Below are 133,634 nucleotides of genomic sequence, written 5' to 3'. Positions count from 1 at the left end.
ACAACCAGGTCCTTTTTTTAAAAAAAAAAAAAAAAAAAGAGAAACATTGTTCAGTGCCAGCAAGTCCCAGAAAACTGCCTAGAGCAGGGCTACAAACCGCTTTTTACATGCACACTGTGTAGTACATATATTGATAAGTGTGATGCTTTGCTACTCATGAAAGTAGGAGTTTCCCTTAAAGATGCCTGGCAGCATCCCTCCAGTCATGAGACGCACGCACTGCGGATGCACACAATTCCTGTCCAATAAACCTCCTTGTTCTTCCAGCCCTACTCCCACAGCTCTTCCAATGCAGTTCTCAATGTCTTTTTGAGGCCCGTCAGTCCTGAACTCCTTGCTACTCCAGGGCTGGACCCCAGTCTCAGCTTTCATAAAGCACTGCAGTTTTAATCTGCAGAACCTCCTGCTATTCCAGTGATGGCTCTAGACTCTACTCTCTTGATACATCTCGTCCTGACTTGCCATACTGCCTGCTTTTCCGGGCCTGGGCTCCACACACGCATCTGCTAATGTACCTCAATCCTGACCTGCAGCAAACCTGCTGTTCTAGAGCTGGGCTGTCTTCATCTCAGCCCTGACTTGCAGTACCTCTACAAATCCCGTCCTAGGTCATACATCGCTCCCAAGTTCTGCTACGCCCCAATGTCCGTCACCAAGTACAGTAATTTTTTCAGGTGTCCGTCACGCAACATAGTGGTGCCAACCCTTGTCTTCTAGTCTCTTATGCTGTGACAGCTACAGTATTATGATGTCAACCAATGGCCATTGCAGGCAAGGACCCCCTAACCCCAGTTTATTTCACTTACAGCCTGAACCACAATTGAAATCCAGGGGTGAAATCCTGGAGTTTAACGACTGACTTCATTACAGCCAGGATATCACCCCAGATTTTTAATGATGAAAGGCTAATATATACACTTATTGTGCGTTGCCACTGAATGCAAAGAGCTTTTAAGAAGTTTTCTCTGTGGGTATCCCACTGCCGATTTAATATGACAGTAATGAACTTTTATTAATTAAAAAAACTATTTTAATGTCTCTTTTTCATAGATGCAAAAGCCAGAAGGCACCATTGTGATCATCTAATCTGACCCTCCTGTATATATCAAAGGTCGCCAATACCACCCAGCCCCCCATACTAAACCCAGTTTTTTATTATTCAGGAGGTCAGACTAGATGATCACAATGGTCCCAAATTAGGCCAAAGTATTACAATTCTCAGGAGACAAACCTATTAATAGATTCTGAGGTCAGAAGGTATCTTTGTGATCATCTAGTCTGACCTCCTGAATAATAAAAAACTTCTACAAAATAATTCCTAGAGCAGAGCTTTTAGAAAAAACATCCAGTCTTGATTAAAAAATTGTCAGTAATGGAGAATCCACCACAACCCTGGGAAAATTGTTCCAATGGTTAATTTACATTTATTGTTTAAAATGTACACTTTATTCCTAGTCTGAATTTGTCTAGCTTCAATTTAAGAACATAAAAACGGCCATACTGGGTCAGATCAAAGGTTCATCTAGCCATGTGTCCTGTCTTCTGACAGTGGCCAATGCCAGGTGCCCCCGAGGGAATGAACAGGTAATCATCAAGTGATCCATTCACTGTTGCTCATTCCCAGCTTCTGGCAAACAGAGGTTGGGGACACCATCCCTGCCCACCATGGCTAATAGCCATTGATGGACCTATCCTCCATGAATTTATTTAGTTCTTTTTTGAACTCTGTTATAGTCTTGGCCTTCACAACGTTAGTTGACAAAGAGTTCCACCGGTTGCCTGTGCACTGTGTGAAGAAATGCTTCCTTTCGTTCTTTTTAAACCTGCTGCCTATTAATTTCATTTGATGACCCCTAGTTCTTGTGTTATGAGAAGGAGTAAATAACACTTCCTTATCTACTTTCTCCATACCAGTCATGATTTTATAGGCATCAATCATATCCCCCACTTAGTCATTTTTTTCCCAAGCTGAAAAGTTCCAGTCATATTAATCTCTCCTCATATGGAAGCCATTCCATACACCTAATTATTTTTGTTGCCCAGCCATTTGATCCTGTTGTACCTTTCTCTGCTAGATTGAAGAGTCCATTATTAAATATTCATTCCCCATTCAGGTACTTATAAAAAGTGATCAAGTCACCCCTTATCCCTCTCTTTATTAAACTAAATAGATTCAGCTCCTTGAGTTGATTACTATAAGGCATGTTTCCAATCCTTTAATCATTCTCGGGGCACTTCGCTGAACCCTCTCCAATTTATTAACATCTTTGAACTGTAGACACCAGAACTGGACACAGCATTCCAGCACTGTCACACAAATGCCAAATACAGAAATAACATTTTAACCTCAACTCCAGATTCCCATTTATGCATTTCTGGATCACATTAGCTCTTTTGGACAGAGCGTCACATTGGGAGCTCATGTTCAGCTGATTATCCACCAAAATCTTTTTCAGAGTCACTGATTCCCAGGATACAGTCCCCCCATCCTGTAAGTACGGCCTACATTCTTTGTTCCTAGGTATATACATTTACATTTAGCCATATTAAAACACACATTTTTGCTTGCACCCAGTATACCAAATAATCCAAATCACTTTGTATCAATGACCTGTCCTCTTCATTATTTACCACTCCCCCAATTTTTGTGTCATCTGCAAAGATTATCCGTGTGATTTTATGTTTTTTTCCAGGTCATGGATAAAGATGTTAAATAGCACAGGACCAAGGCCTGAGCCCTTCAGGACCACACTGGAAACACACCCACTTGATGACAATTCCCTGTTTACAATTACATTTTGAGACCGATCAGTTAGCCAGCTCTCATCCATTCAATGTGTGCTTGTTGGTTTTATATCGTTCTAGTATTTTAATTAAAATGTTGTGCAGTGCAGAAGTCAAGTCTATTGCACCAACACTGTTACCGTTAGCAACCAAACTTTCAGTCTCGTCAAAAAAAGATACTGCATCAGTTTGACTGGGTCTGTTTTCCATCAATCTTTGTTAATTTGCATTAATTATATTACCCTCCTTTAATTTGTTATTAATAGAGTCCCATATCAGCTTCTCCATAATATTGCCTAGGATTGACATAAGACTGACAACTCTATATTTACCCGGTCATCCCTTTTACCCTTTTTAAAAATAGACACAACATTTGCTTTTTTCCGTTCGTCTGAAACTTCTCCAATGCTACAGGACTTACTGAAAATCAACATTCAGCCAGCTCTTTTAAAACTCTTGGAGGCCAGTTATCTGGACCTCCTGATTTAAAAATGTCTAACCTTTGTAGCTACCACTTAACATCCTCCAGAAATACCAGTGGAATGGAAAGAGTGCTATCATCTCCATGTGATTAGACTATATCCCACCCTCATCGCTCCCTTTGTGGGGGAGGGATAGCTCAGTGGTTTGAGCATTGGCCTGCTAAACCCAGGGTTGTGAGTTCAATCCTTGAGGGGGCCATTTAGGGATCTGGGGCAAAAATTGGGGATTGGTCCTGCTTTGAGTAGGGGGTTGGACTAGATGATCTCCTGAGGTCCCCTCCAACCCTGATATTCCAAGATTCTATGATATCATCTATATTTCCAAGTACAGAACAGAAATATTTATTGAGCATACCTGACTTTTCTGCATTATTATTGATAATTCTACCATTTCCATCTAATAATGGACCAGTACCACTGGCAGGATTCTTTTTGTTCCTAATATATTTTAAATATTATTTTTTATTGTCCTTAACTCTGCTGGCCATAGATTTTGCTTTCTGTTCTTTTGCTTCTCTTATCAATTTTCTACTATTCCTTACTCCTGATTTCTGTTCACTACTATCAACTTCCCCTTTCTTCCATTTGTTTTTATATATTTCCTCACATAGTCTTCCTGATCTGACTGCTGGTTTATGAAGTGATACGAAGATCTAAGCCTTAATCTAAAAACAGTGCCACATATCTGGTGACTGATACATTCTCTCTCATACTCATTCATTTTATAGCTCACATTATTACCTACTTACATTGTCAATACCCCCTAAACTGGTTTTCTACTTGTGTATATGCAAAATGTTTGATTACATATGTGGGCCCACTCTTGACAGACAAAGACACTTGTGAATATTCTGTAAATATGCAGTCACTGGGCTTGTTCTAACATCTACTAACTAGGATTATCACCTGAAAAATCCAGTTGGTGTTGAATCCATGTGTACAGTACCTAGTACAGGGGTGGGCAAACTTTTTGGCCCGAGGGCCACATCGGGGTTGCAAAATGGTATAGAGGGCTGGGTAGGGAAGGCTGTGCCTCCCCAAATAGCCTTGTCCCCGCCCCCTATCCACCTCCTGACTGCGCCCCTCAGAACCCTGACCCATCCAACCCCACCCCTGCTCCTTGTCCTCCAACCGCCTCCTCCCAGGACTCCCCATCCCTAACTGCCCCTCCAGGACCCCACCCCCTATCCAACCCCCCCTGCTCCCTGTCCCCCCCGAACTCCGGGACCTCACCCCCTATTCAACCCCTCTGCTCACTGTCTCCTGACCGCTGCCCCCGAACCTCTGCCCCATCTAACTGCCCCCTGACTGCCCCCCAGGACCTCCTGCCCTCCCCCCATCCCCTTACCCTTGCCAGGCCACTCAGAGTAGCAGGAAAGGCTTATTTGAAAGCCTGGGAGGTGGGCGGGTGCAAACTGCACTGCCCATGTGGGGTCATGTCTGCGGGGAAGAGGGGACAGCGGGGGAGGGGCCAGGGGGCGAGACTCCCTAGCTGGGAGCTCAGGGGCCGGGCAGGACGGTCCGGCGGGCCATAGTTTGACCACCCCTGAGCTAGCATAATGGAGTCCTGGTCCAAAGGTATATTGGGGAATTGCGGCTAAAATGTGGCACTATAGGCCATGTCCTGTTCCACTGAAATCAATGGAAATTGCTTCATGAGTACAACATGGGCCAGATTCACGTCTCATTTACATCAGCTTTACCCCCATTGAGTTCAGTGACTCACACATGAGTTATTCCTGCTGTACATTGGTATGAGAGGGAAATTAAGCCCTGGAGGGAATGAGGAGAGCAATGAGGAAGGAGTATTAATGCTCGGGGGAGGTTATTACAAAGATGGATGACAAAGACAAAGAACAAATGACTTGTATGTGTCTGGTCTTCAACGACCTATTAGAAAAGCACGTGTGTCTTGGGGTTGGTGAAAGAGGCAGAAATTCGACCCAACCATTTCATTGTGGTACATTCTGTTCAACAACAAGCATACACACTCCTTGGCTGCATCTGTTCTAAGACAGCAGGCAGCCTGTGCAGATGTTTTGCCTGCATGACCCACACTTTGTTTGTGTCATCTGAGCTGTAAAGAAGGGTACTGCCTGTTGCTTGGCAGTCTGTGTTTGGGAATTTGATGGTTATTGTAATAAACTCTAAGCACTACTGCAAGCAGCATCTGCCTTACCAATTCAGTCATATTAGCTGCCCAAAACTATTTGTATCTATCTTCTACATATTGTTTAAAACACATGCAAACACTTAAAGTCAGTAGGACTTAGGCTTCTGAGGACTTAGGCATTTCTGAAAATTTACCCAATACGTTTTATTGTCGATCTTCCTTCAAATAGCTCCTAACTAGTGCTGAGTTACTGTGAATGAGATGCTACAGTCAGGCATACTGTATCAATTCGTAGATAAATAGATGACTGATTAAAAGAATGTAGCTCAGGCATCCACTGCAAAAATAGTGAAACCACATCTTATTTTAATTTGTAAGGAATGAAATGATTTGTCACATCTTGACCTGATTTATTATTGGGAAGCTGAGCCATTTATATGTATGCATGTATGTACTCTATTGGTTCCAGATCAGCTATATTATTGTGAAGTCCTAGGGGTATTGTGCATGTCTCTTGTTAGTGCAGCTACAAGGGCAAACAAATCTAATTGCAGCTCTACACTAATATTGGATTTAATAAGGCAGCTGCTGTATTGAGATTTTCTGTAGTGGAATCTCCTAAACCAGTTTTCTTCAATAACAGCAATAATACACAACAATATGCGAATCTCCTTCTACTCTTCCCAATGGGGAATGGTGCTGAGTTAGTTGTCCATGTTTGGAACATCTGGCACTAGATGTCATGCTTAAATACTGGGCCTTATGTGAGCACAAATCTTTGTAAAGTGATAGCTACTGTGGTAGACGTGAAAGCTGCTGCTTTAAAATAATCAAGAATGCTCCTTGAAAGAAATTGAGCACTTAACAATATTTTGAATGTTTCAAGAAGCTTGCAGTGTAATTTTTTTTTTCAGACAACTGCAGGTTTTATTGAGGTTTCATAATTGTCACAAAAAATCTGAGTCAGCTTCCATGTTGAGAGTTCTTCTTGGCTTCTGTCTTAGTGAGCTGGGCAGTCTATTGTGCCACTGTTGATGGCATCCATGACATCGTGAGGATGTCTGCCATCAATATTGCAGCCAACAGACTGAACAGTTCCTAGAATCTCCTTAATATGTTGGGCAAATAAACTAGACCAGAGTACTACTGGGAAAGTTGGCAGTGGGATAGATACATTTCAGGGTGGAGCTCATGGCCTGCATTCTTCAATATGGCCTATTATCTTAGTCATTCTTAATAAGGTTTAAATGACAGGCTGCCACTCACAATATTTTTTTTGACGTGGAGAATCCTGGCCCCATTGCATGCTAGGACCTGACTCTTCCACAACGCACACCGTCATGCTAAGGATGAAGGAGTCAGCAATCTCCTCTATTTTATACAAGTTGAATGTGGTCCAGCAAAAAGCCTTGGATTAGGCAAAATGTGAATGTCCCAGTCCCTGACCTAAACAAATACAAAGCTAAGAGCTGTTAAATGCACGTCTTCATGCCCTGTTTTTCAAGGACATTCCGATTAAAGGAACTCATGAAATGAATGAGTCAGTGTGCTCTGCACATGTCTGTGTCAGTGCTGCCTGAAAGAAATCCAGAAATAAGTATGTGCAAAAGAATATAATGGCCCAGATCTTCCCATTCTAGTGTAAATCAGGAGTAGCTCCCCTGAAGCCAGTGGAGTTACAATGGGATATAATGGATGGATGTCAGTGAAAGGAATCAAGCCCAGTGGTCTTGTAGTAACACTACATCTGGACCAGGAATCCCCGCATCAAGGACTGACTGTGGTAAGGGTACTGGCTCAAATTGTTTCACTTACTCCTGAGAGAGATCACTGAAGCATAGTCACTAGACATGCATTTACAGATACAGATATGGATCAAAGTTAATTATCTGGGTTTGGAAGAGGTGGGGGGTGTCATTCAGAGGTAGTCCCAAATATACTTGAACTCCTTGTGGTGCCACTCATTTTGACCCCTTCCCATTTGCAAGTCGCAAGAACCAATGTGTCACTTGCTTTGGCAGTGGCCGCAGGGCAGATCTTAAAGGGTATGTCTACACTGCAATAAAACAGCTTCAGCTGGCCTGTGTCAGCTGACGGGCTTGCAGAGCTAGGGCTGCAGGTATAATTGCAGTGTAGATATCCTGGCTCAGAGTCCTAGAGCCTGGGCTCCAGCCCAACCCGGACATCTATACTGCAATTGTATAGCCCTGCAGCCTAAGCCCTGCAAGCCAGAGTCAGCTGACATGGGCCAAATGCAGCTGTTTTATTGCAGTATAGAAATACCCAAAGAGCGTGAGAGAGAAGGTGCACAGATCTGGCATGTGTTGGGGAACGGGATGGGGGGAGAGTTTAAGGGGATAGTGGATGGAGCTGTCCTGTTAAATAGAAGGAGCAAAGAGACCTTTGTTGCGGCCGGTCAGGATTTCATTACACAAAAGGCAGCTCTGGTTCCTACGGGGGCTAGATTATCCCCAGAGAGCTCTGAGTTAGCAAAAAGAAGCTTATGCTCCACCTTGTACTACACTGTTACAGGAACAGTAAACAACACACAGTAGTGGGGGACCACTTGTGAGTGCAGGTTTTGCAGCATTGTCTGAACTGCCTTTAGACTAGAATAGCACAGGCTGCTGTCAGTGAAGTGTGAGATGCATTAATTGAGCTGTGGGGGACTGTAGTGGAGCGGCTGCCCCACTCCAAAATAAAAGGGATTAAGAGCAGCTGAGGGAGGCTGGTGAGGTAGCTGGCCTCAAGTGTGGCTGGCTTAATCAGGCCACAGCTGGCCTGGATAAGAGGACTGTGGGGCCAGGAGACAGAGGAGTCTCACTCTCACCCTGGAGTGGGAAGGGCTAGTGGCCTAGGAGCAGGGTACCTAAAGCAGAGCAGTGTTGGGGAAAAGGGCAAGAGGAGCTCCAGCCTGGCAACTCCCCAAGCTGAGGCCTTGGTTAAGGCCTAAAGAGGTATGGGGGCTTCAGAGGGGCAGCCTGGGAATAGGCAGAGGCAGCGGGTCCAACCCCCTTGCCAAAGAAGAGTGGCCATTACAGACTGCAGTCTGCCCCAGTGAAAGGGGGCTAGATGATGACTGGCAGTAGCCACTGAGGCAGGGTGGGTTTAGAGGGTTGGGGGTTCCCCTGGGAGGGGAGACCCAGTGGGTGGGGGTACTGCTGGGGCAGAACCCTGAGGTAAGGAGCATCGCAGTCTGAGAGGGACATGGGGCCTGCGGTAGATGAGCCACGGGCTGGCAGAGGGTGCTCCAAGGCTGGAAAAGAGCTAATTCCCAGGATGACCAGCAGGAGGTGCAGTGCTGGTGAGTGCCTATCTGCTACAGGGACCTTGGCCAATTCTTACTGGAACCTGCCATAGAATTTAATAGGGATGAAACCAACAAGCAGAGGTCTCTAAATAACTATTCTAAAACCCTGTGCAATTTAATAGAGAATTATATCCCTGTTGTAGAAGTCTATAAATTGATTTAAAATGCTATAGAAAGATTATTATTCTTTATCCAGTTGTACAGGGTGATTCTATAAAGACAATGGCTGCCAAAAAGGATGGTGGGTAAGGCACTGGAGTGAGGGGCACATTTTCAAATGTGCCTAAGTGACTTAGAAGCCTAAGGCTCATTGCAAGTCAAAGGGATGTAAGCTCCTAAGTCATTTAGACACTTTAAAAAAATTGGTTCCTTGCTGTGCCATAGAGGTCCTGTGTGCCCTTGGACAAATCACTTAATCTCGGTGCTCCAGTTTCCCAGCCAGGGATAATAATCTATTTCTCTCACCCTTCTCTGTCTTGTTTAGTTAGACTGTAAACTTTTGGAGGCAGGCACTGTCTCTTACTATAGGTTATCTGAACACTGTCTACCACAGTGGGGCTGCAGTCTTGTAGGGCCCAGCAGCCCCTACCTGTAATAAAAATTAATAATAATTAAACTTATCCCAACATAGCTCAGTCAGTGTATCCCATTCTTGACTTGCAGAATCCCCCACTGTTCCAGTTTTGGAGGCTCCCCCTCCCTCTTGCTGCTCTGCCAATGCCCCTCAACCCTGACTTGCAGCGCCCCTTACTATTCTGGGGCTGGGCTCTCTTCTTTTCAGTCCTGACCTACAGTGCCCCCAAATGAAAACTGATTCTTGGCTTCTCTTGCACTAATCAATGGTGAGGAATTTTGTAATGATTTTGCCCTGTGGGCATCAAACTAATGAAAATTAGTGAGTGCCATCCTATTAATTGTAACACACTAATAAATAATCTTCAGTACTATGTAGAGGCCCCAAGAGTCACTAGTGAAGCTTACTGTCATTTCATTTTAACATCCCTGATTTTTATGCCAAGTTTACTTAGCTTTACTGGGGATGCAAATGAAACACAGTACGCTTGAGGTAAGTCAGTCCCAGATCTGCAAACCTATGAAAGGGGAAAACCTTCCAAGAGGTTCTATTTGAGACTGTATCTTAAGAATTCCCCCTCCAATCTCCCTGTCCTAACAATAGTCACTTACTTGTAAAATTCCTGTGTGCCTCGTCGCTAAAGGCTATGTCCAGGGTTCGGATCTCAGCCAGCTCCTTCTCCTCCTCCAGCAGTAAGTGGACAATTCTCTGGCCAAGAAATCCACTTGCTCCTGTCACCAGACAGCTCACCCCAGCCAAAGACATGGCACCTGATTGCTCCCTAGCTGCAAACCAGCCAACTCCAGACCCAGGAAAAGCAGCTCCTCTTCCTGACTGAGAAGAAAAAGACACAGCATCAACTTCAAGAAGCCCAGTGACAACACCAGAAAGGGATTCCAGTGGAAAAAACAACCCAGTTTCAGACACCAACCCTAACTCAACAACTTCATTAACCTGTCAATTAACTTCACTGATGCATTAATATTCAGAAGCTGCCTGCACGTTTTTTATGGCAAATCACTAAGCACTTACTAATTAGATATATATAAGATGAGGAAATTCACAAATCTGAAGAGGTTAACTGTTAAAAATGAATGTACATAATAAATAAACCTCACAGTTTTCTGTCTCTGGCCCTGCTTCTAACTTCCTAGAGTTCAGGAGGAAGGAACTAAAGAGTGGCTGGTATTTATGTACTGCACAGCTGGCACTCCCCTCCCTCCTCCTTTGCCTTGGATTAATGATGAGACAGATTTCCCCCGTTCCCACTCCTCATTGGTTTGGAGAACATCCTTGAAGTAACTGACTTCTGAATACCCATTTAAATGTAATCCTCTGTGCCTAGTCATTCTGGGACACAAATAAAATCCCCCTGTGATAATTTCTGTTGCAACCTGTGCCTGGTGCTGGAGCTCTGACCCTCTCCCACTAACTTAACCTATGGAAAGAGGGACCATGGGCCAAACTGTGAGTTTTGTTTCAGAGGTTTCTGCCTGTTGGGCTCATGCTTCTTTTGTTAGAGAGTGAGTGCTCTTGCCTCAAGGCCTGCCTTTTCTCCTAACCCAACAGCCACTGTGGCAGGAATGAATAGCCCATCTGTACACAGCTCTAGCTGATCAATGATGAGACAGGATGCATTCTCCTTGCAGGGGCAGAATCAGTGTTCCCAGTGAGCCCTGCTATTCTACCATAATAGCCTGTGTCGTTGAGGGAGGGAGAGGCAGCTTGGTGCTCCCAGAGTTGTTGGAGGTCTGGAGAGTTGGGGGCAAGGAGCAGAGGAGTTACAGCTATGGAAACCCTTAAAGATAGGGTCTATATACTTAGGCATACACGTTCTCTTTTAAGTCCTCTATAAACTCCTGTATTTCAGGCAGCCATGGACTTCCCAGCACACAGGCAGGGCCATGGCTCTCCAGCAATCCCTCTACCATGAAGATTCCATCAGAAATGTAAGGGGACTGTTGACCCCTTACTAAAATTCAGTGGGGATGTTTTGGTTGACTAGCTCCCAGTACCAAAAGAAAGGTCGATGGGAAATTAGGACCCTGTGACTGACAGTCCCCAGGGCAATGGGGAGAGGCCAATGCTCCAGGTCAGCCTGACTTACAGGGCAGACAGGCTAATGAGTGAGTCAGGAGGCCAGGGAGGTCCTGTCCTCCCAGTGAGCTGGAATTGCCTGGAACAGAGGGGGGGGGGCAGCCAAGAGAGAGCAGGAGCCTGAGCTGAGCTGGGGAGCAGGGCCACGTGGGCCAGAGAAGCAGCCCAGGGAGCAGATCTGTGCTGGGAGCAGAGCCACAGAAGCAGCTCACAGAGCAGACCTGTTCTGGGAGGAGAGCTGCAGCAACCAGCGCTAGAGGGGCCAGAGAAGCAGCCCAGGGAGATGGAGGCAGAGCAGCAGCAGTGATGAGGCTGGCCCTGGAGGCTCGGAGCAGTCCAGAGCCAGGTGCAGTGAGCAGCTAGGGAGAGCGAGGGGGAACCCTGGGCAGAGGGACCAGTGCAGGGAGATGTCCCCAGCCAAGAGGCCCTGCAGGCCAGACTTGGAGGGAGGTTGTAACCCCTCAGGGGTGGGGGCAATGCTGGGAAGAAGGGTCCTGCCACCTAGAGCCTGAGAGCAAGTGTCCGACCCACAGCATCACTGCAGCATGGTCAGGGCCTGAGAAGGCGCCTTGGATGTGTGAGGAACAGACTGTGAACTTCCCTTACGTTCCAGAGATGCTGGTTGTGACGTCCGCATGCCACAGAGCAGGGTGATGTGTTTTCCTTTAACCTTTCCCATTCTTTCTTTGTTTTTTTTTAATTGATTGCTGTTTAATAAATTTGTATTTGCTTTGAACTGTAATGATCAGTGGGGTCAGGGAAACATCCAGTGCAGAGAGAGTACCCTGGAGTGGGGACACCCTAGCCCTGCCTAAATGACCACAACAAGGTTTGGTGTTGAGCCCCCCAGGAATCCTGGGCCCAGCCTTGTTGGGGTTATGAGGACTCTGCTGCAGAGGAGAGTGGAAGTGGAGCCCTTGAGGTCAGGCAGGCATCTGGGTAAAGGGAGTGGGAGCGAGGACGTGGATCCTTTCACTAGCCCACTTCCACAGGTTAGTGTACAAGCCAGGAAAGTTCCCCACAATAGCAGGACCATTCACCCACTTACAGAAAGGTCCTAGAAGGCCTGGGGACATCACTTTACCTCTCGGCACATACGAACTGTGTGTGCTCACAACCTTAAGAGCACAACAAAATATGCGAGAGGAGTGAGACTTCAGTGTGAGTCTGGGGTGCTTTGCACCTCCTGCGTGGGCCAACAGTGGATTCTTTCAATGCCAAATATTTTTAAATAAAAACAGACTCCCCCATGGCATGGGAAGAAAAGAATCTACAGATTCAAAACTCTCCCCCTGCCAAGTCAAGCACTGCTAGCTGTGCAACAAGTGTGTGGACTTCTCCACCCAAATGGAGAAACGCTCGCTCTGACAAACCCTCTGAATTAGTTGCCTCTAAGTGTGTGCTGCCACCTGAAAAAATCTTATTGTTACAAGTAGGACTGTCACAACCGCCAGTGGGCTTGATCCACAAAGGGAACTTGGGCATTGCAATGATGAGCCTAACTCTAGGCACCCAACTACTCCGATTTAGGTGCCCAGGCTCCCTATATAATGCAGGCAGCGAGTCGGGTGCTTAAGAATGGGAGCCACAAAAGCCAGCATGTTAGGTGGGAAGCTGTCGAAGCTCGCCAATGGAAAATGCCTAAGCCCCAGCCCTCAACAGGAGTTACGCACCTAACTGTGAGCCAGTGGGAGATGCCTGTCTTCGCTTGGGAGTCATAGATGTGAACCCTCTCCTGGAGTTAAGTGCCTAACCCAGGTCATCCCTGCCTCACAAAAAACAAAGGCAGTAGTGGTGCTCCCCAAGAGCCCAGCGGTTAATGCACCCCTATAGGAAGTAGGTGACGGAGGTTCAAATGTGACTTGCATCCACATCCCACAGAGGAGTGCCCTAACCATCTGACTATAGGAGAATCTGTGACAGGTAGGGCTCTTCCAAATTCATGGTCCATTTTGGTCAATTTCTCAGTCATAGGATTTTAAAAATTGTAAATTTCATGATTTCAGCTCTTTAAACCTGAAATTTCACAGTACTGTAATTGTCGGGGTCCTGACCCAAAAAGGAAGTGTGAGGGGTCGCATGGTTATTGCAGGGGAGGTTGCAGCACTGCTACCCTTGCTGCTGCTGCTGGCAGCGCTGCCTTCAGAGCTGGGCAGCTGGAGAGCGGCAGCTGCAGCCCGGGAGCCCAGGTCCAAAGGCAGAACTGCTGCAGGCAGCAGCGCAGAAATAAGGATGGCATGGTGTGGTATTGCCAACAGCCACCGCTGTCCAGCTGCCCAGCTCTGAAGGCTGCGCGGAAGTAAGGGTGGCAATACCATGATCTTCTCCTCCCGCCCCATACCCCAAATAACCTTGTGACCCTCCTGAAAGTCCCTTTTGGGTCAGGACCCCTAATTTGAGAAACACTGGTCTCCCCCCTGAAATCTGTACAATATAGGGTAAAAGCACACCAAAGAGCAGATTTCACAGTGGGAGACCAGATTTCATGGTCCATGCCACATTTTTCATGGCCATGAATTTGGTAGGGCCCTAGTGATAGGTCTCTCTTGGTGAATCTGTTCTGCATTTATGAAAGTGGGTGCCCTAACCACGACACTACAGAGTCCGTCCGTCTGTCTCTCTCTGGCCCAAAGGGAGTTGAAGCAGGCACTTAAAAATCTCTTATTTAACCCTTAGCATAAATAATTCCTAAACGTCCTTCCTCTTTTTACACAATTTTAATGAATAGTGCTTAGTCACTAGCCAAGATTTGGTGTATAGCTCTGGAAACATCATTTCTATTTTAAACCCTCCCCACTTCCTGTATCCCTAGGCTTTCAGATATAAACAGCAAATCAAAAGTGTCATTGGGCCCAAGGAATATAGAAGATTCTCTAGGTTTCACATATGATAAGACAATTTTTGCAAGTGTTTCAAGGGCAAGTCCTTGGAAAATTCCTCCCTTTTAAAATAACACTTTTAAAGATTTGTTATCTGTGACTTTTCTGCTGAGCTGCTATAGTTCAAAACCTTGAAACCCTATATTTCCATTAGAGGCTGATGCAAAAGTTTTCTTTCTGGCTGATATGACTAGTTTATTAAGAGAAAATGGCTTAATATCCTATAGTTAATGATCAAACTCATTAGTGCTCTGTGGGCCCGCATCATAAATTCTTCCCAGGATTTCCAAAGCAAACTTTTTTTCTTGGAGAAAACTGAAAAGTTTATTTAATCAGCAAAAGAATATTAAAACTCTTTAGGATACTTGTAGCCCTATTATCCATCACACCTCAGAGACTCAGTAAGGATCACTACTTGGACATGAGACCTGCACAGAATGCTCTGGTAGCTATAGGGAAGGTGGGAGATGGGGAAGGAAAGGTTTGTGTGCCAAGACTTCCAGTTCTTCCTGTTTATTGCCCATGTTCCTTACATTAGTGTATAAACATCTAAGGTGTTTGGCAGGTTGCCCCATTATTTTCCCACTTGTTTCTCTAATGACTGGATTGCTATTTCCCATGTCCCCCCACCCCCACCTTTCAGCCCTTTGTTGAGAGCACCATTTTTATTTACCAGTGGGCTTTTGTCACTAAGATAGAGGAAAGCTACTAGGAGAATTCCTTAAGGATCAATCTTGGGATTTATCTTATTTCATGTTTTCATTAATGACCTTGGCACAAAGTAGGAGTGTGCTAATGAAATTTGCTGATGATAAAAAGTGGGGAGGCATCGCCAGTACAGGGGTAGATAGGAATCTTATACAGGAAGAACTAAATGTCCTGGAGGACTGGAGTAACAGAAATGGGATGAAATTAAACAGTACAAAGTAAAAGGGTGTGCCTGCTCCTGGAATACTGTGACCAATTCTGGTGTCTCAATTCAAGAAGGATGTTAATAAATTGGAGTGGGTTCAGTGAAGAGCCATAAGAATGACTAAAAGATTAGAAAACCTTCTTTATAGTGATAGATTCAAGGAGCTCAGTCTATGCAGCTTAACAAAGAGAAGTTGAAGAGTGACTTCATTACAGTTAAGAAGTTCCTAAATGGGGAACAAATATTTGATGATGGGCTTTTCAATCTAGCAGAGAAAGGTATAACAATCCAATGGCTGGAAGTGGAAGCTAGATAAATTCAGACTGGAAATGAGGTATACATTTTTAACAGTCAAGGTAATTAATCACTGGAACCATTTATCAAGGGTCATAGTGGATTCTCCATCACTGGCAATTTTTAAATCAAGATGGGTTGTTTTTCTAAAAGATCTACTCTGAGAGTTACTTTGGGGAAGTTCTATGGCCTGTGTGATACAGGAGGTCAGACTAGATGATCACAAAGGCCTCTTCTGACCTTAGAATCTAGGAATAGTTTAGTCTCCTGAGTAGTGTAATTGGTCTAATTCCAGTTGTTGGCTTTAGTGTGCGGAGGCTGAGTGGTGGCCTTTGATATAGAGGAGGTCAGATTAGTTGATCTGGTGGGCCCTTCTGGCCTTGAACTCTGACTCTATGACCCTTCATCATCAGATGTAGCCCATTCTGCCCAGCAATCCTCTTTCATGGAAAAGCATCCCATGGTTGAGGAAGCCATCACCCTCCTGTCGACATCAGCTGTGCACCTGCATGCAGTTTGTTACAACCCCTCATTAAGGAAATAGGGTTTACAGATAAACAAGTTATGGTAGAAAATAGCCTGACTCAATGTCACCAGTTTCTTTGTCACCAGTTTCTTTCCCTAAGGGAAACTGACCTGCAAGGTGCCCAAATTTGCTGTTCAGCAGAAGGGCAACAGTAGGAACATGTCTCTGTTACGTATTCATGTTAGGAACCATTATTTCTTTTTCATACTGCGATCCACTTCCTTATAGTAAAGAGCCTCTTGTGGACACCTCCCCTTCCAAACTCTCCTTCCCTGTCTCAGCTGTAGCCACCACCCCACAGGAGTTAATATTAGAAGGTTAAGGATGAAAAATTATGCACTGTAATGTGAAGGATACAGCTATATCTCAGCTTTTTATTTCCTCTTCCTGGGTACAGGTTTTTACATTAATTAGGCTGGATTTCCCTACAGCCTGTAGAACTGTTTGCTCTACCTTCCCCATATGCATTGCAGCTCAGTTCTGCCCTCCTGATGTGTTTACAACACCTCCAGGTTTGAGATCATCTGTAAATATGACTGCTTGAATTTACACCAAAGAAACTCCTAGCAAATAAAGACATAAAGCAGCTGTGCAGGATGCAGAAAAGGGGGCTTGGGTTTTGGGGTGCGGGCTAATCCAGTTTGTGAAAAATAGCTTCTGAAACCCTTCCAGATCTCTGGACTGAGGACATTGTGTAGCTCTCACCCCTTGTGGAATGGTGTGATAGGTTTGTTTTATAGCAAAGTCACCAATGTATATATTTTTTAAACTGTTGTTTTTATTCTCTCTCCCAGAGCCTGAACATGCTGCCACCACAGCTCCATGCCAGCCCAGAAGATGGGAGAGACAAGGGGGCCACTTCAGAGCTGTCCCCACAGGTGGCCTGGGTTATCAGTATGATGCATTGCTACTTTGTTGGGGAACATCCTTGAAATCTATCACAGTGCTTGATGTGGTGTTATTCCTGGGCTTTATCTATGTGGTTGAGTGTCTTCCAGCAAGGTTTGTTATCACTGGAGCACAGAGAAAGTCCCCCAAGTGAAGGACTCTAGAGTAGCAGTGCAGACATAGTTATCTCAGAGACAACTTCAGGCCTTAACAGGACAAGATTAGTAGATGGGTTTTCCCTTCTGGCTGTTAAACCAGTCTAAAAGCAGGATGTTACACAAGGTCACTTGTCAGTGAAATGGCTCCTCCCAACAACTACATACAACTTTGGAATATGCCAAGTGTAATTTAAAAATAAAAGAGTAATAAGTGATTTGCAATGCCAGATCAGACCCATTGTCTATGAAGTCTAGTGGCCTATGCTTGAAATCTCAAATGATCAATAAAAGTCCCCAATAATGTGCCTGGCCAGTTCTATAATGGTGCAAACTTCCTCCTGAGCAGAGCTGTGATCAGTTTGTGCTGAGGCATCAGATTAAAATTTGCTTCCTCATTTCTTAACATGCACAACTACATAAATGTCTGGTATTAAAATACTTACAGGCTTTTCAGAGGTACTAATCACTGTAGCATCTGAGCACCTCACACTTATTAATGAAATAAGCTTCCCTCCCCCCATCCTCATGCTTGAAGTAAGAAAATAATAATAATGATAATAATTAACGGTATTCCAGTAGCTCCCATAGGCCCTACTCACTGACTGGTTTCCACTGCCCTGGTACTTATATGCTAAATAGTCAAGACAGACAAACAGCTGTAGAAAGTGGCAAGTGAAATATTAAAAGGTGCAAAACTTGGTAGTTGCTAGTCTGTTTTTATATGCTATCCCATATCAAAAATCTACATGAAATAAAGTTATTTAGGTTGACAAGAAAAATACTTGAAAGTTAGGAAATGCCAGAATGAAGAATGTTTGTGCAGCCTTACTTCACTTCCTATGGGTGTAGGCATTATAATACAGTCTTTAATTACATGATCACACACTGCCTCATTCAGTGCATAGGATGAAGGGGGCTCAGAAAATGAATGAGGTAGTTTTCAATATTTCTTTTTACCCTGCCTTTATGCAATGTGTAAGGCCTTATTTACTGCACAACTTCTGAGCCCTCCACTCCATATGGAATTATTAATTGCTTCATGGGCTTGCCTGTGGCACTCATCACCAATGTATTTGAGCCTCACAAACATTAATGAAATTATCTTCACAATTTCCCTATGAGATACCAGAGTTCTATTATTCCCATTTTATAGACAGCAAACTGAGTAAGGTACAGACAAATTAATGTTAAAATTTACAAAAGGCTCCACTAACTTTTGGGCTGTTAGTGATTGCACCCCAACTTGAGGTCTTGGGTTGATTTTTTTCAAAGTATTTTGCATTTTTATAGAATTTCATATGTTTAAAACAAGGTCCAGACATTAACTACTTAATACCAGAACAGCCCTGGCCACTGGGGTGGGGAAAATATTATTAGCCACATTTTATAGATTGGGAAAGTGAGACAGAACGATGAGGTGACTTGACCAGGGCCCCAAGGTGAATCAGTGGCAGAAATGAGACCTTTCTGACTCCAAGGCCTCTGCTCATTAAGGCAGTATAATCTTTAGGAATGTCAGAATGGCTCAGGATCAACTCTGTCCATTGAATTCAGTCTCAGATGCGTGCACTCAGCTCCTCTTCAAATCTGGCCCCAGGAGCTTTACGTTCGGCATCGAGAAAATGAGGATCACAATTGAATCTAAATTAGCTCTTTTATCATACCAGGAAGAGCAGAAGGGGCAAATGGTATGTAGGACCCTTAAACAGAGCCCACCCCACCAGGTACTAGTTTGTGTCCCAACCCTAACCTCACCAGCCTTCCTCTCTGATGTTGACTTCTGGCTCTCTCTCTTCACAGTCTCTCGCACTCAGCCTCAGTGACTTCAATTTCCATCTTGATGACTGTGAGGAATAAAATTGTTCATTTAGAAACAGAACTAAGGGGGCTCTCTGATACCTTACACAATTGTCCTTTAACTTTTAAGCCTGGGTGAGGGTATTGTGATCCTCATCGCGGTTTTGAAGAAGAACCAGCGTTGTGACTTTTTTTAAGGATTTTATTATTAAATTAATAAAAACAATTACAAATCTATTAAGATTTTCCTTAAAACTAGCTATTACAAATTTTGCTAATTATCTTTGAATTAACAATCCAATTATCAAATCAGAGTTGCAACTGGTAGTGAGTTAATGAATCAACAAATTGACTATAATATGGAATGGATTCAACAATTGTCCAAAATCATTAAGTGAACACAATCAAGGTTTGAATCATGAAGTTAGCATAACACATGATCAGTTCTTATACCTAATATCCCTGGAACCTTAAAAGGGCACAATCTACTTCACAGCTCTGAGGCCCTTCAAAGCCTCCCCACTACCAGGCAACTTTCATTGTCATCTCTTCATAGAACATCAGGGTTGGAAGGGACCTCAGGAGGTCATCTAGTCCAACCCCCTGCTCAAAGCAAGACCAATCCCCAACTAAATCATCCCAGCCAGGGCTTTGTCAAGCCTGACCTTAAAAACTTCTAAGGAAGGAGATTCCACCACCTCCCTAGGTAACGCATTCCAGTGTTTCACCACCCTCCAAGTGAAAAAGTTTTTCCTAATATCCAACCTAAACCTCCCCCACTGCAACTTGAGACCATTACTCCTTGTTCTGTCATCAGCTACCACTGAGAACAGTCTAGATCCATCCTCTTTTGAACCCCCTTTCAGGTAGTTGAAAGCAGCTATCAAATCCCCCCTCATTCTTTTCTTCCGCAGACTAATTTCTTCACTGTGATGCTAGGTGACTGTTTCTAACTTTCTAAAACTTTCCCTTTTTTGGCAAAGCAGTTTCTGTAACACTCATTTATGACCCAGATTATAAAAAAATGTTTACTTAAGTCATTTTGGGTTAATCTAAATATGCACATGCTGGTTTTTTTTTTTTTTTTTTTTGACACTCAAACTCTTATTCACCCCTGAAAAGGTGTAGGAAAAAAATCAATAATATAATGGACATCTCCACCTAAAAAAAGATACAGTTAAAGAGAAATTTAGCTCTTCAGTTTGCATGCTCTTTAGCTTTAAGGCCAGGAATGCAGGTGATGTTGTTTGGTCAGTACCACATGCCAGCTGGCTTCCTTGGGCTCTTGGCAAAACAGGCTGACATGACCTGTGGATCCTTGATCTCCTCCTTCCTTCCTTCAGCCAACCTCAGGATGAGAGGGAGCAAAGTCGTCTTTTGTTATGGTGGCCCAAGGATCATAGCTTCCTCCATGTTTACCTGAGTCTTCAAGGTTATAAGTTCTGGCTTTGTCTGCCCCTTGGCACCTCTCTGGAGATTTTCCAAGCAAATCAATGGATTACAAACCTGATATTTTGAAAACGTAGTTTTCAAAAAATCAGAGTTAAGGGGTGGGCAATTTGACCATTCAATGATCTAGAAACGGTCTGGTCTCCTTACTGGCAGTCCAGTGATACTATACATCACCAAGCAGATTTGTCCTTCCATAGATATAAAAAGAAAAGGAGATGACTCCACAAATGCAGTTTTCACCCACCCAGGGTGTTAGCCCTGAGTATCAATGATCAAGTTCCTTTAGGCCCCTCCAGAGTCTGTGCATGATACGTGACTTAGTGGCTATCACTGCTATTCTTCACTCCCTTCCAGCTGCACATATTTTCACTGTCAGTGCTTTTGAAAAACATCCCAAGACTTATTGCAACATTGAAGTGTTATAATTTTAGCTGAATGAAAAGTCACTGCCTGGTAACAGAGTTGACTCGTAGCCTATTAATATACAGCTTACTCAAGCAGAAAAATTAAAAGTTTCCAAAAAAGAAGAAAATAGCAGTTACTTAAAATAAGCATTGTGGACCCCATCACACTGTGCACCACAAGGTCCATAGTGCACTTTGATCTAGTGCTCAAAGCACACTACAGAACTTTTAATGTGTTGCAGCCATGTCCACATGGCCATTTAGTGCGCAGCAGGATGGTGCACTGTAGATTCACACCCCAGCTTGCTGCACACTAAAGCCCCATAAGTCCCCAAGTGAATTCCACACCACAATCTCAGCCGACTTTTTGCCACCTTTGATTCAATCCTCCACCCTCCTCTTTTCTCTCTGCACAGGAACTTGCAGATTTCTTCCAAGAGAAGAACTGACAAAATCTTCCCATCAGTTCATCTTCCCTTCCCTCTTTCCACCTGCAATGCTCTCCTTCTTCTTTTTCCCAACACAGATGCAGAAGTTTCTTATCCACTCACCTCGTCTGACCCTTCCACTTGCTCCAGTGACCCCATCCCATCTCTGGGCATGCCCACTCTTATCCCCTCCCTTACTCTGGTTCTTATAACCTCTCACTCTCCCCTTGCTATTTTCCCTTGTACTATAAATATGCTTTAGTCTCTCCCATATTAAAAAAAAATCCATGACTTCACTTGCTTCTCTAGCTATCACCCCATCTCCCCTCTGCCCTTTCATAGAATCATAGAATCATAGAATATCAGGGTTGGAAGGGACCTCAGGAGGTCATCTAGTCCAACCCCCTGCTCAAAGCAGGACCAATCCCCAATTAAATCATCCCAGCCAGGGGGCTTTGTCAAGCCTGACCTTAAAAACTTCTAAGGACGGAGATTCTACCACCTCCCTAGGTAACGCATTCCAGTGTTTCACCACCCTCCTAGTGAAAAAGTTTTTCCTAATATCCAACCTAAACCTCCCCCACTGCAACTTGAGACCATTACTCCTTGTCCTGTCCTCTTCTACCACTGAGAATAGTCTAGAACCATCTTCTCTGGAACCACCTCTCAGGTAGTTGAAAGCAGCTATCAAATCCCCCCTCATTCTTCTTTTCCTCAGACTAAACAATCCCAGTTCCCTCAGCCTCTTCTCATAAGTCATGTGTTCCAACCCCCTAATCATTTTTGTTGCCCTTCGCTGGACTCTCTCCAATTTATCCACATCCTTCTTGTAGTGTGGGGCCCAAAACTGGACACAGTACTCCAGATGAGGCCTCACCAATGTCGAATAGAGGGGAACGATCACGTCCCTCGATCTGCTCGCTATGCCCCTACTTATACATCCCAAAATGCCATTGGCCTTCTTGGCAACAAGGGCACACTGCTGACTCATATCCAGCTTCTCGTCCACTGTCACCCCTAGGTCCTTTTCCGCAGAACTGCTGCCTAGCCATTCGGTCCCTAGTCTGTAGCTGTGCATTGGGTTCTTCCGTCCTAAGTGCAGGACCCTGCACTTATCCTTACTGAACCTCATCAGATTTCTTTTGGCCCAATCCTCCAATTTGTCTAGGTCCCTCTGTATCCTATCCCTGCCCTCCAGCGTATCTACCACTCCTCCCAGTTTAGTATCATCCGCAAATTTGCTGAGAGTGCAATCCACACCATCCTCCAGATCATTTATGAAGGTATTGAACAAAACCGGCCCCAAGACCGACCCCTGGAGCACTCCACTTGACACCGGCTGCCAACTAAACATGGAGCCATTGATCACTACCCGTTGAGCCCGACAATCTAGCCAACTTTCTACCCACCTTATAGTGCATTCATCCAGCCCATACTTCATCTGTATGTTCATTGAATGAATTGTTTACAGTTATGTCTGGTTCTCAGAAGCAGTTCTACCCTAGACCAGGGGTGGGCAAACCTTTTGGCCCGAGGGCCACATCGGGGTTGTGAAATGGTATGGAGGGCTGGGTAGGGAAGGCTGTGCCTCCCCAAATAGTCTGGCCTCTGCCCCCTATCTGCCCCCTGACTGCCCCCCTCAGTTCTCCCAACCCATCCAACCCACCCTGCTCCCTGTCCTCTGACTGCCCCGCCCCCTATCCACACCCCCGCCCCCTGACAGGCCCCCTGGGACCCCCGACCCATCCATCTCTCCCCCACTCCTTGTCCCCAGACTGCCCCTTTCCAGGACCCCTGTCCCTAACTGCCCCTCCGGGATCCTACCTCCTATCCACCCTCCGCTGCTCCCTGTCCCCCCCCAAACCTTGGGACCCCAACCCCTATCCAACCCCCCCACTCCCTGTCTCCTGACTGACCCCCCCAAACCTCCACCCCATCCAACTGCCCCCCTGTCCCCTGACTGCCGCCCAGAACCTCCTACCCTCCCCCCACCCCCTTACCCTTAACAGGCTGCTCAGAGCAGCAGGACAGGCTTATCTGAAAGCCTGGGAGGTGGGCGGGTACAAGTTGCGCTGCCCACGCGGTGGCGTAACTGCAGAGGAGAGGGAACAGCGGGGGAGGGGCCGTGGCTAGCCTCCCCGGAGGGGAGCTCAGGGGCCGGGCAGGACGGTCTGGTGGGCCATAGTTTGCCCACCCCTGACCTAGCATGTTGAGGATTCTGGACACTAATGTACCATAAATAATAATTACATGCCGAAAACCTACTTTATAAATAATATTAAGTTTGCAAAAATCAAGCACTCAAAAGTTAGGAAATGCCAGAATTAAGACTGACTGCATAATTTAAATTTGGCCCCCTTGGGCACATGCATTATGATACAGTCTTTAATTACGTGATCACATACTGTACTATTATTTCCACAGGCAAAAATGCCTCACTCAGTGCACAGGATGGATGGTGTAGAGGCAAACACATGCAGGCAAGGAAAGGATGGGCTCGTAGTTAAGACAGCTGCCCAGATATGGATTTTTATCCCTGGCCAGCTGGCAGACTTCCGCTATAATTCTGTGCAAATAGACTTAAACGAAAAGTTTTGCAGGTGGCCAATAATTGTGTCTCTCTTATTTTCTGCAAGCCTAACTTGAGATACCTGGGGCGTGATTTTCAAACTCCTGAACATTCCTGACTGTAACTGATGTTAACGAAAGTAGTGGATGCTCAATCTTTTTGGCAGTAAGGTTGTGTGCTCTGGTGGAATGATCACGGATTTCTAGGCCTTGCCAAAGTTTCAATGTGTTGTCTTAGTTTGTTTGTTTCTGTTCTCCCATGTGTAAAGTGGAAGTGATGATATTTTCTTCTCTTACAGGGAAATTAATGTTTTCAAAACATTCCAATACTACGATGGTGAGGGCCACAGAAAAGTCCATGAGGAAATAAATAATTGTGTGTCCAGTTCAGGGTTTGGACGGTGTGCAGTAAACAAGGCCTGGGGCCACACATTGACCAGAAATCACAAAAAAAGTACTGAGCAGCTGTCTCATTCCCTCAGCATCACCCATGCTGTGCACTGAATGAGACATGGATCCTGTGGAAAAAACCATACAGTCTGTGATGAGGTAGTTAAATCTATGAGAATGCATACGCACAAGGGGGTCAAATTAAGGTGGCATGGACATCCTTAATTCTGGCATTTCCTAACGTTCAAGCGCTTGACTTCGCAAACTACATAATTTACATGGCTCTGCTTCAGCTCCTACGTGCTCCAATGGGTGCTGCAGGGGCAGTGCCTGCGGATGGGGCAGCGTGCAGAACTTCCTGGCCGCACCTCCGCATAGGAGCCAGAGAAGGGACATGCCACTGCTTCCGGGAGCCACTTGAGTTAAGTGCCGCTTGGAGCCTGCACCCCCTGAGCCTCTTCTCACTCCCCAACCCCCTGCCCCAGCCCTAATCCCCCTCCTGCTCATGTACTTGGTAGTATAAATACTATGTACTTGGTAGTATATTTAGAGATGCATGTGTCTTATTAACTCTGTTTTTCCTAGAGCTCCAGGAAGAAATCCCAGCCAATGTTTCACCCTAGCTGAGATTTGGGGGGCGTGTCATAAATATAAAGGGAAGGGTAAACCCCTTTGAAATCCTTCCTGGCCAGGGGAAAGCTCCTCTCACCTGTAAAGGGTTAAGAAGCTAAAGGTAACCTCGCTGGCACCTGACCAAAATGACCAATGAGGAGACAAGATACTTTCAAAAGCTGGGAGGAGGGAGAGAAACAAAGGGTCTGTGTGTCTGTCTATATGCTGGTCTTTACCAGGGATAGACCAGGAATGGAGTCTTAGAACTTTTAGTAAGTAATCTAGCTAGGTATCTGTTAGATTATGATTTCTTTAAATGGCTGAGAAAAGAATTGTGCTGAATAGAATAACTATTTCTGTCTGTGTATCTTTTTTGTAACTTAAAGTTTTGCCTAGAGGGGTTCTCTATGTTTTTGAATCTAATTACCCTGTAAGATATCTACCATCCTCATTTTACAGGGGGGGATTTCTTCATTTCTATTTACTTCTATTTTTATTAAAAGTCTTCTTGTAAGAAAACTGAATGCTTTTTCATTGTTCTCAGATCCAAGGGTTTGGGTCGGTGGTCACCTATGCAAATTGGTGAGGCTTTTTATCCAACATTTCCCAGGAAAGGGGGGCGGGTGCAAGTGTTGGGAGGATTGTTCATTGTTCTTAAGATCCAAGGGTCTGGGTCTGTAGTCACCTAGGCAAATTGGTGAGGCTTTTTACCAAACCTTGTCCAGGAAGTGGGGTGCAAGGTTTTGGGAAGTATTTTGGGGGGAAGGATGCGTCCAAACAGCTCTTCCCCAGTAACCAGTATTAGTTTGGTGGTGGTAGCAGCCAGTCCAAGGACAACGGGTGGAATATTTTGTACCTTGGGGAAGTTTTGACCTAAGCTGGTAAAGATAAGCTTAGGAGGTTTTTCATGCAGGTCCCCACATCTGTACCCTAGAGTTCAGAGTGGGGGAGGAACCTTGACAGAAGTCAAGTCAGCAGGCTGTAAATTGGCCATGTCACAGCCTCAGTTTGACCAAGGCAGGAGAGGAGGGGGTTTTGGGTGCCACAGAAAGGGCAGCTTGACCCTGCATTCTTCCTGATAAGGATTGTGTTGAAGTTGCTGATACGTGCATTTTAGAAGGGCAGGATGTGCCCCAGGAATGTCTGTTGGGGCTTCAAGGCTGCAAACTCTGGAAAAACCCACACCTGGTTAATCAATAATCAGAAGAAAGCCTCTTGCTTGACCATTGAAACTGCTTGTTTAACAAGTTTTCTTTAAGGGACATGTCATTCTATTACTAATGTATCAATAAGGGGGGAAAGCTTGAAGTAGGGAGGACTCTTTGGGACTGGACTCTCCCTCTGGATGCATCTTGTGTTCCCCACTGGCAGATGGGCTGCTGCTGTGCCACTTGAGAGCCACACTCAGCTTCGGTAATTATCACGGGTTGGGGGTGTTTTACTAACCTGATGAGGACGTGTGTGTAAGTGCTTGAGACTAAGTAAAGTTTAGCTTTAAGTGAAAGCACTCTTGTGTTGTCCTGTCTGTGCCAGCCATCTATCGGTTGGACGGCCATGCCTCCCCTGATTTATTTCCTGACACCACCTTGCATAGAGTAAAAGTTACTGACAGCTTTGGGTTGAAAGAACCCCGGGTAACAACACCACACATAGATGTGCTGTTCAGTCGCCATACATTTGAATACTTCGGTGACAAACACACCTGGTTTCCCACCAGCAGCTTGGAATAACACCTCTCTTTGCCAGTTGGGCACCACAAGAACTGTTATGGCCTCCAGAATGTCCAAGGCCTGAAGCGATAGAAAAGGCTTATGCAGCATGGCGACCAACCTCCCCCAAAACTCCATTTTGTTGATTTTTTTATTAAAGTTGTGATTTTTAACATACCATTCTCTCAGCATCTTTAATCTGGCTGTTTCCAGTGAGCCTCTGTGGTCTAAAGCAGCCCTCTGCCAATACACTGAAGTTCAGGTTCCAAAAGTAACGTTTTCTGCCCTGGAAAGTCCAAAACAATTGTTTCTGTGCTCGTGCACTGACACATTTGAGACAGTAACCCTCAGTGTCTTCTCCTATTGAAGGCCCCTCGACCTCTACAGGCTTCAGAACCTCCACAGCTCGCCCTCACGGCAGAGGGCTCATCGTACCTTCACCGACCATTCCAAGAGGAAGGATTTCTGGGATGAACTTGTGATTGAAGTTCTGGACAGGACTCAACAACCAGGTCGAGTACCAAAGGCAAAGGGACTGGTGACAAGAGGAAAGACACGTAGGAGGCAAGTGGAAAAGACTGAGGCTAGCTTTGTGCCTTGAGGACAGGGTAGTGATGCAGGAGCAGGCCCTCACTTTACAGTTCCTTGAACAGATACAATGGTTAAGGGAGGAAGATCGAGCACAACAGAGAAAGAGCTGGCTGAGCAGTTGCTGTCTCTACTATCTGCAAGAGTCCTGGCTCCTGCTGCACCCACACCATGGCCTGTGTTCCCTCTGCAGTACCCTGGCCTGCATTCCAGGAGCAGCTTGGACAACTCTATGGTTGGGTGGGTGGCCCATGCAATCAGGCCCTATGAGTGGCAGAATAGGGCAAATGTGCCTCATGCAGTCCTCATGCTGAATCCCTCCCCTGTGGATGCCTTCATCCCCCTGCCCTGGCACCAAGTGTGTGGCAAATGTGGAAGGAAGGGAAAGGAGAAAGGCTTCTAGGGACATGTATTAGTGTGCAAACAATCAAAACCACTGGAAGGTAGAAAAGGAACATTACAACAAACAGAGGTTCACCCTGTTTATGAATAAAGACAAAAGCCTGTTTCAGTATACCAGAGGAGGGGGAAAGACCCCCTGGATCCTTTCACTGAAGAGTCATCTTGGGGAGCAGGGATGTTTTCTCACAGGTACTGATGTTCTCATGAAAAGCTGGATTCTGGTTCTCGTGAATCCAACCAGCTCCGCAACAGAATTTGTGGATTTTGGGAGGTGGGGGTGGAGGAAACCCTACTTTATTAGATAGGAGAAGTAACCATGAATAAGTATAGATCCTGGTTCACATTTTATGATTTTGTTTTATATTGTAACTATTTGTTTCCACCACTCTCTCTTGTCTCTATTCTTTCTTAAATAAACCTTCTTTTGTTTTATTTTAAGTGGTCACAAGTGCTGTGTGTTATACAGAAGTGGTGATTTAAGGTAAAATTAATAAACTGGGTTACACTGCTCTCTTGGGGGGAAAGGATCTGGGATTTCTGTGAGTAGCCAGTGTCAAGGGCTGAGTATCACAGGGGAATGATTCAAAGGGACTCAGGGACTGGGGTACACCTACAGTTAACCTGCAAGGGAAGACAGGTCTGTCATAGCCCGGAGGACAGTGCTTGAGTGACTGAAAGGCTGGTGGCATTAGGGAGCTAATACCCAGCTAGCACAGGCTAGGCTACCTCCTGCTAGAGGCAGGGGGTAATGAGGAGACACACAGTCCTGGGCACCCTGAGAACCATCAAATGAGAACCATCACAGTTAGTTAACCCAGTTCACTTAAAACCCTGTGAACATTCTTTATTTTGGTGTAGATTGTCTTATTTCAGTTTAGTTTAAACCAATTCCCAGCTGACTTAAGCTAGACCAAAGTAAGTCCCACGTACAACAAAATATGAGTGTCCACATGGGTTTTCATCACTGTAACTATATCAATATACATTATCAACTTTAGTTCAACCCATGCAACTGTGCAGGTAGCCAAGGCCTAAAAAGCAAAATGTGACAATAAGTGGGAAGAAGCATCATCCCAGTCAACAGCCTCTGGATAATTTAAAAGGATGGAATGTCTTGTTCCTGAAAGAAGGAAGAGAGAGGACATGGGGGAAGGCAAAAGGAAATAAAGAAACAACATTCTGGGCAGAGGGGAGACAGAAGACATGGAGGGAGAGAAAGGTCTGTCCATAAATTACATAACACATTTTTTGTTGATTTTTCAAGACCCACCTACCACTTGTAACACTGAAACAAACACACAAAATTAAAGACCCACCCTCCCAGCCATTAATGCATGATGTAATTTACGGACAGTCCCAAAGTGGGGTATAGAAGAAAGGAGGAAGAGGGATGATACAGGGGGAAAGTAGCAAATGGCTATACTCTGGATGAGGTGGGATGGAAGGGAAGCAGACAATTGTGGGAAGGGAGAAACGGGATAGAGGAAAAAGAACATGGGAAGAGTGGTAAAAAGATAGCTCATTATTATTAGTTATTTAATAGAGGCAGTGTGCTGGTTGGGTCTGTGTGCATGGCACAGCCACAGGCAGACCCCCAAAGGCGGTGGCTCCTCCCAGACAGGATGGAAAGACCGCGTTTCCAGAAGTAACTCTGAGAGGCAATAGAAGAGTGTATTTTCTGCTTCAGAGAGAGATGGAAACTATTTGTACCAGCAGCAGGATGTTCTGTATCCTATTCCAAAAACAAATACCTGTTGTTAAACTAAGCTTATGCCAGTATCATTATTCAGCGACCCCATATGGCTGCACTGATCCACAAATAAGGAGACCACAGGGTGACCAAACGATTATTTATACAGAGCCATAGGTATGCATGGTGCTCTATACAGAAATAAGGCCTGACCCCTGCTGTGTCCAAGCTTAGCCTTAAAGTAGAGGGGTCTGCGTAGGGTGTGTGTGGAGGGGGTGGGTTGTGATGATAAGGACATGCAGTGATGTTATGCACACATCCTGATAGTTTCACTTGTTTTTATGTGGGGGAGGACATTTCAACAGCTCAGAGGGGAACGGGGTGTGCTTGTCGGGGGACAGTGGGAGGGTTACACAGCTGGGAGTCTGTTACTGAGGACACTCAAGGCTTTGATAGTTATCAGGAGCTGCTTCCATGTGTCTTGTTGGTGGGCATTGCATGAACCATTTAAAGCTTGGAGAACTGAACCAGGTGTCGTCCGATTTCTGAGACATTTTGACAGCCTGAAATAAAATACAGGGTTAAAAATGATGATTGAGAGAAAGAATGGTCTATGATTAAGGCACTGAGCTAAGTCTTGGGAGGTCTGGCTGTGCTATAGACTTCCTGTGTGACCATGAGCAAGCCACTTACTCTGTCTCAGTTCTCCATCTATAAAATGGGGACAATAAAACTCTTGTTTTAGCTTGTAAACTCGCCAGAGTTTTCTATCTGTAGGTACAGCACCTAGCATGTTGAGGATTCTAGACACTAATGTACCATAAATAATAATTACATACCAAAAACCTACTTTATAAATAATATTAAGTTTGCAAAAATCAAGCACTCAAAAGTTAGGAAATGCCAGAATTAAGACTGACTGCATAATTTAAATTTGGCCCCCTTGGGCACATGCATTATGGTACAGTCTTTAAGTACGTGATCACATACTGTACTATTATTTCCACAGGCAAAAATGCCTCACTCAGTGCACAGGATGGATGGTGTAGAGGCAAACACATGCAGGCAAGGAAAGGATGGGCTCATAGTTAAGACAGCTGCCCAGATATGGATTTTTATCCCTGGCCAGCTGGCAGACTTCCGCTATAATGCTGTGCAAATAGACTTAAACGAAAAGTTTTGCAGGTGGCCAATAATTGTGTATCTCTTATTTTCTGTAAGCCTAACTTGAGAGACCTGGGGTGTGATTTTCAAACTCCTGAGCATTCCTGACTGTAACTGATGTTAATGAAAGTAGTGGCTGCTCAATCTTTTTGGCAGTAAGGTTATGTGCTCTGGTGGAATGATCACGGATTTCTAGGCCTTGCCAAAGTTTCAATGTGTTGTCTTAGTTTGTTTGTTTCTGTTCTCCCATGTGTAAAGTGGAAGTGATGATATTTTCTTCTCTTACAGGGAAATTAATGTTTTCAAAACATTCCAATACTACGATGGTGAGGGCCACAGAAAAGCCCATGAGGAAATAAATAATTGAGTGTCCAGTCCGGGGTTTGGACGGTGTGCAGTAAACAAGGCCTGGGGCCACACATTGACCAGAAATCACAAAAAAAAGTACTGAGCAGCTGTCTCATTCCCTCAGCATCACACATGCTGTGCACTGAATGAGACATGGATCCTGTGCAAAAACAGTACAGTCTGTGATGAGATAGTTAAATCTATCAGAATCCATACGCACAAGGGGGCCAAATTAAGGTGGCATGGACATCCTTAATTCTGGCATTTCCTAACGTTCAAGCGCTTGACTTTGCAAACTACATAATTTACTTTGAATGTAACTTCCAGATTGTAAATTCTTTGTTTTTTAAAGGAAAAAGATAAAAATAAATCATATTATATGCAATTGTAACAGCCAACACCATCAGCGCTGCAATATGCACTGCTGCCGCCTGAGCAACGGTACTAGTGAACTACGGTGCATTCCAATTTAGGATGAAACAAAATGTTGAAATATCAGAATTTCCTGCAGGATGGAAATTCCAATTTTTGCTTAGCATTGGTCAGTGGTTTTGCTTGGTTTCAACCCAAACCAGGTGAAAAAGTACCTTCAGCCTACTTTCTCACTGACATTTTGATTCCATTGGTACACAAAACGCAAAGTGTGTGAACCCATGGGAAGCAAAAATGAAAAAGGGTTTTCATGAACCCTAACTGAAACCAGCATGGTTCTAATGCTTTAATCCTGATCCCCAGTCCTCTGATCTAATCTCTATACCCTTGTAGTAAAGTGGTCACAGAATCATAGAAATGGAAGACTGGAAGGGACCTCGAGTAGTCATCAAGCCCAGTCCCCTGCACTGTTGCAGGGCCAAGTAAACCTAGATCATTGCTGACAGGTGTTTCTCCTACTTATTTTTAAAAGCTTCCAATGATGGGGACCACGTCCTCCTTCGGAAGCCTGTTCTAGAGCTTAGCTACCCTTAGAGTTAGAAAGTTTTTTCTAATATCTAACCTAAATCTCCCATGCTGCAGATTAAGCCAATCACATCTTGTGCTACCTTCAGTGGTTATGGAGAACATTGATCACTGTCCTCTTTATAACAGCCATTTTCATATTGGAAGACTGTTATTAAGTCCTCCTTCAGTCTTCTTGTCTCAAGACTAAATATGCCCAGTTTTTTTAACCTTTCCTCATTGGTCAGGTTTTCTAAACCTTCTATCATTTTTGTTGCTCTCCTCTGCACTTTTTCCACTTTGTCCAATCTTTTCTAAAGTGTGGTGCCCAGAATTGGACACAGGACTCCAGCTGGGACCACACCAGTGCTGAGTAGAGCGGGACAATTATCTCCTGTGTCTTACATACAACACTCCTGTTAATACACCTCAGAATCATATTAGCCCTTTTTGCAGCTGCATTCCCTCATATTCAGTTTGTGAACTGCTATAACCCCCAGATCCTTTTCAGCAGTACGACCATCTTCATAGTTATTCCTCATTTTGTCATTGTGTATTTGATTTTTCCTTCCTAAGTGAAGTACTTTGCACTTGTCTTTGTTGGATTTTATCATGTTGAATGCAGACCAACTGTCCAATTTGTCATGGTCATTTTGAATTTTAAACCTGTCCTCCAAAGTGCTTGCAACCCCTCCCTGCTTGGTGTCATCTGTAAATTTTATAAGCATATTCTCCTCTCCATTATCCAAGTCATTAATGAAAATATTGAATAGTGCTGGACCTAGAACTGACCCCCGTGAGACTCCACTAGATGTGCCCTCCCAGTTGGACAACAAGCCATTGAAAAGCACTTTTTGCATACATTCTACAGTTGTGCACCCACCTTATAGTAATTTCATCTAGACCATGTTTCCCTGGTTGGCTTATGAGAATTCAGAACCGTGTCAAAAGCCTTGCTAAAATCAAGGTATATCATGCCTAGGGCTTCTCCCCATCCACTAGGCCAGTAACCTTGTCAAAGAAGGAAATTAAGTTGATTTGGCTTGACAAATCCATGCTGACTATTCCTTATAACCCTATTATCCTTCAGGTGCTTACATGATAGGGTTAATTGGGTTGCCCAGAGTACTATGGGATGGAGCCAGGCTGTACCCCTGTCTTACTTCCTATTTGACTCAGTGAGAGTTTTTCTACCCACTCTGTTTTGATGCATTCATATAAAGCAACAGGTTCCCAGCCTGAATTTCTGTGAATAGAATGATTTTTGTTGCACAGAACCAAGGGTGGGCAAACTTTTTGTCCCGAGGGTCACATCAGGGTTGTGAAACGGTATGGAGGGCTGGGTAGGGAAGGCTGTGCCTCCCGATATAGCCTTGCCTCCTCCCCCTGACTGCCCCCCTCAGAACATCCAACCCATCCAAGCCCCCCTGCTCCTTGTCCCCTGACTGCCCCCTCCTGGGACCCCCCACCCCTAACCACCCCCCCGGTACCCCACCCCCTATCCAACCCCCCATGCTCCCTGTCCCCCCCCCGAATCCCAGGACCCCACCCCCTAACCAACCCCCCTGCTCCCTGTATCCTGACTGCCCCCCCCCCCAAACCTCCGCCACATCCAACCACCCCCTGTCCCTGACTGCCCCCTGGGACCTCCTGCCCTCCCCCCATACCCTTACCCTTATCAGACTGTTCAGAGCAGCAGGACAGGCTTATTTGAAAGCCTGAGAGGTGGGCGGGCACAAGCCGCCCTGCCTGCGCGACAGCATGGCTGTGAAGGACAGGGGTCAGCGGGGGAGGGGCTGGGGGCTAGCCTCCCCGGCTGGGAGCTCAGGGGCCAGGCAGGACGGTGGCCTGACGGATGTGGCCCACGGGCCATAGTTTGCCCACCCCTGCACTAAGCGGCCCTTTTACAAACCCCCTCACTTTGATTTGATCCATCTGTTTGCATGTGGCGCCTTTGTGCTCACTCTAAGGTGGCAATACTGCTTCTCATCAATTACTAATCAAATAGCAAAAAAATCTTACCAGTCAGGGCCATTGACAAATGAAATTCTTCATGTAAAATCTGCAAAACTTCTCGAAGCCCTTCTTCGCCCTATTCAATCAGAGAAAGCAGTGAAGGTAAGAGGAATGCGGTCACCGAGGCCATGTCTACACTACAAAATTACTCTGACTTTACAGAAGTCGATTTTTGGGAACAGATTGTATAAAGTTGAGTGCATGTGTCCACACTTAAGCACATTAATTCGGCAGTGTGCATCCACAGTACCGTGGCAAGCGTCGACATTCTGAGCGGTGCACTGTGGGTAGCTATCCCACAGTTCCCGCAGCCCATTGGAATTCTGCGCTGAGCTCCCAATGCCTGATGGGGCCAAAAAATTGTCACGGGTGGTTATGGGTAAATATTGTTAGTCAACCCTCCCTCCCTCCGTGAAAGCAACAGCAAACAATCATTTTGCACCCTTTTCTCTGGATTACCAGAGCAGACGCCATAGCACAGCAAGCATGGAGCTCACCATTCAGCTCACCGCAGCAGTTATGACCATCGTAAACATCTCGCACATTATCGTGCAGTTTATGCACAACCAGCACCCGAAAAACCAGGTGAGGAGGCGACAGCAGCACGGTGACGAGAGTGATGAGGACATGAACACAGATTTCTCTAAAACCGCGATCCCCAGCAATTTGGAGATAATGGTGTTACTGGGGCAGGCTCATGCCGTGGAACGCTGATTCTGGGCACAGGAAACAAGCAGAGAGTGGTGGGACCGCATAGTGTTGCAGGTTTGGGATGATTCTCAGTGGCTCCGAAACTTTCACATGCGTAAGGGCTCTTTCATGGAAAGTTTTGTGACTTGCTTTCCCCTGCCCGGAAGCGCAATAATACCAAGATGAGAGCAGCCCTCATAGTTCACAAACGAGTGGCAATAGCCCTGTGGAAGCTTGCAACGCCAGACAGCTACCGGTCAGTTGGTAATCAATTTGGAGTGGGCAAATCTACTGTGGGGGTTACTGTGATGCAAGTAGCCAACGCAATCGTTGAGCTGCTGCTATCAAAGGTAGTGACTCTGGGAAATGTGCAGATCATAGTGGATGTGTAAACGTGGGCTTGCCATCGCTGGACCCGGGTCTCACAGCCGTGCTAACAGGTCCATACTGCAGTGCGCAGACCTTCTGACTCAGCTCTGTGGTTTGAGCTGCGTCCACACGACAAAATGACAGGGCTTGGACCTGAGTCACAGCCGGACTCAGGCTCTGGCCCACCCCTCTGGCAGCATCCTAAGACCCGTGTCCCGCGTGCTCGCTGCCCCGGGTCAGACCAATTTGTGTGTGGACAGAAGGGGCGCTTGGGCTCACACCCAAATCACAGCCTGGGCTAAGCTGCAGTGTGGCCATGCCCTGTGTGCATGGTGTCTCTGAGTGTCACCACGCAGGTGGTGTCGGAGAGAAGGCTTTGGATTCTTTGAGCATGGGATGGTGTTCCAAGAAGGAGGAGTGCTAGGCAGAGACGGGCTCCACCTAATGAAGAGAGGGAAGAGCATCTTCGCGAGCAGACTGGCTAACCTAGTGAGGAGGGCTTTAAACTAGGTTCACCAGGGGAAGGAGACCAAAGCCCTGAGGTAAGTGGGGAAGCGGGATAACGGGAAGAAGCATGAGCAGGAGCGTGTGAGAGGGGAGGGCTCCTGCCTCATACTGAGAATGAGGGGTGTCATAAATATAAAGGGAAGGGTAAACCCCTTTGAAATCCCTTCTGGCCAGGGGAAAGCTCCTCTCACCTGTAAAGGGTTAAGAAGCTAAAGGTAACCTCGCTGGCACCTGACCAAAATGACCAATGAGGAGACAAGATACTTTCAAAAGCTGGGAGGAGGGAGAGAAACAAAGGGTCTGTGTCTGTCTGTAGTCGTCTTGGCCGGGGACAGAACAGGAATGGAGTCTTAGAACTTTTAGTAAGTAATCTAGCTAGGTATGTGTTAGATTATGATTTCTTTAAATGGCTGAGAAAAGAATTGTGCTGAATAGAATAACTATTTCTGTCTGTGTATCTTTTTTGTAACTTAAGGTTTTGCCTAGAGGGGTTCTCTATGTTTTTGAATCTAATTACCCTGTAAGATATCTACCATCCTGATTTTACAGGGGGGATTTCTTTATTTCTATTTACTTTTTTTTTTTTAAAAGTCTTCTTGTAAAAAACTGAATGCTTTTTCATTGTTCTCAGATCCAAGGGTTTGGGTCTGTGGTCACCTATGCAAATTGGTGAGGCTTTTTATCCAACATTTCCCAGGAAAGGGGGGGTGCAAGTGTTGGGAGGATTGTTCATTGTTCTTAAGATCCAAGGGTCTGGGTCTGTAGTCACCTAGGCAAATTGGTGAGGCTTTTTACCAAACCTTGTCCAGGAAGTGGGGTGCAAGGTTTTGGGAAGTATTTTGGGGGGAAGGACGCGTCCAAACAGCTCTTCCCCAGTAACCAGTATTAGTTTGGTGGTGGTAGCGGCCAGTCCAAGGATAACGGGGGTAATATTTTGTACCTTGGGGAAGTTTTGACCTAAGCTGGTAAAGATAAGCTTAGGAGGTTTTTCATGCAGGTCCCCACATCTGTACCCTAGAGCTCAGAGTGGGGGAGGAACCGTGACAAGGGGCGATCAGCGGGTTATCTCAAGTGCCTATATACAAATGCACAAAGCCTGGGAAACAAGCAGGGAGAACTGGAGGTCCTGGCAAAGTCAGGGAATTATGATGTGATTGGAATAACAGAGACTTGGTGGGATAACTCACATGACTGGAGTACTGTCATGGATGGGTATAAACTGTTCAGGAAGGACAGGGAGGCCAGAAAAGGTGGGGGAGTTGCACTGTATGTAAGGGAGCAGTATGACTGCTCAGAGCTGAAGTATGAAACTGCAGAAAAACCTGAGAGTCTCTGGATTAATGTTTAGAAGCGTGAGCAACAAGGGTGATGTTGTGGTGGGAGTCTACTATAGGCCACCGGACCAGGGGGATGAGGTGGACGAGACTTTCTTCCGCCAAATCGCAGAAGCTACTAGATCGCATGCCCTGGTTCTCATGGGCAACTTCAATCATCCTGATATCTGCTGGGAGAACAATACAGCAGTGCACAGACAATCCAGGAAGTTTTTGGAAAATGTAGGGGACAATTTCCTGGTGCAAGTGCTGGAGGAACCAACTAGGGGTAGAGCTCTTCTTGACCTGCTGCTCACAAACCGGGCAGAATTAGTAGGGGAAGCAAAAGTGGATGGGAACCTGGGAGGCAGTGACCATGAGATGGTCGAGTTCAGGATCCTGACACAAGGAAGAAAGGAAAGCAGCAGAATACAGACCCTGGACTTCAGAAAAGCAGACTTTGACTCTCTCTGGGAACTGATGGGCAGGATCCCCTGGGAGAATAACATGTGGGGGAAAGGAATCCAGGAGAGCTGGCTGTATTTTAAAGAATCCTTATTGTGGTTACAGGGACAAACCATCCCGATGTGTCGAAAGAATAGTAAATATGGCAGGTGACCAGCTTGGCTTAACAGTGAAATCCTTGCTGATCTTAAACACAAAAAAGAGGCTTACAAGAAGTGGAAGATTGGACAAAAGGCCAGGGATGAGTATAAAGATATTGCTCGGGCATGCAGGAGTGAAATCAGGAAGGCTAAATCACACCTGGAGTTGCAGCTAGCGAGAGATGTTAAGAGTAACAAGAAGGGTTTCTTCAGGTATGTTGGCAACAAGAAGAAAGCCAAGGAAAGTGTGGGCCCCTTACTGAATGAGGGAGGCAACCTAGTGACAGAGGATGTGGAAAAAGCTAATGTCCTCAATGCTTTTTTTGCCTCTGTCTTCACGAACAAGGTCAGCTCCTAGACTACTGCACTGGGCAGCACAGCATGGGGAGGAGGTGACCAGCCCTCTGTGGAGAAAGAAGTGCTTCGGGACTTTTTAGAAAAGCTGGACGAGCACAAGTCCATGGGGCCGGATGTGTTGCATCTGAGAGTCCTAAAGGAATTGGCAGATGTGATTGCAGAGCCATTGGCCATTATCTTTGAAAACTCATGGCGATAGAGGGAGGTCCCGGATGACTGGAAAAAGGCTAATGTAGTGCCAATCTTTAAAAAAGGGAAGAAGGAGGATCCTGGGAACTACAGGCCAGTCAGCCTCACCTCAATCCCTGGAAAAATCATGGAGCAGGTCCTCAAGGAATCAATTCTGAAGCACTTAGAGGAGAGGAAAGTGATCAGGAACAGTCAGCATGGATTCACCAAGGGCAAATCATGCCTGACTAATCTAATGGCCTTCTATGACGAGATAACTGGCTCTGTGGATGAGGGGAAAGCAGTGGACATGTTGTTCCATGACTTTAGCAAAGCTTTTGACACGGTCTCCCACAGTATTCTTGTCAGCAAGTTAAAGAAGTATGGGCTGGATGGATGCACTACAAGGTGGGTAGAAAGTTGGCTAGATTGTCAGGCTCAATGGGTAGTGATCAATGGCTCCATGTCTAGTTGGCAGCCGGTATCTAGCGGAGTGCCCCAAGGGTCGGTCCTGCGGCCAGTTTTGTTCAATATCTTCATTAATGATCTGGAGGATGGTGTGGATTGCACCTTCAGCAAGTTTGCGGATGACACTAAACTGAGAGGAGTGGTAGATATGCTGGAGGGTAGGGATAGGATACAGAGGGACCTAGACAAATTGGAGGATTAGGCCAAAAGAAATCTGATGAGGTTCAACAAGGACAAGTGCAGAGTCCTGCACTTAGGAAGCAAGAATCCAATGCACCGCTACAGACTAGGGACCGAATGGCTAGGCAGCAGTTCTGCAGAGAAGGACCTAGGGGTGACAGTGGACGAGAAGCTGGATATCAGTCAACAGAGTGCCCTTGTTGCCAAGAAGGCCAATGGCATTTTGGGGTATATAAGTAGGGGCATTGCCAGCAAATCGAGGGACGTGATCGTTCCCCTCTATTCGACATTGGTGAGGCCTCATCTGGAGTACTGTGTCCAGTTTTGGGCCCCACACTAGAAGAAGGATGTGGAAAAATTGGAGAGAGTCTAGCGAAGGGCAACAAAAATGATTAGGGGTCTGGAACGCATGACTTATGAGGAGAGGCTGAGGGAACTGGGATTTTTTAGTCTACGGAAGAGAAGAATGAGGGGGGATTTGATAGCTGCTTTCAACTACCTGAAAGGGGGTTCCAAAGAAGATGGATCTAGACTATTCTCAGTGATAGCAGATGACAGGACAAGGAGTAATGGTCTCAAGTTGCAGTGGGGGGGATTTAGGTTGGATATTAGGAAAATCTTTTTCACTAGGAGGGTGGTGAAACACTGGAATGCGTTACCTAGGGAGGTGGTGGATCCCCTTCCTTAGAAGTTTTTAAGGTCAGGCTTGACAAAGCCCTGGCTGGGATGATTTAATTGGGGATTGGTCCTGCTCTGGGCAGGGGGTTGGACTAGATGACCTCCAGAGGTCCCTTCCAACTCTGATATTCTATGATTCTATGGATGGCTTTGCTGCAATGGGATTCCCTAACTGTGGTGGGGCTGTAGATGGAGCGCATATCCCTGTCTTGGGACCGGACCACTAGGGCAGCCAGTACATAAACCGCAAGGGGTACTTTTCAATGGTGCTGCAAGCACTGGTGGATCACAAGGGACGTTTCACCAACATCAATGTGGGATGGCTGGGAAAGGTTCATGACGCTCACGTCTTCAAGGGAACTCTGGTCTGTTTAAATGGCTGAAGGAAGGGATTTACTTCCCAGACCAGAAAATAACTGTTGGGGATGTTGAAATGCCTATAGTTATCATTGGGGACCCAGCCTACCCCTTAATGCCCTGGCTCATGAAGCCGTACACAGGCAAACTGGACAGTAGCAAGGATCTGTTCAACTATAAGCTGAGCAAGTGTAGAACGGTGGTAGTGCGTGCATTTGGACATTTAAAGGGTCGCTGGAGCAGTTTACTAACTCACTCAGACCACAGCGAAACCAATATTCCCATTGTTATTGCTGCTTGCTGTGTGGTCCACTATTTCTGTGAGAGTAAGGGGGAGACGTTTATGGCAGGGTGGGAGGATGAAAACCCGCCCCCTTGGTTGCCTCTAAATTCCCTGTAAGCCGTCTGCCCTCCTCCCTTCGATCACAGCTTGCTTGCAAAGGAAATAAAGTCACTATCATTTAAAAAACATGTATTCTTTATTAATTGATTATAAAAATAGGGAGATAACTCACAAGGTAGCCTGGGTGGGGTGTGGGAGGAGGGTAGGAGGGAAGAAAAAGGCCACTTTAAAACTTCTTGAATGACAGCCTTCTGTTGCTTGGGCTGTCTACTGGGGTGGAGTGGTTGGGTGCTCAATAAGGTCTTGAGCACTTTACAATCATATGATTGGCTTAAAAGTCATGATTTTTTTTATAAATACATTTTAGTTTTTTTCTTTTTCTTTTTTGGTTTTTGAGTCTTTAGATTTTACATTTTCATACCACTCTTCATAGCCATGAGCGCTATAAATGTACTTTAAAAAACCCCTGAAATTCTCAATAATCACAAGACTCCTCACAAGAGTTGGGAAAGTTATGTCACAGAGCAAGGTAACCTACCATCTGGAGAGTTGGAGTCTTTTACTCAGGGTAAACACTGCTTATCTGCAACCTCTTCCTTTATCAGTAACTAGAGCTGGTGAAAAAGTTTCCAGAGAAATGTCCATTGACAGAAAATGGCATTTTTGTCAAAACTGGTAATTCTGTGCGAAATATTTGGTTTTGAGTAAATGTTTTGGGTTTCCATTGAAAAAACAAAAGCCTGACATTTTTCAGAGAAACTTTACAATGAAAATTAAAAATATTTCATTTTTGTTTAATTTTTTCAGAGGAAAAAATATCACTACCAGCTCTGTCAGTAACCCAATGTTTGTGCATATGAGAATGAGTGCATGTACAAACCCCACGTTTCCTCATTTACCTTGTAGGTCAGACCCCATAAAGCTGGCCTTCCAATGAAGATACATTTTGCACCAAGTGCCAGTGCCTTTAATACATCACTTCCTGTTCGTATTCCACCATCTAAATAAACTTCAACTCTATCTTGCACTGTGTCTACAATTTCAATCAGAGAATCAATCTGAAAAGAAACAGATACTTTTACATAGAATTCAGCCTTTGATTCTTAGAGAAAGATATAAGAAGAGAAAGGGGGGGTACAAACATGTAAGACCTTCTATTACTGCTTATGCTCTTTTAAACTGAAATTTAATGATGCACCTCATAATACAAAATGCCATATATGTGTTTCTAAATTGTAGAAAAAAATGCAGTCCTCCAGTCTACTTGCCAAATCGTTTATCCCAGTTTCTAGTGTCATGAACATGTTATGATTACTTGATTTATTTGTTATTGCTGATTAAAAAAACAAAACAAACACAAAAATAACAAAGTGAATAGTGGGACATTTTTGTTTTCCATTTTTGAAATACTTTTAAATTGCATTTTTGGTCACATGGCATGCAGGTTCTTCCCCCCAAAATTAAAAATGTAAAAAGAAACCATTTTTGAAAATTTGTTTTGAAAATAGAAAATAAATGATAAAAGATAAAAATATTTGTAAAAAAAAATCTGAGGGAGAAAAAAGGGAATTTTTCAGCAAAAACAGGTTTATTTGAAAATTTTCAACTAGTTCCACTATTTAATGAGCATTGACAGTGTACCCACCATGGCCTAGTATGTACTGTATGAGTACATACAGTAGAATGTGCCATAGAAACACTCGCTGCCCTACTTAAGGTGCAGAACAAAGATGTTGAAGATCTTTAGTTTGTTTTAAATTCTTCCCTTTTCCCTTTTGATGTTGTTGAGGATTTGTACCCCTGAAAGACTTTGGGGAAATTAATTTCAAGTAGAGATTTCAATGATGGTCATTTGCTCCACAAGAATAGAAGGGACTGGTTCTGGCATGAAAGACAGCATGGAAACAGGAGGGAGAGAAGGATACAAAGGGAAGATGCAAGGTGGATGCTTGTACAGAGTGAAGGGAATATGGCTTGAAAGACATGAGAGCAGAGAAATAAGCAGAGTGGAGTTGTGAGGTGCCTTGAAAATGAATTTCTGAAGCATGAAGTTTTGTGAAAGATAAAGGGAAGCCAACAGCGGGATTCAGACAGGGGAATAACATGATCAGAGGAAGACAATTTTGGCAGCAGCATTCTGAATACAAGAATGGCCATACTGTGTCTGACCAATGGTCCATCTAGCCCAGTATCCTGCCTTCCAACAGTGGCCGGTGCCAGACGCTCCTGAGGGAATGAACAGAACAGGGCAATTATAGAGAGATCCATTCCCTACATCCAGTCCCAGCTTCTGGCAGTCAGAGGTCCAGGGACACCCAGAGCATGGGGTTGCAGACTCTGAACGTCTTGGGTAATAACTATTGGTGGACCTAGCCTCCATGAACTTATCTCATGCTTTTTTAATACAATTATACTTTTGGCTCTCACAACATCTCATGGCAATAAATTCCAAAGATTGACTGTGCAGAAGTATTATGTTTGTTTTAAACCTGCTACCTATTAATTTCATTGGATGACCTCTGGTTCTTGTATTATGTGAAGGAGTAAATAATAGTTCCTTATTCACTTTCTCCCCACCAGGTATCATTTTATAGATTTCTATCATATCTCTCCATAATTGTCTCTTTTCTAAGATGAAGAGTCCCAGCCTTTTAAATCTCAACTTGTATGGAAGCTGTTCCACGCCCCTCATAATTTTTATTGCCCTTCTCTGCATCTTTCCGAATTCTAATATATTTTTTGAGATAGGGCGACAAGAACTGCAGGCAGTGCTCAAGGTGTGCATTCATATAGTGTGGTATTATGATATTTTCTGTCTTAATGTCTATATCTTTCTTCACGGTTCCTAACATTCTGTTAGCTTATTTGACTCCCGCGACACACTGAACAGATGATTTCTGAGAACTATCCATGATGACTCCAAGATCTCTTTCTTGAGTAGTACGGGTAATTTAGACCACATCATTTTGTATGTATAGTTCGGATTATGTTTTCCAGCGTTCATTACTTTGCATTTATCAACCTTGAAATTCATTTGCCATTTTGTTGCCCTGTCACCCAGTTTTGTGAAATCCCTTTGTAACTCTTCACAGTCAGTTTTGGACTTAACTATCTTGAGTAAGTTTGTATCCTCTGCAAAGTTTGCCACCTGTTTACCCATTTTTCCAGATCGTTTATGAATACGTTGAACAGCACTATTTTCAGGACAGATCCTTGGGGTTGGGGTGGGGGGAATGGGACACTTTTATTTACCTCTCTCCACTGTGAAATCTGACCATTTGTTCCCACCTATTGTTTCTATCTTTTAACCAGTTGAGAGGACCCATGACTGCTTACTTTGCTTAGGAGCCTTTGGTGAGGGAGCACGTCAAAGGCTTTCTGAAAGTGTAACTACTCTATATCCACTAGATCAGCCTTATCCACATGCTTGTTGACCCCTTCAAAGAATTCTAATAGATTGGGGAGGCATGATTTCCGTTTACAAAAGCCGTGTTGACTCTTCCCCAACATATTGTGCTTGTCTATCTGTCTGATAATTCTGTTCTTCACTATAGTTTCAACTAATCTGCCTGTGCTGAAATTAAGCTTACCGGCCTGTAATTGCCAGGATCACCTCTGGAGACTTTTTAAAAGATCGGCATTGCATTTGATATCCTCCAGTCATCTGGTACAGAAGCTGATTTAAGTGCTAGGTTGCATACCAGAGTTAGTAGTTCTGCAATTTCTTATTTCAGTTCTTTCAGAACTCTTGGGTGAATACCATCTGGTCCTGATAACTTATTACTTTTTAATTTATCAATTTTGCTCCAAAATCTCCTCTATTAACATCTCAGCCAGGGACAGTTCCTCAGATTTGTCACCTAAAAAGAATGGTTTGGATATGGGAATCTCCCCCATATCCTCTGCAGTGAAGATTGATGCAAATAATGCAATTAGCTTCTCTGCAACAGCCTTGTCTATCTTGAGTGGTCCTTTAGCACATCCATTGTCCACTGACTCCACTGATTGTTTGACAGTCTTCCTGCTTCTGATGTACTTAAACTGTTGTTGCTGTTAGTTTTTGTGTCTTTTGCAAAGAGCTCTTCAAATTCTTTTTTGGCCTGCCTAATTGTACTTTTACACTTGACGTGCCAGAGTTTATGTTCCTTTCTATTTTGCTCAGTAAGATTTCACTTCCAATTCTTAATGGATGTCTTATTCTCGCTAGACTCCTCTTTTACTCTGTTGTTTAGCCATGGGTGGCATTTTTTGGTCCTCTTGCTGTTTCTTTTAATTTGGGGTATACATATAGTGTGAGCCTCTATTTTGGTGTTTTTAAAAAGTATCCATGCAGCTTGCAGTTATTTCACACTTGTGACTGTTCCTTTTAATTTCCATTTAACTAACTTCCTCCTTTTTTTGTAGTTCCCCTTTTTGAAGTTAAATGCTACTGGGGTGGGTTTCTTTGGTATTTTTCTCCCTACGAAGATGTTAAAGTTAACCACATTATGGTTGCTGTTACCAATGGTTCAGCTATATTCACATCTCGGACCAGATCCTATGCACCACTCAGGAATAAATCAAGAATTGCCTCTCCCCTTGTGAGTTCCAGGACTAGCTGTTCCAAGAAGCAGTTATTAACTGTATCTAGAAATTTTATCTCTGCATCTCATTCTGAGGTGACATGTACCCAGTCAACAGGGAGAGAGTTGAAATCCCCCATTATTATTGGGTTTTCTGTTTCTGTAGCCTCTCTAATCTCCTTGAGCATTTCACGATCACCATCACCATCCTGGTTGGGTGGTTGGTAGTCTATTCCTACTTCTATACTCATTATTCAAGCATGGAATTTCTATCCATAGAAATTTTGGAGGGAGGGCCAATAAGAGGGGGTTGAAGAAGTTTGGGCAAAAATTGATAACAAAGGCATGTTTTTTCCCCCCCAATCACCTTGGCTACTGTCTCAATCTTATCTTTAGAAGGCACTTGTCTGTTGATCTCTCAGTTTCCCTTCTCTGGTCTCCTTATGTATTGTAATTATAATAGTTACAGTTACATTTGCTAGAGTAATCTTTTCAGTTGTTTATAATTTTGTCAAAGTTTCAGCCTGAAGTTTTCTAAGTTTGATATCTGCTGGTTCATTGGGGCAGCAGAAGGCGTGACAGACCTTGCCTGGAGCCATAGCAGTGGTTGGAAGTATAGTAGAACAGAGGTTCTCATAGCTTTGTTTCTTTTGGCTGTATGCCCCTTGGATATTCATGTCCTATGGGTGCCTCCTTGGAACAGACGGGACCCAGACGGTGCTGAATTCGGAAGAGTCCCCACATGCTCCACAACCCCTTCCCTGAGGAGGGGGCTCAGTTGCTAGGGCAGAGGGGCAGGAGAAGGAGTGCATGGATCCCATGGGTTCAACTCTGGGTGTGGGGTCCTTAGTTGGGAACAGCTTCTCAGCCCCATAGTGTGTTGGGGAGGCCAGGGCTGCTGGACAAGGGGAATCCATCACCTGGCCCTTCAAAGAGCAGCCAGAGCCAGGCTCTGGGACAGCCCCATTCCTAGCCCCCATCTCCCCAGCAGAGCACCCAGCCTTGGGTTGGCATCAGAATTTCCCTGCCTCCCCAGCAGCCCCCAAGCAGTGCTATCACCTCCCTCCCTTCTTCCTACCCAGACCCTGCTCTCTATCCAGGGCAACTCCCCCTTTCTGGCCTGTCTCCCTGTAGCAGAGTCCCCATCTCCCATACCCAGACCCCCGTTCTCCTAGCAGAACCTTCCTCTCACCAGTTCCCCCATCTCCTGCGTTCAGTCTCTGCAGCAAACAGCCTCAAAGCTAGGGGTGCTCAGGCTGCCCCGGAAGAGGCTAAGTTGGTTCTCAGCCAGGCAGATGCTATCTGGTGAGAGCTCCTGAGGAGCACATGGCAGTGGGGGCAGCCCAATGTCTCCAGGCAGCGGGATGGCAGCCGAGCGCTGGACATGCTGGGTAATGGGAACCGGGGAGCCTGGAGTATAGGGATCTTGGGACCAGCCTCATCCTTGTCATTGCATCTAAGTAGTGTTTTCATGGAATTCCCTGGATTATTGTGTCGTATTTTGTAAAGCAAATGACAGAAAAGTCAGTAAAAATAGTAAAGTGAATAGGTCACAATAAAACACAGATGTGACAATATGCAAAAATAACATGGATAAAAGAAAGAGAAAAAAGATGGGAAGAAACATGGGTGGATGCAAACATTCAAACACCCAGTGATTAATTTGCAGAGCTGGATATCAGGGAGATTTTTGCTACATAAATTATCTTTACTCTGGGGTTTAAGGGACTATAAATTTCCATTCCATTAAAATCTAATGCTGCAAATATTTGCAGGCAGTTCCCACTAAATTCAATGGGTCTGTGTCTCAGCAGAATTAGGTGCTGAGACCGTATTGTACCCTCATCTCTATATTTTCTGCTCTTTACTTCATCTTTGCTACAGTACACACAGGCATGCAAATGTATGTGCAGGTATACCACAGCTATGTATATGAATGTAAACACACAGTTACCTATGTCAGGACACACGTGCATGCCTATGACAACAGATTACAGCTTTTCACTTACAGTGGCAGGTCCTCCATCCAGCTGCCTTCCACCATGGTTGGAGACAATAATCCCCTGAACTCCATGTCTCATTGCCAGATCTGCATCTTCCTTTGTCAAAATTCCCTTGACAATGATAGGCAAGCGAGTCAGGCTCTGCAGCCAATAGATGTCATTCCAGTTTATAGAAGGGTCTATGGAGTTAGGCGGGAGGCCATACTCAGAACAACTCTCTTCCTGAAGCCATGGAGTAGAAGGAAATTACATTACAGGTTTATAATAAATAAATAAATAAATAAAATATATTATTATATAAATAAAAATAAAAATAAAAATAAAATAAAATCCCTCAAACTCTTTCCCTACCACAGAAGACATTAATAGACTTCATAACAGTTCCATCAACTAGCTTTATAAAGGGTATGTCTCTGGAGGACAACAATTATTACGGGGAATGGATATGGAAAGCAGAGTCTCCGAGGGATGTAGGCTGAGATGTCAAAGCCAAGGTATTGGAAGGCAGGAGTGCAAACGAGGACATTGCAGAGCAGAAACAGGAGGGGAGATGCCCTTGATACAGCAGTTGTCAAAATGTTTTTTTTTCCTGCAAATAAGATCATTGGGCTTCTTTAGACAGCAACATAAACTGTCTGGTGTGATGGAGGCCAAGGCAGGTCTCCTTTCCATTCACTCTATTTTAAAACAAGATGAGAAAGCAGCAGATACAAAAGGGAAGGCTACCCATAGCCATACAGCTCTGATTTATGCAACTTGCCTATTTGCTACATATCATCCATCCTGCCATTAACCTTAAAGGTACTCTCAGTTACACTGGTTTAGACTGAGAGTAAGTGCATGGACTGTAATGCATACTCAGGAATTACGCTGTGGTAAGTACAGAAACATCTGGGCCACAAACCAGGCCCAGATCCACAGAACATTTCTCACTCATTCTGTACCTTGCCTTATTCAGTGTGTGCCACTCAGACCCGCAGAAAGAGTAGCATGTAAACGAAGACAGTATCACAATACATTCACATAACCAACTGTCACTTTGGCATTTCCTGATTTATGAGTGCTTTTAGTGCCATTTTCTTGATGGAATTACTAGTTTATTAAAAATGAAACAATAGGGGGGGAAAGAAAGAACTTGGATGTGGCTAGCCCACGATAGATTGCGCTATCCCATTCTAGATGCACACTGAAGGAGGCAAGGACTCCTGCAGAATCATGCCTCACTCAGTTCTCACATTGTGCTTTCAATGAGGCACTATTTTGAATCCTGGCTTAACATAAGAACAACCATACTGGGTCAGATCAAAGGTCCATCTAGCCCAGTATCCTGTCTTACGACAGTGGCCAGTGCCAGGTGCTTCAGGGGAAATGAACAGAACAGGTAATCATCAAGTGATCCATCCCCTGTCACCCATTCCCAGCTTCTGGCAAACAGATGCTAGGGACACCATTCCTGGCTAATAGCATTGATGGACCTATCCTCCATGAATTTATCTAGTTCTTTTTTGAACCCTGATATAGTCTTGGCCTTCACAACATACTCTGGCAAGGAGTGCCACAGGTTGACTGTGTGTTGTGTGAAAAAATACTTCCTTTTGTTTGTTTTAAATCTGCTGCCTATTAATTTCATTTGATGACCCCTTGTTCTAGTGTTATGAGAAGGAGTTAATAACACTTTCTTATTTACTTTCTCCACATCAGTCATGATTTTATAGATCTCTATCATATCCCCCTTAGTCATCTTTTTTCCAAGCTGAAAAGTCCCAGTCTTGTTAATCTCTCCTTATATGGCAGATGCTCCATACCTCTAATCATTTTTGTTGACCTTTTCTGAACCTTTCCCCTTCCAATATATCTTCTTTGAGATGAGGTGACATCTGCACACAATATGCAAGATGTGGGCGTACCATGGATTTATATAGAGGCAATGTGATACTTTCTGTCTTATTATCTATCCCTTTCTTAATGATTCCCAACATTCTGTTCGCCTTTTTGCCTGCCGCTGCACATTGAGCGGATGTTTTCAGAGAACTACCCACAATGACTCCAAGATCTCCTTCTTGAATGGTAACAGCTAATTTAGACCCCATTATTTTATATGTATAGTTAGGATTATGTTTTCCAGTGTGCATTACTTTGCATTTATCAGCATTGAATTTCATCTGCCATTTTGTTGCCCAGCCACCTAGTTTTGAGAGATCCTTTTGTAGCTCTTTGCAGTCTGCCTGGGACTTAACTATCTTGAGTACTTTTGTATCACCTGCAAATTTTGCACTCACTGTTTACCCTATTTCCAGATTGTTTATGAATATGTTAAATAGGACTGGGCCCAGTACAGACCCCTGGGGGACACCACTATTTACCTCTCTCCATTCTGAAAACTGACTATTATTCCTACCCTTTGTTTCCTATTGTTTAACCAGTTACCAGTCCATGAGAGAACCTTCCCCCCCTTATCCCATGACTGCTTGCTGATGCAGAGCCTGAAAAAGTGAATGGAATTAAGCCAAGCTACTTTGAAGCATAGGCGCCGACTCTGAAGGTGCTCCGGGGCTGGCGCACCCATGGAAAAAAATAGTGGGTGCTCAGCACCTACTGATAGCCCCGGGGGTCAGTGCCTCCTCCTCCACCCCAGCACCTCCTGCCTGCCAGCAGCCCTGCCGAGTAGCTCCTCCCTTTCCCTCCTAGTGCCTCCCACCCATCCCAGATCATCTGGAAGAGGTGAGGCGGGGGTGGGGGCCTAGGTGAAGGGTGGAGTGGGGGTGGGGCCTGTGGCGGAACAGGGGTCGAGCACCCCCTGGCAACTTGTAAGTCAGTGCCTATGCTTTGAAGCCCTGCCTCAGTCAATATACATGAGCACCCTGAATTAGAAAAGGGAGACCAGATTCTTATCTGTTGTAAATCAATGTAGCTCAATTAAAACCAATGGAGTGCCACAGATTTACAGCAGCCGATAACCTGGCCCGGTGTTTCAAAACATTTTAGTGAAATCTCCACACACACAATTTTGTTAGATCTGCAATAGAAAATAGGGGGAGCACTATTAAAATATTCTTGTGCATATACAGAGTATGATTTTAAACATTTGGTCAAATCAAAACAGATTGTCATCCAACCATTTGAAAGGAAAATGTCTGACCAGAGGACTTTGTGCCGAACAGTTGTCAATCTTTTCCTGCAAAGGCACCTGAGCTGTTGAACAAAGTGACTTCAGGGGCATTAGACGGATTTAGAGCTCACCTCCCATTCAGTTGTGACTGCTGTAACCATCAGCGGAGCTCTGAGAGTGAGGCCAGGCTTTAGAGGAACCCAAGCTCCACCAGAATTTAGAGCAGGCACAGATGAATGAAAGGCGGTGAGCACTGGCTAGTACAGCTGAGGTCTTAGGGCTTGTCTATACACAAAAACTGTACCACTTTAACAATATTAATATAATTAAAGCAGTGTGACATGCCCCCTCACCACTGCCACCAGCATGGGTGCGGTTATATTGGTATAAAGGTGCATCTACTAATAAAGCTATTCCCCTATGAAAAGGGGAATAACTATACTAGTATGAGTCACCATTATACTGGTATAACTGCATTCACACTAGTAACAACATCCTATCCCCTCACTGAAGTATTTATAACAGTAACTCTTTTAAGCATAGACCAGGCCTGAGTTTGGCAAATGGTAACATGTATCCAAAAAGGCTAAGAACTATTTTTGTAGTCCAGTGGCAAAGGTGATATTTTTTGTGTGTGTGTGTGAGGGAGACATGTATTCACAAGCCCTCCCATCCCCCCAGATATGTTGCTTGGCTTGTACTGAGCATGCTCACATGGACTGAGCATGCTCAGTAACACTGCTGAAGCTGGCTGCCCTCACTCTGCCTCCTCCCCCACTATCGGCAGGCAGGGGTTGCCTCTGGCCAGTGAGGCTCCCATCTGCTTGCTCTCTCTCGCTCTCTCTCTCTCTCTCACACACACAAATCATTTCCCAAACCTCAAAAACTCCTTCAAAGTTCTTCACTGTCATGTGCGGTGGGAGCTGGAAGTTGTTGCGGATGTCGTCTCGTCTCTTCCCAAGGTAGGGAAGATCGGCAGTGAGCACCAGGCCTTGAAAACCCGCGGCCTCTGCACGTCGGATCAGTCCCTCTGAGAGTGCCCTGTTGCGATGAATGTACAGCTGGAACCATCGGAAGCCATTGGGTGCGGCTGCAGCAATCTCCTCCACCGTGCAGGTGGAGTATGTGCTGGTGATGTAACAGGTGTTCATGGCTTCAGCTGCTGCAGGAGATATTTAAAAAAGCCTCAGTACGAGGTGCTGAAGCTTCCTCACCAATTTTGCCTGGGTACAATGGGAATGCCAGCTAATAACCCCCAATACAAGATCTTTCATCCATATTTTATAAAGTATGTACGGACTGTACAGGCTGAATGCTGTATGTCACCCCCCTCCAATCCTGGGGCCAAAAGGGGGCCAGTCTGGTCCCTGGCACAAGTAGGAATAGCTTCAGGGCTTCTTTAAGTTACAGCAGCCCCCAAGAGGATAACTACAGTGCTGCAGCACTGTGACTGTATGTGGTTTTCCAGCTGCTTTGTGCCTCCAGAGCATCACAAGGGAGAGAGGAGTAGGTCAGGAAAAGAATCTGGCTCTAAAACATGGCACTTCAGTGTCATTCTTACAGATTGGCTTTTCAGGGGGTTGGCCACACATTAAAATGCCATCAGAGTTGCTCACAGTTTCTAACAGGTTTTTAATATGTCCTCTTTTGTTTTACAGAATGAAATCACAGGGTACCTCTTGCTGTGCTCTTCTCTCCATCGGACCAAGCCAGCCGGTGGAAACCGGTGGGAGCAATCCCTACAGGGAAGCTGATTTCAGTCCCTAGAAGAATAGTCCTAGTGTCTATCACAGACATATCCCGCAACATGCGTGGCCGGAAGCGGATTCTGCAAGAAGACAAAGATGACATGCCAGTCAACAAGGTAGCAGCCCGGTGGTTTTAATGCTTGCAATCTTCCCTGATCAATGGATCTTCATTTACATGTTATCACACACTAGTCTGACCCAATCAGGAAAAGCCAGGGGCCATTGCCTGTTGAGAACTCCACCCCCTCATTGGTACTTACTTTCACCCCCAACATGACTCTCCTCACAGTCATTGCCACCTACCTGTAAACCCCATACCATCTGCTCTTGAACTATCTGCCATCATTCTCTGTACCACTGTAACCTAAGAGCACCCCAATGCCAGAGGGCAAGAAGCACCCTGATATATGGTAGACAGTTTCCACTGGTGTCACCAATTCAGTGTACCCCAATTCATTAAGGTAATAAACCATAGCTGATATGTGTCATGTAAGATATCAATAGAAAACTAGTAACAACACACTGATCATTAATATCCTTGTGCGGTGTATATACAGTAAACACCCCAAGGGACTATACAAATGTGGAGGAAATGTGAGATTAAAATGTGTTTACCAGATAAATCTGTGGAGTGAGTAAACAGGTTTCTCCCAGACAAAGGACAAGCCAACCCTCCAGTGAGGTGTTGTCAGAATCAATTGGCTATCACATGTCTAGTGGCCATTCATTTGCATTGGATGGGGAAGGAACAGATCAATTTGCATTATAGTGAACACTAGTAGGGGAAGACCCCAGCATGGAACTTCCTTCATCACCAGACTCCATAGCTCCTTCCTCACAGCTTTAATGAACTTTATTTTGAGGGGTAACCTTCAGCTGAATCCCTTTCAAAGGAAAAAAAGATATAAAAAGTAGGGCAAAGAACTTTCACCTAAGACGACAAAGGAACTGAGCACTTCAGATTTTTTGGGAGATTCTGACCAAAGGAGGTGGTCGGCCATCTTGCTGGAAGACAGGGGTCCTGGAACAATTTTTTATAGTGAGGCACTGAACCAAACTGTAAACCCTGTATATAATGGAAACACTTCAAGCCAGGGGGTGCTGCTGCACCTCCCTGCACCCCTAGTTCCAGCACCTATGCTGGAAGGAAGTCTGGTAAGAATCTTACTTTGAACCAAGACCACAGTTTTGTTAACTAGAAAGTGTATTTTTATTTTTGTTTGTTTTTAACCCTTTCTAACTTAATTCTTTCAACTTGGTATCACTTAAAATCTCTCCCCTTTGGTCAATACATTTGTTTTACTTTTAAACCAAACCATCCCAGTGCTGTGTGTGCATTGAAGTGATTAACTCCAGTTAAAGTGATACACTGTGTGTTTTGTCTGTTTAGAGGAACAAACAAATCTTATTCCTCTGAATGGTCCAGGAAAGGTCTGCACATTGCAGAGCACATGGTTTCAGGAAAATTTGGGATGGGGTGGATGCTGGGGTCAAATTACCAGGTGCAACCAAAGCTGGTGGAAACCAGGGAGTGACTGTGTTGCTGCAGAAGGCAAACTGCTGCTGTATCAGGGTTGCACAGCAAACAGACAGAGGGCATGCTTGTTGCTAACTGTGAGCATCCCAGACAGAGAGCTTCAGCAACAGAGCATTTAAAGCACTCAGAGTTACAGGGAAAGTGGTGATACCACCCCTCACTGGTCTGAATAGCATCCCAGAACATGAAAACCACCCACTCAAATGATCCTTGCTCCGTCATTTGCCTTCCATGTATCCCATGGCATACACATCTGCACTTTTGCTACTTTTTGTCGGATTCCATTTCTCTTCCCTTACATCAAAAACCTTCAGATTGCTATACCCATATCATCAGCCTGAACACTGCCCATTCTCACTATCCATGCAATTTGCCCCCAAGTCTCAGCCCCCTATGCTACATACTCCATCCTCATACTCCCAATGCCCCACACTCTATGGCCACTCCCACCCTTTACCCTCTCACCTACACAACATGCCACTTGCTTTCACTCCCTTGCTGCCCATTCCCACCCTCAAGTCCACTGTGCTCCATGCTACCTACCTTCATCTGCTGGGTAACACCAGAGGCTACATTGTAAGTAACTCAGGTGCATTTTGCTGTGGTCATTTATATAAGGGATAGGTGTTGAGAGTATTAGACACTTGAGAACACCAGGAACTTGCATCCCAACATAGCTTAAAAGATTTTTGCCCACAAAAGAAGAGCTCTCTGTACCTTTTATATGCCAGGAGGTTGTCATCTCGGGTGCAACACTCATCAGCTCCACCTGCAAAAAATTCCCAAGTGGTCTTGGGCAGATGCTTCTTAGCATAAGCTTCAAAGTCTGACAAACATATCATGGGCATTTTAGAGAAAGGTTATTGGAACCTGAGAAGAGAGGAATAACATGTCAAGCACAGAGTAGATATGAGGTCCCTGAGCATTCCCTTTGTCAGCATTCTCTCTTTTATCCACTTCAATTTAATTTAGTGCTGGTCTTGGATTGACAGCTCTACAATCCTCTGTCTGCAGAAGAATTACAGCTCCAGCTTCTCCACAGTGACCAACTAGTGTGCCACATCTCTGCCATGATGGAGCGACCTCCAGGAATGAGAAGGGCACTTATCCCTAATCTATCTATTGAGAATGCCTTAGAGTTTAAAGGCGAGGATGGCTTTCAAGATCTGAAATGGTCTCAGATGCCACTATCTCATTTTGTATTGGCCACCATTCACCAAACAAATTTCAGTCACGCACACTGCTTTCTGCAGCAGTCTAGGGATTTTTCTTGGTTGTCTCCAACCAAAGTACTGACAAGACTCCTTCCTGCATGGTAGGATCACTGCATAAGCTGGAATATTCATCCTTTCAGAAATTGAAGCATAAAGAGAAAAATTCTGTACTCTGTGAAATACCACTGAAGTCTGTGAGGTTGTAGGGTAGAACTACTGGCTGAATTTGGCCTGTGATATGTACTATGTGTTATCTATTGTGTACCACATTCCCCTTGCAGATACTGTGCATGCTACACCTATCGTATTATTTTTTACTGGGCACTTGTCACTGGGCATTGCTGTATAGTGCACATCTGCAGGTCTAGCTGTTGGCCACACAGCTATTTCCTCCCAGCTGCATAATTATAAGAGACGCAGGTAGTGCTGCCAATGGTTAAGGTTGCCTGACACGTCTTTCATAAGACCCTGTTTTCAGCTGTTTTTAACTTTGTCAGACTTTAATGGTTTGGATTGAAATTTCCATACTTTGTGTCTACCTCAGGATGAGTTTTTGTTTGATTTTTGTTGTTTTAAATTTCAGCAAAAGCAGTTCAGTCATTTCTGAGAACACACTTAGGGAAAATACATTGTTTTGCTCATGAATAACTGTTTCATTGAGAAGGTCTAGTACCTCTGTCCTTTGGTCCAGGGACTTGGAATAAGGTGCAGGTCCTTGATGTAAGGTACACGTCCTGTGTCTTCACTGTGAATATCTACCTAAATTTGTCCAAGTTGTGAGACTGAAAATTTCAGTTTGCACATCTCAGTAGAGACAGAGTTTCTGAGGATTTTGTTTTCTCTGAGCATTCTCCAGCCCAGACCTGAAGGACTTTCCCTGTAATTGTCTCCTTGCCAGCTGAGGCAGCAGACACAGGAACTGAGAGCTGGGAGACTGATCCACCACTGGCGCCTCAGCAGGGAAGAGGAGGTACTTGCTAGCTGTAATGCAGAAAGTGAGGAACTGGGGTGGAGATGAAGGGGAGACTGCGATGAAGACCCAGAGGACTGATGGGTGGGGCCTGTGGGGGCAAGGCTCTGGACAGGGATGAGGAGATGGGGGATGGATAACTGGGGCTGGTCCTAGGACAGGCTGGAGGCATTGGTGGGCAGAAGGGGCCTGGTTTTCAGGGAACAGGGACAGAAGTCTCTAATCACTAGAGAACACTCCCCTCAGAACCTGGAATGGAACCCAGGATTCCTGGGCCTCATCATTCCTTTTCTGTCAGCAAATATCTGTGTAACCCAAAATGTATGCCTCATCCCCCACCCCCTCGTTGCTGGCCCACATAGAGAATGTCAACCTACTACTGCTATCAGTTATTCTTTTAGTTCAAGTGGTAGAGGGCTGTGCTGTGGATTTAAAATTCTGAAATCTGAAGATGACCCATGTGAGAATCAATATGGTTCCACATGATAGAATTTCTGGGGTTTTTTTCAGTTTGCTTTTTTAAAAAAACTAGGAAATTACTTACAAAAATACATTTAAATCCCATTAAGACTGCAAATCACTCACTCCAAAGTTAAGAAATGCCACAGTTAAAGTTGCCTGTGCCACCATAATTTGGCTCCTTTGTGTGTATGCATTATGATACACTCTTTAATTACATGATCAAATACTAGTTTTTTCCCCCACAGGATTCCTGCCTCATTTAGCGCACAGGATGAACCATGCTTAGAGAATGAATCAGAGCTGTGTAAAGAAGAACACTGTTGCCTGTAAAACCCCTCCCTCATTGTTGCAGAATCTGGAAGGTGTGAGTGAATGAGGTTGGGGATTGCAGAAAGAGAAAGGACAGTCTTATGGTTAAGGCAGTTGAATGCCGCTCTGGAGAATTAGATTCTATCCCTGCCCCTGCCACAGAGTTCCTGTGGAATCCAATGAAAGCAAAATTTTTACAGTTGGCCACTAATTGAGTGTTCTTCATTTTCTGGATGCTTACATTGAAACAGAAGGGGTCTGATTTGCAGAAGTGCTGAGCACTCAGAGCTGCAACTGAAATCAGTGAGAGCTATAGTCTGAACAGTGCGATAAAATGATAAGTTCTAGGAAAAATCAGGCCATAGGCATCTCAAATTGGCGCTCAAAGTAAGTGGATGCTTTTGACAATAATATCTCTGTGCCTCAGTTCCCCATCTGTAAAATGGGAATAACAATATTAGAAGTGTTCTGAAGATAAATGTGTTAATGTTTGTGAAGCACTGATATCATAGTGATGAGCACTATGGAAAAGTCCCTGAGGAAATAATAATTCTGTATTAAGAGCAATGTATGACTGGTGTTCATTAAATAACGCATAGGCCCACACATTCAATGATAAAGATAAAATTAATTTAATGAATAGCTGCTCATTAAGTGAGCACTGTCCATTGTGTTCACTGAATGAGGCAGTGGAAAAAATAGTATATGATCATATAATTAAAAACTGTATCATAATGCTTACACACAGGGGGCTGAATTAAGATGGCCTAGGCTACCTTAATTCTGGCATTTCCTAACTTTTGAGTGCTTGACTTTGCAACCTTATTGTTCTTTTAACTTAGATTTTTTTTATGTAATCGTATGTCTTTAAGGGGAAATACTTTGCAAGCAACTCAAATCACTTTCTTTGATGTCGGCCACAGTGTTAAGTGGGCCTAATTCTGTCTTCTTTATACCTGTACAACCCCATGGATGCCACTTGGGAATGAAAGGATCACAAATGACGGCAGAATTTGCCCCTTGATCTTTTTTAGATAGCTAAAACCAGAACATAGTCTAACCTTAGCTACTGCTTTACCAGGTTCTGATTATCCAGGTTAATGATTACTTAACTTGGCCTCAAGCAAATCCTGCAAATCATCTTCTGCCCCAGTGTTACAAAAAAGCATTACTGATATGGCCAGAAAGCAGAATGAAGCCTATATTTTATGATCTCTCTGTCTCAGTCTCTATCTCCATGTTGTCTTCTCCAAGGTTCAGCTGTCAGAAAAAACAATCAACAACAGAGAATAGGGCTAAGTTCAGAGACAACAATAGATAGTTGTGTTACATGTTGCTACTAGTAGGTGGTGTAAGTGAACATACACTGGAGGTGGAAGGGTGAGGCTGTAGTATGAAAAGCACCCAACAAGAGCCTGTTAGAAGGTGCAAATTAAAGCAGCCCTTTCTCTTACATCCTCCTGCTTGTTCATTTTCCAGTGTCCCTCTCCACCCTTCTATAAATGATACCGGCCCTACACACATTCACCAATATGCAACCCTCACTTAGAACATTTCTGAATTTGGCCTAGAAAATTCTGAAAGGAGTAAATACAGAAACCTGCATCTAAACCCATTCCAGAATAAATGCAGCGCAAAACTATGTTCCAATTCATAGTTAGAATTAGAGCTGGGTGAAATCCGCCAAATATTTTCTAGAAATATTCAGTTGACTTTTGTAATGAATCCAGGTCCCTTTGCTATTTGCTTTCTGTGAATATTGTAGCAAATGAGTAGGCATGAAGGCAAATGTATAACATTTGGAGCAACTACAGGAGAATACTGACACAAACAAAATTTTGAAATTGTAGTTGCAACTGTTCACACTGGAAATATGATTCTTAGTATTACTTCATCCAGTCAGGGAACAGAAATAACACTGCAGTCAAAGCAGCAGGAACACTGAATATCAAATACTTGCCAGTCAACATGGGTTTATATCGAAAACAGATCCTTTGAAACTAACTTGATATCTCTATTTTGGTAAGATTATACAAGTTTGGTTGATAAAGGTAATAGGGTTGATGTAACAGATTTCTGTAAGGTGTTGACTTGGTATTGCATGACATTTTGATTAAAACTTGTATGATTTAAAACTGATGCAGCACATATTAAATGAATTAAAAATGGCTTATAAGTCTCAAAATGTAACTGTAAACAGGTAATCGTCACTGAATGGGTGTGTTTCTAGTAGGGCCCCATAGGGATCAGTTCTTGCTATTCTGTTTGCTATGCTATGCTATATTCTTGTTATGCTATTTCATATTTTTATCAACGACCTGGAAGAAAACGAAAATAATGACTGCTAAAGTTTGAAGATGTAAGTACGTACATGGGGAACAAATATTTGATAACACACTCTTCAATCTTACAAAGATATAACGTAATCCAGTGACTGGAGATTGAAGCTAGCAAATTCAGACGGCAAATAAGGTGCAAATTTAACTATTGGAGCAATTTATCAAGGGTCATGGTGGATTCTCCATCAATAGCAATTTTTACATTAAGACTGGATGCTTGTCTAAAAAAAACTGCTCTAGCAATTATTTTGGGGAAGTTCTATGGCCTGTGTTATACAGGTCAGTCTAGATGATCACAGTGGTCCCTTCTGACCTTGCACTATATTAATCTATGAACTATTGTGAATAAACTACATACCAAGAATTATTCACAGAAATGATTTGGAAAATAATGACAAAATATGAGATAAGTGTGAGGTGTTTCCTCACAATTCACAAAACAGAAAAAGAAGCAAAATTTGTTAAATAAATGATTTGTTACTAATAGTTTTGCAGGCCTAGTTAAAATAGACCTTTTACAGTGCAAATGAAAATGGAGGCGCTTCAGACTATGAATAAATGCATTGTTTACAATTTAATTTTTCTGAAAATACCCAGGAGAGTGCTCCAGCTCTCTCTGCTATCCTTCTATATCAGTTAATTAGGAGTTGCAACCCTTATTGGAACCAGCAGGTCAGATAGCCACGATGTGAGCTACCAGGTTGGAAAGTCGACCAAATGATGACAACGTGTGCTCCAGACATAGAGAAACAGATTGATTATGTAGACAAAATCACTCAATCAAACTTCCAAGAGTAGATATGGCCTGTCCCACTGACAGACATGTTTAACTCTACACTAAAAGACTGGGACCTGTAATTCTCCACTACAGCAACTCCAGTAATAGTTGCAACATTGGAGCCAGTAGCACAGACAGGACTTGGGTGTTTTTGTCACTGTGTCGTCTTCTCTGAGAAGGTGAGCCCTGTCTACACAGCTGCATGACAGCAGACACAAGGGGAGGCATACCAGAGGAGAGATCTAGGTCTTAAGTTTCCTAGCTCAAAGAAAGCCAAAGGCACCAAGGACAAATACGAAATCAAATTATTTCACAGCAGGAGAAACAGGAGCCATAGTCACCCAGACACAGCCCTCACTCATCTCTCAATCACTTGCAAAAAAACAACTTACTTTGGGATTTAAAAGCAAGCAGCGCCAGGTAAGACCCCAGGCTTCAGAGTGGGCTACAGACAGGTCCGTCCCCACCCTTACGCAAAGTACAGAGCTGTGAAGGGCGCCAGGAAACTACACAGCTGCGTATTGCTCCAGTTCCTGCTCCGCCTCTTCCGCCTGGCCCCAGGCCCCGCTCCAGCGCTGCCCCTGAGGACTGCAGTAGGGTTGGGCTCGCTCCACTCGGCGGCAGTGGGAAGTGGAGCGACTGGGCTCCAGCCTGCTCCGCTCCTCTGGCTGCCAGCCGCGCCGCTGGCAACTGCTGCGGGCTGGTTCCCCCTGCCCCCCAAGCCTGGGAGCCAGGGGGGCGGAGCAGGCTGGGGCCGGGTCACTCCATTTCCCACAGGAAGTGGCCAGCGCTCCCCCCCCCGTGGAGGCCTGGGGCCGGCTCTCTCCCCCCCCCCGCCGCCTCCGCAGGGGAGGGGGGGGCGGCGAGAGGGGCTGCGTAGGGCACCAAAATGGCTAGAGGGGGGCCTGATTACCGACCTACAGAATGGCCACTATTTATTTTCTGGAGTGAATAAACAACTATGAGGTTAAAGCTTAACCCACCAGCAAACTTTGTACTTTTGTGTATGTCTACATTTGTTCTGAAAGAAAGTTCCTTCCAAAGACACAGGTCATCTTGGTTACAAACTGATTGCTTGGCAAACAGCCCTGGGAACTGCCAGGTGGCAGGGACTGAAGGCAGTGCAGTCACCAATGGAAAGTACAGAGCCACTGCAGCAGAATGCTGCATACATGGGACTGGATATAGCAGTGCAAAGACCACTGGACTCTGCAGCATCCCAGAAGGTAATGCAGAGTGAATAACACTGAAGCATGGTGCAGAGCAGGTCGCAGGCCTGTGTGGGGTGTATGGCCTCCCAGGGCACCATGTTTTGGGGCCTCAAGGATTCACGTTCTGGGAGCCCTTCCCAGGTAGCATTTGTCTAAGACCAACCCTAGTTAGTCGCTCTGAACACAACCATATTTCAGACCCTATCCCAGAGATGAGAGGAAAAGAGATGAGACACTTTGAAAGATCTTTGGTGCAAATACCCTTGAACATCACCAGTTCCTGTTGATACCACTTTTCCCCTCCTTTCTTCAAATAGCACTGCCTTTGGGCAAAAAAGAATCCCCACAGCGAATGCAAGTACAGGACACCATGAATGGGAGGAGGGGGAGAGCTTAGTTTTTCTCTCCAAGTCTCTAGTACCACTCCCCTGCCTCCTCCATTTGGTGAGGTACAGGCTGTGGACTACCAGAAACACCAGGCTGCTGTTGTGTCAGAGTTATGTAGCGTTTAAATAAATATAATGTAAATGTTAAATACAGACCCTCTGTGCCTCAGTAGGAACATACACTTCAAGTTTTCTTTGAACAGACAGAATGATTTATCAATGAACTTGACTGGTCATGCCCCCACATTCCAGCAGTGGATAAGGACCAGAGGCTCACAGGTGGGCACTTAGCCCCCAAATTTCAAAAGCGGCTACTGCTTTTGGGTGTGTTCGTTTTTAAGGATTTCATCAAAGGGCTGCCAGCTCTACCCACTTTCCCTATAGACTGTAGGTTTTCAGGCCCTCATACAGGTCTTTGGGGGAAAAACCCTCCGATAGCTGTCCTTCCCCATTGCCTTCTGGGAAAATGCTGTTCCACGTGCTGCAGAGCTTCTTCGTCTACCCTCAACACATGGAGCAAGCAGAGCTCCCTTCTACCCACTCCCTTGCTTAAGGGGTCAGGAGTGCACCCCAAGCTCTCAGCCCTCCTGCATCCCAGCTGGCTTTGCAGCTTCGCCTCTCTGGCTGCTAGTGCTGCCCGCTCCCCAACACTCCCCTCCCCCACCCATGCCTAGGGAGAGGGGAGAGAATCCTGCTCGCTCTAGTATTGCCATGCCCAAGAGTTCAAAAAGCGTGAGTCAGGATCTGAAAATTCATGATTTTGGCTTTAAAATGATGAGATTTTAAAAAATAACAAATGTTGAATTGTTTGTATGTGTCTTCTGCTTCGGGAGCCTTTCGGGTTCACATTTTCAAGCTTTTCTCTGCAAGCATAAGAGCTGGAGACTTATTTTTTTAAATGAAAGGTGAAATTCTCATAAGAACATAAGAACGGCCCTACTGGGTCAGACCAATGGTCCATTTAGCTCAGTATCCTGTCTCTGACAGTGGCCACTACTAGGGCTACAGGAGGAATGTACAGAACAGTGCAGTTGGTGTGATCTACCTTGTGTTCCCCTCCTGGCTTCTGGCAATCAGAGGCTCAGAGATGCCTGGAGCATGGGGTTGCATCCCTGATCATTGCGGCTAATAGCCACTGATGGACTTATCCTCCATGAATGTATCTAGTTCTTTTATGAACCCAGTTATTCTTTTGGCCTTTACAATAGCCCCTGGCAATTAGTTCCAGTATGTTGTATTAAAAAGTACTTCTTGTTTTTTATTAAACCCGATGCCTATTAATTTCATCAGGTGACCCTTGGTTTTTGTGTTGTGGGAAAGGGAAATAACACTTCTCCACACCAGTCATGATTTTATAACCCTCTCTCATGTTCCCTCTTAATCGTCTCTTTTCTAAACGGAACAGCCCTCATCTTTTTAATCTCTTCCTGTATGAAAACCATTCCATAGCCTTGAACATCTTTATTACCCTTCTCTGAACCTTTTCCGGTTCCACTATATCCTTTTGGAGATGTGACAACCAGAAATGGACTAAAGTGTGGGTGCACCATGGCTTTATATAGTGGCATTATAATATTTTCTGTCTTATTTTCTATCCTTTTCCTAATAGTTCCTAACATTCTGTTAGCCTTTTTGACCACTGCCGAGCATTGAGTTGAAGTTTTCCGAGAACTATCCATGGTGTCTCCAAGATCTCTTTCTTGAGTGGTAACAGCTAATTTAGATCCCATTATTTTATATGTATAGTTGGGATTATTTTTTCCAATGTGCATTATTTTGTATTTAACAAAGTTGAATTTCATCTGCCATTTTGTTGCCCAGTCCTTCAGTTTTATGAGATCCCCTGTAACTCTTCGCAGTCAGCTTTGAACTTAACTGTCTTGAACACTTATTTATCATTTGCAGACTTTGCCACGTCTGTGTTCACTCCCTTTTCCAGATCAGTAATGAATATGTTGAACAGCATAGGTCCCAGTACAGATCCTTGGGGATACCGCTGTTTACCTCTCTCCACTGTGAACATTGACAATTTATTACTACCCTTTGTTTTCTATCTTTTAACCAGTTACTGGGCCATGAGAGGACCTTCCCTCTTAGCCCAGGACTGCTTCATTTCCTTAATAACCTTTGGTGAGGAACCCTGTTAAAAGCTTTCTAAAATTCAAGTACTGTACACTATATTGACTGGATCACCCTTATCCACGTGCTTGTTGACAACCTTGAAGAATTCTAATAGATTAGTAAAGCATGACTTACCTTTACAAAAGCCATGTTGACTCTCCCCCAACAAATCATGTTTATGTATGTGTCTGATAATTCTGTTCTTTACGATAGTTTCTACCAATTTGCCCGGTACTCAGTTAGGTTTACTAGCCTGTAATTTCCAGGATTAACTCAGGAGCCTGTTTTGAAAATTGGCGTTACATTAGGTAACTTCCAGTCATCTGGGACAGACTATCGTTTCAGTGATAGGTTACATACCACAATTAGAAGTTCTTCAGCTTCATATTTGAGTTCCTTCAGGCCTCTTGGGTGAATACCAACTAGGCCTGGTCACCAATTACTGTTTAATTTGTCAATTTGTTCTAAAACCTGTTCTACTGACACATCAGTGTGCGACAGTACTTCAGCGTTGTCAGCCAAAAAGCAGAGCTTTGATTTGGGTATCTCCACCACATCCTCTGCAGTGAAGACCAATGTAAAGAATTCATTTTTCTTCTCTGCAGTGATCTTAGCTTCCTTGAGTGCTCTTTGAGGGTAGATGAGGGAGCAGAGCAGCCCCAGCAGAGCAGTGGAGGAAGACACAGAAACCAAGGGCTAAGGGGAACAACAGGAATGGGCACAGCAGTAGCACAATATGAAGATGTGCACGTGGGGGCCATAATTGGTGTTGGGGTTTGTGGTCAAAGGGAGTAATTAATTCCCTGAGGGGTTGTGGGTGGGGGTGGGTAGCTGACAATTTATTAAGGGGCATCTGTGTGGGCATGTGTGTTGGACGGGGAAATTAATTGACTAGGAGTAGAATTAGGAATTTGAGTATTTGATGGAGGTTCTAGCTGCACTGCCTTAGTGTGGGTTTTAGTGTGCAGGGGAACATGCACATCAGCTCCTCTCCCACTGAGCTGAGGAACTACACTATCAGCAGCCATTTCTAAACTGCATCTCCCCTAAATCTCACCTAAATCTCCCCCACTGCAACTTGAGACCTTTACTCCTTGTCCTGTCATCTGCTATCACTGAGAATAGTCTAGATCCATCCTCTTTGGATCCACCTTTCAGGTAGTTAAAAGCAGCTATAAAATCCCCCCTCATTCTTCTCTTCCATAGACTAAACAATCCCAGTTCCCTCAGCCTCTCCTCATAACTCATGTGTTCCAGTCCCGTAATCATTTTTGTTGCCCTTCGCTGGACTCTCTCCAATTTTTCCACATCCTTCTTGTAGTGTGGGGCACAAAACTGGACACAGTACTCCAGAGGAGGCCTCCCCAATGTCGAATAGGGGGAATGATCACATCCCTCGTTCTGCTGGCAATGCCCCTACTTATACACCCCAAAATGCCATTGGCTTTCTTGGCAACAAGGGCACACTGTCGACTCATATCCAGCTTCTCGTCTACTGTCACCCCTAGGTCCTTCTCTGCAGAACTGCTGCCTAGCCATTTGGTCCCTAGTCTGTAGCGGTGCATTGGATTCTTCCATCCTAAGTGCAGGACTCTGCACTTGTCCTTGTTGAACCTCATCAGATTTCTTTTGGCCCAATCCTCCAATCTGTCTAGGGCCCTCTGTATCCTATCCCTACCCTCCAGGGTATCTACCTCTCCTCCCAGTTTAGTGTCATCTGCAAATTTGCTGAGGGTGCAATCCACACCATCCTCCAGATCATTTATGAAGATATTGAACAAAACCGGCCCCAGGACCGACCCTTGGGGCACTCTGCTAGATACCGGCTGCCAACTAGACATGGAGCCATTGATCACTACCCGTTGAGCCTGACAATCTAGCCAACTTTCTACGCACCTTGTAGTGCATCCATCCAGCCCATACTTCTTTATTTCTTCTATCTTCCCCAAAAGGAAAGTATTACCAAGCTAACTGCAATCTAACAGACTGTCAAACAAGGCGTTTGTCTTTTAAAAACTCTCTCCAGCTAAAGTGAAAGAGAACAAGAAACACTGTTAGAATGAGAGCCTGGCTTAATACTTTACATGTCAAATTTTTAACTGCTTTTTTCCCACATTATCTTTAACAAAAGGTTAAAAGGATGTTTCATGGTGTGTTTCCCATTGTACTAAGCAGAATGTGGTTTCTGTATACCAAATACCGAACCTCGTTAAAAACTGTATACTGTTGGACTGTGTCTGGGTTATGTTAACATCTTTGGCTTGTATATTCCATCCAAATTGGTACAGCTACACTGATAGCAGTAACCAGTGCAAAGTTCCAGTCTACATAAGGTCTAATTCAATTTGCAAATTAGAAATCGACTATTATTCTGCCTGAAGATGTTGACAAGTATGCCAGCTTGAGACATCTTTGGCCTAATTTTCAGCTGCTATTGACTTCCATTGGAGTTTTTGATGCTCAGCATTTTCTGAAAATGAGTCCTGAGGTGTCTCAAATTGGGCACCCAATAACTGAGGCACTGGTCTGATGCAGTCTGGCAGGTTCTGTGTTCCTAACTGCAATATTGCAAGCCGAGGACATTTGCACCATTTTCTTTCTTCCAGGCCTAGTAAAGAATTCCATTTTTATTCTATCCATGTCTGAGTATTGGCCAACGCTCTACTAGGTGCAGGAGACTAAGGATTTGTCTACAGTACGAAATTAGGTCCAATTTATAGAAGTCATTTTTTTAGAAATCGGTTTTATATATTCGAGTGTGTGTGTCCCCACAGAAAATGCTTTAAGTGCATTAACTCGGCAGAGTGCTTCCACAGTACCGAGGCAAGCGTCGACTTCCGGAGTGTTGTACTGTGGGTAGCTATCCCACAGTTCCCGCAGTCTCCGCTGCCTATTGGAATTCTGGGTTGAGATCCCAATGCCTGATGGGGCTAAAACATTGTCGCAGGTGGTTCTGGGTACATATCGTCAGGCCCCCGTTCCCTCTCTCCCTCCGTGAAAGCAGCAGCAGACAATTGTTTCGTACCTTTTTTCTTGAGTTACCTGTACAGATGCCATACCACGGCAAGCATGGAGCCCGCTCAGGTAACAGTCACCCTATGTCTCCTGGGTGCTGGCAGATCTGGTACTGCATTGCTACACAGCAGCAGCAACCCATTGCCTTGTGGCAGCAGACGGTACAGTAGGACTGGTAGCCGTCATCGTCATGTCCGAGGTGCTCCTAGCCACGTCGGCCAGGAGCGCCTGGGCAGACATGGGCGCAGGGACTAAATTTGGAGTGACTTGACCAGGTCATTCTCTTTAGTCCTGCAGTCAGTCCTATTGAACCATCTTATGGTGAGCAGGCAGGCGATATGGATTGCTAGCAGTCCTACTGTACCATCTTCTGCCAGGCAGGCAAGAGATGAGGATGGCTAGCAGTCCAACTGCACCATCTTCTGCCGAGCAGCCATGGGATGTGGATGGCTTGCAGTCCTTCTGCACCGTCTGCTGCCAGCCAAAGATGTAAAAGATAGTTGGAGTGGATTAAAACAAGAAATAGACCAGATTTGTTTTGAACTCATTTGCTTCCCCCACTCCCCGTCTAGGGGACTCAGTCCTCTAGGTAAGGAGGAAATCAATTTTAAGAGCCCTTTAAGTCGAAATAAAGGGCTTCATCGTGTGGACGGGTGCAGGTTTACATCGATTTAACGCTGCTAAATTCGACCTAAAGTCCTAGTGTAGACCAGGGCTAAGATTAGCATATGAAGCACCTTTAATTCCCACCTTCACACCTGTGATACACTGAGAATGCTGCAATGTACCCACTGGCATTCACTCATCACTACATTTGCAGGGGCCCAAAAAAAGCACACTTCACTTCTGTGCTCTTTAGTCATCTTTCTTTTCCAGTTAGATGGTATTGGCATAAAGTGGCCTACTGATTACGTATAATTTTATACGAGGAAAAGCACTATTACCTTCTGTCATGCACTCAGGCATCCCTGGTATAGGTAGGGAAGCTCCCTGTGTTCGTTTTCTCCCCACTAGATGTCAGCTTTGCTTTACAAATATCAATTAATGCTGGTATAAAAACAGCCTTTGCTTGGGGTTCTGCCAGACACAAAGGGCATAAAACAGCCTGGTGCCTTTACCAGTGTCTGCTAATATGCTTAGAAATCTTCATTCCATGCTTTTTATTCTTGCCAGTCATTAGTACACAGTGTGAAAGTAAAACTGAGATAAATCCAGACTGGACCAATATACATTTCAGCTGAAATCATCACCAGTGTTCTTTGCCATTGTTCTCAAGTTGCACACGCTCAGTAAACACACCTAACTTTAGGATGTACACTGTCTAGCAAACTCACCAAACTTCAGGGTTTTCAAGCATTCAGCCATCACCATAACAAACAGATTAAAAAGGGCCAATGCTACTAAATTTGGTTTTTTCAAGTAGAAAATAAAGACACTCTTGGTTTTAGATTCTGGCCGATAGGAGACTGAGTATTTAACACTTGCTTCCCAAAGTTTTCCTGCTCACTTGTGACCGACTCAAGCTAAAATAATAATGGCTTTCTCTCTTTTAAGTAGTGTTTGCCCTGTTTCTAGGATAGTGAGGAAAATAAAATAAGAAACGTGTACTCCTGCAATTCAGCATTCAGGCCAAAGCACTATTGACCTTCAGGTCTGCCTTTTTGCATGATTTTTGCCAGCTGGTTATTTGCAGTTGATTATTTTTATGCAAGTGCACAGTCTGAAGTTTAGAGAGACAAAGTGGGTGAGGTGATATTGAATCATAGAATCATAGAATATCAAGGTTGGAAGGGACCCCAGAAGGTCATCTAGTCCAACCCCCTGCTTGAAGCAGGACCAATTCCCAGTTAAATCATCCCAGCCAGGGCTTTATCAAGCCTGACCTTAAAAACCTCTAAGGAAGGAGATTCTACCACCTCCCTAGGTAACGCATTCCAGTGTTTCACCACCCTCTTAGTGAAAAAGTTTTTCCTAATATCCAATCTAAACTTCCCCCACTGCAACTTGAGACCATTACTCCTCGTTCTGTCATCTGCTACCATTGAGAACAGTCTAGAGCCATCCTCTTTGGAGCCCCCTTTCAGGTAGTTGAAAGCAGCTATCAAATCCCCCCTCATTCTTCTCTTCTGCAGGCTAAACAATCCCAGCTCCCTCATCCTCTCCTCATAAGTCATGTGTTCCAGACCCCTAATCATTTTTGTTGCCCTTCGCTAGACTCTCTCCAATTTATCCACATCCTTCTTGTAGTGTGGGGCCCAAAACTGGACACAGTACTCCAGGTGAGGCCTCACCAATGTCGAATAGAGGGGAATGATCACGTCCCTCGATCTGCTCGCTATGCCCCTACTTATACATCCCAAAATGCCATTGGCCTTCTTGGCAACAAGGGCACACTGCTGACTCATATCCAGCTTCTCGTCCACTGTCACCCCTAGGTCCTTTTCCGCAGAACTGCTGCCTAGCCATTCGGTCCCTAGTCTGTAGCTGTGCATTGGGTTCTTCCGTCCTAAGTGCAGGACCCTGCACTTATCCTTATTGAACCTCATCAGATTTTTTTTGGCCCAATCCTCCAATTTGTCTAGGTCCTTCTGTATCCTATCCCTCCCCTCCAGCGTATCTACCACTCCTCCCAGTTTAGTATCATCCGCAAATTTGCTGAGAGTGCAATCCACACCATCCTCCAGATCATTTATGAAGATATTGAACAAAACCGGCCCCAGGACCGACCCTTGGGGCACTCCACTTGATACCGGCTGCCAACTAGACATGGAGCCATTGATCACTACCCGTTGAGCCTGACAATCTAGCCAGCTTTCTACCCACCTTATAGTGCATTCATCCAGCCCATACTTCCTTAACTTGCTCACAATAATACTGTGGGAGACAGTGTCAAGAGCTTTGCTAAAGTCAAGAAACAATACATCCACTGCTTTCCCTTCATCCACAGAACCAGTAATCTCATCATAAAAGGCGATTAGATTAGTCAGGCATGATCTTCCCTTGGTGAATCCATGCTGACTGTTCCTGATCACTTTCCTCTCATGCAAGTGCTTCAGGATTGATTCTTTGAGGACCTGCTCCATGATTTTTCCAGGGACTGAGGTGAGGCTGACTGGCCTGTAGTTCCCAGGATCCTCCTTCTTCCCTTTTTTAAAGATTGGCACTACATTAGCCTTTTTCCAGTCATCCGGGACTTCCCCCGTTCGCCACGAGTTTTCAAAGATAATGGCCAATGGCTCTGCAATCACAGCCACCAATTCCTTCAGCACTCTCGGATGCAACTCGTCCGGCCCCATGGACTTGTGCACGTCCAGTTTTTCTAAATAGTCCCTAACCACCTCTATCTCCACAGAGGGCTGGCCATCTCTTCCCCATTTTGTGATGCCCAGCGCAGCAGTCTGGGAGCTGACCTTGTTCGTGAAGACAGAGGCAAAAAAAGCATTGAGTACATTAGCTTTTTCCACATCCTCTGTCACTAGGTTGCCTCCCTCATTCAGTAAGGGGCCCACACTTTCCTTGGCTTTCTTCTTGTTGCCAACATACCTGAAGAAACCCTTCTTGTTACTTTTAACATCTCTGCCTAGCTGCAGCTCCAGGTGCGATTTGGCCCTCCTGATATCATTCCTACATGCCCGAGCAATATTTTTATACTCTTCCCTGGTCATATGTCCAACCTTCCACTTCTTGTAAGCTTCTTTTTTATGGACCAGCTTCTGTTGGTGAGAGAAGCATATTATCTTGTGAGTCCAAGCAAAAACTTCCTGTGTAAATGTGTGCAAGTTTCTACAGCAATCACAATGTTTATTAGCCCAGGTTGGTTATACTGTTTAATTTTATAGCAAGCAAATAACTATGGCTCATGCTGTCATCTCACTCTAGCATCCAGTAATGGCAGGCTGGGATTGGGACTTTGGAAGAATTTGGTGGGGAGCCTGTCTTGACATAATTCTGAGTGATGTAAACCAGATGGCAAAACTATTAAGTCAGCAGTGATTCTTCTTATCAGATTTGTTTCTTGGGCATATGCCCCAGGTTTTGCAGAAAAACACTTTCCCCTCCTATACTGTTCATGGAGGAAGGTCCTCTCAAATATCTACCCTTTTATTATAGGTTCAGATGAAAGCAAGTCTTAAACTTAATGCTGCCTAACATTTCTGATTATAAGGTCCAGTTTCGGTTGACTATCACTTTGTCAGATTTTAATTATTCAGGATGAGTTTTTCTATGCTCGCTCTCTGTGTTGGGCTGAATATTTTGGAAAGTTGCAGCAAAAGTGCTTCAGTAGTTTCCAGGAATGACACTTTCCATGCTAAATTCTTACAACTGTTCCATTGATAAGCTCATGCAGCTCTATGCTTGAAGAAGGGGATTATTCCTGGGGTCATGGAGGTGCCTTTTGCTGTCTTTGTGAAAATCCACCCAGATTTGACCAAGTCATAAGCCCCTGAAAATCCGTTTGCACATACTCAGAAGACCTTGTTATCAGTCTGGTGGATAATTTCTCTGAAGATTCTGTCTGCACTGAGTATGATCCACCCTAGGGCTGCAGGAGCTGCAGGAACTGAACAGAACTTTCCCTGCAGTTTCTGCTCCGTGCAGCCAGGAGTCATTGTGGTGCAGGAATACTGTCTCTTCTGTGCTCTCAATGCCCCACAAAAGATGCTCAGGCAGTACAGAGGAGAAGGAGGAAGCACAATGATTTAACTGCACATTGGGAACCACTGAACTAGAGAGGACAGAGATTATCCTTCTCTCCATGGATAGATACAGCATTGCTCATCTAAAACTACAATTAGCCTAATAACTGTGAAAGTAAAAGCCAGACTAGTAAAATACAATGTCTTGCACTTGGGTGGGAGGTAGGGTGTACATGCATGGTGGGATTTTGGAGATGTGAGACAGAGGAGGGATGCTCAGAGGGCAGCCACCTCATCTGTATTAGACAAGTGAGGTATACACTGCTCTGTGTAGATCAGAGCCATCTCCCTCATTGATTGTTGCCAGCATAGTATCTGAGTATGCTGAGGTCATACATTATGCCCCCAGCAGTGAATGGAGAAAGCCACTCTGACCTGCAAAACACAGTGAAAGCTATAACAAGTGGTGCCCATGAGCTGCATCACCACATTAAAAACTATTCCAAGAACAGATACACAGATTGTCTGAGGTGCCTCACAGACTCCCAGTAAACTGCCAATGTGGCCTTCATTTGGGCAGAGCTCTGGTACTCCATGTCCAAGGACTGAGTTATTTCAGTGTCATCAGCAAGTGGAAATGGTTGCCAGCAGTTTTTCACATTTTAATTCGATTCTGTCTTTTCTTCTGACAAACTAAGAAAGTTCCCAGGCTGTCCCGGCAAAATTAGGGACCACAGAGAGTAGTTTCTGAAACACAAATATTAATTACTAGAGGAAAACATCTCCTTCTTGTGGTAAATTCTGTGAGACTGGTTTGGACTAAGAGCATTAACTACTTTTAAGCCACTAGCAGTAGATAGTAGAAGGATCATCATCCAACTCATCTGTGGACCCATCAAAGGTCTCCCCATTCAGCCTCTCTCTAGCAAAAAAAGCCCTAGTTTGTTTTTCACCATGGCATTTCGGCAATGGAGGAAACTCACAATAAAACCCTGACCACAGCAGTATGCCTCCAATCAACCAGCCATAGCATATATTAGAAGGTGCAGAACTGAACTGTCCTTTCTCTGAATAAACTTGCAGTTCTCTCTTCTTTTGTTTATCAACTTTAGATATCAGGAAAAGTATAGTTTCACAAAATAGAGTTGCAAAAGAATTATTAACTCACATCTAGTTCTCCTGTGGACCAATGAAAGACTATTTCCAACAGCTTATTCTATAGGACTTCTTTCAGCCTACTTTTAAATGACTCCATAACTTCTTTTTTGAAAACCAGTCTGCATTCTAATCAATCTGACCATTTTCTTGCTATTCAGCCTACATTTTCTTTTGTTCAGTTTCAAATCATTACTACAAGTTATCCTCTCTGCAGTTCCAATCCTGGGCTCTCATAAGGCTCTACGATCACCTCTTGGTCTTAACCCCCTCTCTTCCCCTACAGTTCTAAGAAATACAGTGATAAACTAATTATTCTGCAATCCAAAATCAATCCTATAAAATAGGTGGGAAATGTGTACAGTTTCAGCACACATTGTCCCAGCACATTGATTTGTCCACACTGAAAGAATAGAAGGAAATTCTCTCTTATTTTAACTTGACTCTCTGGCTGACTCTCCACTTGGCTGACTCTCCATTTAAATGATTAAAGAACTTTAGCTGTTAGCATCCAGTGCAGTCAAAGTTTGAATCCTGTTTGCATTTCAAATGTGGTTTCAATTTACCCTGCACACCATTTATTTCTCATCGTTTTGAATTGGGGCAAAAGAAGGCTTGAAAAATCAAATCAGTCTTCCTTAATTAGGGGATACAGTTCCCTCTGGTGGATTCCCAAAGAGCAGGAACAAAACCAATTTCTCTGCAATTTCATATTGGGAGTATTAAATATAGTGCAATTAATTCATCCATGAATTAAATCTCTAGATTATGTCAGCTTTTCAGCTGTTCCTCATCACTTTTCTTTTATTACAGAATCCTAGTACTGTAGTGCCACTGTAGTTGAGATGTCAGGGGGGAAAAAGGCTCTTTTATTCTTATCCCTGATTTTTCAACTTCGTATTTATAGGTACATATGGGAACCACACAGTGTTATAGCTAGGGCTGTCAATTAATCACAGTTAACACACAAAAAAATAGTTGTGATTAATCACACTTTTAATTGCACTATTAAACAAAATAGAATACCAATTGAAATGTATTAAATAGTTTTGGATGCTTTTCTACATTTTCAAATATATTGATTTCAGTTACAACACAGAAGACAAAGTGTACACTGCTCACTTTATATTATTATTTTTATTACAAATATTTGCACTATAAAATGATAAAGAAATAGTGTTTTTCAATTCACCTTTTACAGGTACCATAATGCAATATCTTTATCATGAAAGTGCAACTTACAAATGTAGACTTTTTTTTATTACATAACTGCACTCAAAAAACCAAAACAATGTAAAACTTGAGAGCCTACAAGTCCTGCTTCTTGTTCAGCCAATCGCTGAGACAAACAAGTGTGTTTACATTTACAGGACATAATGCTGCCTGCTTCTTATTTACAATGTCACCTGAAAGTGAGAATAGGCATTTACATGGCACTTTTGTAGTCAGCATTGCAAGGAATTTACATGTCGGATAAGCTAAACATTTGTATGCCCCTTCATGCTTCAGCCACCATTCCAGAGGACATGCTTCCATGCTGATGACGTTCGTTTAAAAAAATATGTTAATTACATTTGTGACTAAACTCCTTGGGGAAGAATTGTATGTCTCCTGCTCTGTTTTACCTGCATTCTGCAATATATTTCATGTTACAGCAGTCTCGGATGATGACCCAGGACATGTTGTTTGTTTTAAGAACACGCGCACTTCATATTTGACAAAATGCAAAGAAGGTACCAATGTGAGATTTCTAAATATAGCTACAGCACTCGACCCAAGATTTAAGAATCTGAAGTACCTTCCAAAATCTGAGAGGGACGAGGTGTGGAGCATGCTTTCAGAAGTCTTTAAAGAGCAACACTCTGTTGTGGAAATTACAAAACCCGAACCACCAAAGAAAAAAATCAACCTTCTGCTGCTGGCATCTGACTCAGATGATGAAAATGAACATGCGTTGGTCCACACTGCTTTGGATAGTTATCGAGCAGAACCCATCATCAGCATGGACGCATGTCCCCTGGAAGGGTGTTTGAAGCATGAAGGGACATATGAATCTTCAGAGCATCTGGCATGTAAATATCTTGCCATGCCGGCTACAACTGTGCCATGCAAACACCTGTTGTCACTTTCAGGTAACATTGTAAACAAGAAGCGGGTAGCATTATCTCCTGCAAATGTAAACAAACTTGTTTGTCTGAGCGATTGGCTGAACAAGAAGTAGGACGGAGTGGACATGCAGGCTCTAAAATTTTACATTGTTTTATTTTTGAGTGCAGTGATTTTTTGTACATAATTCTACATTTGTAAGTTCAACTTTCATGATAAAGATATTGCATTATGGTACTTGTAAGAGGTGAATTGAAAAACACTATTTCTTTATCATTTTACAGTGCAAATATTTGTAACCATATATAATATAAAATGAGCACTGTACACTTTGTATTCTGTGTGGTAATTGAAATCAATATATTTGAAAATGTAGAAAACAGCCAAAATATTTAAATAAATGGAATTCTATTATTCTTTAACAGTGTGATTAATTGCATGATTAATTTTTTTAATCGCACGATTAATCACGATTAATTTTTTTAGTTACTTGGCAGCCCTAGTTATAGCCATAGGAATTATTTTATAGTTTCCTCAATCTCTGTAAAAATAGATACATTTTCCGAGCTTGTAACAGGAAGGCTGTTTCTTAGGACTTTGCATAGTAATGCAGATCTCTTCTCCTTATTTACCACATTGAAAGTTGTTGGACACCTGTATAAAGATGGTGTTATTTCTGTTGATGCATGACAGTCAGTGTGTCTTGTTAACTCTGTCATGGTTACTGGGCTCACTGCACCTCTGACCACTACTGATCTTTTTGAGTGTGCTTCTGTTAGGTTTCAAGTCTCAACCTTTGTCAGGCATGAAGGAACCCAGTGATTTTGTAGCTCTCAGACCAGGTCTTGGGCTGCAGTCCCCAGGTGCTAACCATGGTTACCTAAACAGATCAGACTTATCTTCAGTACCTGCAGTTCTGTCCCCGGCAGGAGTAAGAGACAAGTAGTTAATACAGTGAGCAAAGAGCCTTCCTAAAGCAAACCAAAGCATTGTAGAGGAAACAGATTTTAATAAACCAGTCTACACACATGCCTACCTCTCCCTAAGGCTTACTGTTTCTTGGATCTGGGGAAGGCCCAGTTTCCTCTTCAGAGTCTGTCTCTGTGTCACCCAGTCCTCCTGGTTAGCCCCGACAACTGAAGTCCCTTGAGGATTAATTCTCTCTAAGGTCTTATTCAATATTTAGACACAGCCACTAGGTGAACTGGTCAGACAACATGGATACAAGTCCTATCAGTACACAAATTCATAGGTTATAAGGCCAAAAGGGACCATTGTCAACATCTTGTCTGACCTTCTGTTCTTTGCCTGTGGCACACAATAGTTTAGTCTCCTGGGAGCTGTAATACTTTGGTCTAATTCCAGTTGTTGGGTTTAGTGTGTGGGTGGCTGAGTGGTGTTGTTGGTGGCCTGGGATATACAAGTTGCAATAAATGATCTGGAGGTCCCTTCTGGCCTTAAACTTTGGTTCTGTGACCCCCTGTATAACACAGGCCACAGGACTTCCCTGAATTAACTCCTGTTTGAAGTAGAACAGATCAGATGACACACAGATCTGTTTATCCTTCACCACATATAACTATACCAATACACTAAAATGGCCCAGGGCTTGGACGAGCTCAGCTCATGAATAAAGAGCCCCTGGTTGAAGCTGAACCCAGCCAAGATGGGAGCTCAAGCTGGTGGGCAGAGGAAAGCATGGTGAAGATTTTGCAGTCATAGTGGTGTCTTTTATAGTTGAAGGTATCCACCTTCATCTGGTCAGTTCAGCCCACAGTTTGGGAATGCTCCTGGATTCCTCTCTGAGGCATAGCATCATCCACAAGTAAGGCTTTCTATCTCTGATTGGCTAGGACAAAACATCTGATCATGGCAAATGATGACTTAGCTCCCATCTGGCATACAGCAATGTGATATACCTGGGTATGAAGTCCTCAGCCCTTAGAAAGCTCCAATTAGTATAGAATAGTGCAGCATGTCTCCTCAGCACAGCAACATAGGATTCTCTGAGCACATCAAACCTGTTCACTGATCCCTACAATGACTTCCCATAGAATGTCGAATCAAGTTCCAAGTCTCAGTCCTAATCATCAATGTACCCAAGGGAGTTGGCCCAGTATATCTAAAAGACTGCCTAAAACTCCAGGATGGAGACCATGGTCAACAACTTTGCTCCTCTAGCATAATGGAACTGTCTAACATCAGAGGAAAGCTTATCTGTGCAGTAGACAGAGCTTTCTTGGGAACTAGTCCAAGACTGTGGAATGAAGTTCCACAGGCACTAAGAGCCATCCCAAACCCCACCACCTTCCACCCCAAGTGCAAGGTGCACTTCTTCAACTGTGCCTTCTCTAACACACATACCACAGAGCAGCATATGCATTTAAAAAAACCCTCAAAAACAAACACCTACCAGATCAAGTCACTCCACTGCACACACAATTCTCCCCATGGGAGTGGATGAGAAAATGAACTACATGTGACAGATGCTAGTCATGTCACTTCATGTACTACTGTAAAGTGTTCAGATACTACAATGATGAAGGTTGTATAAGAACCTAGGTAGACTAGACGAGACTAGAATAGCCCCTACAGCTCAACCACACTGGAAAAAAAAAACTAAACAAAACACCAACTTTGAGTTCCAAATAAATGCAAGTTCCTTTGAGAAATATGAAGGAAAAAACCCATCCCAGTCTCACAAAGGTTTAATATGGTCTGTAGTCTCATGGACACTCACAGAATGCCTGGTGGAGATATAACTTTCTGCTGTCCGGGCTAGAGTATCTGTCATCTCCCCGAAATCATGAGGTCTAAGTTGCCCAAATTTGTAGTCCAGGCCAAAAGGCCCTTGGGGAGGAAGGCATGGAAAAGGCTAGGCCCATGAAGTGTGGGGGGAGAATAACTGTAGGAAAAGGAGTGACTGGAGGATGGGGCCTAGTCAAGTCAAAAGTGGAGTGGTTTGGGGGAACCTCTTAATCTCGTGTCCCTGAACCTGTCCCTGTGGAGCTTTGTGTTTGGCTGGAAGATGGGTGTGGGCATCTGAAAAACCTGAATGTGAGTGTGTTTGATCCTAAATTCAGTTTAGGCTCAACGCTACATGAAGGTGGTGTTGACTAGAACAGAGAGGAAAAGGAAGAATGGATCCTGTCTGTCCTGGCTGATTTGTACAGGTTCATGTAAAGTAGGGGATGTATTATTGTCCTGCATAAAAAATGTATATATTTGGTGTCTTTTTATTCATTCCAAATAGCAGAGAGACACTTTGCCAAGGAACTTGAGGGTCTCAATAAAGAATCAGCCTCCGTCTTTTCAGTTTCCGACTCTAGGTAGCTGCATGACACAAATACACAGGTAGTATTAGGCTATTCAGGCACTGAAATGCAGAAGTTGTAAGTAGTATGCTCTCCTCTCATTTACAGTGACTTACACACCACAAGATCTAGAGCCAATATTTTTCCTTTTCTTATACAAATGAGGGACTGAACAACATATAATTTGTAAATTATGAACACACTACAGGAGCTGTTGCTGAGAGCAGAGGTCAAGTGTCTTTAAATTTAAATGCCTTCTGCTTGCACATTATAGCATGCAGCAGGGTGACACAGCAGAAGATCAGAATCTCAGCTCAACAAGAGTAAGTGAAGCAAGTAATATGTACAATCAGATTTTCATGAGCCATTATGTGCACTAAAGAGATACAATAAGTGATGGGACATAAACACTCTCCCCTACCTAATCCTCAAATTTAATCATGTTTGCGTCTGGCTTCAAAGGCAGAGCAGAGATGTGTTTTTAGTTAGGGATGGAGGCTACATCACAAAGGCGGAATGTCTATTAGTTAATGGATAGTATCATTTTTCATGCCTTTTAAAGTCATAAATATTTTAAATATCAAAGCATTTTTCTTTGGTGCATGTATCTATTTCTCTTAAGTGCATTCCACTGATGTCCTCGTTTTTCTCTTCTGCTCTACTTTGTTTACAAAAGATGAGACATGATGTGGTCTGATAACCACTTTCAAGCCCTCACCTGGGGAAGATGTTCCAGGCTACCCATGAGTCATGGTTGCCATGAATGATTTTACAAATCCTGTTATCTTTGGGGACGGGAGGTAATTTTATAAACCTCAGTTTCATAGTGATACTAAATTCCCAAGGATGATGGAAAATATGATTTATTTCAATGTACCTGCCTTGCTGCAGGGACTATGCATTAAGTCAAGAAAAATAACATAAGGCAGTAAAATTCTTACTGCAAAACTTGCCTATGGGTGTTTGGAATGGAGGCAAAAGCATAAAGACAGGGTCTGTGCTGGCACCAGCAGCTTCTGATAGCATCTGAAGTGCAGGGTAGAGCCTAATGGCACTATTTGTCTCTGCTGAGTATGGAGAGTTGCTATTTGTTTCATCAGATGAGCCCTTCCCCATTTTACCTACCCATCATTTCATTTCCTTCTCTCCACCAGTGGTTACAGCATGCTTCTCTGGGTGAGTTTTTGGAGTGTTTTGACAGTGAGGAGTACTATTTCATTGTCTCTGTTTGATTTGTTCCACTTTAGAGAAAGGGAGCTGAGAGATCCCATTATTTGAGTGCTTAGGTACTGCTTTGTCTTTGTTGACATGCACGAAAGAGAGAGAGTCCAACTGGGGAGGTTATAGCACAAGTGAGTCATATGGTGAAGTAGCTGAGATAGTAGGTATGAAGCTACCCATTAAGACAACTCTCCATAGGGGAGATAAGACCAAGGTATGTCAGAAGGCATCTCATCTTAGGCTCCTTTGGTAAAATCCCCTATATCCTACTGAGAAACACTCATGTGGCTACATTGGAATGAATAATTCAGGTTTCTGTTGCATAAATTTTTGGTTGAGTGATACCAGGTCTCATATGAATAAGACTAGTGTACTTCATGATTCATGAAGTGACCATGGGATCTGGTATGTCTTGCTGAGTCTTGGTTGCATGATGTTGATTCCAGTTGGGCATCAAAATGGTTGATCAATCTTAGGGAGAAGGTAGAGGTGGAGATGGCGGTGTAGTTGCAATAGTTTTATCCTACTTGCCGTACACAAGATGGCTAACCATGCAGATGAATCTACCTGAGCATCTGGCCATGACTTGTGCCACTACAGCAAGGTAAAAGTTCACTATTTTCATGGTGCTTAGCTCACTAGGTTCAACGCAGATTTCACAACTGAGTTTTTCGAGCTTTTTTAGAAGTCTTTATACATTAGTGGCATCTTGTGGAAGTGAAGGACTGTCTGGGACTCATAGTCTCCTACAGGAATGGCCATAGGTTAAACCTCATCTTTATATGTGATGTAAGTTATTTGGGTCTCTAATAGTTGTGTGGTCAGACCATCACTTGGTGTGTTTGGAACAGGGGCTATGATGTCGCCATCCATTGCAGAGCAGGTGCAGTACTTTATAGCCTTGGAGACTAATGATTCATATGGGTTTTTGTAGTCTCCTGACTGCTGCTGAGGCATATCTGACTGCTATTTTCAAGGTCTGATCAACTCACTGACATCTGTAGTCATGTGTTGGATGCTTTAGATTAACTGACTCCTCTGGATTCTCTGGTTGTTGCTTTGTGCATTGTGTTTTAACAATGATCAGTCAGAGCTCAACAGCTGGGATCCAGATTGGACAGAAGATACCTATAACAATTAAATATCCCACTAAATGTTGTAAGCCCCACAAAAGGTATTAAAGGGATCTGGCCTGCAAACAATGCAGGGTGGTGGTGGTGGTGGAGAGGAATTCATTTGTCTACTGTGCAATTTCAGACAATTGAATTTAATTGGAGTTAATGAAGGAGATGCTGCCAATTGGGACCTGATCCAAAGCCCATTGAAATCAATGAAAAGATTCCCGTAGACTTCGATGGATTTTGGATCAGGCCCTTGATGGTTTTGACATGGAATGGTAGAGAACTTTCAGCTTCTGGAATTTCTTTCAAATGATATTGCAGTAAACAGGTTTAACATAGCGTCAATGTTCAAATAAAAGATGACAGAATGGAAAATGTCAAGATTTTCATGGTGACTTTAGGTGATCCAGGCTAAAATAGTCAAACATGGATGCCTACAATTAAGCCCCTAAATCCATGTTTGAACGCCGAGATAAAAGAGGGTCATTTGCAGAGGTGCTGAACTTCTAGCAGGTCCTGCAGACGTCCATAGCAGTTGTGCAGGGTCAGTAACCTCTGACAAACAGCTCACTTATTTTGGTGCTTAAATATAGGTTAGCTTTAGGAGAACATGCTGAGAAAGGCTTCTGTAGTGAATACGCTTGTTTGTGCACAAATGCCTTCTATGCGTTAATATCTCCACTGATACAAAGAACAGCCATTCCCCAGATTTCTTACGAATATGTGAATGTTCATGGATATCAAACTACAGTCAAACTAACCAGCTGTTTGGAATTTGGATGAACATTTGTGAATGCTTTTTTGCAGTATTCAACCATTTCTAATATTTAGTTCATTTAATCATTTTTGTCAGTCTTTCTAGTTCCCTGATAACTTATGGTCCTCTTCTCAGAACACTTCCAACTTGTCAATACCTTTCTGATAACAAGGTGACCAGAACTGAACACAATGGGCAAGATTTTCAGCTGGTGTTAATTGGCATAGCTCCAGTGACTTCAAAGTCCCTTAGTCCTTCAGGTGTGGTCACACCAAGCATGTGCAGAGAGGGTTTATTATCTCCCTGCTCTGTGATGTGGTGCCTTTGTGTGCACAGCCTAAAACTGCAAAGACCTTTTTTGCTGACACATTGCAAACTCATGTCTAATTTGCTGTCCGCTATCAAAGTTAGGTCTCTTCCAGCACTACCTATTTCCAGGTTTCTCCCAGTGAATAATGTGTTTCAGATAATTTTCCCCATATGTATGAGTTTATATTTTTGCAAAGTAGAATTTCATTTTGTCACATTGTGCCCATGTTTCTGATCTCTCTGATCTCTTTGTATTATTTCTCTCTCCTTGGTGTATTTACAGTGTTATTACTGGATACGACCCTCCCATTTTAGTATTATCTGCAGACTTCATTAAGTTGCTGTTTACACTCTTTTCCAAATCATTAACGAAAATGTCAAATAAAGTCATCCTTAACACATGCAGCATCTCACCAGTCACCTTCTGCCAACTTAATACATTGATGTTTATCATTAATACACCTTCAGCCAGTTTTCAGTCCACTTGATAGTTTCTGTACATGACAATTTTAATTTACTTTGAAATGAAGGTTTCATGAAACACCTTCAAATGCCTTACTAAACTCTGAGACCCAGGGCTAGAGCTGCAGCTGAGCTATGCTTGGCATAGCTCAGAAAGGGAGTCATGCAAATGTGGCTTTAAACTGCTTTTATGTTCCCCCAAATCTGGGGCTGTCTGACTGCCAGGCCAGTCCCTGATATAAATAAAAGCAGCTTCAGGGCTGTTGTAACTAATCTTGCTGTCAGTGGTCTGGTGGGGTACAGCTACACTGCAAAAAAAAACAACCAAAACCCCACAACAGTGAGTCTCTGGGCCATGTCAGCTGACTCAGGCTTGAGCTATAGGGCTAAAAAAATAGAAGTGTAGATCTTCCTGTCGGGCTGGAGCCCTGGCTCTGAGACCCTCTCCCCTCAGCAGTTTTCAGAGCCCAGGCTCCAGCCCGAGTGGGAACATCGGCAGTGCTCTTTTTAGCCCCACAGAGCAAGCCACGCAGGCCCAAGTCAGTTGATCCGGGCTCTGAGACTTGCTGCTGTGGGGTTTTTTTTGTTTGTTTGTTTGCAGTGAACACATACTGCAAGGACTGGCCTGGCAGCTGGATACCATGGAAGCCCCTGGTGACATCCCCCGTCCACATGCCTCTACACAGGAGGCTAGGAGAGAGGCCAGTGTAGGAAGTGCTATTATGGCTCGGCTCTGTGTCATCCAAGGATTGCCTATGCAGGGTGAGTCCTTAAGGGGCCATTTAAGATGGATTTAAGACTCCTTCAGGGCCAAGGATCTAGCCCCAGAAGAGTTTGAGGACATCTTCCAGGCAATAGGGAAGTTCTCAACAGTGTACAGAATTGAGCTGAAAAAGCCCAACTGCCCCACAATTAACAACCCTAGGAAAGTTCCTCTCACCCTAAGGCAGAGGCCACAGGAGGAGCTGGATGGGCCGATTGCCCTGAAAAACCACCATACGAGTAGAAGAACCAACAGAAAGGGTACACCCATTGGACATTGTAGAAAACAAAAGGTGGACTCCTTTGCTTACATATAGACCCCAAAGAATTAAATGAATATATTAAAAAGGAACATTTCCTACTGCCTACATGGAGAGAAATTTAGGGGAGTTGGCTGAAGCCAACTATTTGTCTAGGCTGGTTGCATCAGCAGGGTTCTGGCAGGTGCCCTTAGAAAAACAGAACACGTGTGTGCACATTCAACACCCCTTGGGAGCCACTGTTTCCACAGAGTGCCGCTGGGGTTTTGTTGAAGTGTGTCACCAGACAATACACCACACTTTTGATGGTACAGAGGGTGCTAAGGGTGCCCCAGATTAAATTTGATCTGAGGAAAGACATTGAAAGAGCATGACCAGAGACTCCAGGAAGGTTTGGAAAGAGCCAGAGCTGCTGGGCTAAAGTAACACAAACAAAATGAAAATTCTGTGTAACAGAAATAGCCTACCTGGGAGAGAAGTGAACACAGCAAGGCATACAGGGAAAGACAATAGCCAACACGCTTGTCCTAACAGACTAGGAAGAGGTGTGACAGATATTGAAATCCCATAAAATATCTTTGGGGACCATATTGTGTTAAGTTTATGTATCACTGTCGGCCAGGGATTGTAACTCAAGGAGGGAGGGCTACCCCAACTCCTCCAGGAAACAAAAACAGTGGTGGGTGATTAAGATGAATCACTTAGTTATAGGCACCTCTCTGGAGGTGCCATTTCCCTGAGGAGGCTTGCATATATTGGTTCAGCCTGGGTTTTCCAGAGACCAACAGACAAAAGGCTGGGTTTAAACTGCCTCGGGGTCTTCTGACTGATCCAGCAAATGGACAGGACCTTCTTTCCAAGGACCCCAACCCTTGCTGAAGGGTTGGAGAGACTGTGGCCTGCAGGGACTCATAGGATGGATGGGGTGACCTCTGGCAAGTTTTTAGCACGTGTATAGGAACTTTTATTGTTTTGCATGTTTTCTCTGTCATGTTTTTACCTTGCGAATAGAGGTGCCTGTTTAGAAAGAGCTGGGTGGTAACTTGTAACTGCTGGCAAAACACAGTTTGCAGCCCTCTGAGAGAAAGCAAAGACCAGGCATGGGCCTTTACGCAGCCTGGCTTGCTGGGGATATCACAGTGTATGCAACCTTAAAACCCTGGTCAGGAGGGAGGGAGATGTGCATCTCTGCCTAAGAGAAGTGACAGCTGGGAGTTGGAAACCTTAAGTGGGTGCCCTGGAGGGACCAAGGAGAAGGGGGATACAGGTGCAGTTACCCTGAAACTATGACAAGGGGTACAAAGAGCCCTTGGAAAGGTGAACTATGGGTGGGACATTTGAGCCTCGTCTAGCTTCCTGAACCAGCAACCTGACAGTGCTACTGCGCAAAGATGTCCAATCAACATGGGATAAAAATCTTAATAAAGAGTGTGAGAAAAAGAAAGAGTTAATTAAAGAGGCCCCAGTCCTGGGGTACTATGACTGCGAGCACAAAATAAGTTGCCCACAGGTTCCTCCAAGGAATGTATTGGCATAGTCTTCCTCCATCAAAATTGGAGACTAGAGGCGTATACGTAACAGGTGCTAACAAAAACTGAGTGTCAAAAATGCTCCAATAGAGGAGGCTTTGGCTTCAAACCAAGGGTGTAAAAAGCTTCCCATCTTCATTTAGTTGTGTGAGCTGAAACTGGCCATAAACCACTTATTGCCGTTGCCAAAAGAGGCTTTCCTCTCCCACCCTGGGAGAATATAGAGATTATTTTTTCAGCTAAAAATGTGTGATTTACAAATTGAGTACAAACCAGGGAGAGATTTGGTGTTTGCAGACATACGCTAGAGCGTTTCACAAAAGTGCAGTCGAGAAAAGTTCCGAGCTAGATTTTGTACATGCCAATCTGATAAAAACTCCTGTTCAGTCTCAGGTGATGTGGACTGTGATTGGCAGAGCTGTTGCTCAGGAAGAGACCTGCCAAATGTAATTAAGGTTATTATCTTAGCACAGGGTGGCCAGACTTGGATATTCCTAGCTCCTATTATCATTTTAAGGGAAAACTCTTGATACTAGATGGGATTTTGTTTAAAGGCACCAGAATGATGATTCCTAAGGTGTTAAAGAAAAATATGTTTAAAAAGATGCATGAAGGCCATTTAGGGACAGAAAAATCTAAGGGGAAAGGCCTTATTTTATACTGGCCTCAAATGAACAGCAACTTTGAGAAAGCTGTCAAGGTTTGTTGCCTATGCTAAAAATACAGACTAAGTCAAGCGAAAGAGCCTATGTTGGTGGCACAGGAAAAATTGGCTCCCTGGAACAAAATTGGCTCAAAAACTATATACTTCCCCTGGACTATTATTCTCACTTCCCTGATACAGCCTTACTAGAAGATACTGCAGGTAAACAGGTGATTGTGCATATCAAATCTATTTTTGCTAGACAGGGGTGAAAATAACTTCAATGACTTACTGGTATGCAGGGCAGCCGGGGTCCTAGGCAAGGTGGGAGCTTTGGGCCCCCGGAAGGGGCGGGGTCTTGGACGGAAGGGGTGGGGCCACGCCACCCGGGGTGAGTTAAAGGGCCGAGGTGACAGTAGCGTCGGCCGGGAGCCCCGGGGTCCTTTAAATCGCTGCCAGAGCCCCAGCGTAGAAGTGGCATTGGCCGGGATCCTCAGGGCTCTGGTGGTGATTTAAAGGCCCTGGGGCTCTGGCCGCTGGCATGGTAGTGGCATCATCAGCAGGGAGCCCCAGGACCTTTAAATCGCTGTAGGGAGCCCGGGGCCCCTTTTTTGTTCAAAAGTAAGAATGCCTTCACTGTTGGAAACTGATGACAGTCCTTGGGGACTTGCCAATGTATAAAAAGGCAGATAAGAGAAAACAACCACACCAAGATCATTTTGGATCCTGGGGTTTGCCACCATTTCATGAAAATGAGGCTGTGCATCTCTGTGGCAGGAGACAATGGCCACAAACAGCAGTGGTGTCACAAGAGGTTATTTCCTCCCCTCCCCCCTCAGTGACCGAAGATGAGGGCGGGGTGCTTAAGATTGTGCCATCAATGCACACTCAAACATAGAACTAGTCAGAAACCTGAATTTCTGTTCTGTGGGAAATATCAACTGTAATATAGTAGCTGCCATCCCAGTGCCCCCCTCCCCCTGTGGTCAGAGGTCAGTCTGTGATATTCTGGCTCTCTTTTCCCCCTCTTCATTGGGCACTAAAGATCCTCAGTGTATAAATGGTTAATCAAAGTGCCTTCATTCTCCGCCATATATGACATGGAAGGGTTTCTCCCTAGCTTAACAAGCACTCACTGCCATGCCCAGTCTTCTTTAAATAGGTTTATTTGTCCAAACATAAGTTCCTCAGCTCACCCTTTGTCTTAAGGTTTCATGGCCTCCCTTCCCAAGGGTGATTGGTAATCCTGCTTTTTTGCAGCTTCCCAATCCCAGCCAGCTCCCTTCTCACAGTCAGTTCTCATTCAGCCAGCTCAGCTCTCAGACAGCTCTTCTACCTTTCCGGAACACCAGCCCAGGGCATAGGCACTGACTCTGTGGGTGCTCGGGGGCTGGAGCACTGATGAGGAAAAATTGGTGCAAGATCCCCGCCCCACCTCACCTCCACCTCCACCTCCTCCCCTGAGCACACTGCGTCCCCACTTCTCCTCCCAGCGCTTGCTTCTGCAAAACAGCTGTTTTGTGGCGTAACAAGCTCTGGGAGGGAGGGGGGAGGAGCGGGAACACAGCACACTCAGGGGAGGAGGCGGGGAAGGGGTTGGAATAGGAGCAGGGATTTGGGGAAGGGGTTGGAATAGGAGCAGGGAGGGGGCAGAGTTGGGACGGGGACTTTGGGGAAGGGGTTGGAATGGGGGAGGGGCAGGGGTGGAGTTGGGGTGGGGCTGGGGACAGAGGGGGGTCGAGCACCCACCAGCGCCAGCAGAAGTTGGCGCCTATGGCTCAGGGGTACCTCCTTGGGCACCTGGCCCCTTGTTTCAGGGACCCATCACTGGAGTTAGCACCACTCCTGTCCCCAGGCACAGCTTGCCCCAATCACTGCTCCGCTTCCTACCCTGTGACAGGCCTTTATAGTCCCAGATGTAGCCCTGCTCCCTTTAATTGGCTCAACTGGGCCCACCTGCTCTGACACAGGGGAACTGGGCCTGATCTACTCACAAGGACCAGCTACTCTGTGACATCAACATTTTTAAAAAATTGCCTAGAATTGGAACAAAACCCCTAAATTTCAAAATGTCTTATGCAATGAGGGTGGGGGGCAAATGTTTGGCATAGTCAAAACATTTCACTTGGATGATGTTAAATCATGTAGTTTCAGTGAGGTAACAAACATGTCATTTTGACATTATCATTTTGATACATTTGTTTAGACTTTAAAAATATTAAATATAATATATAAACTATTGAATTAATATGTCTGAACAGAATGATCACATCAAAAAATTACCATATTGAAATGAAATGAGAAAGTTAAAATGATTTAGACATTGTCCCATCAAAAACTTCATCAAAATTGATGTGTTTCCATTTCAACCAAACTGCATTTTTAGTAAGAAAACTGTGGGTTTTTTTCAAAAGTAGAGTTTCAGCTCTACATATACATGTATAAAATTAAATACAAAAAGTATGTGAGAAGAATGTTATTTAGGTTGCACGCAAGCACTTGAAAGTTAGGAAATACCTGATTAGAGGTTGCTTGTGTATCTTTTGCTTTTTCTCCTATGCACTGAATGAGGTAGGGATCCTATGGTAAATTGGTATGTAACCATGTGACTGTACCGTAGTGCATATGTACAAGGGGGCAGAGCTAAGGTTGAATGGGCAAACTTAAATCTAGCATTTATCAACTTTCTCTGGGGGTTCCACAGGGTTCTGTCTTTGATTCCCTTCTCTTCTCCCTCCACATTTTATCTCTGAGCAGTCTCATCTACAAACACAATTTCAATTACCTTCTCTAGGCTGATAACCCACAGATTTACCTCTCTGCTCCAAAGCTGTCTCCTTCTGTCCAAACTAAAATATTGGCCTGTCTCTCTGACATCTCATGGATGGCTAGCTGTCAAATCAAGCTAAATATGCCTAAAACAGAGCTCCAAGAGCCCCAAGTCCTCTCCCCTGCCTCCTTTCTCAGTTACAGTGGACAAGATCACCATCGTGTTTGTCACTTGCGCCTGTAACCAAGGCTTCATCTTCAATTCATGTGTATCACAAGGTCTAGCTTTTGTGGGACCTTCATATTGATCTGTTGATGCTCCCCTCCGATGCCCAGGGCACCATCCTCCACAGCCCACTTGTAAAATTTTCAAATAAGCAACTTTGTGCTTTCTCCCCTGCTGCCCCACATGCTTGGGAAGTGCTCCCTGCAAAAATCTGCAAAGTTACTTCATTCCCCACCTTCAAATCCCTCCTCAAAACTCTCCTATGTCGTGATATCCACACAAAACTTGACAACAGTTAGGCTGCTGATGTGCAGAGACCACGGACCTCATTGTTTACTTGTACTCCCCTAGCCTATGACTAGGGCCCCTAGGCACTATAATAATACTAATAGAGCTAATAATAATACCAACTTTCAATTCCTTGACTTCGCATCCTAAACAATGGTCTTTGAAAGTAGCTTTTGGTATGTATTTTCCTAGTTTTTTTTTAAAAAAGAGATACCGCAAAACCAAATTCTATTATGAGCAGCACAGATGTTTCAGTTAAACGAAAACAGTATTTCTCCCATCTCTTAATTCATTTGAAACCCTGACAGACCTGAATCTAGGAGTTTGGTAGTCCTGCTCCAGCAGATGCCATCTAATCCAAACAGCCAGAGTGCATGTCTACACTGTAATCAAAGACATGATTGCAGCATGTGTAGACATACCTAAGAGGGCTTTGATCTATGTATCTCAAAGAACATTAGCAATGAAGGTGCAGCAGCAGGGGTGGCAACATGGGCTAGCCTCCTGAGTACATATTCAGGGTCCCAGGCAGGTTTATGAAGATTGTGGTACTGCCCAAGCTGCCACAGCTTCACTGTTATAGCATTTCAAGCTAGCTAGATCAAACCTAACTTGGGTATGTCTATACATGCTGCGCTCAGTGTAGACATACCCTCAGGCTCCTACTTGCTATCTCCATGTTGCCAATAACTTTTTATGTATTATGTCTTTTTTTTTTTACACTGGATGTAGTACTGCTCCTATTCCATGCAGCCTCCCCGTTACTCTGGTGACACATCTTCTCAGTTGCATCTCCTCTTCCAAACGTCCTCCACCTTCTGTGAACACGTTTCTCCCTGCCCTCACTCGATCTACCTTTTCTTCTCACTCTTCTGATCCTAAACCTTCATCAACCCTTGTACCACCTCTGTTTCTTCATCTGCCTCGTTTTCTTCCATGTCCCTGGTGAGAGTTTCCCAATCAAAGCCCACTGTTCATGCCCAGCATATCCACATTCTGTACCCTCTTCTGACATCACATCCATCCCACTAACCAACCTCACCCCCATTATCTTCCGTCCTCACTACCACTCCTTTGGCTCCTTCTGGAATGCCCACTCCATCTCTAAGAAACTCACCATGATCTCTTACTGCCTTTTTTTACACACTCTGATGCTGCCTCTGCAACTGCACTCTCCCACAGAAGCCTCTCTGTCTCTCACAGCCAGTCCACTGGGCCCTTCAAAAAGGAAAACGGTGGCTGTGTTAGTCTCCCACACTTTGTCCCCCTTCAGGCTACATTTCACCAAGCTCTTCGTTCCCCTGTCCCTCCATGTCACTGTTATTTATTACCACCCAGAATCCTCCCTAATATCAGTCCCTGATTTTGACACCTTGCTCTCCCTCTTCTTATCCATTCAATCCCACACCCTCAGTGACTTTAACATTTGATTGATGTCTATGACCGAGTGCTTGGAGCTAACAGCTGAACCTGCACTCTGATCACTCTGGCACTAATTAGCTACCCCAGAAAGGGCTGATTGGGGAATGAAGTGTAATTAGCTAAACAGGATTGCAGGCTGGGTGGACTAAAGAATTAATTAACCCATCAGCTGAGGACTGATAAATAAAGGCACAGGAAGGAAGTTCCACTGTGGGAGGAACAGGGCTAGCTGAGCCTAGAGTCCGAGACCTCTAGGAAGGGAGACCTCTTCTTCTCTTGGGCCCTGAGAAAAGGGCTGGGGATACAAAGGACATTGTAAATAGTATTGCTGCACAAAATTGTAAAGATGTTGGTGGAGGGAACATAAGTAAACACCATGGTGTGGACACCCAACCAGTGGAGTCTATTCAGGTTTCTGTGGGCATGAAGGCAGGAGAGGGCAACAACCTGTTACAATGACTCATCCAGCCCCTTAAGGTCCCACTCCCTTGGTCCCACCTACTTCTTCTAGATACATAAAATCATTGATTCCAAGGACAGAATAGACCATTGTGATCATCTAGCCTGATCTTCCATGGAACATGGGCCATAGAACTTCTCCCAAATAATTCCAAGAGCAGATCTTTTAGAAAAACATCCAGTCTTTTCCAGCAGTTGACAAGAACATCTGAGGAACAGTCGGGGGGGGGGGGCGGGGAATAAACGTGGGGAAATAGTTTTACTTTGTGCAATGACCCATCTACTCCCAGTCTTTATTCAAGCCTAAGTTAATTGTATCCAGTTTGCAAATTAATTCCAATTCAGCAGTCTCTCGTTGGAGTCTGTTTCTGAAGCTTTTTTGTTGAAGTAGTGCCACTTTTAGGTCTGTAATTGAGTGACCAAAGAGATTGAAGTGTTCTCCGACTGGTTTTTGAATGTTAAAATTCTGGGTACTCTTCTGGCTCTGTCAGTCTGTTTCTTCACTTCAGCAGATGCTTGATAGAGATCTACAGGACAGGCCCAACGAAGCAAATAACAGAACGCCACTAGCCATCACCTTCAGCCCCCAACTAAAACCTCTCCAATGCATCATCAAGGATCTACAACCTATCCTGAAGGACGACCCATCACTCTCACAGATCTTGGGAGACAGGCCAGTCCTTGCCTACAGACAGCCACCCAACCTGAAGCAAATACTCACCAGCAACCACACACCACACAACAAAACACTAACCCAGGAACCTATCCTTGCAACAAAGCCCGTTGCCAACTGTGTCCACATATCTATTCAGGGGACACCATCATAGGGCTTAATCACATCAGCCACACTATCAGAGGCTCGTTCACCTGCACATCTACCAATGTGATCTATGCCATCATGTGCCAGCAATGCCTCTCTGCCATGTACATTGGCCAAACTGGACAGTCTCTATGTAAAAGAATAAATGGACACAAATCAGACGTCAAGAATTATAACATTCAAAAACCAGTCGGAGAACACTTCAATCTCTTTGGTCACTCAATTAGAAACCTAAAAGTGGCAATTCTTCAACAAAAAAACTTCAGAAACAGACTCCAACGAGAGACTGCTGAATTGGAATTAATTTGCAAACTGGATACAATTAACTTAGGCTTGAATAAAGACTGGGAGTGGATGTGTCATTACACAAAGTAAAACTATTTCCCCATGTTTATTCCGTGCCCCGCCCCCGCCTGACTGTTCTCAGATGTTCTTGTCAACTGCTGGAAATGGCCCACCTTGATTATCACTACAAAAGGTTTCCCCCCGCCGCTCTCCTGCTGGTAATAGCTCACTTTACCTGATCACTCTCGTTACAGTGTATATGGTAACACCCATTGTTTCATATTCTCTGTGTATATAAATCTCCCCACTGTATTTTCCACTGAATGCATCCGATGAAGTGAGCTGTAGCTCACGAAAGCTTATGCTCAAATAAATTGGTTAGTCTCTAAGGTGCCACAAGTACTCCTTTTCTTTTTGCGGATACACACTAACACGGCTGCTACTCTGAAACCTACTCTTACTCAAATTTCCCAGCTTATGCGTCTCAGGATTTCATTAGATTTTTTGGCCACAGTATCCCAGTGGGAGCTCATGTTCAGGTGATTATCCACCACAATCCCAAAAAAATTTTCAGAGTCACTGCTTCCCAGGATAGAGTCCCCCATCCTGTAAGTATAGCCTACATTATTTGTTTATAGAATTAAATAGCCATATTAAAACACATATTGTTTGCTTGCACGTATTTTACCAGGAGATCCAGATCATTCTGAATTAGTGATCTGTCCTCTTCATTATTTACCACTCCCCCAATTTTTGTGGCATCTGCAAACTTTTTCAGTGATAATTTTAGGTTTTCTTCCAGCTCATTGATACAAATGTTAAATAGCATAGGGTCAAGAATCAATCCTTGCAGGATCCCACTGGAAATACACCAGCTTGATGACCATCCTAGTTTACAACTACATTTTGAGACCTATCAAGCCATTTTTAATCCATGTTCATTTTATATCATTCCACTTTATTAATCAAAATGTTGTGTGCTACCAAGTCAAATGCCTTATAGAAGTCTAAGTATATTATATCAGTACTATTACCTTTATCATCCAAACTTGTAATCTCATCAAAAAAAGATTAGTTTGTTTGACACGATCTATTTTCCAGAAACCCATGTTGATTTGCATTAAGTACATCCTTTAATTTTTTATTAATCAAGTCGCCCCTCTGATAACTTGTCCAGGATTGATTGCAGGCCGACAGGCCTCTAAATCCTGGCTCATTTGGTTATCCTTTTAAAAAATTGGCACATTAGCTTTCTTCACATCTTCTAGAACTTTTCCAGTGCTTCAAGACTTATTGAAAATTAACATTACTGGTCCAACAACTGGTCCTCAGCCAACTCTGTTAAAATTACTGGATGCAAGTTATCTGGACTCACTGATTCAAAAATGTCTAACTTTAGCATCTTCTGTATAACATCATCCAGAGATATTAATGGGATGGAAAGAATATTATCATCACCGTAGGATGAGACTATAGCATGTTTTTTGCAAGTACAGAACAGAAATATTTATTGAACACCTCTGCCTTGTCTGCATCATTATTGATAATCTACCATTTCCACCTTGTAACGGACCAATACCACTGTCAGGATTCTTTTTGTTTCTAATATATTTTAAAAATATCTGCTTATTGTCCTTAACTCTGCTGGCCATAGGCTGTGTGTCCCTTTACATCCCTTACCAATTTTCTACAATTCCTGACTTTTGATTTATATTCATTACTATTAACTTCCCCTTTCTTCAATTTGTTACATATTTTTTTAAAAGAAAAAAAATCATAGCTGCCTTCACTTCCCCTCTAAACCAGGTCAGTGTTTTAACCAGTATAGCCTTCTGCCCCAGTTGTAGGATTGTGGCTTTGGGGCATTGGTAAGGTGTTCTTAAACAATTCTCAGTTGTCATTCACATTTTTCTGATTGAATTCTTTCTCCCTTCTTGCTTGATCTTGGATCAACTTGACCTCATATTGACAAAGTTTGGCTCCCTCTCTGACTTCGCAGTTCCTGAGCTTCCTCCCTCTGACCTTAGTTCTTAACATTTGTCACTCACCCTGTCTGCACACCCAGTCTTTCCATGACATCTACCCATGAATATGGGCAAGGGTATAAAAGATCGGAAGGCCCAGATCTTCAAATGTATTTAGGTGCTTAACTTGTGTTGAAATCAGTGGGAGTTAGGCTCCTAAATACCATTTAAAATCTGGCTCAAAGAGACTTATATCTGGGCAGTAGACAGCTCATCAACATCTGTGTATCCCTTTGATTGTGCATGGGTTGAACAAAGGGCTACAGATAACTAATCGGCACTTCTTGCTTTTTCATGTCAGACTGGTGGCTAATTAAATCTCCATCACCCATGATTTACTCAGAGTTGACACCCATGATATAACTGATGTTAATGAAATACAGGTCAGGTGCCCATATTGATTTTGTTAGATCTATTTGATACCATTGATACTGTTGACTAACAGGAGTTGCTAATCCACCTGTGGGATTTCGAATAGGTGGGAGGAGTTTTTATTCAGAGTCTCTGTTTTTAAGTAGAGGTCTCAGAGGCTGGTAATAGGTAACTTCTCATTTTGTCCTGAATGTGTGGTCCTGAAAGGTTTGATTGTGTACAGACTCACCTTATCCCAGGCAGCCTCTTCGACATTCCTATGAGGCTGTTAGGGGAAATTGTGAGTCATGTTTAACGGCGATGCTATCAGCACACTGGCAACACTTACCCGTATGTCTCCTTTTCATCAGCTCCAGGCAGTAATTTCCACAGGTGTGGCTGAGGTAGGTAGGGGTCTGAATGATAACTATCTGAAGTCCAATTGCAGTAAGATAGATATGATGCTCTTACAAGAGGGAAGCTCCTAGGGCTGAATTGACAGGGTTGTAGCTGTTCAATGTAAAGGCTGAGTATCTCCACGCCTTTCCAAAGAAATTTTCATTCTTGGGGACTGTAACAGGGCGGCTGCTTCCTGAGTGGTCCTTCATGGCCAGAGTTCCCTTGCAGTGGCTTCCCTCTGTTATCACTCTTCAGGGCCCCTTTACAGCCTCTCTTATCAGGTCAGCCGCCCACCACTTAGGGCTGATTTAGTGCCCCAAAATAGTTCCAAACAGTCCCACCAATAAAGTTCATCTCTGCAGTCCAAAGGTTCATACTTATCTCTGGCGCTTCTGCCCTGCACACAGAACTCTTTCCCTGCCACAGCCTGGTCTTCGCAGGGTCCCTTCTAGGGGTGAAAGTAACTTAAAGGACTAACCGGTATGCTGGAGTCCTGAGCAGGGGAGCAGGGCCTCAACTGGAAGGGGTGGGACCTCAACCAGAAGGAGCGGGGCCTTTAAATCCCCTGGCCCCTTAAATCACAGCTGGAGCCTTTTAAATCACTGATGGAGCCCCGGGGGCTCCCAGCTGCCACCACTACCCCGGGGCTCTGGCAGCAGGGCTCGGATGGGGATTTAAAGGGCCTGGGACTCCGGCTGCCGCTACCACAGCAGAACCCCGGGCCCTTTAAATCGCCGTCCGAGCACCGGGGCTCCCGGCCGCCTCTGCTACCAGGGGCTCCGGCAGCGGGACTCTGGCGGCAATTTAAAGGGCTCGGGGCTCTGGCTGTTGGAGCATATAAAATCTGTGCTCCATGAATTGCACTAACTGTCACCTGCTTCAGGGTGCAGTTCAAAGTTAGTGGTTTTGATTTAAAAAGCCCTACATGGTTTGGAACCTGGTGACCTGAGAGATCCCTCTTTTTCCGTAGCAAACATCAACAGCAGCACATTTGCTGACTCTCTCTAAATATGCAGTCCTGAGGCCTAGAGGCAGATTATCTTGAAACAAGAGTCCGCAGCTGTAGAGGTCAACAGATCCTTGAGATCATGATGCAGAATACTACCTATGATCATCACAGGGGAGGTTTGGGCCACTAACCAAAGGCACAGCTACAGGAGGAATGGGAGGACATTTTCCCCTCCAGCATTTTACACCAGGCTTTCTACACCCCAACTTTTGGCAGGGTCCATTTCTCATATAAAGTTCTAAATCTTGGGTCCAGATGGGTGAAAAAGATTCTTGAAGTCCTTTTGGCTGTCCAGTATCTTCATGAAAGGAGTTTTTTCTGCTTAAAGTGGCCTGTGCCTGAAGAGGGCTGGATGTTTGAGAGGAGGAAATCTTTGGAGGAGGCTGTGCTTGGGGTAAAGGTTTTTAATCGGTTTTGCTTTATCAGATTGCTGCTCACTTGTTCGTGGTTTTGTTTATTTTGGGTTAATTTTTTGTTTGTTCTTTGGCAAATAATGGCACCACAATCACACGCCCCCATCTGTTTGTTTTATCCACCCATTGTCTTGTCATGTATTTAGATTAGAAACTCACTGGGGGCAGGAACATTTTATATTTACATGTACTGTGCCTAGCACATTGGGACCCTGATTTCTGATTAGAAAAACATCTGATTGGGATCTCAAGGCACTGCCACAATACAAATAATAAATGGCCTCTTTATATCCAAGAATGAAGGGTTTAGACTAGTATGAAGTATGTTAAAGGAACCAAGATGATTTTAGAACTTAAAAGTGAGCAGGGGGTTGGACTAGATGACCTCCTGAGGTCCCTTCCAACCCTGATATTCTATGATTCTATTTTCATTTATGTAGGGTTGTAAGCTCAGTCTTGAGTACTGGCAACCATTGTGTGGTTCCCACCAACTTCTACCTCGTGGCTGTACCTGAGGCAGGGCTAGAAGGTGCTGTCTGCAGTGATGAGAATGTAAACACATCTTTTAAATAAAGTGTAAAAGTTCCCTGCCCCCACCCACCCGTAATTTACTGTACCTCTCCCTCTCTGCTTTCCTAGATCTGAGTGCTGTGGGGGCTTTAACTGTGACACCAGAGGTGAAAGGAGAGTGTCAGAATTGATTCACCTGGCTAGAATCTCCTCCTGGAAGTTTGAATTCCAGTGCGAATGGCAATTCACAGCAGAAGCAAAATGAGAGTGATTTACCACCTGCTGTGATGGGGACTAAGGGTATGTCTACACTACGGAATAAGGTCGAATTTATAGAAGTCCGTTTTTTAGAAATCGGTTTTATATATTCGAGTGTGTGTGTCCCCACAGAAAATGCTCTAAGTGCATTAAGTGCATTAACTCGTTGGAGCGCTTCCACAGTACCGAGGCTAGAGTCGACTTCCGGAGCGTTGCACTGTGGGTAGCTATCCCACAGTTCCCGCAGTCTCCGCTGCCCATTGGAATTCTGGGTTGAGATCCCAGTGCCTGATGGGGCTAAAACATTGTCACGGGTGGTTCTGGGTACATATCGTCAAGCCCCTGTTCCCTCCCTCCCTCCGTGAAAGCAAGGGCAGACAATCGTTTCCCGCCTTTTTTCCTGAGTTACCTGTGCAGACGCCATACCACGGCAAGCATGGAGCCCGCTCAGGTAACCGTCACCCTATGTCTCCTGGGTGCTGGCAGACGCGGTACAGCTTTGCTGCACAGTAGCAGCAACCCATTGCCTTCTGGCAGCAGACGGTGCAATACGATTGGTAGTCGTCCTCGTTGTGTCCGAGGTGCTCCTGGCCATGTCGGCTGGGAGCGCCTGGGCAGACATGGGCGCAGGGACTAAATCTGGAGTGACTTGACCAGGTCATTCTCTTTAGTCCTGCAGTCAGTCCTCTTGAACCGTCTTATGGTGAGCGGGCAGGTGATACGGACTGCTAGCAGTCGTACTGTACCATCTTCTGCCAGGCAGGCAAGAGATGAGGATTGCTAGTAGTCGTATTGTACCATCTTCTGCCAGGCAGGCAAGAGATGAGGATGGCTAGCAGTCGTACTGTACCATCTTCTGCTGAGCAGCCATGAGATGTGGATGGCATGCAGTCCTTCTGCACCGTCTGCTGCCAGCCAAAGATGTAAAAGATAGATGGAGTGGGTCAAAACAAGAAATAGACCAGATTTGTTTTGTACTCATTTGCCTCCTCCCCTGTCTAGGGGACTCATTCCTCTAGGTCACACTGCAGTCACTCACAGAGAAGGTGCAGCGAGGTAAATCTAGCCATGTATCAATCAGAGGCCAGGCTAACCTCCTTGTTCCAATAAGAACGGTAACGTAGGTGCACAATTTCTTATTGGAACCCTCCGTGAAGTCCTGCCTGAAATACTCCTTGATGTACAGGCACCCCCTTTGTTGATTTTAGCTCCCTGAAGCCAACCCTGTAAGCAGTGTCGTCAGTCGCCCCTCCCTCCGTCAGAGGAACGGCAGACAATCGTTCCGCGCCTTTTTTCTGTGCGGACGCCATACCAAGGCAAGCATGGAGGCCGCTCAGCTCACTTTGGCAATTAGGAGCACATTAAACACCACACGCATTATCCAGCAGTATATGCAGCACCAGAACCTGGCAAAGCGATACTGGGCAAGGAGGCGACGTCAGCGCGGTCACGTGAGTGATCAGGACATGGACACAGATTTCTCTGAAAGCATGGGCCCTGCCAATGCATGCATCATGGTGCTAATGGGGCAGGTTCATGCTGTGGAATGCCGATTCTGGGCTCGGGAAACAAGCACAGACTGGTGGGACCGCATAGTGTTGCAGGTCTGGGACGATTCCCAGTGGCTGCGAAACTTTCGCATGCGTAAGGGCACTTTCATGGAACTTTGTGACTTGCTTTCCCCTGCCCTGAGGCGCATGCATACCAAGATGAGAGCAGCCCTCACAGTTGAGAAGCGAGTGGCGATAGCCCTGTGGAAGCTTGCAACGCCAGACAGCTACCGGTCAGTTGGGAATCAATTTGGAGTGGGCAAATCTACCGTGGGGGCTGCTGTGATGCAAGTATCCCACGCAATCAAAGATCTGCTGATACCAAGGGTAGTGACCCTGGGAAATGTGCAGGTCATAGTGGATGGCTTTGCTGCAATGGGATTCCCTAACTGTGGTGGGGCTATAGACGGAACCCATATCCCTATCTTGGCACCGGAGCACCAAGCCGCCGAGTACATAAACCGCAAGGGGTACTTTTCAATAGTGCTGCAAGCTCTGGTGGATCACAAGGGATGTTTCACCAACATTAACGTGGGATGGCCGGGAAAGGTGCATGATGCTCGCATCTTCGGGAACTCTGGTCTGTTTCAAAAGCTGCAGGAAGGGACTTTATTCCCAGACCAGAAAATAACTGTTGGGGATGTTGAAATGCCTATATGTATCCTTGGGGACCCAGCCTACCCCTTAATGCCATGGCTCATGAAGCCGTACACAGGCAGCCTGGACAGTAGTCAGGAGCTGTTCAACTACAGGCTGAGCAAGTGCAGAATGGTGGTAGATTGTGCATTTGGACGTTTAAAGGCGCGCTGGCGCAGTTTACTGACTCGCTTAGACCTCAGCGAAACCAATATTCCCACTGTTATTACTGCTTGCTGTGTGCTCCACAATATCTGTGAGAGTAAGGGGGAGACGTTTATGGCGGGGTGGGAGGTTGAGGCAAATCGCCTGGCTGCTGGTTACGCGCAGCCAGACACCAGGGCGGTTAGAAGAGCACAGGAGGGCGCGGTATGCATCAGAGAAGCTTTGAAAACCAGTTTCATGACTGGCTAGGCTACGGTGTGAAAGTTCTGTTTGTTTCTCCTTGATGAAACCCCCCGCCCCTTGGTTCACTCTACTTCCCTGTAAGCTAACCACCCACCCCTCCTCCCTTCAATCACCGCTTGCAGAGGCAATAAAGTCATTCTTGCTTCACATTCATGCATTCTTTATTCATTCATCACACAAATAGGGGGATGACTACCAAGGTAGCCCAGGAGGGGTGGTGGAGGAGGGAAGGAAAATGCCACACAGCACTTTAAGCACAGCACTTTAAAAGTTTACAACTTTAAAATTTATTGAATGACAGCCTTCTTTTTTTTGGGCAATCCTCTGTGGTGGAGTGGCTGGTTGGCTGGAGGCCCCCCCACCGCGTTCTTGGGCGTCTGGGTGTGGAGGCTATGGAACTTGGGGAGGAGGGCGGTTGGTTACAGAGAGGCTGTAGTGGCAGTCTGTGCTCCAGCTGCCTTTGCTGCAGCTCAAGCATACACTGGAGCATACTGGTTTGGTCCTGCAGCAGCCTCAGTATTGAATCCTGCCTCCTCTCACCACGCTGCCGCCACATTTGAGCTTCAGCCCTGTTTTCAGCCCACCACTTACTCTCTTCAGCCCGCCACTTACTCTCTTCAGCCCGCCACCTCTCCTCCCGGTCATTTTGTGCTTTCCTGCACTCTGACATTATTTGCCTCCACGCATTCGTCTGTGCTCTGTCAGTGTGGGAGGACAGCATGAGCTCAGAGAACATTTCATCTCGATTGCGTTTGTTTTTCTTTCTAAGCTTCACTAGCCTCTGGGAAGGAGAAGATCCTGTGATCATTGAAACACATGCAGCTGGTGGAGCAAAAAAAGGGACAGTGGTATTTAAAAAGACACATTTTATAAAACAGTGGCTACACTCTTTCAGGGTAAACCTTACTGTTAACATTACATACATAGCACATGTGCTTTCGTTACAAGGTCGCATTTTGCCTCCTCCTACCGCGTGACTACCCCCTCAACCTTCCCCCCTCCCTGTGGCTAACAGCGGGGAACATTTCTGTTTAGCCACAGGCAAACAGCCCAGCAGGAATGGGCTCCTCTGAGTGTCCCCTGAAGAGAAGCACTCTATTTCAACCAGGTGACCATGAATTATATCTCACTCTCCTGAGGATAACACAGAGAGATAAAGAACGGATGTTGTTTGAATGCCAGCAAACATACACTGCAATGCTTTGTTCTACAATGATTCCCGAGTACGTGTTACTGGCCTGGAGTGGTAAAGTGTCCTACCATGAAGGACGCAATAAGGCTGCCCTCCCCAGAAACCTTTTGCAAAGGCTTTAGGACTACATCTAGGAGAACCGCAAATGCCAGGGCAAAGTAATCCTTTCACATGCTTGCTTTTAAACTATGTATAGTATTTTAAAAGGTACACTCACCAGAGGTCCCTTCTCCGCCTGCTGGGTCCAGGAGGCAGCCTTGGGTGGGTTTGGGGGGTACTGGCTCCAGGTCCAGGGTGAGAAAAAGTTCCTGGCTGTCAGGAAAACCGGTTTCTCCGCTTGCTTGCTGTGAGCTATCTACAACCTCCTCCTCCTCATCATCTTCTTCGTCCCCAAAACCTGCTTCCGTATTGCCTCCATCTCCATTGAAGGAGTCAAACAACATGGCTGGGGTAGTGGTGGCTGAACCCCCTAAAAAGGCATGCAGCTCATCATAGAAACGGCATGTTTGGGGCTCTGACCCAGAGCGGCTGTTCGCCTCTCTGGTTTTCTGGTAGGCTTGCCTCAGCTACTTCAGTTTCACGCGGCACTGCTTCGGGTCCCTGTTATGGCCTCTGTCCTTCATGCCCTGGGAGATTTTGACAAAGGTTTTGGCATTTCGAAAACTGGAACGGAGTTCTGATAGCACGGATTCCTCTCCCCAAACAGCGATCAGATCCCGTACCTCCCGTTCGGTCCATGCTGGAGCTCTTTTGCGATTCTGGGACTCCATCATGGTCACCTCTGCTGATGAGCTCTGCATGGTCACCTGCAGCTTGCCACGCTGGCCAAACAGGAAATGAGATTCAAAAGTTCGCGGTTCTTTTCCTGTCTACCTGGCCAGTGCATCTGAGTTGAGAGTGCTGTCCAGAGCGGTCATAATGGAGCACTCTGGGATAGCTCCCGGAGGCCAATACCATCGAATTGTGTCCACAGTACCCCAAATTCAAGCCGGCAACGTCGATTTAAGCGCTAATGCACTTGTCAGGGGTGGAGTAAGGAAATCGATTTTAAGAGCCCTTTAAGTCGAAATAAAGGGCTTCATTGTGTGGACGGGTGCAGGTTTACATCGATTTAACGCTGCTAAATTCGACCTAAAGTCCTAGTGTAGACCAGGGCTAAGAGAGTAAAGGGGGAAACTTCTGTTCAGGGGGAAGTATTGGGAAGCAAATCTAAAGGTAAGTTAGAAAGCTCTTCTCCACAGGTACCAAAACTCTAATCAGTCAGGGTCTCACCTACCTCCTCAAACTGCCTCCACATGCCGAACCATTAAGGGCAGAGCTTCATATATGTTCAGAGCAATTAGATTTGAACAAAACAAATTGCAGAGGTCACCGTTGTGTTAATTATTGTGCTGCTCAACTAGAAAGAACTGGCCCCTTGCAATTGCCTTTAGCAGAGAGGTTGTTGGATAGCATGTGAGAATGATGGATTGGGTGTTGGGGGGGGGGGGAAGCGAGAGAGGGAAGTGTCCTGGCTCTTCCAGCCCCTGTTGAGTTTGATTGGAATATGTGAGCAGGAGACTCACAAGGAATATGGCGCTGATAATCGAAAACATGACAGGGAACAGATGTTGCTTGCTTCAGTAACTTTCCTCAGACATTCAGCACAATGGAAAAGGCTCAGATAATAAAATGGAGAGGATCCTGGCAAGAAATATAGTGTGCTGACACTTTTATGACCTGAGATGCTTACAAAATACAGAAACTGCGTTTTGTTTGCTTTCCGTGCGCAGCTTGATATCACATGCTCAGCTCTCTCTGCTGCCACTCGGAGTCAGGAAGGACAATATATTTTCTTTTCCAGATAGACCTAGTGATTCTAGTCAGGTGCAGAAAGCAAATAAATTACATAAGAAGATTTTTTGTATCTATTAATCAAGGGGCCTGTCATTTTCCAGGCCTTGATCCACATGAAAGAAAGTGAAGAGGTGGTTGGGGGGAGGGGGCTGGGAATAAGCAAGGATATGAAAGGGAGCAAAGAGAAGGTCTCTGCTGGAGACACAGAAAGGATTCTCATAAAACGATGGTCCACAGCTTACACAAACACAGAGAAAATAACTCCCTTCCCGTTCTTTCCCCTCCCTTGGAACCCTGGCTGTACAAGCCTACAGGAGAGGCTCCAATTTGGGGGAGGTATGAATCAAAATGATTCCTAACTGTTTTAGCATTTTTTTTTAAAATGGCACATACACTTGTTCAACTAGATGTTGAGATAAAATACCTGCCAGGTGATGAAAACAAATAGGCTTGACACCTTGTTATAGAGCTCCACGGTGAGACATGGCACTGATGTACGTCCCAACAGGTTCAGTTTGTAAATGCGGGTTTCTTCCAGTGGCATATTGCAAGCCTAAGGAAAAACCAGGCAGTGTGGTTGGTTGTTAGCACATATAGAAAAGCAGATCATTTGCATGATTGTGCTGAGTGGTAATGGCTGAGAAAGAGAGAGGATGTGTCTTGTGGTTTAGATGCAAAACTAGGAGCATATATAGCTGGGTTCTAGTCCTGGCTGTGGAACTGACTTGCTGTGTGATCTTGGGCAAGTCTTAAACTCATCGTATTAAGAAGTTAATATTTCTTTTTTCTTCATAGGGATGTTGTGAACCTAAATCAGTTCATGTTTATGCATTCTTTGAGATCCTGAAGAGAATGTAGTGGAGAAAAGAAAAGCATTTTTATATTAAAAACAGAAATTACTGATAAAAAATGCTCCACATTAATCAGCATAACATCCCAGCTGAAAACACAGTCAGGATTGTATAAAGATCTGACGTATGGCATAAGAGTGAGTCCAAAATTCATTTTTGAATCAAAAAAGGGAAAACTTAATTTGATTTAGAAACTCTTACACAGAAAATTCCAGCACAAAGCTAGCTCCACAAGCAGGAGTGAGGAGCTTGTATCTTCACAGAGCACTTCACCCTCAAATATTTCCTTTTCATTCATTATGCATTCTAAACTTCCTTACCATAATCACCCCAGCAACAAGATCTGCCTGCCCATAGCTCCACATAATGATACACAGGGAAATCATAGAATCATAGAATATCAGGGTTGGAAGGGACCCCAGAAGGTCATCTAGTCCAACCCCCTGCTCGAAGCAGGACCAATTCCCAGTTAAATCATCCCAGCCAGGGCTTTGTCAAGCCTGACCTTAAAAACCTCTAAGGAAGGAGATTCTACCACCTCCCTAGGTAACGCATTCCAGTGTTTCACTACCCTCCTAGTGAAAATTTTTTTCCTAATATCCAACCTAAACCTCCCCAACTGCAACTTGAGACCATTGCTCCTTGTTCTGTCATCTGCTACCACTAAGAACAGTCTAGATCCATCCTCTTTGGAACCCCCTTTCAGGTAGTTGAAGGCTGCTATCAAATCCCCCCTCATTCTTCTCTTCTGCAGACTAAATAATCCCAGTTCCCTCAGCCTCACCTCATAAGTCATGTGCTCCAGTCCCCTAATCATTTTTGTTGCCCTCCGCTGGACTCTTTCCAATTTTTCCACATCCTTCTTGTTGTGTGGGATCCAAAACTGGACACAGTACTCCGGATGAGGCCACACGAATGCCGAATAGAGGGGAACGATTATGTCCCTCCATCTGTTGGCAATGCTCCTACTTATACAGCCCAAAATGCCATTAACCTTCTTGGCAATGAGGGCACACTGTTGACTCATATCCAACTTCTCGTCCACTGTAACCCCGAGGTCCTTTTCTGCAGAACTGCTGCCTAGCCATTCGGTCCCTAGTCTGTAGCGGTGCATGGGATTCTTCTGTCCTAAGTGCAGGATTCTGCACTTGTCCTTGTTGAACCTCATCAGATTTCTTTTGGCCCAATCCTCTAATTTGTCTAGGTCCCTCTGTATCCTATCCCTACCCTCCAGCGTATCTACCTCTCCTCCCAGTTTACTGTCATCTGCAAACTTGCTGAGGATGCAATCCATACAAGGACATAGAAGATGCTGTACTGGATTAGACCTATGGTCCATGGTCTCCAACAGTAACCAGGACCAAACACTTTAAAGGAAGGGGGAAGAAACCCAACAGCAGGTAATCTGTCCCCGATCACAGTTCCATCCTAACTCTTAATAGAGTGGAAACTCTGAAATGTTCGTAACTCTGTACAAAGCAGTTCGGGCTCCAGATCCAGCAGCTGACACTCCAGGCCAGGCTCCAGCAGCAGCTGAGCTTCCTCCTCCCCTCCTAGCTGGGGCGGGAGGGGTGGGGTGAAAGCAGCATAGACCCCAGCACTGCTCCTGCTCTGCTGGCTCTGGCTGCCTTGGGCTGGCAGCCCCAGCGTCTTCACCTCCTAGCTGTAAGTGGCTGCCCCACATGCGGGGGTTGGGGTGAGGTGGCGACAGATGTGCCTACCTTTAAGATGCCATAAAGGCACAATACAGTATTTGCTTCTTTTTTTTTTGTCTCTTCTGCTGTCTGATTGGTTACTTCCGGTTTCACATGGTGTCTGGCTGCCTGGTCAGTCCATAATGCTGGCGTTCATATCTTTGAGGTTCAGCTGTAGTTAGGTACTGCCTTACTCCCTGAAGCATGATGCCACCAAACTCCTTGTTGTTGACACATAATGATATCCCTTCCAATACATTTTTAAGCATTCACTATTATAACTCTGGATAGTCTTGTTATCTCTATAAACGTCCAATCCCTCTTTGAATTTTGTTAAATTCTTGGTGACTTCCTGTGGGAATGTGTTCCACAGGCTAATTATACATTGTACAAAAATGTATTTCCTCTTCTCAGTTTTAAATTTGTCACCTTTTAATTTATTTGAAAGACTCCTTGTTCTTGTGTTATGAGACAGGGACTACAGACTTTCCTAGTTTACCATTTCTATAGCAGTCATTACTTGACATACTTTTACCATAGTCTTCTTATTTATCTCCTTTCTGTGGTAAAAAATCTCTACCTTTTCCATCTCTCTTCATATGAGAATTTTTCCATGACCCTTAATCTAATCACCCTTCTCGTAATCCCCTCTAATTCTAAACTATCCTGTTTAAGATGGGGTGACCAGTACTGCAAATAGTGCTATAGATGAGACTGCACCATCAATTTGAATAAGATTATAATTTTTTCCATATTATTCTCCATCCCCTTCTTTATATAACCTAATTTCTTGTTTGATTCTTTTAACTGCAGCTACACATTGAGGTGAAAACTTCAGCTGTACTATCCAAAGCAATGTCTTTTCTGAATTAATAAAGTTAATTTAGAACCCTGCAAGGTGTATGTTCAGAGGCAGATTAAGGTTTTCCAGGGCTCTGACAGGTCCGGCATCGCAGCGCTCCTTTGTGGCAGGGGTGGATGGGGTGTTGGGGCCTTGCCACTCTTGCCAGACTGAGCACCTTTGCAGGCTTTTATACCTAGTCTCCAGTTGGAGCATGCCCAGCAGGGCTTTCGGAGTGGGGCTTCCTCTGCCAGGAAGGAAGGGTTAACCTCTGCGGTACCAGTGCGGGACCACTTTGCCCCATCACAGGGACCCTGGGTCAGAGCAAGTTGGGGGCCCCTCCGCACCCCTTCCACCTGTGGTCCTGCCCCCATTCTGCCCCTTCTGCCTGTGGCTCCACCCACAGCCCCACCCCTTTCTGCCCCTTCCCCGAGACCCCACCCCTGTTGCACCCAGGGTCCCCCCCATTCTGCCAACCCCACAACCCATTTGCTCCTTTCTTGCCCCCCACTGCAGCCCCAAGACCAGAGAAGCTCTGTCCCAACACCACAGCCCCAGGGCCGCAGCAGGGAGTGAGAGCTCCTCCAGACCCAGGGCTGCAGCAGGGGTCTGGGTGCTGGGACTTCCCTGCCACCCCCCACGCTTCTGCAGGGGACCAGGGTTAGGGTGCTGGGGTTTCTCCTGCCCCACCCGGTGCTTCTGCCAGAGAGTGAGGTCGGGTGTGGGGGCTTCCCCTGCCACCCTGTGGCTTCTGCTGGGATGGGGTCAGGGCACTGGGGGTTTCCTCTGCTGGGGGGGCTTCAGATGGGGATGAGGTTGGGAGGTGGTTGGGGACAGCCGGGGGGCCTTCCCCCGTCCCACCGTTTCTGCCAGAGATGGGGTCAGGGACCACTGCGGGGGCTTCCTCCATCCTGTGGCTTCTGATGGGACGGCATAGGGGGGCACTGCGGAGGGGTCCCCCCATCCTGTAGCTCCTACTGGGGGTGGGAGGGCTGCTGCAGCAGTTTCCCCCATCCCACAGCTTCTGGGGATGGGGTCAGGGGCACTGGGGTCCCTCAGCTTCTACCAGGGACAGGGTTGGGGGGGCACTGCAGGGCCTTCCTCCACCCAGGGGGTTCTGATGGGGTGAGGGTTGGAGGGCTGCTGCGGGGGGCTTCCCCCGTCCAGCGGCTTCTGCCAGCGATGGGGGTGAGGGCCACTGGGGGGGGGGTGCTTCCTCCATTCCACAGCTCCTGCTGGGGATGGCAGCTTCTGCCAGGGATGGGGAGTGTGGGGGCTTTCCCTGCCCCACTCGCCGGGCCCCAGTTGGCCATTGTCCCTGGGCCCAGACCCCGTGGGCCCAGTAGCTAATCTGCCACTGTGTATGATAGTTCAGTTTTCCCCTCCAATGTGCATTATTTTGCAGTTATTAAATTGAAGTTCATCTATCATCATCTTGCCCTGTCACCTAGCTTGAATAGGTCATCTCTAAAGTTCCTCACTCTCTTTTGTGTTTTTGACTAAACCCTGGTTTACACTACAGAGTTAGATCGATACAGCGCAGCTTACACTGACAGAACTCTGTAAGTGTCCACACTAAAATTTTGCTCCCGCCAACATAACTCACCCACTACACTGACTTACTAACGCCACCTCCACGAGTGGTGTAGAGTCAGTGTCGACGTAATTAGGCTGATGCAGTGTCAGCGTACACACTGCATTGCTTACATCGACTGCTGCTGGCTTTCAGAAGCCGTCCCAAAATGCCCCACTCTGACAGTTCAATCGGTCCAAGCGCTCCTGGTGAGGACGCACACCACCGACACAAGAAGCAAAGTGTAGACATGCACAAACGATGTAATTACTGTGGCGGCTGTATGCCGATGTAAGTTAGGTCTACTTAATTTAGTAGTGTAGACAGGCCCTATGCCAAATAACTTGGTGTCATCAGCAAATTTTTCCCCTTTGCTGCTCATCCTCCCTTTGGAGATCATTAATAAATATATTACACAACGTTTCCTTGTATGTAATCTTAAATTATCCCACCGTTAACCTTTTGTGATGATGAAAACTGACTATAGACACATTTACAATACCACTGCATATATTTTATTATTCCTGTTTAGTAGCATCCAAAATGTGTTAGGAACTGTACAGACATACAGGAACTGCCCTAAAATGTTTAGAGTCCAACCAGACAAACCAGACAAGGAATATGGGAAAGCAATATAGTTTACAAGCAAATCTGTGGTGATGGTAGTGCCTTTATTTATAAAATGCATGCATTTATTATACATTTGTAAGCTACCCCTTCCTCACCCTTTCTTCCTATGTATCCTGGTGGTCTAAACTGCTTCTCCATTTGCTATCCTGCTGTTAAATTAAGTGGTCTTGATTCTCCTTCCATTACTCCTGTTTTACACCAGTGTAATTCCACTGAAATCAAGTTACAAAGAATGTTACTTGCATCTTGTGTTGTCACGTACTCATGCAAAGTGAGAATAAGACTGATGTATGTGAGTGGAGAATTAAATTTGTTAGCACTTCACACTGATTCTGGACAATTGTAAACAACCACACAAGATGCAAGGGAGTGTCAAATCAGACCCAGCAAACTCTCCCCACTCCCAGCACTTCCTGCCTTTTATTTAAGATTAATGAAGAAAAATAAGCAAAAAGAAAAGTCAAGTCTCCATGAAAAAGCACAGTGTGTTTTTCCTCTGAATCAGGCTGTAGCAACTGAAATCAATGGACTGGGTAGAAGCTTAGTCTTTCTGAAAATCCAGCCTAACTTGGGCACATAAAATTAATAGATACTTTTGCAAATATTGTTCTTAACCTCTCTGAGGTTCAGTTCGGTACCTATAAAATGGAGATAATATAAAATCTATCTCACAGGTAGGGGTTGTGAAGATGTATTCATTCATTTACATTGGTGAGGTACTCAAACTCTACATTCAGTGAGTGCCACAGAAAAGCCTTTCAGTCAATATGGGCGAGGATATGTTTAGGGAGGGGTTTGTAAACCAGGTAATTAGACTCTTTAGGAGTAGGAAATCTGGTCAACGTGAGTAGTTCATTTTTTTAATTCAACAAAATAAAAGTAACAAAACCCCCAGAAGATGAACACGGTTTTGTAGTTTATATTCTATGAGAACCGTTAACACCTGTAAGAAATGTAAAAGCATAGCAAACCACAACGTCAGTCTTGCAACTGGGCCCCCCACCCCACTTCCATAGTACTATACAATAAAAGCCACTAGAAATTCTAGGGCACAACTCTGCCATGAGGGGCTTTCCCACTAGAATAAAGCAGACACATTTGGACACTTTGGCTAAAATTTTCAAAAGCACCGAAGTGACTTAGGTGCCTCAGGCCTGGTCTACACCTAAAACTTAAGTTGATGTAGCTACATTGCTCTGGGCTGTGACATATTTCACACCCTGGGCAACAGTGACGGGGACCTAACCCCCGCTGTAGATGTAGCTAGGTCAAAGGAAGAGTTTTGCAGGAAGCAGCTATACTGCTATAGCACAGTAGTGTAGACACTTGCTACAGTGAGGTGGTAGCTAGGTTGACGGAAGAATTCGTCTGTTGACCTAGCTGTATCTACACTGGGGCTCAGGTCAGCTTAACTACACCTCTCCGGGGTGTGAAACACCTCCTAGTGCTATAGCTAAGTCATCCTACGTTTTAGTATACACCAGGCCTTGGGTATTTAGAAGCCTACATCCCACTGGAATTTAAGCTTTTAAGTGCATGAATCATATTTGAAAATAGGACTTAGGCCTGGTCTACACTACAAAGTTAGGTGACATAAGTTGCCTTGCATCAACCTATTTGTGCATGCGTCTATATTCAGATTTCAGTCTGGCCAATGGAAGTGCTCCATAGTCTTGACGCAGTAAAACTACCTCCTTGAATGCTGTAGAGCCATGATGGACCTACTAATGTCAATGCAGTGCAAGTGTAGACCTGCGTTGACTCTAACAGTTCTCCAGCAGCTGTCCTGCAATGCCCCATTCTCTGCGACAATGACTGCTCTGGTCACCATTGTAAACACCGGGGTCATGGAGACTGGAAGCCACCATCCCTCCCTTTAAAATCTCCCAAGGTATTTTTGAAATGCCTTTTCCTGATTGCCCAGCTTGGTGAACATACCTAGCAGCTCTCCCTTGTTATGTGCAACTGACCAGTTGACCATGCCAACTCGATGCAGATCATTGTGGATACCTTGGAGGATCCTGAAACAGAGACTTCTGCTGTGAACAGCAAGGAGGAGGAGGGGACAGACATGGCTGGGGTCCAGCCATGCCACAAGTCAGGACCTATTTGAGACTCCATCACAGTCTAGTCACTCCTGCCATCCAAGCAAGAGGAGTGTAATGGAGGGGAAGGGACCTTGGGGTAAGTGTGTGCATGCATTTTTCCTTACAATGCTTAAATTTAAAGATAGCATCCAGACCATTGCCCTGTACTTGTTCCCATGGAATAGGGAACAAAATTTTAGTCTTTCATGCAACCATAATTCCTTCCTCCTCTTCCCCTGTGGTGGGGCCATATGCACCATGGCTGCAGCTGGAGAGCAGTGTTCTGCAGAGGTGCTCCAAAGCTGTCAATAAGCATGTCTTATTAAAAGTTTTTATGGGAAGAAAGGAAGGGAGTTTTGAAACTTATCTTTTCCTTTCTTTTGCGACTGTAGGTCCGATGGTACAATCCAATCCATCTGCTCTTATCAGCAGTTGCTGCCTTTGCAGACTTGAGGGGTGCCCCCCCACACACACCTGCAGAGCGACTGACCCTGAGGAGGAGGAGAAAGAAGAGGACTAGGGAGTACTGTTCAGCTAGATCCTGAAAGCCAGTGCTGCATTGGACCAGAGGCACCATCTTTCTGAGCTGCCGGGAGGTGCTTGACCCACTGCACTCCACCCCTTCTCCCAAGCCCCCACGCAGCTTCTTTCTGCCCCTGCTCTGCCCCTCCCCTGTCTCTTCCCACCCCCGCTCCATCCCTGCCCTGTTTCTACCTGCCTGTTCTGTACCCTCCCCAAAGCGTGCCCTGCCCCCGCTCCTATCCCTCCCCGGAACCACCTCCTGCACACCGCTGAACAGCTGATCATGGGGGGGAGGCTTTGGGGGTCAGGGGGAGGAGCTGCTCAGGGGGCTGTTAGTGAGTGCATTTTTTTCCCTGGGTTCTCCAGCCCCGGAGCACCCACAGAGTGGGCACCTATGCATTGGACCATGAACAAAGGGCCTTGAGGGCCAACATGGCAGACTACATGGAGAAGGAATGAGCAGACAAGAGCAAGTACTATCAGGAAAAGGAGAGGGAGATGCACCAGGACAACATGGGGCTTCTCAGGCAGCAAATACAAATGTGCAGACCCTGATTGACCTATAGGTCCAAAAATTGCAGACTCCCCATCTTTTGCAGTCCTTAGAGAACTCCATGGCAACAGTTCCCTATGCTCCCCAACATACCACGTGGCATCAAGGGCCACATCTTTACCCCTAATCACTCCATGCGACAGCAAGGCAAATGACAGTTTCCTATAAACTGACCTGCAAGAAATATGGCTGGTGTATGTGTAGCCGCAACAGGCTACATTTGTGCACTGCAATGGACAGAAATGTCTGCTGTAAAGTTCTGTTCCATTAATCTATGTTAAAAGTTTTTATTGCACGGCCTGTGGTTTTCTGCACATTAGTTTTCTGCACTGTCACTCAAAACGTTTCTATTTTTTAAAAATAATTTCATCTTTATTAGTGTACAACACGTCTTGCAGAATGCGTAGTGGGGCTCAAAGCATACAATGGTTGTACATGTATGACACCACAGAGCTCAGAGGTTCAGGAAAACACCAAGTCATATTTGTAAATGTACAGCAAGCACAACACAATTCCTCACACTAACCAAAGCTTCAGGACGAGAGAACAGTCTAGGAGAGAACATTAGTGTGACTGACCGTTATAGTGCTCTTTTGAAGCCTCCATCAACTGCATAGCTCCATGTTGAGCTCTTGTAATGTGGTCTTTGTGTCTGGCTGTTCAAAGTCAGCAGACAGCTGCTTCACCTCTGCCCACCCCACTGCCAGCAGCTTTTGCCACTTTGCCTCACTGACATGATGCAGGACGCAATGGGCAGCTACAACCTTTGGAATATTTTTTTCACTGAGATCCAATCTAGTGAGAAAACTCCACCACTGTCCCCTTCAATCTACCAAAAGCACATTCAACAGTCATTGTGCATCTGCTGAGCTGATAGCTGAATCTTCCTTTGGGGCTGTCAAGATGGCCAGTGTATGGCTTCATGAGCCAGGGGAGCAAGGTCCCCCAGAGTCACTATTGGCATTTCAGCGTCTCCAATGGTAATCTGCTGGTCGGAAAAGAATGCCCATGCTTTCAACTTTGAACGATCCTGTGTTCTTAAAATGTGAGAGTCATGCACCTTCCCTGACCAGGCCACATGAATATCAGTGAAGTGTCCCTGGTGATCCATCAGTGCTTGCATAACCATAGAAAAGCAGCCTTTTTTGTTGATGCACTTTCTAGCAAGGCGATCTGCTGCTGAAGTAGGGGTGTGCATGCTATCTGTTGCCCCTCTCCAGTTCAAGAATCACTTTGCTTCAGATCCATGCACTATGTCCTGGACATTGCCCATAGTCACTGTCCTGCACAGCAGGAGATGATTAATTGTCCTACACACTTGCATGATGATGGCCCCCATTGTGGATTTCCAAACTCCAAAGTGATTGCCCACTGAACAGTAGCAGTCCAGCACTGCAAGCCACTCACTTCTCCAGCGATGTAATTCAGGTATCTGTGTGCTCAAAGGCTGAGGGGAGCTCAGCACACAGATCTAGGATCTGGCCTTTCACATCCAAAAGTTCTTCAGCCACTGTGCGTCATCCCAAGCCTGCATTACAATGAGATCCTAACAGTCAGTGCTCGTTTTCTGGGCCCAGAAGCAGTGTTCCACCATCTGCACCTGCTCTTCGAACACCACCAACAAGCTTGTATTCTTTTTGGTATGATCCTCAGCAAACTGTCCTCCAAGAAATCATCATAGAATCATAGAATCATAGAATATCAGGGTTGGAAGGGACCCCAGAAAGTCATCTAGTCCAACCCCCTACTCAAAGCAGGACCGATCCCCAATTAAATCATCCCAGCCAGGGCTTTGTCAAGCCTTAAAAACTTCTAAGGAAGGAGATTCCACCACCTCCCTAGGTAACGCATTCCAGTGTTTCACCACCCTCTTAGTGAAAAAGTTTTTCCTAATATCCAATCTAAACCTCCCCCACTGCAACTTGAGACCATTACTCCTCGTTCTGTCATCTGCTACCATTGAGAACAGTCTAGAGCCATCCTCTTTGGAACCCCCTTTCAGGTAGTTGAAAGCAGCTATCAAATCCCCCCTCATTCTTCTCTTCTGCAGACTAAACAATCCCAGCTCCCTCAGCCTCTCCTCATAAGTCATGTGTTCTAGACCCCTAATCATTTTTGTTGCCCTTCGCTGGACTCTCTCCAATTTATCCACATCCTTCTTGTAGTGTGGGGCCCAAAACTGGACACAGTACTCCAGATGAGGCCTCACCAATGCCGAATAGAGGGGAACGATCACGTCCCTCGATCTGCTCGCTATGCCCCTACTTATACATCCCAAAATGCCATTGGCCTTCTTGGCAACAAGGGCACACTGCTGACTCATATCCAGCTTCTCGTCCACTGTCACCCCTAGGTCCTTTTCCGCAGAACTGCTGCCTAGCCATTCGGTCCCTAGTCTGTAGCTGTGCATTGGGTTCTTCCGTCCTAAGTGCAGGACCCTGCACTTATCCTTATTGAACCTCATCAGATTTCTTTTGGCCCAATCCTCCAATTTGTCTAGGTCCTTCTGTATCCTATCCCTGCCCTCCAGCGTATCTACCACTCCTCCCAGTTTAGTATCATCCGCAAATTTGCTGAGAGTGCAATCCACACCATCCTCCAGATCATTTATGAAGTCCTTTATCATGTTCCCCCTTGTTGTGGTTCTTCATCCAGGTCTGCAAAAAAAAAAAAAAAAAAGGGGGAATCATGCGTCCCATATTTGCAATGTTCATGAGACTAGGGCAAAGCATTGTGGGATCCAAGCTTCTGTTAGAGAAGATAGGCAGTGAAAAGTGATGTGCAAGTTTGTGGGATATTTTTTAAAAAGTGCAAAAATTATGGGATACGGATGGTGTTCTGAGATAGAGAAAGTTGTATGATACAAACTTGATGCCTAGGTCCCGGAGATACCTGAGCAAGTCATTTCTATCCCATGAAATGTTGCAAAAAGTTCCCAAAAGGCATTGCATTAGATGGTGGTGTGTGGCACACTGGGATAACTACCTGTGGTGCACTTTGCATCAACGCAAGTACTCCTGCTGAGTGTCACAGTGCTGACACAAGCTGCCAAGTATGTTCACACCTGATTGTTATACAAACTTTGATGGCTGTACACCAACATAACTTGTGTCAACCAAAATTTGTACTATAGACATGGCCTTAGGCTCCTACACTACTTAGGAACTTCTGAAAATGTTACCCTTAGTTTTAGCACTGGCTGATTCATGTTTTTGTTTTTCCTCCTGATATCTCAGACTGAGTCCTCAATGTATTGGACGCGTGGGAAGAGTGAATGAAGACCTATTTAACAAAATGTATTGAAGAGGGAGTAGGGAAGCCAGGACAGCAGTTCAGATTAGGAAAGAATGAGAGAACTAACAACACACGTGCCCAGTATTTCCTCAGACGCTTTGCTTATATGTTATATCTCCTTCCCATATTCTTATCTGTCTTGCCAATTCAGAGTGTAAGTTCTTCAGGGCAGGGACTACATGTCCTGTAAGGTCTCTGAGACACCTTGCACATTTTGGGGTGTTGGGTATACAGTGGAGTTGCATCATATGCACATTTAACTTACGCGAATTCAACTATACTGTCAGGATCATTAAGCATTTGAATAAATTGCCTAGGGAGGTTGTGGAATCTCCGTCATTGGAGATTTTTAAGAGCAGGTTGGACAAACACCTGTCACGAATGGGATAATATTTAGTTGGCCTTGAGTGCAGGGGACTGGACTAGATGACCTCTCAAGGCCCCCTCCAATCCTACGATTCTATGATTCCCTCTGGCAGGGCCATCTTGCTCTCACCCCCTTCTTATTGGCTTCGTCAGCCTTCCATCTCCCAGGGTTTGTCCAAATCACAAAGGTCAACATACATACCCTTTACTGGCAAGGAGAATGCACTGCAGTCTTCCCCATCTCTCATCTACCTGGAAAGAATATTTTCCTCCTTTTTCATCTGCCCCATTGACTCTGGTCACATTGACTTTATGCAAGAGAGCAAATAACCCATGTAAGTCAATTTTATTCGTTAAAGACAAAACAGTACAATACAGAAAGGAAAGAATTAATACGACAGCAATTCAATTTTGAGAGCAATCAAAGCACTCACTACCTGTACCGGGACACAGTACTAATGTCTTGTCTCTTATTGGTTTTCTATTTGCCTTTGCCAAGAGCTGAGTTCAGCTATGAAAAGTTTTATGGGAGATGTACCTTAGTATGAGCAGAACAACATTCTGGGGAAAGCATAATACATGTCAGTTAACAAAACTACCCCACATTCATATATTATATAATGTACACAGTATTAATGCCCTTCGACATTAATGTGGTGTGTGAGGTGAGGCAGAAAACCTGTGGGGAGATCCTGGACTGGAATAGTTGGGACTTCCATGGGTTTGGATTGAAAGGCATCAGTAAAGCTGTGGAGTGTCTAAGCTAGAGTAGCAGGAGGTTCTGCAAGCCATGATTGAAATACTGTAATATTCATTTCTACAAATCAAAGGATTTATTGGGAGACTGCAAGTAACAACTCCACCATACTGGACTTAACTTCCTGCAGCTCCCCCAATTAGATACAACAACATAACATCAAAACAAGACAACAACTTAGCATTAAGATAATGGTACAGCATCACTTCAAGGAGTTCTGCCTCTCCTTGCTAGCACTTTCCTTTCTTGACAGGTAAGACAGGAGAGTACCCAGTCCTTAATATCTGCAGCCTTGACCAGCCAAAAAATCCTGTTGGATACCCAGGTCAGCTCTTTTCATACCTTAGAATCATAGAATATCAGGGTTGGAAGGGACCTCAGGAGGTCATCTAGTCCAACCCCCTGCTCAAAGCAGAACCAATCCCCAATTTTTGCCCCAGATCCCTAAATGGCCCCCTCAATGATTGAAATCACAACCCTGGGTTTAGCAGGCCAATGCTGAAACCACAGAGCTGTTCCTCCCCTCTTAGGAGGCCTGTTGCTTTGTTATCATGTAGACACTCCAGTACTACTTTCTGTAAGCTTGCTGACAAAGCACTGCTGTTACCCTCCTGCACCAGCAAGTTGGTGTTTCATTGTGTACACACAAAGACGTTAGACAAAACATAAAATACTCTTGCTGGAAGACTGCAACATAACTACTTTATTTCTTAGAATTCAAAACGATAACACACGGGAATCCAAAACCAGAAAGAGACAAAGCAGGCTACTCCATAAAACAGAGAGTCGCAACTCATCCCACCTTACTCTAGGCTGTCTGTCTGCAGATTGTCTCTGATCTCTACACTTCTCTACAGAACCCCCTGACTGCAAGCAGAACCAGAAACACTCTTGAGAAGTTAAAGTGATGGATCAGAAGTTTAATACTGTTTTCTATACTCCTCAGTTGGTAGCTGGATCAATAGTTGTTCCTGAACTATGCTGAACCTCCCCAATCTGGATCTCCTTCAAGAAGTTTGTTGGTACACCTGAAATAACTCAGAGCTCTTAGACTGTTCTTGCCAGATGATGTCACAAGACTAGTCTGAGTCTATTCTCACTGCCATCATCCAGCAGAGAACATCTGCGTCCAGATTTTCCTTTCGAGGTATATGGTGAATTAAGACAGTTGTGAATTCATCTCCTCAGGTGTCCTTTAGGTTGTGCTTTTGTAAGAAGCCACTGTAGGGCACTGTGGTCTAGGTACATTGTGAATTCTGTACCTTGAGCCCTCCACAATAGCCGTACACTTCATTTCTGTAGCCAAATACTTGGTTTCCCTCTCCATTTAATTTGTGACCCCAAAAGCCACCAGTCTGTGCCTACCAAATTCATCAATTTGTTCTAGAGAAAATCTGACAGCAGCCTTTGAGGCATCACAGGTTACCACAAGTGGACAAGATTGATCTAGGAATTTATACCCAGCATGGTTTAGAAGTCCTTCTTTCAGTACTTAAATGCTTTTTGGTGTTCTAAGTTGCTCTTAGTTGGTATAATTGCACTGTCCACTCTGAAATTTTGTACAAATCTCCTATAAAATCCACAAAGGCCCACAAACTGTTGTACCCCTTCCAGGTTTGTAGGAACCTTCCAGTCCTTTATAATGTTCTGTTTCATGGGCTGGGGTTCAAACCCATCCTCACAAACTATATGTACTAGGAAGGGGGTGCAACTCCTTGCAAACTGACATTTGTTTCCTGCAAGTTTAAACCCTGACTCCTTGAAAAGCTTTAGAATCCTTTCCACTCCTACCAGATGTTCCACCCATGTTTATGGAAACAAATGAAGTCATCCAAGTACATGAGGATTTCTTCAGTTCTCAAAACATGGGTTAGATCATTCACTACCCTCTGAACCATCCCTAGGGCATTCATGAGTCCAAAAGGAATCTGCAGAGTTGAAACAACAGAAAGGGTGTCAAAAAGGTAGTTTTTCCTTGATCTTCAGGTGCCGCATTAATCTGAGGGTGTCTGAATATCAAACCAAAACTAGAAAAATATTTTGCCCCTGACATTTTATCCACTGTGCTATGTGGGGAAGTGTGTAGCTATCTTTAACTGTGAATTAAGGGTATGTCGACACCGCAATAAAAGACCCGTGTTATGGCTGCGAATGGCCTGGGTCAGCCGATTTGGGCTTACAGGTCTAGGGCTACGGGGCTATAAAATTGCAGTTTATATATGCGGGCTTGAGCTGGAACCTGAGCTCTGAGACTCTAAAAGGCAGGAAGGTTTTTGGAGCCCAGGCTCCAACCTGAGCCCAAACATCTACACTGCAATTTTATAACCCCACTGCCTGAGCTCTGCGAGCCCAAATCAGCTGATTTGGGCTCTGAGACTTGGTGTCGGAGGGTTTTTATCATAGTGTAGACATACCCTTAGTCTCCTGTAGTCAATGCATGACCTCTAGTCTCCACTGGGTTTTTTTACAGTTACAACTAGGAGTGCCAAAAGTGCTGTAGACTGCTCAGTCAGGCTATCTTCCAGCATGCGATTTAACTTCTTGTTCACTGTGACATGAATCCAGTGTGGGGACTGCCTCACATGAACACTCTCTGGCTTAAGCACAATTCAGTATTGTGCTCAGTCATATCTCCCAAGGTCTTCACTATTCCTGGAGAACACACCAGCGTATCATAAGAGTAGTTGTTCTAATTGCTTCCTTTCAATGCTTCTGACAAGTAAACCTCTAGCGCTTTTGCTGTCTGGGGCTTCACAGCTTTTGACCTCTGCCCCATGGGAGGCTTTCAGATACCAGCTACTTTGGACACTATCCTCATGGTCTTTTTTTTCACTAGCTGCACTTTTGGATCAATCACATTAATTGCTTTTACTCAGAACTCATCCTTTGGTCCAGCTCAAAACAGAGTTCTGCTGAGTAGTATTCCTGACTGGATACAGATAGCTTCAAACACTCCTGCAAGTCACTGCAACAGACCTGTGTCCTTAGGGATATTATTGCTTCACCACTGGCTTCACCACTTTATTCTGAGACACCCCAGGGAGCAGTTCCTCTCTGCCACCTTGTAGGCATGACAGAGGCACTTCTAAGCCCCCAAGAGTTGCCCCCCAGGGTCCACACTTCCTCCTACCCATATCCAGCAGGGAGTAGCTGAATATTGCCCAGAGACAAGTTTGTCTGATTAACACCCCAAGAGTTCTTGTGATTCCCTTGGATGAAATCCCTCCCAGTACAGCAGCACTAAAAATATTGGTCAATGCATCAAAAGACTGTTTAGTATGCAGAGACCCCATGTTCAATGGAAGCTGGATTTCTCCTGTTACTTGCAGGGGCTGATGATTAATAGTCACCAATTTAATCCCTGCACGACATTGTGTTTCTTTTCAGCAGTGAGGGTTCTCCATGGATCAGACTTATTTCAGATCCGGAGTGCAACATCATTGTGATTTTTCAGCCATCAGTGCCTCCAGGCACCTACAATGCAAAAAAAACCCAACCAAACAAAAAACCCTCTGCAGCAGCGAATCTGAGAGCCCACAGCTGACTTGGGCTTGCGAGACTCACGGTAAAGGGCTAAAAATAGCAGTGTAGATGTTCCCACTTGAGCTGGAGCCTGGGCTCTGAAACCCAGTGAGGGGTTGGGTTATGAAGCAAGTTACGATGTTCCCTTTTAAACTGTTTATAAACTGACTTTTCACATGGGATTCTGCCATAGCTTGCCATTGGGCATGGACCCTCTCTGCACTGGCAGCTCCAGATTCAGTGCAGGAGGTTGTGCTTCACTCGAGCCACTTCTCTGCCAGGGTGGTGCAGAGAAAGCCCTGTCTGACAGTGTCCTCAATACACACAAATAACTGTGCAGGGATTCCCCTCCCTGCCCCCTCCTGGCCGGCCATTCCTTCAAGTATTTCAAAAGAGCCAATCTCCCCTCATAGCGGTTGTATAAATGTCTGCATAGCTGTCCATAAAAACCACAAACTACACTGGTAAAATGCTCTGGCGTCACATCCCAAAAACACTGCTTGGTATTGTGCTGTTTTCTCATCGGTCCGCTCCTTGACAGAGAACAACAACTCAAAGTCTGTCAAGTGTTCGTAGAGTCCAGTCTCATCTGCATGACCAGGAAACTTCTTCTCAGGCAAAAGTGCTTTTGCCATCTTGAAGCCGCTGTCACCAGTTGTAATATTCACTTAACAGAATCACAGAGATTTTATTGAAACACTGCAGTTACCAACTCCAGCACTTCCTACAATCCTCCTCTCCCAGGTCTCCACCACATTTGATACAACAACAATATAATATCAAAGCAAGACAACAACGAGGGGCTATCTACACTAATCATTACAATACATTGGTAGAGCTCTAGGATTTGAAGCTTGTTCAAGGGAGCGGGTGATACAGGACTAGAGTAATAAAGAATTAAAGGAGGGTAAGATAAGTAATACCAATCAATATGGGTTTATGGAAAATAGATCCTGTCAAACAAACTTGATATCTTTGATGAGATTACAAATTTGTTCGATAAAGTAATACTGTTGATGTAATAGACTTAATCTTCTGAAAGGCATTTGACCTTGTATCACATGACATTTTGATTGAAAACCTAGAACGATATAAAATTAACATGGCACATATTAAATGGATTAAAAGCTGGGTAATTCACAGGTCTCAAAAAGTAATTGTAAACAGGGAATCATCATTGAATGGATGTGTTTCTAGTGAGGTCCCATAGGGATAATGTCTTTGCTCTATGTTATTTAGCTTTTTTTATCAACGACCTGGAAGAAAACATAAAATCAAGACTGATAAAATTAGCAGATGAGACAAAAATTGGAGACGTAGTAAATAATGATGAAGACAGAAGACTTATACAGGACCATCTGGATCATTTGGGAACCGGGGAGCAAGCAAATAACATTCATTTTAATATGGTAATATGTAAACATATACATACATCTAGGAAAAAAGAAGTAGGCCATGCTTACAGAATATGGGACTCTATCCTGGAAAGCAGTGACTCTGAAAAAGAATTGGGGGTTGTGGCAGATATTCAACTGAACATGAGGTCACAGTCTGACAATATGGCCAAAAGAGCTAATGTGATCCTGGGATGCAGGAACAGGGGAATCTTGAGTAGGAGTAGAGAATTTATTTTACCTCTGTATTTGGCACTGGTGTGACCATTGCTGCAATACTGTGTCCAGTTCTGATGTGCACAATTCAGAAGGAGGGTTGATAAATCAGAGAGGGTTCAGAGAAGAGCCAGGACAGTGATTAAAAGATTAGAAAACCTGCCTTACAGTGAGAGACTTACTAAGCTCAATCTATCTATCTTAACAAAGAAAAGGTTAAGGGGTGATTTGTTTATAGTCTATAAGTACCTACGTGGGGAACAAATATTTAATAATGGGCTTTTTAATCTAGCAAAGAAAGGTATGACACAATCCAATAGCTGAAGGTTGAAGTTAGACAAAGTCAGGCTGGAAATAAGGTGTAAATTTTTAACAGTGAGAGTAATTAACCATTGCAGCATTTACCAAGGATTATGGTGGATTTTCCATCACTGACAAATTTTAAATCAAGATTGGACAATTTACTAACAAATATGCACTAGGATTTTTTGTGGGGAAGTTCTATGGCCTGTATTGTACATGAGTTCAGACTAGATCACAATGGTCCCGTCTGATCTTGGAATCTATGAACCTATGAGTTGCCATACAGGCTCCATACAGGCTGCTGATGCAGCTCCTTATGCAGCTCCCCGGCATTCTGAGAGGACCACCTAGATTTTCTCAGAATGCAGATTATTGTTAGGCAGTGTAGTATATGTGGATGCACAAACTTGGTTGGCGTATGGTTGTGTTGTGATAACAGCTGTTGTGTAGAAACAGTTCAGCCATGTTTGTTATATTTGTGCAAATTCAAGTGTTACAAATTGGAAACAAAAGTTATACTTTTGGTGTTCTAATGCTCACCACTTTTTAAAGAAAACAAAATATGTTCACATCATTTTACCTCAAACATATCAAGTGAGTAATTGATGTGTCAAAGTGTCCATTAATAATTGGTCTATAGCAATCCTGAGTTATGAACACCAGTTCTTAAACCAGCCACTTTATCTCCTTCAGATACCTTGGAATGAGGGAAATGGCTTTTTTGGTGGGTGGGAGAGGAGGTAAATGTTATGATTTCATTTTTCCTTTGCAGGGAAAAAAAAATCTGTGTTACTCTTGGAAAGACAAGGGAGGGAACTGAGGTGTCACGCAGCTAGCTGCCAGAAACATATATGAATGCAGCCCAGTTGGCAAAGAGCAAATGATTGGTCCTGCCTGTCAACTCCATGTGTTTCCTGGTCTTTATTCTCTGCAGTGTTTCCACATGTCACAGAATAAGTAACAAAGCATTAACCGTAATTGCAGGCTTCCCACCAAAATAAAAACACAGAAAACAGCTCTGCAATTTAATATTTGTAACAAATTATGAAAAGATGACTCAGTGCTCCTGAATAAATGCCCAAATTCACCAGCTTAACTCATTAAGGCTTCTGTTCTGGGAGGGAGGAGGGGAAACCAGGACTGAGGCTATTTAGATGATGTCATGTGGTAGACAGCACTTAAAAGCCATATGGGGAACACAGGATGGAAGTTTTCTCTCCTGATTCTGGCTCCCAAAAAATGGTGCAGAGATTATTCCTCAGATCCTATGTGACTAGAGCTGCAGAGCTATTGTACCAAGGGGCAACACACATATTCTCCATATTTCAATATATATATGAAAAACCTTAAACCCTTGGCACACACACGTGATGGAGTCTCTGGGCTGTTGTCTGGTGGATTCTCTCCCAGGTTGCCCTGAATACAAGGTCAGACTGCATGATTTTCCAAAAGAATATGCAGTTTCTGGAAAAATTAGAATTTTCCACAGAAAAATTTTGATTTTGCCAACAATTTTCAATTCTCCATCATATAAGGGCCTGTGACCCAGTTACTCTAACCCTGCCTGGATTCCCAGTGGTTATTGGTCTGCACTAGTCTGGCTTTTAAACTTACTGGAGATGGGCTGAGGAGGAGGCAGTGTCCAATATAGATACGGATGAGGTCCCGGATGGGGGTTTGATAATGTAAAAATCTTCTAAGCTGTTCATGGGTGATTTCAGCTGCCACAGAATCTAAGCCAGAAAACAGGCCTCTTCTAACGTGCAGCCAAAGTGACAGTGCAGGGATTTGAACCCCAGTCCTCCAGGGACAAAGCGGAGGTTACACTTTTAGATGCAGGTCTAAAACTCCCACCCCTCAAAAAAAAAAAAAAAAAGAAAGAAAAAGAAGTGTGTACAAGGCATGAGATTAAATTGTTTATTCCCCACATCTGCTTGGATTCTTAGTGTGGCTATCCCCACTATTATGAATATGCTTTACCACATTCTGGGTGGGAGTCAGCCTTGAATTTAAAATAAAACAAAACCAACGGAATGAAATCACGTTGTCAATAAATATGTTTTGTTTCATTAAAACTTACAGTTTATTTTAATCAAACCTCTCAAAATTGACTCTGCAGAGTGACTGTTCTAGATAAAATACAGTAGATCATGGCAGGAATGGATTCCTGCAAATAAAAGTAAAATGGCTTTAAAATGAGGGGGAAGGGCTGTTTTATTTTAATTTGCCTGTTTTGCTAACGCTCTGAGATCTGTCAGAATAAAAATGCTGTGTAAAGCATAAACATGATCTACGATGCAAGACAAAATTTATAATATGCTTCTAAAGTTATGTAATGCGGAAAACAGAAAGGCAATTAACCCAGCGAGGAAAGGAAGTTCTGCATTCAGCAGAGCATGCTTTTTCATCCTTGAAATGATGCAGCACGATGGAAACCAATTACTGTGGAGACGACTAGTTTCTTGCATGATGTATTGCCATGGGAGGGGTTGATCTATTTTTAAATCCATTTGGGGAATGATGACATTTTCCATTTTGTTTTTAGGAAAAGGAAGTTGCTATCCTTCCCATATGTTCTGAGATCAGTTTAGTCAACACAAGGCATTTGGAAGTTATTTTGTGTTTTATACTAAATCATTCCAAATGCTTGAAAAGTAAAAGATCATATTTGTGTGTGTGTGTGTAGGTAGGTAGGTAGGTCTGCAAAATTGGGTGTCTAATGTAACAGTGACGCACCACAGAAAATCCCAAGGTTTGTGCTATAACATGAACCCCCCTTTTTTCTGGTATCAGTTGCATCACTAATTAATTTAACTCAAACCCTACCTTTCTATCTATCTATTTTTACATTGTACCTTACCTGCTGCTTACTTTCAGTAGTTCCTGTGTAACAGATCCCGCTCGTCAGTGGGCGGGATCAAACCTGGGGCCTCTGGAACTTAGTGCATGAGCCTTTACTGCATGAGCTAAAAGCCAACTGGCTGTTAGCTAAGGCTGTAGAGCAGACTCATTTAACTCTCTCTCTAAGTGATCTCAGTGCCACTAGATGGGACAGAACACCACACCCAGGAGGTGCATGGGTTACACTTGCATGCCCCATTCAGAGCCATATTATTATTATTTATTTGTTTGTTTCTGATAGCTCACACTATGTGCTAGGTTGGAACTTTCCAAGCATAGCATTGTATCATGCGCCCATATAATATCAGATGTCACATGCATCTGCTCCCTTCCAAACTTATCATCCATCCACAAAGTATGATACCAACAGTGATCTTCAAATTCCCCTTGACCTAAGTACACACAGTATCCACATAAGGTATGTCATAGGATAGAATAATGCACCACGGCACACTATAAGATTGACCTTGTGATTCTGACAATATTATTATGCCATGTAATTGTACACCATGCAAACTGTTTTAAAAGACTCAAATGACACTTATGCACCTAATTTGCATTAACCTCCCAAAGAGCTAACAATATAATTGTAGGGCTGGTCAAAATTTTTTTGTCTAAATTGTTACTTGATGGAAAATTGGGTTTTTGACTAAACAAACTACTTTGTTTGTTTTTTTACCAAAAAAAACCCCTTACACCTGAAAACTGAAAACTTTTATGGCCAAAATCCCCAAATTTTCTGTCCAAAACCGAACATTTTTGGCTGAAAACCAAAAATGTCAATTCTGACATGCCACTGCGGTGCCTCATGGGAGTTGTCGTTTGCTTGCCTCATACCCCTTTTTTCCCCTTTGGGCCTGGCTCCCCAACCAGATTAGATTTCCCATGATGTGCTGTAGGCTTGGGACTCCCATTATGTAACACAGCAACTCAGCAAGAAGGAAGACTGTGGGAGATACACCATGGGAATTGTAGACCAGCCAGGAGCCCAGCTCATCCAGGGGAGAGAACCCCTTTGTTATCCACAACCTAGGCAACAGAGGGGTCAGCACAGTCTGATTCTGAGAAGGTGGATCCTCTGGCCTGCAGAGCTAGATATGCTGGTATCCTGATGTAAGGATGAAATTTAATAGTGAGAAGTGTAAGGTCATGCATTTAGGGATTAATAACAAGAATTTTAGTTATAAGCTGGGGATGCATCAATTAGAAGTAACGGAGGAGGAGAAGGATCTTGGAGTATTGGAGGACCACAGGATGACTATGAGCAGCCAATGTGATATGACCATGAAAAAAGCTAATGCGGTCTTGGGATGCATCAGACAAGGTATTTCCGGTAGAGATAAGGAGGTTTTAGTACCGTTATACAAGGCACTGGTGAGACCTCACCTGGAATACTGTGTGCAGTTCTGGTCTCCCATGTTTAAGAAGGATGAATTCAAACTGGAACAGGTACAGAGAAGGGCTACTAGGATGATCCAAGGAATGGAAAACCTGTCTTATGAAAGGAGACTCAAGGGGCTTGGCTTGTTTAGCCTAACCAAAAGAAGGTTGAGGGGAGATATGATTGCTCTCTATAAATATATCAGAGGGATAAATACCAGGGAGGGAGAGGAATTATTTAAGCTCAGTACCAATGTGGACACAAGAACAAATGGATATAAACTGGCCATCGGGAAGTTTAGACTTGAAATTAGACGAAGGTTTCTAACCATCAGAGGAGTGAAATTCTGGAACAGCCTTCCAAGGGAAGCAGTGGGGGCAAAAGATCTATCTGGCTTCAAGATTAAACTCTATAAGTTTATGGAGGAGATGGTATGATGGGATAACATGATTTTGGCAATAAATTGATCATTAACTATTCATGGTAAATAGGCCCAATGATCTGTGATGGGATGTTAGATAGGGTGGGATCTGAGTTACTACAGAAAATTCTTTCCTGGGTATCTGGCTGGTGAATCTTGCCCACATGCTCAGGGTTTAGCTGATCGCCATATTTGGGGGTTGGGAAGGAATTTTCCTCCAGGGCAGACTGGAAGAGGCCCTGGGGTTTTTTCGCCTTCCTCTCTAGCATGGGGCATGGGTCACTTGCTGGAGGATTCTCTGCACCTTGAAGTCTTTAAACCATAATTTGAGGACTTCAATAGCTCAGACATAGGTGAGAGGTTTATTGCAGGAGTGGATGGGTGAGATTCTGTGGCCTGCATTGTGCAGGAGGTCAGACTAGATGATCATAATGGTCCCTTCTGACCTTAATATCTATGAATCTATGAAAGTGAGAAAACTGCTTAGTCAAAGATTGTAACTTGCTAAAATAAAGTTTTAGCCACTGGAAAGCACGTTTTGTTTCATTTTGTTTGTAACTCTACCTTTCTGTTTTTCTCTTACCTAGTATGACTTAAATCTCTGTTCTTTATTAATAAACATATTCTTCGTTTTCCTATAAGCCATCTCAGTGTGGTTATGGTGAAGTAAAAAGTGAGTCCTCAGCTAACCTAAGAGGATGTTGTGTACACTGTCTTGCTGAAGGCAGCAAATTTAATAATTTCTGAGTGTCCAGTGAGAAGGACTGGACACTGCAGAGAGCCATCTCTGGGGAACTCAGGAACTGGGGTTCACTGATTGTTACCTGGACATAAAAGTTGAGACTGACAGAGTCTCCAGGATTTTGCTGGTGAAGCAGGCAGATTGGTGTGGAAGGGATCTGATACACCATCTAGTCACCAGCAAAGCTCACACTTACTAAGGCAGAGGAAAAATAACGATGAGTCCTTGTGGCACCTTACAGACTAACAAATTTATTTGGGCAGAAGCTTTCATGGGCTAGAACCCACTTCATCCGATGCATGGAGTGAAAATACAGGAGCAGATATAAATACATGAAAGGATGGGGGTTGCTTTACCAAGTGTAGGTCAGTCTGAGATAAATCAATTAACAGTAGGATACCAAGGGAGGAAAAATAACTTTTGAAGTGGTAAGAGAATGGCCCATTACAGACAGTTGACAAGAAGGTGTGAGGCAGAGGAGTAACACACTTATGGTTCTAGGCTGTCCTGAGGCAGGGTGACCAGATGTCCCAATTTTATAGGGACAGTCCTGATTTTTGGGTCTTTTTCTTATATAGGCTCCTATTACCCCCCACCCCCGTCCTGATTTTTCACACATGCTGTCTGCTAACCCTCTCCTGTGGAGACTGTCACAAGGTGCATCTCTAGTATTAGTAGGATTAGATTAGGTAGAGCATGTAAGTGGGGACATTGACATGTGTTATGTCTATTACTCAAACCTGTATGCTCCTCGCACATTTCACTTTTCAGAGGTCTTATCACAGGCAGGTTCAGCCCTGAAGACCAGAGGAAGAAAAAATTGTACCAATTAAAGTCAACCCCAATTTCATAGCTACAGAGTCAAGGGAGAATTTATACTTCACGAGAGTCCATAGAGCATTGCTCCAGTGATATCAGAGTTGTCACATACAGATGATTGCAAGTAGAGCTGGTTAAAAACTTGCAATTTAAATTTTTTGAGAACAAAAAATGGGTTTTCATCTAAAATAATAGTTTTGCAGAAAGTGTCCGTTTTGCTCAAAAGGGTTCACATTTTCATCTGAAAATCAAAAAACTGAAAACCAAATTTTCAGCCAATATTTTTTGGGGGGGCTGAAAGTTTAATTTTGATCATTTCTAGCAGAAAATGGTTGGGTGTCAGGTTTTTAGTTTTTTTCTGGAAAGTCAAAGTTTTCTGACACCGTCTTCCCCCTATTTTCCAACCAGCTCTAATTGCAAGTTCCAGATTTTTAAAACCTGGGCTTCCTTTTGTGTTTATAATTTAAGAGCACAAGTTTGAATCCAGAATTATGTGCAAGTGCAAAGTAGGTCATTTTAATATCCAAGTACCTGATATGAGGGCACAGTCAAGTAGTTGTATATCTAAATGAGCTCATCTACAAAACTGCAGGTGTAAAGAGGGAGTCCTGATTAAGGTCTCATTCAAAATCAAGGCCCAAGTTGGCATAACCATAGTTACAGTGTTTGCTTCGCAATTTACATTTTGGGCTCAGTTCGCCATTTTGATCCACTCCTGTATATTTCTGAAGAGGAGACTATGTGGGAGGTGTTCTGAGCTGAAATGCTTAACTGAGATCCTGATCTTTCCTCTTTCCAGCATGACTTTCACATTTCTGCTATGGATGCGGAAAAACCCTTGGACAGTCAATTTTATCAAGATTCTTGTCCCTGTGAGAGAAAACACTAATATTGTAGCTAGCAGCTTTGTGGAGATCAGACCTGAGAATCTCAGAGGAAGAAAACTTTCCTTTTATCACTAAGTTGGCATCCTTTTCTGCTGCCTTAGCCCCTATGCCATGAATTCACAATAAAACATAAGAGCCTTCCTGTTAAATAAACCTATATATATATGATCTTCATCTTCTTATTTATGCAGCCCTTTCTTACTCAGTCCAGGTCCCTACAGGATCCACTGTGGTTAATGCAACAGGAATGTGCTATGTAAAATATAATCTACAGAATGTATCCAGAAGAATAAGGCAAAAAGAAATTTCTGTGACAGAGATTATTTGCTTTTCAAAACCAGAGCATGCACCTGGACCAGATCAGAGACACCAGGCTCAATGCAACATCCTAACCCAGATGCGTAGGCTTGGGAAGCAACATATGCCAAAGGGAAAGCCAACCCTGGGAGCTAAAGATACCTTTCCCCTAGGTGGAGGAGGTAGTATCTTTTGTTGGACCAACTTCTGTTGTTGAGAGAGACAATTTTCAAGCTTACACAGAGCTCTTCTTCTGGTCTGGAAAAAGGATTCTGAGCACCACAGCTAAATGCAAGATGGAACAGAATTTTAGCATAAGTAGCACATATTCTAAGGGACGGTTCAAGGCAGAGTGGCACATTAAGACTTATGCAATCATAGGGGGGAAAAGGGAGGTTAGTGGGTTACAGATTGCTATAATAAATCTTAATTCCAGTGTCTCTGTTCAGCCCATGATTTTCAGTGTCTAACAAAGTTATGAATTTAGTTCCCAGGCTTGTCTTTTGAAAGTGTTGCACAGGTTCCCTGTGAGGATGAGAATTGATAGGTCAGATATAGAGTGATTGCTTTGTGAAAAGTGTTCACCCACAGGCAATAGGGTGTTTTTGTCTTTTATCATTTTCCCGTGTGAGTTCATTCGAAAGCATAATGATTGTCTCATTTCACCCACATACTTGTTTTGGGGGCATTCAGAATCCAAACTGCCTAGCCCAAGCTTCTTTGTATAGTCCAGTTAAATTTTGAAATGTATTCTTTGCAAAGTAAACCCAGACAAAATTCCTCTCCCCTCCTGGTGTGTAGACACTATAATGTCTTCCTCATCCTCTGGTCAATTTGCTTTTTTTTATTGGCTTAATCACTTTGATTACCTTAGATGTAAATGTACTTCTGTTGTCTTCTGGCCTTAGAATCTATGAATTAACTTTGCAGTTAACCTCATTTTCCATAATGAGCTGAATCAGAATTCTGAATCTGAATGCCCCAGAATTTTAGACCATTGCATTTTTAGCCAATCTCTAGCTAATATCATCTGGAAATTTTCCCATTTTACAGGGACAACTCTGCTCACTTATCACATTTTCTGTCTTTCTCTTCCTCCATTTATTTAAAAATAGGGACCTTAGCATAAAACCAGAATCATCTACCCCTGGAATTCATCTAGCCCTGCTGCTTATTCCTTACCTGAAATCACAGTCTCCACAGTAGGGCTTAAATTCTCATAGAGTATTTCCTGGAGCCCCAAGGCTCAGGGCTTCAGCCCCACAAGGTGCACCAGAGCGTGGGGCTTCAGCCCTGCGGGCGTGCCAGAGCTCAGGGTTTCAGCCCCGTGGAGCAAGCCAGGGATCAGGGCTGAATCCCCACAGGAAGTGCCGGGGCTTGGAACTGAAGCCCCGTGGGAGGCACTGGGGCTTCCGTGGGTTTGAAAATATTTACTGGAGCTCTGCCCAGGATGGCTCAGGTTGAATTTAAGCCCTATTCCACAGCATCCACTAGTGATGTGATAAACATAAACAAGAGTTCTGACATCAGTGAGGGATGAAAACAAAGAAGCTGTTTTCTTGAAAATGCCCCTAGAAATAAAAAATGAGAGACATAAGAAAACACAGGATGCCATATGGGCTGAGTAGTGCCACCCTTACCCACAGCACATGATTATTGTTAAATAGCTACATTGTGGTAACACCTATAGGCCAACTGGGCTGGGGCCCTATTGTGCTAGACACTGTACAAAGCCAGAGAAACTGATAATCTCTGTCCCAAAGAGCTAATAGTCTAAGTGCCAGTGACATTTTTGCCTAAAGAATTGTCAGAATTCAGAATTGTCTCCACATACAGTAGACTGTTTTTCATGAAGCATCAATGGGTCTTCAGAGCACTGATTCAGCAAGGTACTTAAGTACATGCCTTGCTTTAACCACATAAGTAGTCCCAGTGACGTCTTTGAACTACATGAGTGCTTTAAGTAAGGCATGTGCTTAAGTACTTTGCTGAATCAGAATCTAGAACATGACATTTCTGAGCTCATTCTCATTCTGTCCTCCAGAATAGTCTTAGGACCAATTGCATAATTAAGCCACCTCTCTATATCTGTGCTATGTTTGGCCAAACATACAAAAAGCATAAAATCAAATGACATAAGGGACATTTCAAAGGCTGTGAGAATAGGTAAACTCCAGTAGCAGTTCCACAGTCTGTCAAATTAAGTGTAGTGGAATTATTCTATGGAAGGAACATTCACAAAAATCAAAGCAAAATCTAAATGTGGTGTAAAATCAAATATGTACATGAAATCCATTCAAAATGGGTCTTCACACTTTCCCATTCTTGCATGTATATTGCCACCTTGGAAGCCAGGGTGGAAGCTTTCTCTTCTTCCTTCTCAACCATAGGTTTTCTCAACACTTATATTAATATTTTGCTTTAGTTCTTTTAAAAACTTTTTAAAGTTAATTTAGTGCCGATGAAAGATGGCAGATTAACAACGCTGTGGACTGAAGATCAATTCCCAGGGGGAGTACAGCACAGGTGGTGGCATTGCAGGTTTCCCCATATGCCTCCCACAAATGGCAGTGAAAAGGAAATATTTTTTCACACAATGTGTGATTAAACTGTGGAAATCACTGCTACAGGAAGTTGTTGAGGCTAAGCACTTAGCAAGATTAAAAATGAGAATGGACATTTACATAGATATCAAGAATACCCAGCGTTATTATAATTGTTTATATATTGTGTAGAAGAAATATTTAAACCACATGCTTCAGGGTTTAAGATAATCTCTTTTAGAGATAAGGATGAGACCTAATGTTGGGGGTGGATTACCTCACATCTTCTTCTGAAGCATCTAGTTCTGGCCACTATCAGAGACAGGACACTAGCCTAGATTGACCTCGGTTTGATCCGGTATGTCAATTCCTATGTTCCTAAGACCTTCCCTCTGACATGGAAGGACAATTTCTATAGCTAAGAAAAGAATTCACTTCACAAGAGCTTTTCCATCTTTGCCTTCTCTGCTGAGACTACTTATAAATAACATTACTTATATAGTGTTTTTCATCCATGGATCTCAAAGCACTTTACAAAGGTGGGGAAGTAATGTTATTGCCATCTTATGAATGGGGAAACTGAGTTCCCAAGAGCAGATGTGACTTAACAAAACCAGGAAAAGAATCCATGTCTTTTTTCTGACTCTGACAATTTAACCATAACTTCTTTTTTCTTTTAACCATAACTTCCCAGCCACTCTGAAAGAAGCAGATAATTTCTAGTGTGTTGTATAAGTAGCATCTCTGCCCACTGAATGCTGGCATTCAGCCAGCTGCTTCTCTCTAATCAGGCTCTGGCTTCTTGCACTGGGATTGCGGTGGGTTCTACTTTGAAATGAGATGCTTGAGAATGGTTGACACCTGCGGTGCTTTGGCTCTCGGGAAAATTTGTTAACCTTCAAGAAAAGTCTGGGAGAAGGGGGATTCTTAAGTTTTACAAGACAGTGAAGTTCTCTTTGGTTCCTTTAAAAAGCATTAGCAAAGGTCAGATTAACAAGTCAACAGAGAAACTAGATATGAGCAAGACTCCCAAAGTTGATGCAGAAAAGAAAAAAGGTGGGTGGGGACTGGGTGTGAGGGAGAAAGGCCCACAACACAACATTGGCTCTGATCCTTTCCCCCTTGTCAGGCCTGGGGCACTTGATAAGGTGAAGGGAAATTGTAAAATTAGACCTGGCAACCTACACAGAGAGGCCCAGTTCAAGGCCCTTGGCCTGAGGCAAGCTGAGAAAGTTGAGGAATTGTGGGGGAAAGGGGACTTGGCAGCCTAACTTCCTGTGGCTGTATCCAAGGCTAATTAGTTTTCAGTGTTCTGTGTGTGTTTGAATGGAAATGAGCCAGCACTGAGAGGCACGGGGTGAGGAAATCAAAAACACATGGGCTGAAAAAGAAGGAAAAAAACTGTCCTTTTTAGCTACATTTTCTTTTTCAGGAGGGGATCTCATCATTTCGTTTCATGAGCACTAAATCACCAAGGCTCCCCTGTCTATCACATCTCACATCTGCTGCAGAACTCATTAAACATCAAAAGACTGCCCTATCAGTTCTGCTTAGTTAGAAGGCTGAGTTACTAGAATTCTAACCGGGGAAGATTTTGTATGTTTTTAATAATAGCTTAAGGAACTTCTTAGCACCCCATAAATTACTTAATGCAACAAACTCTTCCTGTGGACCAGAAAATGTTTTACAGAGAAGTTGAATGCTGCCTTAACATCGTTGTGGTCAGTCCACAGTTACAAACAGACCAGGTTAAGTGAAACTTTAATCCACATTTCAATTTCTGATTTGTTTTCTTGCACATCATCTTCAAAATTCCTATGGTTGGTTGTTATTCCTATGCCTGGCTAACTCTTAGTTTTACTTTTCTATAGCTATGTAATAATTTTGTAACTTGAATTTCTATAGCACTTTTCACCCTGAGGGATCCCAGGGTGATTTACAAACATTAAAAAACACTTTATTCACCATTGAAATGTAGCCACTTCTATCATATCACCATAGTACTGAATATGCCACACAACCAGAATCCATGACAAAAATGTATATACATAAAGAGGCAAAAGCTCCTGTGGGTATTAAATGATTACTCTTAAAAATACCATTATAGTTGTTAAAAATCTACTGTGTACAGACCAAGTGTGATTTTCAAATGCTCATTACTTAGACAAAGCAAATCCAATTTTCACCAGAACACTCAAAGACTATTCCACTCAGTGAGGGCTATTTCCTTGCTTAATTTCAATTTTCCATAGCTGCTTTTGCACTGGAGCTGTTAAAAATGGTTGCAAGAATTCTTTCTATGGACTAGAAAAGTGTATTTTTCTCTTTCTTTCGTACTTGAAAATGACTGAACTGCTTTTGTTCATACTTTCTGGAAAAAATTGACCTTTGGATAGACTTGATAGACTTGGATAGACTTGAAAATATCCACTAGGTGAAAATTTCTGAAATTACAAGCATTTCAAACAAGGGGTTAGAATGAAAACAGTTATGCAACCTTAACTATAGTAGTCACTCCCACTACATTGATAACTATTAACAATGTCACACAAGACTGTAACTATGATTGCAGCTTTCTCTTTTCACAAATGAGGTGGAAGAGATACAGATGTTCAGACTCTAAAACTCAGCATCTTCTCCTATTCATTTGTGTGAGGGAGTGCTGCAGGTAAGGATAAAAACCAAAGAACTTAGAAAAATCATCAACAAAGTATGGTCAAAATAATAGAAAAGAGACATATGTAAGCATTTCTCTTTACTTTTTCTGGTCCTTCTGCTACGACCTCTGCCTGGCCTTTAAAACTTTGAAGGATGGAGATTCCACCACCTCCCTAGGTAACCCATTCCAGTGCTTCACCACCCTCCTAGTGAAATAGTGTTTCCTAATATTCAAGCTAGATCTCCTCAACTGCAACTTGAGACCATTGCTCCTTGTGTAAGAGTCCTTTACACTCCTTGTGTAAGAGTCTTGAGACCATTACACTCCTTGTGTAAGAGTCTTCCTTCTAAAAATATTTAAAAATATTTTCAGAAATCTGAAATGTAAAAGTTATTAAAAGTAAAGTAAAAGAAATGCAAAGTGGATACCACTAGCCACGCCGAGGTTTGTATAATTTAGCTGTTTGTGGACTTAGTGGCTAGCAGAGAACCCCAAGATATTCATTTATCCATATGCAATGTAGTCAGTGGTTAGCCAGCACTTATATAAGGGCAGATGAGGCAACAAGGTACAGCAGATAGGCCTCTAGACTAGAAGTTAGGAGACAATGGGGCCCTAACCTGCTTGACCTTTGGGAGGTTGGGGATTTATACACAGCTTGTTGTTCTTGATCTCACCAAAAGTCATTGACTGAAACCTTCAATAACTTCACTGCATTTCAATACAGACTTTGCTTTAGTATCATCTTTGATGGCTTTAAGCCCATTTTTTACAGACAGATTCCAACGTTTCTTAAGATTTCTGAATGTAAAGGCTCAGATTCCTGTGCTGAGTTCTGTGTGGTACAGGAGGCAGGCAATTGCCAAGGAGCAAGTTGCACTTCCCTGATTTTCTTGGTGCCTTTGTACTGGGCCTGGCCCATTGGCATAAGTTAAAGCACCTTTGAGTTGCTCTAATTTACACCAGCTGGCTATCTCCCTGTGGGACCATACGCCTATCTAGAATTGGTGTAATGATGTAACGCCCTGTCCTGCCCCCTTGCCATTCCTAATGTGCCTCCAAAACTCTACCTTCCAGACTGTGTGTGAGGGGCAGTTGACATAGAAGCCAGCTACGGCAGCTGAGAGCTCCCCTATGGCCATAGGGCTAACTTCCATCGCTCTGTCTGCCTGAACTAGGCAAAATTATAAAAAAGTCAAAATATTTCATTTTGATATTTTTTAAATAAATTGTTTTCATTTTTTGGTTTGAAATGACTTTTCATTTAGAAATCTCCTTCAAATTTTTATTTTTTTTAAATGCAAAAATATTTTTAATGTATTGATATCAAAATAAAACTCTTGTTCTACTGAAATTCATTTTTTAACTTTTCAGTTCGCCTAAAATTTCAAATCAGTTTGTTCTTTGGCCAACCCAAAACTTTGGCTTTGGTTTTTGGGTTTTTTTTAATTGCCAGAGAGCTAAAAAATCTGTTTTTCCACAGAGCTCAAATCTCTAAAACCTTTTTCCACTGGAACAACTAGAGGAATCTAAGCCATGGGTTTCACTCAGTAATTTACTTTTAAGTAATTATCATTTTCTAAAGACTGAATAATTTCTGGATTTATTTTCCCATGCAATGTGTATATGTATCAATAAGTGTTACACTAAAAATGTAGGAAAGTGAATCACATCTTCTTAATGGGAGAGTGCCTACCACCTGGCTAGTTTGGGTCATGGTTTATTTATAATCATTCTAATGCATCATTCCAAGTCTAATGAAATTCATTGTGGTCTGTACCTTTCATCCTTGGAGAATCCTTCTTATGAAGGTTTGAATCAATAGATAATTATTGTTTAATAATAATATATCTGTAAATATTTAATCATCATCATCATCATCATTTCCTTTAGCTCAAGTGATAAAGATCTGTGCTTTTGATGCAGTAT

The 133,634-nt window shown here is 44.2% G+C and overlaps 2 protein-coding genes across 7 annotated transcripts in view; both read right to left on the bottom strand.

Annotated features, from left to right (window-relative positions):
- Nucleotides 1-10,456, bottom strand: part of LOC311518942 (3 beta-hydroxysteroid dehydrogenase/Delta 5-->4-isomerase-like) — a 19,152-nt gene extending 8,696 nt beyond the window's left edge. Inside the window, exons 1-2 of one of the 4 annotated variants that reach the window (XM_084625015.1) lie at nt 10,382-10,456; nt 9,875-10,097 (exon numbers count right to left, since the gene is read on the bottom strand). In XM_084625015.1, coding sequence (XP_084481141.1) covers nt 9,875-10,028 — 154 coding nt within the window. In that variant the 5' untranslated portion in view covers nt 10,029-10,097; nt 10,382-10,456. Of the gene's footprint in view, nt 1-9,874; nt 10,098-10,295 lie in introns of all 4 variants that reach the window. The other 3 variants (XM_084625017.1, XM_084625018.1, XM_084625016.1) reach the window with 3 other exon arrangements.
- An 18,748-nt stretch (nt 10,457-29,204) lies between these two features.
- HAO2 (hydroxyacid oxidase 2) lies at nt 29,205-59,367 on the bottom strand. Of its 3 annotated transcripts, XM_084609824.1 has the most exons (8): nt 58,981-59,350; nt 53,234-53,386; nt 50,908-51,059; nt 50,110-50,393; nt 46,129-46,344; nt 40,457-40,615; nt 33,529-33,598; nt 29,205-29,621 (listed from the first exon to the last, which is right to left on the bottom strand). In XM_084609824.1, the coding sequence occupies exons 2-8, from the start codon at nt 53,362-53,364 to the stop codon at nt 29,566-29,568; spliced, it is 1,068 nt and encodes a 355-aa protein (XP_084465950.1). In that variant the 5' UTR covers nt 53,365-53,386; nt 58,981-59,350; the 3' UTR covers nt 29,205-29,565. The 3 variants fall into 3 exon arrangements, with proteins under 3 accessions (XP_084465950.1, XP_084465948.1, XP_084465949.1); XM_084609822.1 differs by lacking the exons at nt 29,205-29,621; nt 33,529-33,598; nt 40,457-40,615 and adding an exon at nt 41,391-41,783 and having other exon boundaries at nt 58,981-59,367; XM_084609823.1 differs by lacking the exons at nt 29,205-29,621; nt 33,529-33,598; nt 40,457-40,615; nt 58,981-59,350 and adding exons at nt 41,391-41,783; nt 54,404-55,212.
- Nucleotides 59,368-133,634: the final 74,267 nt, after the last annotated feature.

This window comes from Lepidochelys olivacea (genome assembly GCF_965140295.1).
Source record: "Lepidochelys olivacea isolate rLepOli2 genome assembly, chromosome: 1".
NCBI lineage: Eukaryota > Metazoa > Chordata > Testudines > Cheloniidae > Lepidochelys > Lepidochelys olivacea.
The sequence above is the reverse complement of the archived record's forward strand: the minus strand, read 5'-3'. Positions and strand labels throughout refer to the sequence as shown.

Bases quoted from the DNA above. Each gene is read 5' to 3' on its own strand.
- HAO2 (XM_084609822.1), bottom strand. From the start codon at position 53,364: ATGCCCATGATATGTTTGTCAGACTTTGAAGCTTATGCTAAGAAGCAT. The intron at 50,394-50,907 runs GTACCCTGTGAT...TATCTCCTGCAG, and splicing joins AGAGAAGAGCACAGCAAGAG to CAGCTGAAGCCATGAACACC. The intron at 46,345-50,109 runs GTTTGGGAAATG...CCATGGCTTCAG, and splicing joins ACTTTGAAGGAGTTTTTGAG to GAAGAGAGTTGTTCTGAGTA.